General features: G+C 35.8%; 1 protein-coding gene across 1 annotated transcript; it reads right to left on the reverse strand.

Moving 5' to 3' along the window:
- Positions 1–7,896: 7,896 nt before the first annotated feature.
- On the reverse strand, positions 7,897–115,653 carry LOC149823406 (DEA(D/H)-box RNA helicase family protein). The gene is made up of 20 exons (XM_090018816.1): positions 115,354–115,653; positions 114,894–115,189; positions 107,950–108,126; positions 95,240–95,308; positions 95,026–95,132; positions 80,583–80,661; positions 75,560–75,733; positions 42,658–42,806; positions 39,769–39,864; positions 39,227–39,329; positions 36,444–36,506; positions 36,239–36,300; positions 16,751–16,847; positions 16,101–16,219; positions 15,983–16,025; positions 15,746–15,847; positions 10,918–11,016; positions 10,728–10,811; positions 9,834–10,120; positions 7,897–8,316 (listed from the first exon to the last, which is right to left on the reverse strand). Exons 2-20 carry the CDS (start codon positions 115,140–115,142, stop codon positions 8,298–8,300), a joined length of 2,178 nt encoding a protein of 725 aa, XP_089874942.1. The 5' UTR covers positions 115,143–115,189; positions 115,354–115,653; the 3' UTR covers positions 7,897–8,297.
- Between the last annotated feature and the right edge of the window lie 28,526 nt (positions 115,654–144,179).

A 144,179-nucleotide genomic window follows, 5' to 3' on the forward strand; every position in this document is an offset into this window, starting at 1 on the left:
TAAATGAACCGACATGGCACGATTAGCCGAATCCGTCTACCTAATTGAGTCACCTGATAGTGCATTGAACCGGTCACTGGTACGGTCGTCTGGAACCGAACTTGTTCCCATTTCAATGTTCAAAAGTCAAATCGGTTGCAAATTAATGGCCAAAATGGCCTCTACAGCCCTGCATACACCGAACACTGCTTGACATCAACTGAAGGACCGAAAACCGCCTTGGCACTCCCCTGTTTGGCGAAGATGGCATGGCAGCGACTATAGAGACGGAAACGGCCTCGACACCCCTCTGAATGGCCAATAACGACTTTTGTATCACCATGCAAGATCCCACCGACGGATGGAGGATCCGGATGTCAATGTCCACCGGTGGAGGATCGAATCAAACCATAAAAGTTGTTGGCCACGGAGCGACACCGATGTTGATAGAAAAAGGTGGCTTGTGTTGACGTTGGACCCAATAGAGCTAGGATGAAACAGTTGCCAGCCTTAGTCGTCCGACGAAATAAGAAGGCTAACGTTCATCCAGAGATCGGATCGGGTGAAGCCTTCCCCCTTGTCTCAAATGACCTAATGAGAGGGTGCATGACTATTCAGTGAATCAAATGGTCAATATCCCCTGTCAATTGTTCGGTGAATAGAAAATTGGGAAGGGCCAAATGGCCCTTCCGACCGACCGACGGGCAGAAGGAGGGCCTGATGGCCCTTCCTGTTCGACGGTCTGAATAGAGGCAAGCCCTTGCACCGCCTGGTGATAATCCGGCGATCAGTAGGAGGGCGGATTGGGCCTCCTCCCGTGCCCCAACATCGATCATAATGGATCATCATCGCAAATGGGAAAACAAAAAATATTTATTAAGATCGTATGTTTCAACTATTCAACGGGAACATGTAGCTCTGATACCAATTGTTGGATTTAGAAATCTGTCGAAAACTAAAGGATTCACATTTTTCTGCAATAAATCATTAAAAATAAAACAAAAACTGAAACTTGATGTGAAATCATACTTGAATCCATTAGCGCTCTGGTAGATCGTTGACGAGTATGATCTTCCTAAACCTATATACGTGACCCTTTCCTTTCTATAAACCTTATGAAAGGGACTAATTTCTCTTGGTGATAATAGGGACTCTCAAAGAGAAGTCCACTATATAAGGTTTGGGGACGATAACCTAATTTGCATTCAAATTAGAGTCTCTCAAATTCAGCCCATCATAGACTTCGAAATAGATAGAAGAGGTTTCTTCACATAATAGACCATACCATATGAGATATCATGTGGCCCAACCGAACTAGATCACATAAAGTGGGCCTGAACCTAAGACAGTCCATAATGTGTGAATTGAACCTAAGACAATCCCCTGTCAAGTCCTAGGGAAAATTCAGGAGAGGTTACGAACGGAGGCAAGTTCCGTCAGACGTAACAACAAGTGGACAACTGCAGAATCATCACAACTCATGGGTTGATCACCAAAACTTGATCATGGATGCACCAATGGTAAATTGGTCCCCTTCGCGGGAAAGCTCACATAAGCAGACCACTTGTGTGCAAGGCACATGAGTGCTAGTTTGTATAGTAGACATGAAGAAAGTTTGTCGGGAAAGTGTGCATGCAAGTATAATATAATGTTGGATCGAGCATGCACACTCAAGTGCCTAATGTCTTGAACACGTCAATCAACTAATTATGTGCTGATGTGACAATCTTGTTCCTCTTTTTTTTTTGTCCTCTCTAGTTAACCTAGCAACTGGCAATCCCTAAAGAGGTAAAAGTTTGTTTTGTTATTTTATTTAGCTTGGCTCAAGTCATACATGGTGATCCTTCGACTATTGTGGATGTGCCCCATGATGAGTTTTATGAGCCTTAGCATACCATCATATAGTGACAGAAATATGAACAGACAATGTGAAAGCCTCTAATTGAGTGAGATCATGATAGTATAAAATTTGGCAACAAGGAATTCGATCACGAAGGAGCTTCTCAAATTTTGAACCTTAGGAACAAGGTCTACCAATGTGTGATAGATCTATTACGATCCAAAATTCAGAGAAAATGTTCAATCCATTACTCCAAGATCCAAATGCCACCTCATCTAGTCAAGAGGGTTTTCCAAGTCAAACTAGATCTCAAGGAGGTGATGTGACTACTGACATGGCTTCTTTCCTATAAGAAAAGTCAAAGGACACATGTCTATATCCGAGTAAAGGAGAAGGAAAGTAGATAGGGCCCATGGTGGCACCAACTTTTAAAAAGAATAAGAAAAGTGGGAGACATCCCACTCTTTTAAAAGAGGACGCCCTCCCCTTCCAAAAACAAATGGAAAGGGGTCTTCAAAATAAAATAAAAATATATGTGTGTATATATATATATAATACATATTGTTTGTATGGAACTCACCTTTTGACCTAACCTAGAAAGTCGATGAGAATGATACTGCAACATCGTCAGAATGGAGCAAAAAGATTTCACGAGAATTGCAACAAGGGGAGAGGGAAAAATTTTAGGGTTCTTTTAAGAAACAATAAAAAAAAATTTTACTTTATATATGATTGAGCAAGCATTCGAATGTATAAAAATTAGTATACTAATAATTGACTCATGTCAGCATATAGTTGTGGATCTGATTGAAGAAAATTTTGTCTAGGTAGATTTTGTAATTTTTCAAAATTTTAACATAAAAATACATACTTTTTTTTATTGGTCCTAATGTATAATGATGTAACAACTTTTTTTTATTGGTCCTAATTTTTTTCTGGGTGACTAACTTAGTCCAATCCACTATGAGTGGTCTCAGACGGAGAGAAACTCCCCTAATGGCTATGGACAAATAGGATCAATACTACACTTATGCAGAAGGACTGGAGATACCACCGAAGACTAATATTTGGTAGTCCTCACCCCTTAACTCTAAGGACCTGATGACCAACTAAGTCATTTTCACTCGAAGCATTTTTAAAAATTTACTGGCCCAAGGAGTTTGTACCACCTACCCTTTCTAGTGTAGACCTAAGTCTTCCAATACATCCCACCCTTATGAGGCAAACTCAGAATCTCAAAATAGGGTTATCTTTATTAGGCCTTAGGTCAATGCAACTATCTCACAGGGACAACTCATTGTGTCAAGTATGTCTTAGTTCTTAGTTGGAACCCCAGCTCAACATGCAATTATGAGCAAATATGTATACACATGTGGTTTTCACAATCCAATACACGCACACACAAGATATATTGTATTAGAAATGAAATGTATTTATTATAATATGATTATTTTATGGCCACATGCTATACAACACAACACTATGTGCATTCATAACCTTGTACTCATCTCTTAAAAACATGTTGCATGTCACAACATTAAATGTATTCATGGCATCAAATGCACATCATAAACATGCTATATATCATGAGCAGTATAACATAAACATATGTTGAACATTAAATCATAATGATCATACACACCTAACAAACATTTTCATAATCATATGCATATTCATGAAATCGATTTCTCCCCAAAAACCAAATTTTCCCAAAATTCACATGTAAATGGCAAAGCAGCCATGACTTATGGCCGTCAATTTTAGACCTGGAAATTTTTTTGTATACACTTCCAGATGTCTAAAATCACTCTCAAAAATCTCAGATCTTTAGGTTTTTTCATTTGGTAGAAATAATAAATTCTTTTAGGTTATTGAGGATAAAATTTCCTAAAACTGCATGTAGCTTTGCAAGGACGCAACAAACATGCTTAGAAATACGTCCATCGAATTCCAAATTTATGAACATCTTAATTAAAAAAATCTAAGGGTGTATATCATGTTGTTCAAAAAGAACTTTTGAACTAAATATCAATGTAGCACTAGAATTTACCTGTATTTGTCAAAGAATGCCTGAGCTTTCAAAAAAATACCACTTTACTGCAAAAATGATTTCTCAGAAATATTTTCAGATGTTCACTCATTTATGCACATTTAACATGAGTTCAAACATGAAAACAAACTTAATTCATGTTGTTCATTACTTAATACATTCATAAAATGAATCTTTAATTACATAGATGTCATATTTCTAAAAGGTTTTGAAACACCAAATATGTACTTTACCAATTGGAATTTATTTTTTAATGTTATATCACTCATGCATATATATTCTCAGACCCTTCAAACATAAATTAACATCATTGATTACCAATTAATTTGGTATAAAACATAAATAAATTTCATGTAAATCGATTTTTCAAAAAAGACTCTCACAAACCTTAATCGGTACTAGCATACATGAACTTACTTATGCATGTTTGGTTCAGCCATGCACACTCGCATCGAAAAAAAAGACGAGTTTGATGCCATACAGATTGCACACAAACAATAATACCTTAGACAATAACATGCTGCTGAACCCTATGATATCAGTTCGTCAATACAATTGGCTAATATACATATGTTGAACATATGTGAATCATCCACAACGTGCACATGCAACCTAATATCATGTACACAAGCTAAGGTAAGTGTACCTACATCAAAAAACTGAAAAATATGAAACCGAACACCAAAACGAGATTCTACTACCATGAAGAACTTCAATTCTTTGTTGCAGACCTTCTTCTTATATGTACAACACCCCTAAGAGCACCATCAACCCTAGTCTAGACCTCATATGGGGCTTGGGATGTGGTGGAAAAAGAGAGAATAAAGGAGGGAGAGAGAGAATAAGGAAAAGGAAATAGATAAGGGTGTGAAGGCCTCCTTTTTATAGGTCCTCCATTGGGTTTTCCAAACCCATTAGGAAACCCTAATTTCACTCTCCTCGCTAGAATTTCAGTTGGCATATCACATTCAACCCAATTTAGAATTCTAACCTCTTAGGATTCTCGTATAGATAATTACCTATTTTATTTATATATTTTTGCCATATTTTCAAAACAAGGCATTGAAACACCAAATCTATATTTCACCAATTGGAGTTTATTTTTTAATGTTATATCAGTCATGCACATATATTATCGGACACTTCTAACATAAATTAACATCAGCTGATCACCAATTAATATGGTACAAAACATAAATAAATTTATGTAAATTGATTTTCCTACAAAGGTTCTCATAAACCCTAATTGGTACTAGCATACATGAACTTACTTATGCATATTTTGTTCAGCCATGCACACTGACATCAGAAAAAAAAACATGAGTCTCATCCCACACAGATTGCACATGAACAATAACACCTTATAGAATAACATGTTATTGAATCCTATGACATCAACCTTGTCAATACGATTGGCTAATATACATATGTTGTTGAACATATGTGGATCATCCACAACATGTACATGCAACCTAATATCTTGTACACAAGCCAGGGTAAGTATACTTACATCAAAAAACTGAAAAATGTAAAACTGAACACTAAAACGAGATTTTGCTACCGTGAAGAACCTCTCCTCTTTGTTGCGTACCTGCTTCCTATGTGTGCACCACCAACCTTAGTCCAGACCTCTGATGTGGGCTATGGTGGAAAAAGAGAGATTAAAGGATCAAGAGAGAATAAGGAAAAAGCAATAAAAGGGGGCTGTGAAGGCTTCCTTTTTATAAGTCCCCTCTTGGGTTTCCCAAACCCATTAGGCAACTTCAATTTCTCTCTACTTACTAGAATTCCAGTTGGCATATCACATCCAACCCAATTTGGAATTCTAACCTCTTAGGATTCCCATATTCATAATTACCTATTTATTTTATTTATATATATTTCATTTAAATAAGTAGGTGGGCACGTCCCACCTTCTTTGGGATTCACTTACATATGGGTGGAGTCCATTCCATATACACTCTCACCCATGTAGGTGAGCTCAGCTATGGGGCGTCCCACCATAGAGTCCAAGTCAATAGGAATATAACAAAATCCTTTAAGTTCTCTAATTAATTACATCACTTGAATTAGGTAACTTATCAACCACTTCCGACTCTTATCAAATTAGAATCCTATGTGGCTTAGAAACTTAGAAAGTAGAAAATTCCAGCCAAGTAGAATGGGCCAACAAGGAGAGGGGGAATGTCCCAACCTATTGGGATTTCCTTCTTAATTAATTAATTAATTACTTAATTAATTCAAGTCCAAGTTTAAAAATCCACTTAATTTCACATTTCTAAATTTGAATTCAATTTATTTCTAAATCCATTTCAGATTCAGATTCAAATCCAAATCCAAATTCATACTTAAATTAGATCTGAAGTCAAATCCATATTCCAATTAAATCCAATTCCAAATTCATGTTAAATTCAATCTAATTTAATTTAAATTCTTAATTCTTATTGAATTAAATCTCAATTAAATTCAATTGCAAACCAAATTCACTCATGATTGGCGTGCATACTAAACTTTAATTTAAATAAATTCAAATCCATAATTGAGACATAAAATTCATTCTTATTGATTTAATAATTGCACAAAATTTGCTAATATTAAAGATTTGCAAGCACTCTTCATGAAGGTTATATATTATTTGCGAAAGTAGTTTGTAGTCTTCGTATAAGAGTGTGAAGGTCAGTGACATTAGCAAAAAGTATATGTGAATTTCGTACAATATTTGAGAACCACCTTGAAGATTATTTACTTAAAGAAGATTCACATGGTAGCTCACAAATGTCATACTATATATGTGAAGGTAGTACCTTATTTACAAAGGTCAAAGATAGTTTCAAACATTAATATGTGAATATCGCTACATATTTGTGATCTTTTTTTAAAATCATTTACTTAAAAAAGATTTTCATGATCATAATATATATGCAAAGATAGTACCTTATTTACAAAGATAGATTGGAGTGCAAAGATAGAGTACATTCACACATTAATATACGATTGTTGCCACATTTGCAAACCTTGAGGATCAGTTACTTAAAAGAAGATTTGCACGATAATTGGCAAATGTCTGATATATACGTGAATTTTGTATAAAAACAATTTCATTTACAAGAGGTTCACAAATTTGGTTATAAAAACTTCGTGAGGTCCACAAAATTATGCAAAAATACTTTTAACATTGCAAGATCAGAACAGCATACCTGTATATGCTGGAGCAAAGGCTAAAAAGGTTAACAAAAAGTCAGGCATTTGTGAATTTGAACATGAGACAGATTTCAGAAATTAAGGCATATCAAGAAACGTATTTTTTGCCGTACAGCACAACAGACTTAAAAAAATTTCGGCACACCTGAGGCATAAGACATCTAATCATGGTGGTTGGGTGCCCTTTAGCCATGGATGAAGGGCAGACTGTTATGACTGCAACTAAGTTGTGGCATGAATAATTGCAGCTGCACCTTTATTCCGGTTCAGGCGCTGGACCAATTTAGGTTCTCTGTGAACAGCCAGTTAACGCTTAGAATTAAACAGTTCGTTAATTGAATTTTCCACTCTTCAAGAAACCTGTAATGGCAATTGAACTAAACAGCAGGAGGCTATTCAGCAGCATTCCCTACCAAAAGGATTTAGTGCACACTGACAGCACAAACTTTTCATGCAGTAAGCAACATTTTGGGTTTAAAGTAAATTATTAGAGGCAGATTTCTTCTATTTTAATGCATAGAGATATATGCATCATGCGTGCATGTGCACAAATACACGCAAATCCTTGTCAATTAATCCAGTTTCCCATGTCTATTTGCCAAAATGAAGATGAAAAATGTGGACATATTCCCAAATCTTAATTTTCAGAGCCAACCAAAAAAGAGTTTTATGCTTATCCTTTGCGAATGGTTCAAAATCCCAAAAGGCGAAGCTTTCAGGTAGTCAATCAACACAGCTTCTGCTAGAAAACATCTGACTAACCCCAGCATGCCTATCAAAAAAAATACAACCACTGCTGGAAACACCAAAACCCAGAAGATATTAATTTTTCAGAGCCAACCAAACAGAGTTTTTGCTTATTATTCACGAATGGATCAAAAACCCAAAAGGCAAAGCTTTCAGGTAGTCAATCAACAGAGCTTCTGCTAGAAAACATCATGCTGCCTTTCTTAATGTTGAAGCTTTGCAAATACAACCGCTGCTGGAAACAACAAAACCCAGAGGTTGTGCAAACCAAAATACTTCGCCTGAAGAATTGGCAGTGCATTCTAAACTTGGAGAAGTGAACCCCGCTCACAGGGATGTAGCACAGGCAGCATCTGAGGCCAAAAGAAAATCAAGCAGGAAAAGACCAGCCACTCGGACCAGGATGTGATGAAATCATCAATCATCTTCTGTCACACTAGTGGCTGCCTGTATTTGTAATATGATTCAGGCAGTTTCATTCTACTTTTGACGCTTGTACCTGAGAAAAACCATCCATATCTCTGAGAATTCTTGATAAATTTACGTGGAAAGCTAGATAAAAATAAACTAGTATGAAAAAGGTATGATCAAATAAACAAATCTGATGACTACAAAAAAAAATCAACAAATTTGCAAGTCAATAAAATGTTAAAGAGGTGACAAACAACTAGATTACAGCAGACCCACTCGACCAGATTAACATGTGGGACTCAGTTGGAGCCAGACAACAAAAATCGAGTAAAAAAATGACATTTCCAAGGGTTTGTACAGGGAAACAACACCGTGTAGGTACCACATCATTGTTTTCTGAAAGATGGATGAAGGTTCATCATCATGTGCACCTATGTAATCAGCAAGAAATGAGTTAGTTGTTCCTCCACAAAAGAGCTACCAAGTCCCACCTGCCATTATGTATAAACAAATGATCCAGTAGACTATGGAAGTCATTCGTTTGTCTTTAAAAATTACTGATTTCTCAAGCAGCCAAAGTTGGCAAGAACTTCATGTATATGATGAGGCATGATGATGATGATAAATAAGACACCAATATCTCCAAGGACATTTACTACTCAAGCCAGGGGAAATGGAGGAACATTAGCATGAGAGACAACTTGATCTTCTATCACCTATGCCATCAAGTTATATGTCAACAAATTCTATTGAATTGCCAATGTATGGAAATTTTGTGAAGCCCAATAACAGGAGATGATGTCACCAAAAGATTTCCTTGGCTATGAATATTCAAACATGTTTCATTGTGTTTCCTGAATCACCTGGAGCCAAAACTGATTACGCATGACCTACTGAACCTTGGATTCCTTGGCATTAATGTGCTGAGAGATGGGGTTGTACAACTCGATAAAATGCATATTTTCCCTAGAATGAACACAGACACGCGCACATGCACATGTCATGCATAGATGCTGATATAATTAAAGTTCACCTACTTGTCTAAAGTGGGCAAAATTGTCATTTGATCTATATTTCTTCACATGCTGAGATCGGTTATATCATGTTTTAAACAACTGCACATCAAAACAAGAAAAAACTGTAATATATATAACCGATATCATAATATTCATTTAGTAATATTTTGCCTGAATCAAATTAATACTTAAATGTAAGTGATCAACACATAGGAACAGAATGGACATTCCACTTAACAAGCAAAGAGGAACATAATTTGTTCTAATCTATAAAAATATAGCAGCTTCCACAAGGATCAAAAGCAGATTTTGGATTTCATTGTTTCCATGAGTAAAACATTTTTTCTATATGCTATGTAAAAGAAGTATAAAAAGAGAATGAAAAGAAAATCAAACCAAATCAGTAAATCAACCCACATAATGTTGGCCACCATTTGAAAACATGCTGTCAAAGCCAATGAAATTTCTAGAATGCACACCAGAATAAAAACTAAAAATTAGCCTGTGGCATTACGTCCCATGTTCACTAAGAGAAGCGTCAAAAATAAAATATACCAAATAAATGATTGAGACTCTGATGTAACCCTACCTTGATTTGCTCTTGAATGAATTCTTTGAGCTTTTCTTTCTGACACCTCCATGCAAATTTGTCTTCAAATCCTGCTTTTTCAAACTCATCTCACTTTGGAATAGTTCTTTCATCTCCTCTTTCCTACTTTTCCTTCTACAAGAAGCTTTCTTCAGTTCCTTGCTTGTAGTTTTCACAATTTTACCAGCATGTTTTGCTTTCTCAGAGGCCTTCACTGATTTAGCACGTCGATAACCCAAGTCAACAAGAAAGTTACCCACACCTAATCTTTTCTTATTTCTGGCATCCTGCAATAACATTTATCATGATCATAAATACAAGGTTCACATGGTAAAAGGTCTCTGAGGAAGCAACAGTTAGAACCACCATACAGGTGAATGAACTAAAAGGAGGATAAATAAATACTTAAGACAGTTATATGATGAACAGCAAGAGAAGAACTCAACCCTAATATAATCTTAATGCAAAAGACAAAACAGGTAACATATGAATCTCCTGACACAATCTCACCCGTGAGACAAAAGATCACGCTATGTCCATGGCATAAAATCTAGAAGAGTTAGCCTGAAGAGTTTCCAGTGCTCGATATGATTAAGAAATGAGCTACAGAAGTAAAGTGATACCCAATCAAATGCATGAATCAGATGAGAACACCACCTAGTTCAAGCCCTGTATGCACCATTATATGGTAATAAACGGGAGTTTCATAGGGTTTCTGCAAACTTCAACATGAGTAGCCATCTCTAATTTTATTTTGATCGTCAATCAGATAGGCATAGCAGAAATCAGTACAAGTACCCTCTTAAATATCTCAAGGTACAGTCTAGAAATAAAAGTTACATCACATTTTGCATGATGCATATGTAGAATGTCTTAAATAGAGATATGTATCACCTCAAAATCATTTATTTCATGTCCATCATCGGAAGTCTCTTGAGCTGCTTCTAATCTTCTCCGTTTCTTCCGTGGCATATTTTTCTGTCAAACAAGATCAAAATACAAGAATATAAGACATTCAACCTATTTGCATGAAAGGACTATTTATCACAAGGTAAATAACCAGCGGAAGAGAGAGTAAGGACACCTCTCGTTCATGTCGTTTCTTCTCCTTCATCTTCTGGTCATCTGATTGCTGGACACTCACAGTAGCATTTGCACTACCAAAAGCATTCTCTTTGGAAGCCTGTATTAGGAAAAGGATGTAACAAAACCCAAAATACAAGAACAATCACAATGCTCATAAGAGCACAAAAGCACAAAACCACAAAGGCAACACACAAGCCTCTAATGGGAAAACACAAGGCCAGAAGGGCACACTTCACAATAGCTCACAAAACATACAAAAGCACTCAAAAATATAAAAAAAAATATATTATTTATTCATATGAAAAATGCTTAAGAGAAGCATACTAAAAATATGGGAGAGATCCCATACATATACAAGTAAGAGGAGGCAAGAGAGTTAGTCTAACTAGCAGTTGGCCTAGTCCCAATGGCTACAAGAAATAAAATAAAATAAAAAAGAGAAAAGTACAAAAACTGCCCCTAATGGGCAGAGCCTATTACATCAATGAAAAAGACAAAAATGCCTCTAGAAGGCATGACCTATTACATATAAAAATATATATATTTATATAAATATAAACTATATAATTTAACAAAGGAAACTTTTAGTTTAAAAAAGTACTAAGATTTTAGAGGTGCACACAATCATGAAAACATACAAGATCATCTACAAAAGGTAAACAATATTTGAATCAGGAGATAAAGCTTGGCAAATATAAATGGCATTAAAGAGACAAAGGAACTGGAAAGAGAGAGAAACAAATGAACCATATAATGTAAAAAAAGAAGCAAAAGTGTTTAAATGGAAAAAACATAAAACATTAAAATGGAGAGGCATTCAAAAAGCATATACAGGGAGATTGTGTGAGCATAACTCTGTATGTGTGCACGCGCACGCATCTGGCTTGTTCAGTGGGAGGGCTATTGAAGAAGATATTCTTATGGTAAAGTACGATAAATCAATACACTTCAGCATTTAGGCCCTATGTGGACGAAACAGATAGATCTGACGAAGACATCCCCAAAAAGAGTGGATAAATGAATAAAGTGGAGACCAATTAGTAGGGTATTATGTCATAAGCAAGTTTCTTTTCAATAGAAAGATTATTTTCTACAAGACTACAATAAGATTAGTCAAATGTTGAGCAATTAAAGAGCAAAAGGAAAACGAGTGTGTAGTTGAGATGTGCACGCTGAGGTGGATTTGTGGGATAATAAAAAGGGTAGGCATATGAACAAATACATTAAAAGCCACCTAGAATATTTAGAAAAGAAAAGGAATGTCATATAGGAATGTTTAGATCTACATTGAAGCATGTTGCAATAGCAGCAACAAAGGTTGGCACAATATGAGTTAAAGGAACAATGAAAAGAATAAGCCAATGAAGACTTTGAGGGAGACATAAGCAGGTATACAAAAGATTGTGGAAAGAGAAGAAAACCTGACTTGTGATTAAGCACAAGAGAAAGGAGAAAGAAGATAAAGATCAGTATAAACCGGCACCCACTATTGGATTGCTTAGATGGGTCGGCTGTACATTCCCATGTATTTATATCGCTAGGGCTACATAGGGTTTTGGTATTTTACCAAAAACCCTTCTTACAATAGAATACAACTAAAACAATAAAACTACAAACATATCCATACCAGTGAGACATCAATATATTATTCCTGACAACCTCCCTCAAGCTGTATATGTCTTTCTAATCATGAACAGCTTGCCTTTAAGGAACAAAAACTGCACCTTGGTAAGCCCGTTAGTAAAAATATCTGTTAATTTTCTAAGCCTACAAACCGAGCAACTATCTCTTGATCATCAATGAAATTTTGATGACACTTTGATTATCATAATAAATGCTGCACTGATTGATGTTCTAGTTCAGCACAAAATGTAAATGACTGATCCAAGTTATTTCAGAAGCCAAGAGGAAGATATGTAATATGCTTCAGTACTCGACCTTGCTATAGTTTGTTGTTTTTTGCTATTCTAGGATACAAGGTTTCTTTCGAGAAAAACACAAAAGCCAGATATGGACCTTCGCACGTCTGGATCTCCAGCCCAATCTGCATCACTATAGCCAACAATAATTAAAGGATTATCATGCCTCTTTTCATACTGCTTCCATGTGTTCCTCTCTTGGGTCATGCATAAAATGTGAAATGTGGTTAACTGCATATGAAATGTTTGTGAGAGTAAAAGTAAAATATTACAGAGCCCCTACTATGCTCCTATATGTTCTTGGGTCTTTATAATTTCTCCCTTTATTTGCTCTCAACCTTTGATTAAAATGTACACGGGCAGAAAACAGACGACAATCTTTTATTCCAGTCTTATTTAACAAATGCACGACATATTTTTGCTGTGACAAAAACATTCTCTGTTCATTTCTATCCACTTCCAATCCTAAAAAATATTTCAATTCCTCCAGATCTTTCACTTGAAACGTTCCCTGCACACACCTTTTCAACTGTTTTATATGATTCAAGCAGGTACTAGTTATAAACATATATCAACATTAAAGTTATGCCATTGGCTCCGACTCAAATAAATAGAGAGTAATCAACATGGCTCGGACGTCCGCGAACAAGACATGAAGCACTGGCTTGTCCACACGCCCCCACAAAAATGAATTTTTTTTCGAGTGTCTGTTCTTCACTGGGGGGGGACACGGAACAAAGACAGACATCAAATAACCGTCCGCGAAATGCACCAATATTGTGTCCGCGTGTTCCATGTTTACTTGGGCACGTGGGGCCCGCACTTGTCATGTCCTGCAGACGGGCATGAACGGTGATTCAAACGCTCCCTTAGTGGCTTGTGATTGTGTACCCTTAATGGCTTGTGTTTGTACTCTTTTAAGGGCGTGTGGACAATCTCTCTACTTCATTACAATTTTACCATGCTGATTGGCAACAGTTTTGAGATTAGATATCATACTTGCATTCCCAGTGACATGTTTACTGGCTCCCGAATCAATGTACCATTCACCTTGACGAGTGTGTTGGGCTAACTCAGTGTTGTGAAAAGCATTGAGGTGTACCAAGGCACTCCACCAAAAACTGAGGCGAGGCAGATCTTTATCTTCTTCTTCACACCTCAGGCTGGTGCCTTGAGGCGCAGAGGGCCTCGCCTCAAGGCAAGGCACACCTTTTGTGCCTCAAGCCACGTTTTTAATAACACTGGTCTAACTTCAAATCTTCAAAGGTTGCTGCCAGTATTTTGCTATTTTGTTGCCCTTTCTGCATACGATCCTTTTGTGCTTGGACGTAGTGCTTGGACGTAGTGCTTGGACGTAGTTGACATCATAATCCACTTTCTTAGCACTGGCCACAACCCCATATGCTGATAAATCCCAGCAGCTATCAGCAGTAAGCCCTCCGTTCTTACAAATTGATATTGCACTCCATTCCTTTGCTGGTTAGTGTTTTGATCAGCAGCTTGAGGTGCACCTTGTGCTGCGTTCTGCGGGAGAGGGAGCATGCCTCTCCCTCCTGCCCAGTTATTTCTTCCTCCCCTTTCATTATTCAGCCAATTCCTTCCACGACCAGCATTCAAACTCATGTTCAATACTTCATGATTTGCATCATGCTGCTCCCTTTTTACCTTTTGTACGTGTTGATTCAAAATGCAACAGTGTGGCTCGAAGTTTGTTATAGGAAAGCAAACTTGACTGATATTGCAGGTTAACAACCAGCATCACATATTCCGGCCCCAAACCTGCTAAGATCTGTCAAACATAATAATCTTTTGAGATGGTCCTACCAATCAGCACCAACTCATCAACAATCTGCTTCATCTTATTCAGGTATTCCATGATTGAAGCATCATTTCTCTTAGTATTTTGGAATTTATCCTTCATTTGCATGGCTCTGGACTCTGATGCTTGAGAATAGGACTGACGTAGTTTGTCCCATAGATCTTTGGCTGACAGCCATTCATCAAGATCAAGGAGAATCCCCTACGAAAGCGTACATAACAAACTGGCAGCCAACATTTTATCTTGCTTTATCCAGCAGCGACGAGCTGGATTAGGAGTGGAAATTGTGCTAGCACTCCTTCACCTTTCGTCTCTATAATGAATTCAGGCAGGATAGAATCGGTATCATCTAGGTGCCCCATTAAATCTTTCAACGAAAGGAGTGATTTGGCGGTTTCAGATCAGAAAATTGGAAGCCATCAGTTCGGGAACGAGTTGTTGAAGGAGGAATTAACAGGTAAAGAAGGATACATGTTTGCTGCCAGATAACAAAAACAACGCAAGGGAAAAGATCTGATCAGATTCACGGACAGGCGAGTTCCAGACAGGCATTTTTTTTACTGCTGCAAACTCTTATAACGTGATCAATGTGTTCATGTTAGCAATATTGCTCTGAAATATGAAGCACACCATCAAAAGACATAATCTGAGCAGTATTTTTGTTTTATTTGATAACACTTATCAGATTCAAATCTGATCTTTACCTTTGTCAGATCGGATGGGAAGAACAGTAACAGAGAACACAACAATTATCAGATTCATGTTCTTATGTAAGAAAAAACGCACACAATTAAAGGTGCAATCCCCAGCAAACAAACCAGGTTTGGATACAAATCTGGTCCAGGTTTGGGCTGGTTCGAGTACAAATTGCATAGAACCACCCGGGTCAAGCATAAGAATCATGTTTTCAAGAAGGGTTTAGGTTCCATATCTGACCCATTCCACGGGTTTATCAAGTTCAATCCCAGTATACCTCACCTATATAATCCACTAATACCAAATATGAGAAAATGAAGTTTCAGTTAATTCAGAACTTTTGTGATAAACAATCATAGTAATCTGTCAATGTAGCCAATAAGAACACATACCTTTGCAGCTTTAGCTGCAAGCCTCTTATCCTTTTCTGTCACAAACCAGGTTTTTCTGGGACGTGAAAAGATTTCACTTTTATGCTGAATCATATTTTCCGCCTGGCCATTTCAATTAAGGAAGTCTTAGAATCAACACTCTTTTCAATAGTTTATATAAGTTGACATAGTATCCAAGCAAAACGCCGATTGTAGTTACATCAAAAACAAAAATGCCTACCCATAGAAGTTTGTTACCTTAGTTGCTTCTATTTCAGTTATCCTTAGTGCCTTCTCTTCCCTACATGAGAAAATTAGCAACCAAGTTATCATAACACATTATAGGATATCTCATCAAAGAAAGCTTTTCCACAACCTTTCTTCCTGAAGAATTTCAGCTACTTCATCTTCCATCTGCTCAATCCAGTTGCACCACTTAACAACAGATGTCTCTGCTACTGTTCGACTTAAAAGCCTGGAACCAGCCCTCTTGGCCTGTTAAAAATTGCAAACAGGAAAATGTTACTCTTCAAAGTTGGCAAGATTATATGCAGAATAACACATGCAGACCATGTTCATTGAAAGGGGAACTTTTCATGCATCTGTACCTCTTTTACAATTATGGGTGTAGAAAGAGTGGTTGTAGTATTTTAGATCCAGCAAACACATCCAAATCCCTTTTAATCCTCTATCATGGTGTAAGTTCTTTGTTTAATAACACTAGCACATAAAGCATCTATCTGAACACAAACACACACATGTGCATACAGATGCATCAACACACATACATAGCAAACTTGCACACACGCACACACACACAAAGAGCAAACATCTGCAGGCCAAAGGAATAGTGAAAACTACCCAACATTGAAAAAGTTTGTTCCGATTGACTTTCATATAGAACAGCCTCATGTGCAGGTAGAAACCACAAGAACTGGAAAAGAAATAATTCAAGATTTATTGCATAACAACTTAGGTGCAGTTTAATAAGAAAGAAACAAAAGAAAAGAAATTTATGGTGCTCACAATGCCCTTCAAGAAAGATCGATCTCCTTCAGTTACAAAAGTCACAGCATGCCCACTTCTCCCCGCTCTCGCAGTACGTCCGACTCTATGAACATAACTGCACAACAAACACATCAAGACGCAATGAGGAAAAAGTGAAACATATAGCATTGGACTAGTAAAAAGACTCACTCTCTCTCTCTCCTATATATATATATATATATATATATATATATATTATATATACGGGTAAGTGCTAAGTGAAATATGCTAAATCAAACGTGCTAAATGAGTTTTTCAGGGGGTTTTTCATTTTATTTTTAAATTATCACCGAATAGATGTGATCTATGTACTTGATTTTACAAGGATCAGCTCTTGAAGTGTTTGATTCCAAAAAATGGGTGTGTTTTTATAACGTTCAAAAAATCAACAGCCCAAAATCTTTGTAAATTTTCGAGGCTCCAAATATCATTTTTTCATTGAAAACACATGATCCAGGTGTGGATTCCTCGTAAATCGACCATGCCCAACACATTTATGGGGTCGGAAGTGCGAAAGAAAAAGCCGAAAGAGCATATAATCCCATTTAGCACGTACCCATTTATCTCTATATATATATGAATATGAGAAGGGGGATGGTCCACCCACCAGTCCCCCACCTTCAAAAATTGCATGTAGATATGCTTTTCGGTAAATCCTACCATATGGATGTGATCGCCATGATTGAAAACCTACAAACAAACTCTTGGATCAAACTTTCTTGTTGTGTAGGTAGGATTTTAAATTTCAAAATCATTGGTTTTTAGATCCTTATAAAATCCCATTGATACATCAAGACTTGATCCAAAAGTTGGTCCATAGGTTTTCGACCATGGAGATCACATTCAAACTGTCAGATTTTTCGAAAAACACATCTACATATAATTTTTAAAGGTGAGGACAGATGGGTGGAGAATTTAGTGAGAGGACCGTCCCCCATCTCATACATATATATATAAGGTGCTCTGGGAGCACCTACTCCCATCTAATAGAAGCTTTAATTTTTCAAATTTCATAACTTTTTGTATTGATTAGACAACATAGATATGATCTCCATGCATTTTTTTAGTAGAAAAAAGGTTTTGGATCTTGTGATTGTGACATGCATGTAGGCTTTTTAAGATATTCAAAAATAAACGCCCCACAATGAATAAAAAAGTCATGATTTAAAAAATCTTAATTTTGTATCTAAAAAACATCATCCAAGGGATGATTCTCATCAAATAAACTGTGCTGAATAATCTATAAAGCTTGATTGAGAAGTTGCAACCTACATGTATGGTTTCTACTTGGTCGGTGTAGAGGTACTCCTTGAGCATCGTAGCATTACTCTCTCTCTCTCTCTCTCTCTCTCTCTCTCTCTCTCTCTCTCTCTCTCTCTCCGTGTGTGTGTGTGTGTATATATAGTCACTAGAATACGAGAACTACTGTGTGAACCGCTATTTTTATGGATTTTTATGCTTCTCTCTTAAATCTAACCATAAGGTTGTGATCTACATGCTTGCTTTTATAAGGACCATCTCTTGAATCATGTGACTGTGGCATTTAAGGGCTTCAAAAACCAATGGCCCCCCAATGCACTAAAATTTCATGATTCAAAAAATCATATTTTTATATTGAAATAACACGATCCAAGGTTTGATCCTTAGCAAACAAACCATGTTGAACACATCTATGTGGTCATATTGAGTCAATAAAGCTTAAACCTATTAATTCTAGCTCAATAATTCCGTGACTACACACACACATAGAAAAGTGCTCAGTTATATTACATTTTACTAAATGCTCTACATATAAAGTAATAGATTGTAAACTACAAACTAAAAGTCTAAAACATCTCAAAAATATATAATTAACTAATAGTCAATGGCAAAAAAGTGCATAGTTAACATCGGATGCTTTTGACCCCTGTCAACGTTAACGGATCATAAAATTGATAGATAGATCAGCAGGTTTCTGTCTAATTCTCACCTCCACAATGCTATTAGCCAGGTAGGTTGGGTCCGAAAGTAAAATGGCACCAGTACAGTGTTTTGCCCAAATTAGGAAAGTGATAATTTCCCTCCTAGTAGAGGGCCATTCTTTCCTCCGTGACAAACCCAACAATCCAAGGGGAGTCTCCTACATCATAAGGGGATGACGATGTGCACAACTAGAGCTATAATGCTGACTTAGTGCACCAATGACTAACCACCACCAACCACAAAACTACAATCGGGGCTGCAGTCACACCTGCAGCAACCTACCCAGCCATCACCATGATCATTCTTGCAGCAAAAGCTGCAATTACAAGTGCAACTAAGGGACAGACTTGGCGGCAATCCCTACCAGCCACCCACACAGATGGTCAATTTTGTTCACCAATTGCACCTTCTCCAAAAGACTTAAAGATGGAACTCAAGAACATACATATCTGCCAAGTATGCAATATGCTATGTCACATTGGTGTTAGTGCTGGTGTTGGTGCTTAAACATGTATAATTTGTCTTTAAGAAAGAGATGTCTAGCATTTGACAACCTTTTACTAAAATATCAGCTATTTGCAACTCATAATTAATGAACTAAGCTTCTATTTATTTATATTCAATCCTTTCCCTCAAAAAGCAATAATCCATCTGGAAGTGCTTAGATTTATCATCACAAACTGGATTTGGCGTTAATGTCAAGTCACTTCGATTATTGCAATAGGTGGCACACCTATCAACCTCCTGTCCTAAAATATTAATGAGGCTTTGAAATTCCAGCAAACACTTTATACGCAGCTTCAGTACTTGAGTGTGCCACAGTATTTTGCTTTCGGCTTTTTCAGGTAATTAAATTATTTCCCAAAATATATAATATGTTAACAATGATTTTATGGTATTTGGATCCCCTGCCTAATCAGCACTCTAATATCCTATCGTGTATGTTTATTTTCGTGATATACAAGGCCATGGGAAATCAAGCCATTTACATATCTCATTCTTTAGGGCATCATATCATGGCACTGAAACAGTGTTACCGAAAGCCCCAAAAAACATATAATTACATTTTCGGTTGTTTAATTCTTATTTGCTTCCCTCTTCGAATCTGTTTTCCCTTCTGGTTCGATTCCCAGGTCGCTCCTAGTTCGATTCTCTTCTCGCTTTCGAGACGATTCACGGATAGCTTCAAAGTTATTTTGTGTTTCCCGCTAACTAAAATTTTAGAAGTGCCTCGCTTCCCGCTTCCGCTTCCCGAATCCCTTCCCGCACCCGCTTCCTCGACTAACAACTTTGCACTGAAATACATCAATTGGCACACCGGTTCACTACATAAGATATGTTTGGCTGAGTTATATTGAAGTATTGAAGTGCTCCAGCCACGGTTCTATACTTCTTTGGTTCATCTAACAACTCCCCTTCGCTTCAAAACAAATCTTTATTCACAGAACCAGGAGTTTCCATAGGCTTGTGGTTAGCAATATTGAATTCACGCAGCAAATTCATGGCACACTTTTGCTCTATGTAACATGGAAGCTTTTACACCCCCAAAGCACCTGTCCACATGGTGCAACACAGGTGTGGTCAACCCAACACATGACCATTTTGGTCCAATTGTAGGCTTTGCCAACTTTCACCCAGTTCAAATTTGTCCAAGTTTAGAAAAAAACTTGAAAAACTTATAATTCTAAAATTGTAAATGATATTGGATTAATGTGTGCCACACACACATATATAATCATTTACACACACGTGCACACATATGCACACACGAACACACACACATATGTATATATGGAAAAGATTTGCTACCCACCAGTACACCGTATGTTAAAATGCATATATGTATATATATATATATATATTTTTATGTATATACAATATTATACATAAGGCTAGAGAGGTCACTCTCTCTAGCTCTTTTGGCCCTCCCTTCTCTCCCTCTTCTGTATATAAATGGGGGTCTTCCCTCCTTTGTCAAGTATGTTTTTTGCATACTTGTGAGAATTAATAAAAGGTTTATTTTTATATTGTGAGCCTTCTTGTGTGTACCCTTTCTAGGTTTTGTGAGTGTGTTCCTTAGAAGAGCACTTTTGTGATTGTCCACTTTGATATTGGTGGACATTTCAGTTTGTGATTGAAGGCTCCTTGGTTGGTTACATGGTATCAGAGCTTGGTGTGGTGTTTGCTCATTTGGTGACTCACTTCAAAGAGTTCGTGTGATCGTGCGCCACTCTCTTGAAGATTGGCTTGGTTCGTTAGAAGTACTCGTTGAGTTTGTTGGTTCAAGTGCTTTTGTTCTTCCTCTGCTAGATCTATTTCACTGTCTTCCGATCTCTTTCTTTCTCTCTATCCTCTTTTCCATTGTAAAAATGGATGACAAAGAAAGTGTCACCATCATGCCCTTTAAACTTAACGATGTCAACTATGTAATTGTTAAAATGTAACATATACATAATACAATAATATATATATATATATATATATATTTTTATTTCTTTTATTTCTTTTTATTTTTTTATGTTATTTACATTATCTAGTTCACTTAGAACTAGATAATGGGCTTTGGTCAAGTTCCAGTTGGAACTTGACCAAGCAATCTAGTCGTTGGAACTAGTCCAACGGCTAGATTTCTAGCCGTTGGACTAGTCCAACGACTAGAAGGGAGAGCTCCTTATGAGCTCTCCCCATTGCTCTTGTATAAATAGGGGTTCAGCCCCCTCTTGTAAAACCACTTCTTGTAATGCTTTTTAAGCATTTTCTTACATAAATAAAAGTGTGTTATTTATGTGTTTTTTCATTTTTACCCTTTTGTGGGCTTTGCTTGAAAGTGTCTTTTAGACACTTCCTTTTGAGTGATCCAAGAGCATTCGTGGAAGATCACCATCTCATTACAGTAACATGGTCTTCAATTATGAAGCACCATATATGGGGAAAAAGGTTGTGGGTTTAGTGGATGGTTCTGATCCGGCGTCTAAACTAGTCCTTACCAAAGTGGAGAACGAAAAGAAAGTTCCTCTTTTGTATGGAGAAAAGACCAAAGTTATAGCTACTTATGGGAAAAAATGGAAAGAATAGAGGATGGGACATGCCAATATCATGTCTTGGTAAAGAGACGTGTCTCCAAGAATGAAGATGAATCCATTTTGGCCGTTTCTAAGCTGTGATCCTACACTCGTGCTTATAGACGACCTCACTTTGGGAAACAAGAGAATGAATGATTTGAAACAAGCACCAAAAGCTTGGTATGATAGATTTAACAAAGTTATGCTTGCTTTAGATCTTGTTTGACTAACACTACTTTGTTTGTTAAAGATTCAAGTGGAGGTCCTTTCATTTTGCTCCTCTATGTCGATCATATGATAATCACTAAAAGTGACAAACAAGGAGTTCAAAATATTAAAAAGATCCTTAAAACTAAATTTGAAATTATTGATTTGTTTTTTTTTATATATTTTTTAGGTATAAAGGTTGCTTATTCGCCAAGAGGGTATTTATTATCTTCGTCTAAGTTTGCTTTTGATATTATTCCCAGGTCTGGTATCACGGATGACAAAAGGGTTGATACCCGAAGTGACAAATGTCAAAATCAAAATTGATGCTGGGGAGTTTTTAGATGATTCAACCCCTTATCGGCAGCTTGTCAGAGCTCTTTCTTACTTGACAATTACAAGACCTGATATAGTACACAATATACACACAGGTAGTCAATTTTAGCACACTCTCATATATGGTCACATGGGAGCTGTCTTGCGTATTATTAGATATCTTAAAAATTCTATTTCTAAAGGCATGTTCAAGTCTTCTTTGTCTGCATTAGATTTACTTGCATATACTAATGCAGATTGGGGAGGGGATCCCAATAATAGGCACTCAGCCACAGATTTCTCTGTTTTCTTAGGGGAATCTTTAATCTCGTAAAGGTGCAAAAAGTAACAGGTCTCGCTTTCCTAAATTAAAGCTAAGTATCGGGTCATGGCCATTACCACAATGGAGGTGGTTTGGCTGAGAATATTACTAGCTTATATGGGAATCGAAATTCAAAAAACTTCAAAGATGTGCAACGACAACAAGAGTGCTATCTACATTGCCATCAACCACACTTTTCACGAAAGAACCAAACATATCGAGATGGATTGTCATTATGTAAAGGCGAAATATCTTCAAGGGGTAATTGATTTGCCTTATGTTACATTAGAGTACTAGCTGGTAGATTAATTCACCAAACCTCTCTCAGCTCCTAAGTTCTACTTCCTTTTAGGCAAACTTTCGGTCATTAAAATGTAAGTTTGAGGGAGAGTGTTAAAATGTGTATAAATATATATGTATATACAATATTATATATGTATATATGTACATATATGTATACTTATGTATATAAATAAATAAATATATATTATCTTTTTTCTTCTGTCTTTTATTTTTTGTTTTTGTTTGAACTTAGTCAACCTAAGTTGACCAAGCCCAACAACTAAATTTCTAGCCGTTAGACAAGATATAACGGGTAGAAATCTAGTCATTGGATGTAGTCCACGGCTAGAGAGGTCTCTCTCTCTATCTCTTTTTGCCCTCTCTTCTCTCCCTCTTGTGTATATAAATAGGGGCCTTCCCCCTTTGTAAAGTATGCTTTTTGCATACTTATGAGAATTAATAAAATATTATTTTTATATTGTGAGCCTTCTCGTGTGTACCACTTTGTGGGTTTTGTGAGTGTGTTCCTTAGAACACTTTTGTGTTTGTCCACTTTGATATTAGTGAACATTTCGGTTCATGATTGAAGGCTCTTTAGTTCTTTACAAAGTACTCTCTAGTACAAACCACCTGTTCAATTTCTTGGTTTTTTCTGAATCAACTACTACGAATATGATCTATATAGTTTCCTTAGTCAAAAACATGTTTTAGATTTCCCGATTGTATTGTATAAGCAGATTTTCCAATGGCCACAAAATTTAGCAGTCTAAAATTCTTCAAAATTTCAATATTAAGAAAATCATGTTTTTACATTGAAACCACCCAATCCAAAGTGCATTTCCTAGTAAATTGACCATGCTGAATGCATTCATGGGGTAAAATTGGCCAAACATATTGCATCCAAGTTTTTTGAAATTGTGGTGTAGAACCTTTCACACCCGCACTCACCTGCACCAATGTGACAGCCTTTCATGTAATAACTTCATTTCATTTTCTCTTCTATCAATATCAATATCAATTTCAATTGCAATAAAGTACTAGAGCTTTCTTAAATCTTTCATGTGAAAATTTTCATGCAAAACTTCTTTACTTCGTTTTGAGTTTAATGATATGCAATGACAATGTCATCAATATGCAATAGTCTAGCCACAACACAAGACCATGTTTGCTTAAATTAATGAATAGGAAATGATCATGGCAGTCCTAACAAAACTTTTCTCTTTCCAGAAATGGATTTGTTACGTTTGCAAAAAACTTATTAAGTAGATTCACAAAATCCAACTGGTTGTTCCTTGTATACCTCCTCTTTCGACTTATGAATTAATGCCAAAGGTAGCATTGCTATCACTGTGACAATTTTCACCACCGAACTAAAAGTTCCTTCAATATCTAGTCTGTATTGTTGATTGAACCCCTTGGCTACTATTCATGCTTTATATCACTCAATGCTTCTGTTAAAGTTGTACTTTATTATATCACTCAATACCAGGAGGGGTGTTAAAATATATATCGATATTATATTCATATATATATATATGAGATTACAAATATCGATACATATTTTAATACCCCCCCCCTCAATCTTAGGGCATGATGACCGAAAGTTTGCCAAGGAGAAAGTTGAATCGTGGTGCACATAAAGCTTTGGTGAAGAAATCTACCAACTGATATTCTGAAGTAACATAAGGTAGATCAATGATTCCTTTTAGATAGACTTCATGAACATAATGGTAGTCCATTTTAATGTGCTTAGTCTGCTCCTGAAAAGTATGATTTTTGGCAATATAAATTGCACTCTTGTTATCGCAGCATAGCTTAGGGGGCCCTTCAATAGTGATCCCCATGTCTTCAAGCAGCTGATGGATCCATACAATTTCCATGGTAGTAGTTGTCATGGCACAATATTCAGCTTCAGTCGAAGACAGAAACTTTTTGTTGCTTCTTACATCTCCACGATATTAGTAAATCACCTAAGAATACACAAAAACCAGTGGTGGAGTGACGGTTATTTGAGTCACCACCCCAATCAGAGTCAGTATAAGCAATTAATTTTAAATCAGAAGAAGATGACAGAAAAACTCCCTTATTTAAAGTACCCTTTAGGTATCTTACAACTCGTAAGACGGCACTCATGTGAACAGAAGTTGGTGCATGTTGAAATTGACTTGTCGTATAAACTGCATGCGAGATATCTGATCTGGTAATACTCAGGTGCATCAACGATCCTACAAGTTGTCTGTAAGGAGTAGGATCAGAGGAAAGAACACCATCATCAATCTTCATTTTAGCTCCTACTATAACAAGAGTTTCACAAACCTTATCATTTGTAATACCTGACCTGTCAATAATCTCATATGCAAGCTTAGTTTGAGACAAAAAATACTCTCTACGAGATTATGCTACTTCAATACCCAAAAAATAAGTTAGAAATCCTAAGTCAGACATCTCAAACATATCCTTTAAAATTGATTTTATACTGTTAATCCCTTTAGAATCACTTCCGGTTATAAGCATGTCATCCACATATAGAAGTAAAATAACAATCCCTGCATTGGATTTTCTAACAAACAAAGAAGTATCAGTAAAACAGGATGAAAAACCATTTTCTATAATTACGGAATTAAACCTATCATACCAAGTCTTGGGGGCTTGTTTCAAACCATAAAGTGCTTTTTGAAGGCGAAGCACCTTTCATTTAGGAGACTTCATTCTAGGAGGAGCATCCATATACACTTATTCAATTAAATCTCTGTTTAGAAATGCATTCTTAACATCCATTTGATAGATGTTCCACTTGTTGATTGAGGCAACAGTTATAAGACATCGGACAGTGACCATTCGAGCTACCGGAGCAAAGGTCTCTTCATAATCAATCTCATATTCTTGACTATATCCTTTTGCAACCAAATGGGCCTTGTATCTCTCGAGGGACCCATCACTCTTAGTCTTAACCTTAAATACCCATCTACACCCTACTGTTTTCTTACCTTTAGGAAGGTCTTGAAATTCCCATGTCTTGGCTCTTCTCAGAGCTTCGAGTTCATTATCAATTGCAGCTATACATTCAGGACATTTTTGTGCTTCCTCGAAGTTTCTAGGTTCTATATAAGAATGAATGGCGCTTAGACAGGCTATATGTTTAGGTGAAAAAGACTCATAGGAGATGGAACCTAGAAGGGATTTTTCTATGTCTTTCGGTCCTACGAAGGTTCACCTCACTTTGAGGAGTAGTCCCACCAGCGTTATCATATCTTTCAAGGGCAGTTCAGAAAGTATTTTTATCTCAATGAGTATATGTAATGGGATCTCTATGCGGTTCCTCATTGACATGTTGATGAAATGAAGAGGACTCAGGACTGGTTTCGTTGTTACTTGAGCCACTCTGATTTGACTCATCATCACTAGCTTCATCATTTTCAGTTAAAAGATCAAATAGAAAAGAATAGTCTACGTTCTCGTCATTAGGTTCAAGTTTTTCGAAACCACTGCGATTTTCCAAAAAACTCACATTTCTGGAAACATATAGTTTATCATTTTTAATATCATAACACTGAAAACCCTTTTGAGTTTCGAAATAGCCAAGAAAGGCACAAGGAATGGCCTTGAAGGAGAGTTTGCCATTTTTATCAGTAAGAAAAAACATTTACATCCAAAAACCCTTAACCTGCTATAATCAGGTACTTTTTCATATGATCGTTCAAATGGGGAAACTTTGTTCAAATTTTTTGATGGGAGTCTATTTAAGAGATAGATCGATGTAAGGGCTCCCTCAGCCCAGAGTCTTTTCAGAATATTCTGTGAAATGAGTAAGGTTCTAGTTGTTTCAACGATATGCCTATGTTTTCGTTCAGCCAACCCATTTTGTTGTGGGGTTTTTGGACAAGATTTTTGATGGAGAATACCATGACTTTCAAGATAACTTTTGAATTCATTTGAAAGATATTCGCCACCGGAGTCGGTTCTAAGTATTTTTAAACTTCCATTGAATTGATTTAAAATCATCATACGAAATGTTTTAAAAATTGAAAAAACTTCATGTTTATGTTTAAGAAAATATATCCAACAAAATCTAGTGTAATCGTCCACAAAAATAACACAGTATGAGAAACCTCCTTTAGATATCACAGGAGCCGGACCTCATACATCAGAGTGAACAATTTGAAAAGATTTTGTTGTAAATATGGATCTTTGAATAAACAGTAGACTTTTCATTTTTCCAAGAATACATTCATTAGATACAAAATTCTCATTACAAAGATGCTTAATAAAAGGTAAATAAGAGATTTTAACAATGTTGGGATGCCCCAGTCTCTTATGACATACATGAATATCTTTGTTTTGAGCGACATTACAAAACTGGTTCTTGGGAATTTGGAGAAAATCAACATAGTAGAGGTCTCCTCTCTTAGAGCCTTCCCCAATCAACTTCCTAGACTGGTGATCATGTATCCAACATTTATTAGAAGAGAATTTTACATCACAACCATAGTCCAAGAGTTGAGAGACCGAGAGTAAATTTAAGTTTAGTTTTGGTATAAGACGAATTTTTGGAATAAAGAAGTCTTGTTTTTAAAATTGCCTATTCCTTTAATTTCAAGAGGTGTTCCATCCGACGTTGAAACAAAAGATGGAAGAGAATTTTTAGAAAAATCGGAAAGAGAACAAGCACTTGGAGTCATGTGAAAAGATGTCTTACCGGGAGGTGAAGAGGATGGCATAACGGCTCCGAAAATGCCTCCCTTGAGAAAAGGTTGTAGAGCATCCACAATTTGTTGAAGGGAAAAAGGCTCATTTGATGAAGATGGTTGTTCCTCTGGTTGGGATGCCATAGCCGCAGCAAGTATTTTCTTCTATTTGGGGCAAATGGGTTTGATATGCCCGGGTTCTTTACAAAAATGGCAAGTTAATTTGCTAGTGTTTTTTGCCATATCGATCATTTCCTCCTTGACCATGATTTTTGAAATGAGGAGGTTTGTAGGTCTTCATATTATTCCCGGGTCTTGATACGGCATTAACCCCTTCACAATTATCTTGAGAAGAAGATGTAGCAAGGATGCTAGGATTATTTTTACTAATCCCCATACGGGTTTCTTCACCACTTAGCTTAGTGATTACATCTTCAATAGAGGGCGATGTGAAGGCGGATAGAAGAGAGGACCGAATTTGTTCAAATTTGGGTCTAAGTCCATTTAGAAAATTGAAGAATAGATCTTCCTCTAGTTGTATGTGTCTTAACTCAATTGCTTCTCCACTCCATTTTGGTACTAGCATAGCTAGCTCGTCCCAAATAGACGATAGTGCGGCAAAATATTCCCAAATAGACAAATCGTCTTGTTGAAGGGTTAATGCCTTCTTTTGAAGGTAATACTTGTGTGATAAATCCCTTGAAGTATACATCTTTTCAAGGTACAACCAAGCTTCGGAGGTCTTTTTGAACTTAATAATGTTGGCGTTGATCTTGGTTTCAACGGATGAAAAAATCCAAGACAAGATCTTGAAGTTCTTCATCTCCTACTCATCATGCTTTTTTGAATAATCTTCTAGGGCTTTTTGTCTATCTTCCCCTTCAAGAATCTTAATATCTCCTTTTTCAATGATGGTAAGTTTGGGTTCGGGTTCCGGTATTGAACCTTGAACGTACCCCCAAAGGCCCTTTCCTTTGATATGGGCTTCCATATTGCCGGCCCAAACATGATAGTTTGAACTACTAAGTTTAAAACCAAGGGAGAAGTGGGAGTCTTTTTCACCCATTAGAGAGGGTAGAAGATAAAAAATAATACGTACCTCAAAAGATTTTCAAGTCTTTCTTGACAAAAGAGGCTTCTAAAATATTGCCCGAAGTGTTAAAATACATGTAATCTATATATATATATATATATATATATATATATATATATAGTCTAATTTACCCAATAGGGGTATTTTCATCATTTTACAAGTACCCGATAGCGGTACTTGTTATTTTCCTCTTTTTTGTATTTATTTTTTTTCACTTTCTTTTTTCTTTTTTATTTTATTTTTTACCCACATAAGGGGTCCCACCTTTGAGTCGATGGGGGCCCCCAACGGTCACATTTGTGACCGTTGGGGGCTCCCCACGACTCCATGGGGAGCCCCCTTTGTGGCTCTTCTTTTAAGGCCATAAGGCCACCCCTCACTCTCTTTTTTTTTTGTATATATAGGGGTGAACCCCTCTTGTATTCTTTACTCTTGAGAGCTCTCTCTCTCTTTTCAATAAGAGACATTTATATTTTTATGTTGTGTTGTCCTTTTGTGGATTTGGGTGTCATCTCTTTTGTTTGTCCATTGGTGGACATTGTAAGTGCTTATAGCACTCTTTGTTTTTCCGCATATCTCATTGCATGGTATCAGAGCCTTGTGTATGCTCTTGATTCTTAATATAGCTATTTAAGTAGTTATATATTGTTTTTTTGTATCTCTCTTTGTTTGTCTTCTTGTGAGAGATTAAATGAAAGGGGAACAAAAGATTGATCTCTCCTTCAAGCTTAATGGCTCCAACTACATGATGTGGGTCGTCGCCATGGAGAACAACCTCAAGGGTAAAAAGCTTTGGGGATACGTTATGGGCACCATTCTGAAACCACAACTCTAACTCACCAAGATGGATGGTGATCAAGAAAAAGCTCTTGAAGGAAATGCTTGCATAAAGGCCATTGAATATCACCAATCTAAAGTGGAAGATTGGGAAAGTAAGCATGCAAAGATTCTTGCTTGGTTCATGAACAATGTGGAGCTCAAAATTTGCGCCAACATTGCTAAATTTCGGATGGCTAATGAAGCATGGTTCTTTATAAAATGTATGTTTACTCAAAAAGACCTTGCTCGTCAATTCTTCCTCCAAGAAAAAATCTGGACTATCAAGCAAGGAGAAATGAGTGTAAGGGATTACTTTAGCACTCTTGGACCCTTATGGGATGAGCTATCTTTACTAGAACCAAAGTGGGTTTCTAGTGGAGACGTGGAACTAAGAAGAGAACAAATGGAAAAAGAACACTTTTTCCAATTTCTACATGGGCTTAGGCCCGAATATGAACAAGTTAGATCTTCCCTTATTCATAGATCCAAGCCTCTTCCCTTAGAAGATGCCATAGCCGAAATATGCCAAGAAGAAACTCGTATTTGCATGATTAAAGGAGGAGATGACGTTTTGGCCGTGTCTAAACCCGACAACCATGTGAAAGCCTATAAGCCTCCATACTTTGGAAGGCAAAATAATTATAATGGCAACTATAGAAAAGCCATTTGCCATCATTGCCAAGAACCGGGTCATATAAGACCTAATTGCCCTAAGTTGAATGAAGGGCCTAAGAATAAGGTTGCCTCCGTTGAAGAAGCTACTCAAAAGGAGGAAACTATCAAAGGGAAGCAGTCTTTTTCTCTTGCTCAACTATCGGAAGCACTACAAATTCTACTCAAGTCACCATCAACCTCGGGTGCCCCCATAGCTTCTTCATCTCCTCCAGGTATGTCTTCTTGGATCCTTGATTCTGGAGCTTCCTTTCATATGACCCCTCTTGAAAATGAGCTTTCAGATTTGTGTAATAACTCTAAAAACTCCTATGTTTCAACTGTCGTTGGTACATCTTTACAAGTAAAAAGTTTTGGAACTTTAAATTTTTCAACGTAAGAGTGGTACCTCAGCTTAATTTAAATCTCCTCTTTGTTGCTCAAATATGTCATCATGGATGTGAAATCTCCTTCTCAACTAAGGATTGCTCTATACAGGATCTCCGGTCCGAGAAGCAGATTGGGCAAGGCCATAGGAGGGGAGATCTCTATTACATGAGCAACTTGAAACTTCCCACTAACTCTTTTTGTAACCATGTCCAAGATAAAAATATTGAAACTTGGCATCAAAGACTTGGACATCCAAGTTTCTAAAAAATGTACTCCTTTCCATTTGGAAAGAAATTTTGTAACGAGAAACATTTTGTTTGCAAGAATTGTATTTTTGGCAAAATGAAATCCACTCCTTTTCCAAATCAAACTTTTGTGTCCAAAAGACCTTTTGAGTTAGTCCATTCGGACGTTTGGGGCCCTTCTCCGATCATATCTAAAGAAGGATACTCCTATTATGTTACTTTCATTGATGACTACACTAGATATGTGTAGATCTACTTTCTCAATTTAAAATCCGAAGTCTTTGACTTCTTCAAGAAATTTCATATGATAGTCAAAAATCAATTTTCAAGTAATATTTCTACTCTTAGATTCGATTCGGGTGGAAAGTATCTATCAAATGAATTTCAAAATTATTTAGAAACAAATAGAATTTGTCATCAAAGATCGTGTCCTAGAACTCCTCAACAAAATGGTTTAGCCGAAAGAAAGCATAGACACATCTTGAAAACCACTAGGACACTTCTTATCTCCAAAGAAATTCCAAAAAGTTTTTGGGCCGAAGCCGCCTTAACCTCAACTTGATAAATAAAATGATATCTTCATCCTTACAAAATACATCTCCATATGAAAAACTATTTGAAAGAACACCCGATTTCAATAGATTAAGAATTTTTGGGTGTAAATGTTTTGTCCTTACACATAAAAGAGACAAATTATCTCCTAAAGCTATTGAATGTATTTTCTTATGATACGAAGAAAATCAAAAGGGTTTTAGATGTTTTGACCTTAAAAATAACAAACTTTATGTATCCAAAGATGTAACCTTTTTGGAAAAATGGTTTTGAAAAAACTAAAGATATTGACGAAAGTGAATATGCTTTCTTATTTGATCTTCTTTCCCAAGAAGATGAGACTCCTCAAGAAGAGGAAATCTCTAATGAGTCGTTGAATGACCTAGAGGATGTTCCTCTTGACAATATTGAAGATGAAAGTGATAGACCAATCCAAACCTATGTTAGGCGTGGTCAACAAGCTCAAATGAGCGCCTTAGAAAAAAACTCTCAAGGGTCCAACATAGAAGAAACTTCTTTAAGGAGATCCAGCCGAATCTCCAATCCTCCTAATAGGTTTGTTTCCTATGAGTCTCTAACTCCTAGATATAGAGCATGTCTAATTGCATTACACTCATTTCCTGAACCTTCACATTATAATGAAGCCAAAAACATTCCCCAATGGGTTGAAGCCATGAACTTAGAACTTAGTGCCCTTGAAAAGGCAAAAACTTGAGAAATAACTTCATTACCCACTGGAAAGAGATCGATTGGATGTAGATGGGTCTTCAAAATTAAAACTAAAAGTGATGGTTCATTAGAACGCTATAAAGTCTGATTGGTAGCAAAAGGATACGCTCAAGAATACGGTATAGACTATGAAGAAACTTTCACACCCGTAGCTAGGATGACTAGTGTTAGGACTCTTATTGTCGTTGTGTCAGTTAAAAAATGGCTTATTTATCAATTAGATGTTAAGAATGCATTCCTAAATGGTGAATTAAATGAAGAGGTTTACATGGATCCTCCACCGAGAGTATGTATTGGTAAAAATAAAATTCTCAAACTTAAAAAGGCATTATATGGTTTAAAGCAAGCCCCAAAGGCTTGGCATGATAGATTTAGCAATGTAATGACAAGTTTGAATTTTCGTTCATGCTATACTGACACTGCTTTGTTTGTGAAAAGTGCAGGGCCTTCGGTAGTTATTCTACTACTTTATGTTGATGATATGATCATCACTGGAAGTGATGAGCAAGGAATTAATGATATTAAGAAAGTTTTAAAAGAAAATTTTGACATGTCTGACCTTGGTTTCTTAAGATATTTTCTAGGAATTGAAGTAGCGTACTCTCCGCAGGGGTACATTCTCTCTCAGATGAAACTTGTTGCTGACATTTGTTCCAAGTCTTGTATCTCCGATGATAAGAAGACCGAAACCCCTGAAGTTATCAATGCAAAGTTAAGGTTGGAAGATGGAACACTCTTCGAGGATCCTACTCCCTACCGCCAACTTGTTGGATCTCTGACCTACTTATCCATCACTAGGCCTGACATAGCTCATGTCGTGCACTCAGTGAGTCAGTTTCAACATGCACCTACAATTGTGCACATGAGTGCAGTCTTAAGGATCGTCAGATACATCAAAAACACCATAACTAAGGGAGTTTTTCTTTCCTCTTCTTCATCACTTGATTTAATTGCTTATACTGATGCTGATTGGGGACGAAATCCCAATGATAGAGTCTCAACTACGGGTTTTTGTGTTTTCTTAGGTGACTATGATTTCTTGGAGATGCAAGAAGCAGCACAAAGTATCATTGTCCTCAACAGAAGCGGAATATCGTGTTATGGCCACTACAACCATGGAGCTTGTATAGCTAAGAAGTCTCCTCAGTGATATGGGCATTGTCATCTCTACTCCTTCGAAGATGTGTTGTGACAACAAAAGAGCAATCTATATCGCAAGCAATCACACCTTCCATGAGCGTACTAAGCACTACGAGATGGACTGTCATTACGTGCGTAATGAATACCTAAGAGGAACCATAGCACTACCTTACGTCACATCCGAGTACCAGTTGGCAAACTTCTTCACTAAAGCCCTTGCCGCTCCTCGTTTTATGTTTCTCCTTGACAAGCTTTCGGTTATATGCCCGTAAAGCTTGAGGGAGGGTGTTAAAATACATGTAATCTATATATGTATTTATATATATATATATATAGTCTAATTTACCCAATTGGGGTATTTTCATCATTTCACAAGTATCTGATAGGGGTACTTGTTATTTTGCTCTTTTTTTTTATTTATTTTTTGCACTTTCTTTTTTATTTTTTATTTTATTTTTACCCACATAAGGGGCCCCACCGTTGAGTCGATGGGGCCCCCAACGGTCACATTTGTGACCGTTGGGGGCTCCCAACAACTCCATGGGGAGCCCCCTTTGTGGCTCTTCTTTTAAGGCCATAAGGCCACCCCTCACTCTCTTTCTTTTTGTATATATAGGGGTGAACCCTTCTTGTATTCTTTACTCTTGAGAGCTCTCTCTCTTTTCAATAAGAGACATTTATATTTTTATGTTGTGTTGTCCCTTCGTGGATTTGGGTGTCATCTCTTTTGTTTGTCCATTGGTGGACATTGTAAGTGCTTATAGCACTCTTTGTTTTTCCGCATATCTCATTACACGAAGAAGATGATCCACTTCAAACTCCAATAGCTTGAAGGCACCTTTTTCGAGGCACTTAAAAATGAAGAGATGCACAATCCTCCTTCTTCAACCTGGCTCTGATACCAGGTAAAAGTATCTTCAACAAGATACTACGATCAAGACCTTAATATTCTTGATAATAAACACGTGCACACATGCACAATAAGAACTCTTAGAACACTTGTGCACAAAAGCACAACCCACTAAATCTCACAAATGCTCAAAGGCATAAAAAGAATAAAAAAATACTTTATTAATCACTTGGGCTTTGACCCAAAGCATGAGAAATTACAAGGGGGGAAGCCCCTATTGATAAGCAAACAAAGGAACCACATAGGGGGCTCACAAGAGAGTCGTTGGGAGGCCCCAAGGGTCACATATGTGACTATTGGAGGCTCCCCAACGACTCTTTGGGGAGCCTCCCTATGTGGCACAAATTACAAAAACAAAAAAGAAAAAGGAAAAATAAAAAGGAAAAAAGTTACAAGCATATTCCAAAACAGAATATCGTAAAACAGGAATTTACAGAAATACCCTTTTCGAGTGAACAAGAAAATATATAAATATATTTATATATATAGATAGAGATACATATACATGTATACATAGTACATATGTATATGTATCTCTCTCTCTCTCTCTCTCTCTCTCTCTCTATATATATATATATATATATATATATATATGAGATTACAAATATCGATACATATTTTAACATATTTTATACACCCATTTGCATCCAACTACGCTTTTATGTATGGGTCACACAATTTCCAATGTCTTGTTAAGATACATCCCCTGCATCTCCTATTGCATGGCATCTTATTATTTGATGTTTCATAGTATTACCTGGTTCACAATCGTTTAGAACTTCTGTGAGAAATCACTCATTAGACACAATCGGTCTATATGATGGTTTTTTATGAGTGGACCTTCTTAAGGTGACAGAAGCATTGCTCGACTTCCTAAAATCTTATAAAGGATCAACAATAACATAATTTGATTGATCTTTTTTAGTGTCACCATGTAGCACATCAATTTGTTTCGTCCATAGTCACTAGAGCGGGAAATATGTCATCAAGGAGGCCATGCTGATGTCAGCCTACGCTACTGCTAACATCAGCAGGCTGGCATCAGCATTAATGGAGACAACAACTAGAACCAGATCTGAAACAGATCTAGCATTGGGAAGAAGAAAAAGAAAGAAAAGGAAATAAAAATTAGAAGGGAGAAAAGAAACAGAAAATAAAAAACGAAAGAAAGAAAGAATGGGAAGAAGAAAAGAAAGAGGAAGGAGAGATCGGGAGGAAGAAGACGATGGACAAAGAGGAATGAGAGAAGGGATTAAAGGATACAGACCTTCATGGTTTTGATACCATGAAAGCTTTTGGATTCCACCTGCAAAACACATAAACCAAAATGGTTGATTACCAAAGGATCTAAGAATAAGAAAATGAAGGAGGAGAAGGAGAGGAGGACGAAGGAGAGGAGGCTGCACAATCTTGATGAGGGCACACATTGTATGAGGTGCCTCCCACTCTTGGTATTTATAATATAACTTTACATTAGGGTGCAGCTGTATTCCATAATGACTAAACTGCCCCATGAGGGGCAACAATAATAAAATATAAACATATGTTACAGGTTTGCCACTCTTCACCAGAATGTCCAAAATACCCTCAGCAACATATATAATACACCTCTCAACACCTACCCTCACGATGCAGGCTGGAATAAGAATTAGGTATGCTGGTCAATGGAGCAGATAGATCAGGATAAGCAGGGTTGCATTTTTCGGGCTTGGGTTGTATGTACATGGGGCTACAGGTGCACATAGGCCATAGGGTAGGGAAAAAGAGATCCAATCCATAGTTGGGAGTGGATAGAGAAAAAAACAATGGTCTTCCCGTTTTGACCTCTCTTCTCTTCCACCTCTCCCTTTCACCTTATCTCCCTCTCCTCCCCCCTTGTTATGACCAAGCGGCAGCAGGAGTCATAACAGCATGACACAAACACAAAATGGGTAGGGGGCTGGTAGCAGTGTCCATGTTACAAACATTTCTATAAATATGAGAATTACAAAAAGTTTCTTCTCCTCGTAACAGATCCATTTTGTAACATCACAGCGCAGAAACATTTGTTAAATGAAAATAGTAAAGTAAGCACAAGCAAGAACATACACAAGATATTTTCACCTTGTTATATCCTGAGGGCATGAAAAGTTTAGCACTGTTTGCACACTAACTATATCAAGACCCTGCAACACAAAGGCAAAAAAGTCAGTACAAGATAAATTAATTCATCTGTCCAGTAGCTGAATCCTCACATGCATATGAGTACCTAGTCGCCTGCTAGCCAGAAAGAAAGACCTGTCATAAAAGAGGTGGTGGGAACACTTACACGAGCAGCAACATCAGTTGCAATGAGAAAGTCCACTTGTTGTTTTCTGAAAAGCTCCAAAGCCTACAGGCATTTTCATATGGATAAGACTTAGCATATATCTTAACAGGATAGTAGCATGTTAAATGATGAAACTACTTGGGTGATCAGAAATTTCCATTATTTTTTACTTTAAACAAAAAAAATATTTATCAATCATCATTCATCAAATAGCCATAAAAAAATTCTATTGGCATTTACCATCTTCTATGTCACATGGGTGGGGGTGCGGCAAATATATATATATATATATATATATATATATATATATATATATATATATATATATATATATATATATATATATATATATATATATATATATATAATTTGTGCAGGGAAGGGGTCGAGCTAATGAGTTGTGGAGCCTGACTCAGAGTTTTCGCCTTTGTAGAAAGGGGGGTCCGGGGGCTCCCCCCTGCGCGGGTCCTGCTAGCCGGGGTCAACGCACCCAGGGTCGGGTTGGCCGCACCCGCGTCGACGCGGGTGCGGCACCCTGCTAGCCGAATCCATGTGACATAGACCATCTTCAACCAAAACAAATCAAAACTCCAATAATTGATTAATTATTTAACATTAACGGCCGGAGTTGATTTAATGTTTGTGTTTGTAGACTGAATATGCTAATGGGGTTTTCAGCATATTTTGTTTTATTTTAAATTTTGATTGTACAGTAGTGATCTATGTGCTTGATTTTATAGGGATCAACTCCAAGAGTATTTGATTTCGGCACATCAGTAGGTTTTTATAAGGTTTGAAAAATCAATGGCTCAAAATCTCCATAAATTTTTTAGGCTCCAAACATCTTTTTCTCGTCAAAATTCATGATCCAGGTGTTGATTCTGAGTAAATCGATCATGTCACACATCTCTATGAGGTCAGAATTGCAAAGCATCCAATGAAAAGCTAGAAAACCTCATTTAGCATGCTCTTTCCAGCCTTGGTTGATGGAGTGAAGGGCTTACGCTGAGTATCCACTAGTCACTCAGTCATCATATACGCATCTTCCAAAGTATTAGGATTGCTCATTTTCACTTCGGATTGTGACCACGGTTGTAGTCCCACAATAAACCAATTGAGTTTGTCTTCATCAGGCATATTCGGTACCTCTAGCATGAGTTTCTGGAACGTCCTGACATAGTCTTTCAACGATCCAGTGTGCATAAGTTTTGCCACCATCCGATAAGCTTGTCGTTGTGCGTTCCTTGGCATAAAGTAGTTGCGTAGCTCATTTTTGAAGGCTTTAAAGGTATCAATTACGCAGTGCCCTCTTCCAATATCGCTATGTTTCTGTCTCTACAAGGCTATAGCATCTCCGTCAAGTAGAGTTGATGCAGCCTTTACCCTGAGGTCCTCAACCAATACATTTTGAATATCCAAGCAGTCTTTCACCTGGAACAGAAAGTGTTTTATAGCCTTGCTGTCTCTAGAACCATTAAACTCCGTTGGCCTCAGCACATCTATCTTTGATGGCCTATCACCATTTCCGCTATTAAGGGTTATTGTCTGTTGCAAAGTGTGGTTCTTCAACTGAAGCTCGCCAACCTGCATGGTGATCACTATTGCAGTCAGCGAAGTAACCTATCCCATTAGCAAGTTTATCTAATCTCACAGGCTCATCACCTCGTCGTTCAGTCCTCCTAACGGCTCAACTGCGCATGAAATCACTTCTTCGTGCGAAGTCACATCAGACACCAGTTTGTTGACGATTGCGGTCATCTGCTCAAGGCCATGAAGTGAACCCATATCCTCGGCTTCGGCAACTGTCTTTCCTTTTGTACTTCGCAAGTTGTATTTGGGCGTCACAATGCCTTGCTCACAAATCGCGGCTTTGCGCGTCTCTCGACACAGACTCTGGAGTCCCTTCCCCAGCTCAAGAACAGGCTCTGATATCACTTGTCACGGGCCTACTTCTTCAATGTGCCAGTGCGGCGCGACGGTCCTTACCGCCGCAAGCCTTCTGATCGCTCGCTTGCCGCAGCAAAAGCTTTTATAATTGAGAGTGCAAGAGAGCGAGAGAGAAAGAAATTGCAATCACTCAGAAGCAATCACAATGAAGATAAATAAAAAAAAGCTAATTGCATTTGCATTTATTCACAATTTTGCCCAAGAGCACATTACAGTTCAGATCCTTCAGAGTGTTCATCAACCTGAACCAAAGTGCAAGGGTGGCCCAGAGAAAGTTACAAGTGACTCGACACTTACATCAAGACTCAACCCAAAGCAAAACAGACTCTGAACACAACCCTACAAAGTAGGTCGCACGGGAACAATAATAATGACAGCCATTAATTATGTGAATGTGCTCTTTCTTACTAAAAGTTCAATTTTCATCAAGCCTCAAAAGTCCGTTGGTTTCCAATTTCTGAAACAGCCTCCCAAGACCCAAATAGATAAAAGAATTTTGATAACCATGGAACAAACCAACCTCACTATTTACAGACACAAGCAAAGAATCCAATAAAACATCAATAAAAAAATCATACCATTTGTTAGCACAAGCAACACCATGGTGACTATATAAGGTTAGCCGGAGAGAAGAGCCAGAAAGTAGAGCTAGTGTGGCACTATGTAATAAGACTTGATAGAAATGGACTAAAGAACTTCATCAGCAGTATTTAATTAAAGTCCAAAACTTAAGATATGAGGGAAATCCCAGGATACGAAAATATGCATTCAACAGATGTTTATCTCATCATGTTTATAATTACTTAAAATCTAGCTGCACGCATAAAAACACCTACATCAAGACGTTGAGCCTGGGTAAGGTCACCATGCAGTTCAGCAGCTTTAAACTCAGCAAGGCCAAACAAGATTTTCAAGCGGTGTGCCTCCTTCCTGGTCCCACTGCCATCAATTCTATGTAGTAAATACTAGAACCATGATAACAAAATATGCTCGCAAACAAGCATGCAATTCTAAGAAAATATTAAAAAACAGCTCTCAAAATTACCAATACTAGAGGCCCTAAAGGTCAGCCTGGTCCCACTGCCATCAATTCTATGTAGTAAATACTAGAACCATGATAACAAAATATGCTCGCAAACAAGCATGCAATTCTAAGAAAATATTAAAAAACAGCTCTCAAAATTACCAATACTAGAGGCCCTAAAGGTCAGAATAAAAGCGAAGTCTAAGGTCAAACCATAATTTGTGTTGTTTAATATGTCAATAATGCATAACAAACAGTGTATCTACCAAAAAGTAACGTAATTAACATCAGAAAGTCCTGAAGCCAATAAAATAACCAAAAAAGAAGAAAACATATCCTTAAGAACAGACATACCAGAATATTATAGCTTTCTTTAAAAAGTTTCGTGAGCAAAGTGACAGTAGAACAGCCTCTTTATTTGATTCCCTCATTGGACGAATCCTAACTACCCTGAAAGAAAAACAAAAGATGATGGTTAAAGAAATTCATCAATCACTAGAAATAGAAATCAAGCATTTCCAAACAACAAAATAATTAGAAAAAAAAAAGATGATAAAGGAAGGGGAAATTTTCAAAAACGCACCCAAGTTATTAGCGGCAATCAAAAACACACTTAAGTTTTGAAAAATGTTAAAAACACACCTAAATTTATGTTCCGGCAACATATCTCTGTTTCTGTTCATTTAACTTGGGCTAACATTAACCCAACTTAGGTTTTGAACATAAATTTACTAATTTAACCTCTCTCTCTCTCTCTCTCTCTCTCTCTCTCTCTCTCTCTCTCTCTCTCTCTCTCTACAGTTGCAGCCTCTACCATCAGCACCAGCACCTCTTCTCCCCTTTCCTACTACCACCACTAACCACACTTATTTTTCTTTACTGCCAACCTCCACCACCTTTTTTTAATACCATCCCCACTTTCTTATCCTTTTCCTACCACCATCACCATTTCTCCCATCTCTCACGATTTGCTATATATCCACCACCATGTTTTCATTTCTTCCACCATGCCTCCTTTCTTTCCCTGCTATTGCCCACCATATCTATCTTCTCAACCCGAATCCACAGTGGACTCCTTCTCTGTATTTTTTTTTAGCGACTGAAGGAACAAAAAATTGAAGAAAGAAAGGTCCTCATGAAGAGATAAAGCATTAATACTGAACAAATTAAATCGTTAAATAGCAAAGTTTACTTCCAAAAATTGGAAAAAGATTAATTGAATGCCCACTCAGTTATTGAAGGCCAAAATGGTAATTACAGCATACAATCTAACAGGAACTTCGACGGGAGTAAATTTTGGGCTTTTTTAATTAACCACAGAAAAGTTTAGGTGTGTTTTTTACATTTTTCAAATCTTAGGTGTGTTTTTATTTACTCTGTAACTTAGGTGTGTTTTTGAAAATTTCCCTACAGGAAAAGTCAAATGCAGAATAACTACAAATATGCCCCTAGATGGCCAAGTACAATTGACATAATCCAAAACTCTACACTGTGCTAGAATGTTAAAATGGTCAAAATGACCACCATAGGTGGTCGGTCACCCTTTTTCGCAGACAAAAAAGGAAAATAAAAAGGTGTATTGTACGATACACCGCTGTATCGTTCAATACGGACCAATCATTTTATTTCTCATGATGTCTAAAACATGAATTGAAATACCATTGATGTAGTTGCATGCATTCAGGTAACTAAGTAATTTTATAAGATTAGTTTGTTTTGAGAGGGCATGGCGGTTCGTACACTTCAAAAATATTCCAGCACCCAAAAAACATATTTTTCATCAAAAATACATGATCCAACAGTTAATTCCTAGCAAATTCACCATGCCGAAGACACCCACATAGTTGGATTTGCTAAAAAAAGTATTGGAAATGCCGAATTCACAAGGTGGTTCTCATATTTCTAGTTTTCATATTCTAGTGACTCATAGGGGGATATCATATTGGTTCTCCCCCCGACACACTGATACACTATATCATATTGTACGATATGATACTGATAACACTAGCAATAGCAGAAATATTATGGATTTGGCATCTTCTGACAACATTATTTCAAGTTATGAGACGTGTATCTTTGTTTTGTGATCATAAAAAAGCCGTTGCCATAGCAACCAATCCAGTTCACCATGGCAGGAAGCATGTTAAGCTAGGCCAACATATTGTACGAGAAAAGGTGGATAATAGAGAGGTTCAACCATTATTTGTTAAAGAAGAAGACAAGTAGCAGATCTATTCACTAAGCCATTAACATCTATAAGAATTGGGTGTTAAAAACCAAACTTTTCATGGTTATGAAACAATCATGTACAATTTGATGGGGTGTGTTAAAATTGGAGTATTTATTATGTTTGTATATTACTAAAGGATATATTTGTCATTTGTGTAAGGAGATACTTATCTAATATTTGATTCTATAAGGGCATTTAAGTAATTCAGCTTATAAAGAGATATGAACATACACAATGTCCCATGGGAAAGAGCACAACCCATTGACTCCTTCCATCTAACTCTTCATGTTTCTTTATTTCATTTTTACTTTCTTCGTGTGGTTGCAGGGCACACACTCCAAGGGCATCAAGTTTCACAGTTTCCTTGTTTCCTAATTTTCGAGAATTGTTGTGTCAAATCAAGGTATTTGCATCACGTCATGTTCTCTCATCTGTATCAAGGTGCATACATGTAAATTGTGCTCATTCCTAGGTCTTGTCAATTTACAAAGAAAATGTAGACTCAAATATTATCGAATAGGGTCATTTATGGTTTAGGAGACCCGTATCATTACATGCCAACTGCATGATAGAAACATATTTTCCAATGGCATACTATACTAGTGACATTTAAACATATTTTAGACATACATTCCCCCTAACATTAAAACCATATCTTAAAGATAATCCTCAAAAGACAAACCCAACTTATATCCACAAGCCATTATAAGATCATAGACAAAATTAAGTTCTATCATGGACATTTAAATATGAGCAAAATTTGGCTGAAACTCTGATGAAAAATATAACTACTTGAATTTCTAAAAGATCATATTTATAATCTAATACTAGACAACCAAAGTGGTCCAGTAGTATATATGGAGCATATACAAAGAACAATGCAGAAGTAATAGCACAAATAATATAACAAGACATATCCAGCAAAGAGAGACCATCACAGAAAAATACCACCACAAAAGCTGCATTTATATGTACAAAAACAACACAAGCATTCACAGGGCAACAATGTGTACTCTTCAATAAGCGCCGCAGGACGTTTTGTCGATGGATCAGCTGCAAGACGAATTGGCTTATTTAGTGAGAGCTTAACAAGTTCATCAACTTGTTCAGTCATTGTTGCCGAAAACAACATCGTCTGCCTCCGTTTTGGACAAAGATGAACCTGCATGAGTAGGGAAATAAAAAAGTAAAGAGCACAAAAATTAAGATATTTTTCTACTTGGAATATAACACAGGACACACATTAAATGCTAATAAACAAGAGCAAAAGTCCACTTTGCCTAATCTATTAGAAGAAGAAACCACAGACATAGGTCTTAGGGATACTCTAAATAGCAAATATCATCATACTCACACAAACATAGACCATTTTTAGCTTAAATATGTAAATACAATGACAGTTCAAGAGAGGCAAAATACCAAGGCTTGAATCTTTGACCAATTCTTAAAATAGGTTGGCTGTGCCGCAGGGGTATAGTCAGTACTAACGTATTTGTTAGTGTATTATATCATACATAGTTCCAAGGGTATTATGTTGTAGGCATCTTACAGATATTTTAGACTTTTTTTTGCTGTGTAGCCCAAATAAAAGGGTCAACTCTTATATATGTATCTCTGGTTCAGTAAGACATTTGAGTTCTGGCCCTCCACCTATGTGTGAGATGGCATGCTCCATTTCAGTTCTTTGTTTGAAATGTTACCAGAGCCATCTACGAGGAGCTTCCAAGGATTATAAAGGTGAAAATTGACCAGTCAAGGAGATCCACTTGTAGCAGGGCATGAATTGCAGCTGACTTCAGCCTCAAGAGGATTGCCTACCCAGTTGGTTACTTGGATAAAGTCATGGTCATTTGCTGTTGGAAGGATGTCTGAAAGCAGATTCAAATTTCACTTGATTTTGAGCCTATATAGATATACAGAAGTAGCAAACTTTCTTCTATCTATGTTATGTTTTCTGAAAATAGGGCCTGTTTCAAAGAAACTAGGTTCCAGATTTGAAATTCTGCCTAATTGGCTACCTGGTCTGAGTGACAGTCATTGCTGTTGAAAGGATGTTTGGAAACATAATTTCAAAAACAAATTTCACTTGATTTGGAGTCTTATACAGTACATTACAAAATTTTCTTCTATTTCTGCTCTGTTTTCTGAAAATAAGGCCTGTTTCGAAGACACTTGCTTCCAGTTTCTTTTTTTTTTTTGCATATGTGATTGCCTTGAATAACCTTTCTTCGGTGTTTTTTACGATGATGTGTGAAAATATCTCAAAAGAGATAATGTGCAAAATAAGCACCACCTCCACAAAGGGATATGTGCACAAAGGCACAAGAACACTTAGAACAAAATGTACACAAAGGTACAAATAGAGAACACAAATGCTAAAATATAAAGAGTCTTTATTGAACAATGGAGAACAATGCTCCAAGCATTGAATATTAAACAAGGGGGTCTTCACCCCTATTTATACACATAGAGGAGACCTTGGAGGGGCTCCACTAGACGTTGGAGCCCAACATCTAGTGTTGAACTCCCTCCAAGGTGTTGACTAAGTCAACAAAAAAGAAAAAGAGAAAAGAAAGGAAAGAAATGGAAAAAGAATTACAAACATATTCACTAATGTGAATATGCGTAAAAGGTAAAAAAGACAAAAATACCCCTGGAGGTTACATGATGTGGAAAATGAATATATATATATATATATATATATATGTATATGTATCTCTCTTTATATATATATATATAAATATATGTATACAAAAAAGAGATACAATTTAACACCCTCCCTCAAACTTAGGGCGCAATGACCGAGAGTTTGCTGAGAAGAAAGTTGAATCTAGGAGAGCATAGCGCCTTGGTGAAGAAATCTACCAACTGATATTTTGAGGTCACGTACGGAAGATCTATAACTTTTTACAAATATGCTTCTCTAACGTAGTGGCAGTCCATCTCAATATGATTTGTGCGTTCATGAAATGTGTAATTTTTAGCATTGTAGATTGCACTCTTATTATCACAAAATAACTTTGTGGGTCCTTGAACCTGAATCCCCATGTCTTGTAGCAGTTGATGAATCCACACAATTTTCATGGTTGTGAAAGTCATGGCTCGATATTCAGATTTTGTGGATGATAGAGACACCTTCTGTTGTATCTTGCATCTCCATTAGACCAGGGATTCGCCTAAAAAAATGTAAAAACTTGTAATAGAGTGACGGTTATTTGGGTCACCTCCCCAATCAGAGTCGGTATATGCAATTAAATTTAACTCAGAAGATGAGAAAAGAAAAACTACCTGTTTATAGTTCCCTTTATGTATCTGACAACTCGGAGAACGGCGCCCATATGGACGGATGTAGGAGCATGCTGGAATTAGCTTGTGGTGTGCACGGCATGTGAGATGTCTAACCTTGTGATGCTAAGATACATTAGAAACCCCACAAGTTGTTGGTAGGTGTTAGGATGCTCCAAAGGTATCCCATCATCGATCTTCATTTTTTATTCCACAATTTCAAGGGTCTCACAGATTTTATCGTCAGTAATACCTGATCTGTCAAGAATCTCACATGCAAGTCTAGTTTGAGACAAAAAATAGCCTCTATGAGAGTAGGCTACCTCGATACCAAGAAAGTATTTCAGATACCCTAAGTCTGGCATTTCAAACCTCTCTTTTAAAGTGGTTTTAATACTTTTGATCCCCTTTATGTCACTACCTGATATCAACATATAGCAGTAAAATCACAATTCCTGCATCAGACTTTTTGACAAACAGAGCAGCGTCAGTATAGCATGAAGTAAAACCATCTTGAACCATTACTTCATTAAATCGATCATACCAAGCCTTAGGGGTTTGTTTTAAACCATAGAGCGCTTTTTGCAAACGAAGGATTTTTCCCTTTGGTACGTCCAAGCCAGGAGAAGCATCCATGTAAACTTCTTCATTAAGATCCTCATTTAAAAAAGCATTTTTAACATCCATTTGGTAAATGTTCTATTTTTTAATAGATACAATGGTGATCAAACATCTTACAGTGACCATTCGCGCAACAGGAGCAAAGGTTTCTTCGTAATCGATGTCGTATCCTTGACTATATCCTTTTGCAAAAAGGTGGGATTTATATCTTCCAAGAGTACCATCATTCTTGGTTTTAACCTTAAAAACCCATCTATATCCTATTGATTTCTTTCCTTTTAGAAGATATTGAAAGACCCAAGTTTTGGCTTTGTTGAGTGCTCTAAGTCCGTTACCCATTGCGTCCCTCCACTCTATCCTTTTCTTAGCTTCTTCAAAATTCCTAAGTTCTTGATATGAATAAATGGCACTAAGGCATGCCCTATGTTTTAGAGAAAAAGACTCATAGGATATAAATCCAAAAGGATTTTTTCTAGATCTTTCGGTTCTTCATGAGTGGTTAGAAGGTTCACTAGGGTCACTATACTTTTTTATTGCACTTCTAAAGGTATTTTTATCTCTATGTGTATAGGTAATTGGTTCCACTACTATCTCTTCTTCATGTTGGATGGGTGGTGGGATACTTTCACTTATATCCCCATCCTCATTTAATTCATCATCACTAAAAAGATCATCATTTCTAGAAAATAATTCAAACAAAAAAGAGAAATTAGGATTATCTTCATGAGTTTTGTGTTCCTCAAAACCACTCATATTTTCTAAAAAAGTTACACTTCCTAAAACATATAGTTTGTTATTTTCAATATTATAACACCTAAAACCTTTTTGTGTTTCTGAATATCCCAAAAACACACAAGGAATAGCTTTGGAAGATAGTTTATCATTCTTGTCGGTGAGGACAAAACAGTTACAACCAAAAATTCTTAGTCTATTGTAATCGGGTTCTTTTTTATACAAAGTTTCAAAGGGGGATATTTGATTCAAATTTTTGGATGGAAGTCGATTTATGATGTAAACCGATGCAAGAGCCGCTTTGGCCCAAAATCTTTTTGGAATTTTTTGAGAAATGAGTAAGGTCCTTGTAGTTTCTATTATATGTCTATGTTTTCGTTCCACTAATCCATTTTGTTGTGGTGTTTTGGGGCAAGACCTTTGATGAACAATCTCATTATTTTCAATATAACTTTTAAAATCATTTGAAAGGTATTCTCCACTGGAATCAGTTCTAAGAATTTGTAATTTACTATTGAATTGATTTTGTATCATATGAAAAACCTTAAAGGTAGAGAAAACCTCATGTTTATGTTTGAGGAAGTATATCCAACTATATCTTGAGAAATTATCAACATAAATAACATAATACGAAAAACCTCCCTTAGACACTACGCGTGTCGGTCCCCATACATCCGAATGCATAATTTCAAAAGGCTTAGTTGAAAACATAGTTCTCTGTCCAAAAGTTAAGCTTCTCATTTTACCAAGAATACAATCATTACAATTGAAACCATGTTTACATAAAGTTTTAGCAAAATGTAAATAAGAAAGCTTGACAATATTTGGATGTCCAAGACATTTATGCCCAACATTTATATCTTTATGTTGAGCAACATTACAAAAAGTGTGTTTTGAAATTTGAAGAAACACCATAAAGTATAGATCTCATTTCCTAGAGCCTTCCCCAATCAACTTCCCAGACTGGCGATCATGTATCCAACATTTATTTGATGAGAATTTGATATCACATCCATGATCCGATAGTTGAGACACGGAAAGCAAATTTAAATTTAATTTGGGGATAAATCTAACTTTAAGAATAAAAAAATCTTGTCTTTCAAAATCTCCAATTCTTTTCATTTCAAGAGAAGCCCCGTCCGCAGTAGAGACAAAAGATGGTGACAAATTTTTTGAGTATTTAGAAAGTGCAAAAACATTTGGAGTCATATAAAAGGATGCACCCGAGCCTAAGAGCCAAAGAGTCTTACCAGGAGGAGAGAAGGTTGTCATGACGGCTCCGAAAACGGATCCCTTGAGGAGAGGTTGAAGAGCTTCAATGATTTGATTTAGAGACAATGTAGCATTGTTGGAAGTTGACGGTCCTTTATCCTTGATTGGTTGGAAAGTTGTAGACATAGCCATCATCTTTTTCCATTTGGGACAAACCGGTTTAATGTGTCTCGGTTCTTTACAAAAGTGGCATATGATTTTACTATAATCTCTTCTTCCATATTGCCCACCATTTTCTCTTCCTCCTTGTTTTTTGTTGAAATGAGGGGGTTTATATGTTTTGACATTATTCCCCGGTCTTGTAACGGCATAAGCACCCCCATCCTCATCCTTAGAGGGGACGACCAACACATTCTGATTGGTTTTAATCATCCCCAATCTAGTTTCTTCTCCACTTAGTTTGGTAAGCACATCTTCCAACGGATGAGAAGAAAAAGAAGACAAAAGAGAAGATCTAGTTTGTTTGAACTCGGATCTAAGCCCATTTAAAAAGTTAAAGAAATGATCTTCTAATTGTTTGATCCTCAATTCAATTGCCTCTCCACTCCATTTAGGTTCTTGGAGAACAAGTTCATCCCAAATAATGGATAGTTCGACAAAATATTCACTAACGGACATTTTCCCTTATTGAAGGGTTAATGCCTTCTTTTGGAGATAATATTTATGGGACAAACTCTTGAAGTATACATTCTTTCAAGATACTCCCATACTTTAAAAGTCTTCTTGAACTTCAATATATTTGCAATTATTCTTGTTTCAAGAAAAGAGAAAAACCATGAAAGAATTTTGTAGTTTTTCATCTCTCATTCTTCATATCTTTTGTTGTATTCTTCAAAGGTTTTTTCTCTCTCTTCACCATCAAGAACCTTTATTTCACCCTTCTCAACAATGGTGATCTTAGGTTCGGGTTCGAGAACGGTTCCTTTGAGATAACCCCAAAGACCTTTCCCTTTAATATGAGCCTCCATATTACCAGCCCAAACATGATAGTTGGAGCCATTTAATTTAAAACCAAGTGAAAAGTTGGACACTTTTTCACCCATTAGAGGGAAGAATGAAGAATTTAAATGTACCACAATAAGACTTTTAAATCTTGTTGTAATATCCTTCTAAAAAAAATGAGGAAAAAGAAGTCCCCACTCCAATCACCAAGAATCCAAAGGCACGCTTATTGAGGCACCCGCAGATACGAAGAATCACACGATCCTCAATCTTCAACCTTGCTCTGATACCATGTAAAAATATCACAAAAGAGATAATGTGCAAAATAAGCACCACCTCCATGTGAACACCCCAAATTTTCCAAAAATCCAAAAATTCCTTCTTTGCACCTGACCTCCGTCTTCTGAATAATTGGATGAATTTTTAACCAAAATTCCATTCATTTCTCGGATTCGCTGGAATCCAAACTCAATTTTTTCCTGACCCAAATTTCTCATCCAAATCGGGCCCGGATCCATTCTGGAATCCTAATTTTCAAATTTAAACCAATATTTTCCAGAGATCTCATTTTTCAAAAAATCCTACAATTTCAAAACAAATATTTTGTAAAAATACTTCAAATACCTAGTTTTGGTCCAATCTGTTAAAATCCTCATGTTTTCGGGTTTTTCTTCTTTCAAAAATTCGGAATTTTATTTAGTTTTTAAAATCCCTTTTTAAACCAAAAAAAATCTTTTTACTAAAAAAACCTCTTTTTGTAAAAGAAAAACCCTTTTAAAGAGCCTTTTGAAAATTTTAAAAAAAAAAAACTAAATAGTTTTTGAAAATTTACAACGGATTTCCGTTGCGAGAGAAGTCGCCCATGGCCTTCCTCTCTCTCCCTCCATCGATCTTCCCCTCTCTCTCACGTTCATCTCTAACTGACCAATCCTTCCCAACTCTTCTTCTCGGTTTATTTAAACAAACCACCCGGATCACATTCTTTCATCCATCTTCGCCCTACCATCCTTCTCTCTCACGATTTGTCTTCTACCCCACCACGGCATCCTTCTTCATTCTCTCAGATCCACGATTCATCTGTTTCCCACCTCTCTATTCCCTCTTCCTCCTCCGCCGGTTAGCAAAGAGATCCTCAGTTCCAGCAAGAGAAAGCAGAAGAATTCTCCATAGCTGCGAGTAAGTGACAATTCTTCCCCCCATTTTCCTGTAAGAAATCTCCCCTCTTTTCCTTGCATTATCGAGTGTCTGCTCTTTTTCTGACCTTCTGAAGATTTTTTTTCTCTCCTTTTTTCATCTTTCATCAGAAAGCATCGGAGGAATGATTGACCTGCATATAACAGGATCAATCTCCCTCTCGCTACAGCAAAGGGATGAATTATCCCCACATATTTGATTCTCTTCTCCTTACTACTGCTTGCTTTCAATCGTCTTTACACTTTTCCTCTTTTAAACAATATCGGAAGGCACTTTAAGTCATTCTAGGACGATTGCATCCACCCCTTTTACCTTTGTCTCTCTCTCATATTTAATTTTCTCACAAATCCTTCTGATAGTAATTTGCTGTTGGCACCCCGATGAGGCACAAATGGGTGCTGAGTATCCCTGTTGCTGATGAATCATATGATGCCCAGTAGTGATTCAGAGGGTTCATCAGGCCTCTTTTGAAATCTTCATTCTAGTTTCCTCATGAAAATGTGAATGGTCGTATTTGCTTCACGAAAATCTTCATTCTAGTTTCTTTTTTTTTCCTGATTTTGCTATATGTTACACCCGATTCCTGATTTTAATATCATTTAATCATTTTATTTCCGAATTCTGTTTACCTTTTCTGCTTTACTGAATTTAAATGGTTCATTACATTTGACGTGTTTCCCCTTTTATCCCTTGAGATTGACCCTCTGTTTTGTTTGGGACATTGTGTTAGATATAGTTAACGTCGGTTCCTCTCTGCATATATACTCCTGTAAGACCTTTCTCTCTGCAACCTACCCATACCATTAGCAATTTTTATCTCTCAAAATCGTTACATCCCATCCCTCTCATTCACCTATTTTAGATTCCTATTGGATTCAGCTTCCCCGTGTGATCACCATTTGATGCAACCTCTTTGCATCTGCATTTGATAGGGTAAGATGTCTTGATTCATCGTGAAATCAATCCTCAGATTTACTATAGGAAGCTGATCGGATCTGCGTCCATCACCCGTCTCTGTTGGGAAAACCTCGTTGATTCTTTTATCAACGATTCTCTGTCCTGAGTTATTGTGGGAATCGGAGCTGTCATCTCCGTGAAGGTGGATCGGGATCACCTTGAAAAGGGATTGCTCTGTCATAGGCATTTCCCTCTGCATTTCATTTACATTTTTTTTCTTTTTCTGTTAACAGATGATCTGAGTTCAGGATTTACTGCACCTTATAGCACCTGTATATTTTAACATTAGTTACCTACATAATGCACCCTGATTCTATGTCATCCTGATTTAATATTCCACTTTCATGTGCCTTTATCATCCATTTCAGCACATATGTATCATCATTTATGAGTCATTTGTGGACAAGTTCAGTCATGCGTTCCTTATGGCATATAACATATTGCCTAGATTGATGAACATCTTCACGTAAATTTCTGACAGAGAAAGGAACGAGCAGGTAGTTCATTAAATTTCGTTCATCTCATTGTATTTTGGGAATCAAGAAAGCAGGTTACCGAAGGAGTTTGAGTGGAGATATTTTGGGGTAGGTCTTCCCAGAAAATCGATAATTTATGACCTTGGCCAGGGGATATCTCCTGTTTGCCATTCATGATGTGAAGCCTTAAAAGGTCAGTGCTATTGAAAATCTGCGAAAATAAAGGACTGAAAAACTGTGCATGAGTCTGCTCCATTTTTTTTTTTGCCACATAAATCTCATTTGCAAGCATATCAATGAAATATCAGTAAGATTTGATTTTGATATCTTGGGGCGATTCTGTGAGTTTATCATAAAAAAAAAACCCTGATACACTACATCCATTTCTTCAGCAAACCATTCATCTGATTTTCCAAGTGAATGCCTGATCGGACTTCAAAAAGGGGTGCCCCGGTACAAAAATATTTTTTTTTACTGTAATGACCCACATGTGAATTTTGACCCAAGTGTGTGCCAATCAATTCGCAAAATCCAGAATCTGGGATCTGGATACCCTGACCACCAGCGAGCTCGATGGAGTTCAGCCCACCTAAACTTCACAATCCCAGGGTGGTTCCTTCACCATCGCCACCAGTTTGCCGCAGCAGCAGCCGACCCATGCTCAATAATTCATGATTGCATGTTCTAATTTAAAACTGATACATCTTCAATTTTTGCAGGAATAATCTTGCGGGCATACTCAGCATCTTCTCATCTGTATACTACCCAGCAGTCTGAGTTAATCTGATAAACCGGCAAGGTATGTTTTACATGTTTTAGCAGACCTCTTCGTATCTGTGTTAAACATCGCAACAGTTGCTTGCTGCATTTAAGCTCTGCATTCGAGTTGTATTGTGTGCCTTTAAACAGATTTCATCATGTTTCTTCTATTTGTATATCGTATAGAATTCATATCAGGAGTTAGCATGCCTTGAATTATAGCATCAACGTCATGTTAGTGATACGTGTAGGTCAGCCATTGTTAATATGAAGGTGCCAGTAACCTTGTGTCAATAATGTGTTAGCAGAATGTATTAACAGTGCGTCAGATAGTAAAAGCCTATGTTATAAGATGTGTATCATCCTTTGTCAGCATGGCTTGTGCCAATTTAAGGTAGTAGTATTGTTTGTGTCAAGGCAACATGTTACATCATCTGAGTGAGTGCAGTAGTGAGGGATAGATTAACAGTAGATGCGTGTTTAAGATAACCAGTGAAAGCCATGAAAATATTTGAAATACACACAAGCTGGCTAGCTAATGGGCTGAAGATCTCTCTGAAGTCTTACGAGGTTGGCAGGCTAGAATTTGCTCAATATTTTCAATCCCCACTGCATGCATGCTTATCTGTCCATGACATCTACAGGACACCACTGCAGCGCCCCTGCTGCCCTGTTTTCCCCAGCATCATATTCATTGCCTTACCGCCCAGTCTCTTTTCCCTTTGAGTATCTACAACAATGTCAAACATTGTTGTAGCCTGTTATATTGCTATTTCATCGTTTTTTTTTTTAATTCAAATTAGATGCTTGCCCCAAAATCCCATGCACACATTATGTATATAAAGGCAAAAGCATGTTTTGGCATATGCGTGGTATTTAGAGCATTACCCTCCCCAGCATAGTATTCACCTGCCGTATACCTACTTGGGCACCCTTGCTACCTGTACATCTGCATTTAGTGTATCACTAGTCAAGGCAACTCACTGCCTCACTGTTTTCCTGCATCTTATCTCATTTCTTGCAACACCATAGCGTAGATACCTACATAGCACTTTCATTATGACATCTGCCACATTATATCCCATGTTTTCCCCCTACACTTTTCTCATTGTTTAACTACAGTTTCATGACACCAATCCCTGTACTCTTTGTATATAGTGTGAATATATTTACACCATCAACACCATTCAACTTATTGCATCCCCAGCCCATCTTCCCACTACACTCTCATATCTTCCCCTGCATAACCTATATATATATTGTCTTTATATTTTCCATAGCATGTCACTTACGTATTTTTTTATTTATTTAACATATTCCAATATATATATGTTCTCATCCATACAACAACAACAACAACAACTACGCTTTCATCCCAAAACAATTGGGGTCAGCGATATGAACCAAAAAAGAAATTCATTTTGGGTCTTCCACATGAATCCTTTTCCTCCAATCATTTTTATCCAATGCCATGTCCTCGGTGAGGTTCAAAGCATTCATATCCTTTCCTATCATCTCCATCCAAGTCTTCCTAGGCCTACCCCGACCTCTTTTAACTAATATATTTTTCCATTTCTCCAACCTTCTAACTGGAGCATCATTAGGCCTTCGCCGAATATGTCCAAACCACCGTAAATGATTCTCTCGCATCTTATTTTCAATGGGTGCAACACCTACCTTCTTACGTATCTCCTCATTCCGAATCTTATCTTTTATTGTATTTCCACACATCCATCTAAGCATCCACATCTCAGCTACACTCATTTTTTGAATATGATGTCTCTTAGCAGCCCAACATTCCGTACCATATAGTAAAGTGGGTCTAATAGTCGTCCTATAAAACTTTCCCTTCAACCGCAATGGCATTCTACGATCGCACAACACTCCAGTTGCACTTTTCCATTTCATCCACCCAACCTTTATCCTATGATTTACATCTCCATCAATTTCTCCATACTTTTGAATGATGGATCCCAAATATTTGAAATAATCATTCACCGGTATTTCTTGCTTACCAAGCTTCACTACACTCCGATCACTACTTCGTTGCTTACTAAACCGACATTCCATATATTCAGTCTTACTCTTACTCAACTTAAAACATCTAGCTTCCAATGTCTGTCTCCATAATTCTAACTTAGCATTAACCCCAGCTCTAGACTCATCAATCAAAACAATATCATCAGCAAACAACATACACCACGGTACATTTTCTTGAATTGATCTCGTAAGCTCATCCATCACTATCGCAAATAGGAAAGGGCTTAAAGCAGATCCTTGATGTAACCCAACCGTTATCGGAAAATTGGTTGTCACCCCTCCACAAGTGCGGACATTGGTTACTACTCCTTCATACATATCTTTAATTATACTAATGTACTTGAGAGAAACACCTTTCTTCGTCATTGTCCACCAAAGAACGTCCCTAGGTACTCTATCGTATGCCTTCTCTAAATCAATAAAAACCATATGCAAATCTTTGTTCCTCTCTCTATATCTTTTAATAAGTTGTCTAAGAAGATGTATAGCTTCCATAGTTGATCTTCCAGGCATAAAACCAAATTGATTCTCCGATATCATGACAACCTTCCTCAACCTAGACTCAATCACCCTCTCCCAAAGTTTCATAGTATGACTCATGAGTTTTATACCACGATAGTTTGTGCAATCTTGTATATCACCCTTATTCGCATATAAAGGCACCAAAGTACTCTTCCTCCACTCATTAGGCATCTTATTTGTTCGCCAAATCAAGTTAAAAAGATTTGTCAACCATTCTAAACCTTTCTCTCCCAAACATTTTCAAGCCTCGATAGGTATACCATCTGGGCCAACTGCCCTTCTTGATTTCATTTTCTTCAAAGCCTCTGCAATTTCTTTCTTTTGAATCTTGCGCATGAAGTCACGATTGATCTCATGAAAAGGAATGGAGAAGTCTCCAAGATCTTGAGCATGACTATCATTAAATAGCTTATCAAAATAATCTTTCCATCTCTCCTTAATCTCCTCATCTTTGACTAAAACCCTTTGCGTTTCATCTTTGATACATCTAACCATACCCAAAACCCTCGATTTCCTATCTCTCATCTTTGCAAGCCTATAAATATCCTTCTCGCCTTCTTTGGTATCCAACTTGTCATAAACCTCCTTATATACCTTAGCCCTCGCGTTTCGAACTACTTTTTTAGCCTCCTTCTTTGCTATCATATACTTCTCCAAATTCTCATTATCCCGACTCTTACTTAGATTTCTATAACACTCTCTTTTAACCTTAATAGCTAATTTGACATCCTCGTTCCACCATGATGTATCCTTACCTAGTGGTGCACCGCCTTTAGACTCACCCAATACCTCCTTAGCCACTTTTCTCATGCCACCCGCTATCTTATTCCACATTGATTATGAATCCTTCTCGAGACACCAATCAACTTCCTTAACTACCTGCTCTACAAACATTCCTTGTTTAGCTCCTTTCAGTGCCCACCACTTAATTCTAGGATCTATCCTATGTCTATCCCTTTTGCGGCATTGTCTAATTCTAAGATCTAAAATTAAGACTCTATGTTGTGTAGCTACACTTTCTCCCGGTTTAATCTTACAATCGATGCAACAACCCCTATCTCTCTTTCTAAGTAGTAAAAAATCTATCTGACTCATATTAACCCCACTTTTAAATGTTACTAGGTGAGACTCCCTCTTCCTAAACCAAGTGTTTGCTAAGATCATATCATAGGACAAACAAAAATCTAAAATCCTTTCTCCACTTTCATTTCTTTCTCCTATACCATAGCCTCCATGGATACTCTCAAATCCATCCCTACTAATGCCTACATGTCCATTAAGGTCACCGCCGATGAAAAGCTTTTCTCCATAAGATATCCCTTGTACTACTCCATCTAAATCTTCCCAAAATTGATGCTTAATGAAATCATCTAAACCTACTTGAGGTGCATAAACACTAATAATATTAATAATATCCGTACCTAATACTAATTTAATAAGTAAAATTCTATCACCTTTCCTACGGACCTCAACTACATTATCTATAAACTGACGACTCATAACAATCCCTACTCCATTCCTATTCCTATTTATTCCTGTATACCAAATCTTATATCCCCAAGGTTCTATTACTTTTGCTTTCTCACCTACCCATTTGGTCTCTTGTAGACATAAAATATCAATCTTTCTCCTACACATAACATCTACTAACTCTACCAACTTACCAGTTAAAGACCCTATGTTCCAAGTGGCTAACCTAATTTTATGGTCTTGGACTAACTTCTTTACCCCCACCCGTCCAACAAAGTGAGGGAACCCTTGCCTATTTGACACCACACCCGGGCGCCGATGTGACGCGTCGCTTCTGGGCGACGACCTAGCAACCCTTGCCCATTTATCACTGCCTCCGGGCCTAGAGAGTACAGCGCGTCGCTCAGTAGGGAACGCCCCAACGAAATTCTCATATTGGTTCATTTTCATAGGGTATGACTAAGTTTTTATGCTGGCTGTCACAGGCCTACCGCAACCCTCCTCCTTTATCCGGGCTTGGGACCGGCAGTGTATAACTAAACAGTTATATGTTCTCATCCATAATATATCAAAATTCCATTAGCCTAAAGCCTAGGCATATGTATCCCTTCATGTGCATCTTGAAACTTCCAAAATGATATTTCTTTTTATATTCACCCTGCTCTAACTTGGATTTTGCAGGAAATATACGGAAATTGTCATATTTCTTCTTAGCTTAGAAATTGTAAATATTATCTCAGAATTGTAATAGCTGGATTATAATAAGAAAATTTACATTTTCAGCTTTTAGATAGAACATTGTAAATGTCATAAATTGCTTTTTGCCTTTATTTTCCAAAATCTCACAATGGTGAAACACGAATGGCACGTGCACTATTTTATAGGAGGTGATTAATCCTAAGTTGATGATTTGCATCAATGGCCATAGTCAGGATGTGAACAAAACTTAGGATTTTCATCTTTTATGGAATAACACTGGATCCATACTGGATCCTCTTCAAAAATCATCATATTTTCAAATATTTTCTTCTTTTATCAGAGTTTAGTTTAAAATTAATTCAATATATATATATATATATCAATGACCATAGTCAGGGTATATTGAGAGTTAATTTCATTTTAAACTCTATAAAAGCACCAAAATATGTTTAATTCTTCACTTGAATTTAAATATGATTGTTGTATAATATATCCAATGACCATAGTCAAGGATATATTATATCATTAATTTTATTTACATTCATTTAAAGAATGAAATATGATTTTCAAAATCCAATTTCAAATTCTTTAAATTCATTCATCATTTAGGATAGAATAGCATCATATTTTCAAAATTCTCTTTTCAAAAATTCCAAGTGATTCTTATTCTTCATTTCTCAGATCAAATCTTATTTATAGATTCAAATTCAATTCTATCTCATTCCAAGATTCAAAAATTCAATTTCAAAGTCCAATTTGATTTTGAAATTTCAAAATCATCTTGTATTCAAACTTCAAATCCAATTCAAAATTCAAAGTTCAATTTAACTTTGAAGTTTCTGATTCATCTTCAAAATTCAAAAATAAGTTTATCTTCTTATCTTCAAATTCAAAATCAAAAGTTTGAGATTGATTCTGAATCTCAAAACTTGACTCTTCCAAAAGTTTTGAATTCAATCTGGGTTTTCAAAAACCCAGATCCATCTTCAAAAGTACCATTGGGACTTTCAAAATCCAAATAAAAAGTTAGATCCCAATCCCAACCTGGATCCAGATTTCCAAGTGCAATCTCATTTTTTGAATCTCAGACTTCAGATCCAAAGTCCATTTTAGGATCCAGAATCCCACTTCACTTTAGATCTCAAACTTCAGATCCAAAATCCATTTTAGGATCCAGAATCCACTTCCATCTTGGATCTCAGACTTCAGATCCAGATTCCATCATTGGATCTCAGATTTCATATTCAATTCCCACTTAGGGTTCTAAATCTGGAATTCAAATTTTCATCTTGGATTCCAACTTTATTTAGGATCCAGACTTTGGATTCAAATTCCATCCTGAATTCCAAATTTCACATCAAATTCTATCTTCAAATGTAATTTCATTCCAGATTTCAAAATCCAAGTTCATCTTGATTCCCAAAATTCAAAAAAAAAAAAAAACAATTTCATTTATTTCCCAAATCTCATTTTGATTTCAAACTTCAAAACAAGAATTCAATTCCATTTCAAACATTCATCCAGCTTCAAAATTCTAATTCAGAGTCCATCTATGACTTTGAAATTTCCTTCTCCTCTTATCACAGCTTCAAAATCACCCCCTTCAAAATCCAGATTTATCTTCCCAAAACACTGATTATTTTAAAGACTTAGAACTTAAAAACATCTATCCAAGATCTATCTCAAGTTCTAAAGTTAGAAACCATTTCTTCACTCTATTATCAGATTCATCTCAGAGATACTTGAAGATTTCCAAATCATTTTTTGAAAAGAGCATACATCCTTGCATCGCACAACCATGATTCTGTGTGCATTCAGACTTAGAATAAATTCTTAAGTAATATTTAGGCAAGACAAAAAGGCATAAATTCGATCCTTGGTTCGATTACCCCTGGTAAAGGCGCCAGGAACGGTCGAACCTCGTACCGACGAGCGAGCCCCATCCCCCTGATGTTTCCCGCAAACATTTCAAAAACGGAGGCGAGTAATCTTTTAAATCTTTTCAAAACTAAGGTCAAGTGAGACCTTCGCAAAAGAGTTCTTCTCTCACTCTTCTTTCTTTTCTCTTCTCTTCTCTTCTCTCTTCTTTTCTGTCTTTTATTTTCTCTCCCTTCAAAAATGAGGAAATAGAGGCTGGAATGGAAAAGAGAAGGAAGAGAGAGAAATTCCAAGAGAGGAAAAATTTTGCGATGATCGCACTCCACAAAGGGATACGTGCACAAAGGCACAAGAACACTTAGAACAAAATGTACACAAAGGTACAAATAGAGAACACAAATGCTAAAATATAAAGAATCTTTATTGAACAATGGAAAACAATGCTCCAAACATTGAATATTAAACAAGGGGGTCTTCACCCCTATTTATACACAGAGGAGACCTTGGAGGGGATCCACTAGACGTTGGAGCCCCTCCAATGGTTAGATTTCTAACCGTTGGAGGGGTCCAACGTCTAGTGTTGGACTCCCTCCAAGGTGTTGACTAAGTCAACCAAAAAGAAAAAGAAAAAGGAAGAAAAAAGGAAAAGAGAAAAGAGAAAGAAAAAAGAAAGGAAAGAAATGGAAAAAGAATTACAAACATATTCACTAATGTGAATATGCAAAAGGTAAAAAAGACAGAAATACCCCTAGGGGTTACATGATGTGGAAAATGAATATATATTTATATATATAACGATAGATACATATACATATATATGTATATGTATCTCTCTTTATATATATATATATATATATATATATACACAAAAAAAGAGATACAATTTAACATTCTGATCACGCATAAATTCATACATTTTCATGCATGACCAAGTATGATAATTGCTTTAAAATGCTTGTTTAGGAAGGTTTTTATAGTTTTTCATCTATGTCACATGGGCGGGTGCGGGTTCGGGTGCGACAAATATATATATATATATATATATATATATATATATAGAGAGAGAGAGAGAGAGAAGGGGGGGGGGTCCAATGGTTCCCCCCGGTGCGGGTCCCGCTGGCAGGGGTCCAATGGGGGACACCCCTGGCAGGGGGTTATAGGGGGGCAGCGCCCCCCAAGAAATTTTTTTTTAAATTCCGCAGCCCATTTCATAGGGCAAAATTTAAAAAAAATCCAAAAATGGACCAAAATGACCCTAGGTGTGTTGACCGCACCCAGGGTCGGGTTGATCGCACCGGGTGCCGCACCCACATCGCGTCGCGTCAACGCGGGTGCGGCACCTGTCTGGCCGAATCCCTTTCACATAGTTTTTCATCAAAGTGTAAATTGAGTAAATTGATCCTCTTTAAAGTATTTTGGAGAAACTACTTAAGTTTTTAGAAAATATTTTTAGAAAGAGAGGTCTTTTGAAATATTGAAAATTTTACGGACTCTTTTTGAAAGATTTTCTAAAAACCTAATTAGAAGACTATAAATAGTCTTGTTTGAGAAAGAGAAATCATCTCTCTCTCTCTCTCTCTCTCTCTCTCTCTCTCTCTCTCTCTCTCTCTCTCTCTCGTTCGATCGACCGGTTGTCTATCTCCGTCTTCTTGCTTCTTATACTTTTCACTCTTTCTTCTAAACCTCGTCGTCGACGGTTCTTCTCATTCCCTCTGTCGAAGAGAGAGCAGAGTTCGTTCGGTTGCACAGGTAAAAACCATTTTTTCTTCTTTCCCTTTCTCCGTAGTCTAGTTTTATGGCATGCATTGTTTCTTTTTATTTTTTTTTCATTCACATTGCATATAGCATGATTCATGTTTGAGTTGATTTTATTTTCAGCATATTATTCATAGTTTCTTGTTTTTAGAAAAGAAAAAAAAATAGAAAACAATAAAATAAGTGTTTTTCTTGATTTGTGTGCCAAGGTAGAAAATCGTGTTTAATTTAATTTCTTAGTTTTCTTCACATTATTTGTTGTGTTTTAGTTAATTAGTTTGAATAGAATTAGAGTGGAATAATCGTTTATATTGAATAGTGTTTTCTTTAGTATTTGTGATTTTCTCATTATTTTAATTTTTTTGGTTCATATAAAGCTGACGTTTTTCTATAGTTACTAACCAATTAATTAGTTGTTTAGTTCTTAGTGTATTCTAACATGTTTAATTAGTCGCATTGATTTATTCTTGCTAGTTCTTTTAATTGCAGAATAGTTAAATTACTTGTTCGGTAAATTAGAATAGATAGTTAAAATTATTGTTTTCAGCAATTAATTTAGTTCATTTAAATTTCCAGAATTTATATTCCCGGCACTTAGATTTTAATTTAGTTATTATTTGTTGATTATCGTTTTTCCTTAGAAATTACATTAGCCGATTTAGGTAGATTTAAATTTCGGCAATTAGTTAGTTTTACTTTCATGTTAAATCTGTTTTTTTTTACATCAATTAAATTTAATTAAGTTCAGTTTATGTCAGTAGATTAATTAAAAATTAATTAGTTAATTTAAATTATTTGAAATACATTAGCCAATTTTCATTATTGCACTAAATTATTGATTTTGGTTAATTAATTAAATTGTTGATTGCTTGCTTAATTAGTTGATTAAATTTCTTTTTAGAATTCGGTCGGTATAGCATGTAAGTTAAATTAATTTAGTTTATTTCATAGTTCATGTTTTCTTTTATTAGTTAATTAGTTTAGTTTATTTCTTATTATTTGCATTAGTTAATTCCATAACCTGTTTCTTGTTTCTTGTTTCTTGTTAGTCAGTTAATTAGTTATGTTAATTTGTCTTTCAGTTAGTTGATTCATGTTAGTTCTTAGTTAGTTATCAAATTAGTTATGTTATTTTGTCTTTTAGTGTAGTGTTATTCTATAGTTTATTTACTGTTTGTGAGATCTTTTTTAAAACAAACACTTAAATTTCTCATAGTTTTTCGTCGTATCTTTGTGGTTCGTTTGTTTATTTTTACAGCAGAACGTTCAGACGTGCGGTGAGCCCTCGAAGATACCATCAAAGAGCCCTCTGAGGTCCCTAAAAAGTCTCCTCAAAAGGCCATTCGGGCCCTCAAAGAGCCCCTCAAGGAGCCCTTCAAGAAATAGAAATAGAAAAGAGATTGGTGAAGAAAAAGAAGAGAGAACATAACCACTGAAGGACAAAGAATGGAAAAGAAGCTCAAGAAGACCATTTTTCCCTTTATTTTAGATTAGGATTTTATTTTATTATTTAATTGGGGTTTGTAATAAAACCATTTATTTTTATTTGTTTAAGCCCTTAGGGTCATACTCTTAGTTTATTTATTTATTTAATTAATTCTTTTGTTTTTCAAGGCAACAAAGAGTAGCTTAGTTATTTGTGGAATACAAAGTATTTTTCCCGTCCCCTGAGTTCGACCCGGATTCCACCACTCGTATGAGCGGATTTTTATGATTTGATGCACGGTTTGCACAAACATTTTTATTGAAAACATTGTTCTAAAATGTTTTACTTAAAAAGTTGCATCAATGTCATAATAGTAGTGTTGCTTCAGTGATTTCAGGTATTGTTTTGGAGCTCCCATGTATTTTTTGGGTGGGTAATAAGGAGTGGCAATTTGTTCCTAGTTAGAAGATGCCCATTGGAATTCGTGCCTTATTGCAGAAGACATGAGAAAAAGAGAAAATGAGTTTGGAGGCAAAAGACAACCAGCATATCAATCTTGGGATGGAGTGTTATATATATATATATATATATAGGAAAATATTTGCTACTAACGAAGGTAGGAACTAATGAGCTAGAAATCATATGTGCAAGTTGTATCGACTCAATCTAACCACATAGATGTGCTCAGCATGATTTGTTTATAAAGAATCAAGCCTTGGATCGTGCTTTTCTAATGTAAAAATATGATCTTTTGTGTTATGAATTTTTGGTATATTGTGGGCCGTTGATTTTTGGACCCCTTTAAAATCCTAATTACTTGTCAATATGACATGATTCAAAACAAGTTTCCTACAAAACAAACAATGTAGATCGCATCAGTAACACTTGATCTACAAAAAAATGGAAATTTTTTAATGAAATAGGGATTTCTACTTATTAGTTCCTTACCTTCATTAGCAGCCAATATTTACCTATATATATATATATATATATATATGTGTGTGTGTGTGTGTGTGTGTGTGTAAAGAAATTACATACACAACATCTCTACATATAAACTTTACAAATGAACTCCTAGTATATTATAAAATACAAGATGTATGGATTTGGATGTGGATCATTTAGATTCAGATCTGACATCTGTGACCTTCACACGCCCCCTCAAACTGTACATGGGTAAGAACCGTGAACAGTTTGTTTTTCAAGAACCAACGCCTGCTGATAGTGAGTAGCTTTCTAAAGAAACCCGCTGTTTTTTTATATTTACACGGAGAAACTGCGCACATGATCAGAGACCTAGCCTCACTGACTCTGCCAGACGTACGTAGGGTCCTGGCAGCGTAAAACTCCGTAACCCTTGCCCTCAGGGAGTCACCACACTTCAGCCTGCGCAAGGAGTGAGGCCCATGGGATTTGAACCTAGACCGTCTGCCTAGCGGCCTAGGCCCCATCCCACTACGCCAAACCCCTTTGTAAACAAACCAACCATTTGATATTCTCCACGAATGAACAATGGTTGAATTTCCTGGTCCTCGACCTTCTCCTCACGAAATGATGATCTAACTCAACATGTTTCATTTTCCCATGTTGAAAAGCATTAGTAAATACAATTATGGCACTTTTTTTTTACAATAAAGTATGGATGAAGTAACCCTTCTATGTAAACTCACCAACAAGTGTCTTAGTCCAAAAAACATTGGTTGTAATTGTTGCCATGGCATAGTACTCTATTTTAGTGTTAGATCTTGCTATTGTTCTCTGACTTCCACTCGACAAAGAGACCAAGTGTGGTCACAAATAAATGCCATACCCAGACACCGACAAAGAGACCAAAGTGTAGTAATACAAGCAAATTTCGCAGCTGCATGCTTCGAAGTGGTATGCATACCTGCAAGGGACACCATGTGCCAGGCTTGAGCGCAGGCAAGGTCACCTGTAATGGACATGCCTGGTTTGAGATGCTGCCCAAAACAGCACCTTTGGCCCATCTCTGAGTCCCATCTGAACCAAGGATAGCATTGGCCCAATGGTTATCAAGAGACACCCAGATGCCTCAAGGGTGTTAGACCGTGACATGGATCTGGACCAGATCCAGATCCTGATCTGAAATTCAATCCATGATGCTCATCGTGAACTTAGATAATGTGGGATGTATGATAAGTGCCTATGTTGGACGTGTCATAGTGTGTCTCTATTGTAACCTGTCAACTAGTTTGGTTATGTAACTGATTGATGCACAAATTTATAAATTGTCACTGCTGTAACATATTTATAAATGAGATTAATAGATTGTCCAATCCTTCCTAACACAGAAATTTGGGAAGGGGTTCTGGATTTGGCTGGTCATATTCTTCTTATCCTTCTCTCTTTTCTCCTATTGTTCACATGGTATCAGATGGAACCATCAAGATTGCCCATCAGGTTATAGCTGCTAATGAAAGGAATAGTCAGTTTCTTCCAAGTGACAAAATTGGAATAATCCAATTTGTCATGACTAACTAAGCCCAAAGAGATGAGTTATGAGATGTGGATCCCTCAAGACTAGGACTGGAAAGAGTAACAAAATGGGTTGAGATACTGTAGGAGATATAAGAGGACAAAATAGAGGACTATGACGCCATCAGTAATAAAACAACTTATGCAGTCATCTCTCTTTCTTTTTTTACCTTGCCTTTGTTTTTCTCTTTTCTTTATTTTTCTTTCTTTTCTTTCTTTTCTTTCTTTTTTTTGATAATTGACAAGAGATGGTACAAAGAATCACACTCAAACAGCCAAGATTTATAATAACTTAGGTATCAAGAAACCACAATCTCATGATGTCAGCACCCTGGTATTAGCGGATTCACGTCTGGTAAAAGAAAATATATGAAAGGTACCCATGAAGAATAGCAGAGGAAATGACTTTAATGCAAAAGAAATAACAATATAAAGGAAAGCTTTAGAACCAAAGGAAACTTGAGAGGAAAATAAGAAAAGGTAACGTCAATTCAGATCTGATAAAACAGAACCATAGAGTAATGATTCCGATCTAAACACAGATCTGATAAAAACCAGAGAACATACTCGGATCTGAAAAAAACAGAGAACATAAAGTAACAATTAGATCTCAGCATAGATCTGATAAAACCAGAGAACACAAAGGTACGAATCAAAGATAGGACATTGGAGAGACGAATAAGATCAAACAAGAAGAAAAATGCAGTATGAAACCAATGGGACAGAATAACAAGAAAGACAACAGCAAGAAGAGAAGAAAGAAAATAAAACAAAGACAAACAGGAACAACAGCCAAGACTCGATGCACTCACCTTTGAACCCGCTCTAATACCATGTCAGAGTTACCTCGGGCAGCATGAGTGACCACCATAGAAGAGAATAGCAAGAGGAAGAGAGAAAGGCTTAGATGCAAAACATCTTAACCGATGTGATTAAGGGACATGAAAACTTCTATTACTCTTTTATAGAGATACTTTCCTAAATGTACAAACATAACGAATACAAATACAAACTTCATATTAAAAGAAACTTCCTAATTAAAATAGGAAACTAGTATATCTCTGGCATTGCGCCCTTAGGCCTGGTACTTTAGATATGGATCTGTTATCATGACTTTGAATCTGGAACTGTATCCAATATATGGTTCGCAACAAATGTTAGCCAAGAGATCAATAATAAGGTATCCCACATTAAGTCAACCCACAACTTAAAGGGGAGAAAAATAAGAACCAACCACAGGCAATTAAAACATCAGTGTATTGATGACATCCAGTCAATGCAACCAACCTCTCCTTGTTTTCATTCATACTTTTGCTACACATTAATTTTTTTATCGTGTGTTTTTCTATTAGCTGAAAGCCTTGTTATGCATTTTCCTTCTATTCTAGCCTTTTGTATAAACAATAGAATTCAATGATCTAGATAGCAATCACTAGATACAGAAACCAGACGTTTTATACTCCTCAAGACTTGAAAGCCAAGATAAGTTTAATGAGGATTTTCGATAAATCAAGAAGTGGACTCTCACCCCAAACATGTCATTAACTACTGATGCTAGACTAGGTCATCATCTATGTTTCAGAAATTTGTGCTATCCCACATGCAAAAGAAACTTCGACCATTACCCAGGCCACCAAATACGAAAGTAAATGTTAAACGCATAGGTAAGTAAACGCAATAGTAAATTAATCATCAAATTGGGGGATTGAGATATGTCAGAATGGTTTGCTCAATGTATTTCAAGCAGTTGTGTAAGTAATTAATCTCCCAGATGTTTTATACTCAAGACTTTTTCTCAGTTCCCATGAATAGCAGTCATTGGAATAAATAGTAAAGAATATCAGAATTGAAAGCCAAGATAAGTTTAATGAGGATTTCCGATAAATCAAGAAGTGGACTCTCACTCCAAACACGTCATTAACTACTGATGCTAGACTAGGTCATCATGACATCAGCTATGTTTCAGAAATTTGTGTCACCCCACATGCAAAAGAAACTTCGACCAGTACCCAGACACCTATTAGAATATGGATCCAGTAGAGGATCCATATCATCCACAGTTATTCACGTGTACGCTTTATATTCTAATGTAATATGTATTACTAATACAGGGCAGTTTCGTCCATGTAAAAGAATTGTAACCCTATTAAGCTTAATGATGAATTAGTGGAGCCATTAAGAAAATAGAGAGGTTGTCGATTCCCAAAAGAAGGTTGTGTTCTCCCTCCTCACTCCTTTCTCAGTTTCTTCACCAAAACACGCCAACCCATTGGCAGTTTTATCATGGTATCAGAGCAGCGGCATTTCTGGGCGTAAAAGGATCTTCATCAAAGACATGAAAGCCGAGTTCTCCCCCTCGTCATCAGGTCACGTTTCGTTAGTTTTGTCCTTTCGTTTCTCTCTTGTTTCACGCGAAAAGCCGATCTTTCGCTTCTCTCTTCTTGTTTCACGTGAAAAGTCGAGTTCTTACTGTTTCATGCAACCTCTCCTGGTCACGTGAATCTGGTCTGGTCACGCCAGGCAAGTTCTTCCTGTTTCACGTGACCTCTCCTGGTCACGTGAATCTAGTCTGGTCACGCCTCCTCCTTCCTCATCTATCTTCGCCTGTTGTTTCACGCGAAAAGCCGAGTTCTTCCTGTTTCATGCGACCTCTCCTGGTCACGTGAATCTGATCTGGTCACGCCTCCTTCCTCATCCATCTTCGCCTGCTCAAGGTTCGCTATTCGTCTCACAGATCTGAATGCATTCAGATCTGTTGTGCGTCTTCCACAGATCTGAAATAATATCCAGATCAGTTGTCGTCTTCCTCTCATTTATTTCTTTAAATCCTGTCGTGACATTGTCTGGTTTTCTGTGCCGATTTCTGTCATAAAGTTGCATCTTTTATGATATCAGTCCAATTTCAGCGAACTCTGGTCCTTCTATCATAAAGTCGATTTTTGTCATAAAACTTTTTTTTAAGGTCTGCAAATAGATACTTCAGCCAACTTTGGTCTTTCTTCCAATTTTCTGGGGCAGCTAGTTTCTAAAAAACTAAATACAAACAACTATTTGACTTGGAAAAGGCAGATTACTCCTTTCATTCGAAGTCAAGATCTTTCAGGTCACTTGGATGGCTCCACTCCAACGCCTCCAGAATCTATCACACAAGAAGCAAAAGAGGACGGAGGATTGCCAAACATCATTCGCAACCCTGCATTTGTTGCTTGGATGAAACGCGATCAGGCCCTCGTCGTGTACATCACTTCCACATTGCACAGCTAAAGTATTATGGGAGACTCTAGCTCAAACCTACTCTCAGATATCAGAGGCTAAGATGTTATTTCTCGAGCGTGAATTTCAGCGTTTAAAAAAGAGGGCAATGACCATTATTGAATTTTTAAATCAAGTCAAAAGCATCACAGATCAATTAGCCATTGTTGGATATCTAGTGTCAGATAAAGAAAAAGTGCAACAGACACTGAATGCCCTAGGATCAGAGTATCATGTTCTTGTCACTTCTTAATTGTGCTTGCCTACGTTGCCCAGTTTTGAGGATTTATGTGCTAAATTGTTCCAGTACGAGATGTCTTTGAAAAGCATGTTTGATGCTTCAACTGGGCAATCATCTACGCATGATGTTCTTGCCACAGGGATGACTGTTGATCGTGCACGAGGAGGGCGTGGCAGAGGTAGGGGAGCACAAATTCAGGGTGGACGTGGGTTGCTACCTACACCAAATTTCACTGTCAGCCTTTCAAAAAATGTTCCCACATGCTACCAGTGCAACAAACGTGATCACATCAAAGCCAACTGCTGGTTCAACCCCCAAAATCGCAATAGAATACAAAACAATAGAAATGTTGCTACATCAGGAACTGCGGGTACCTTTCAAGTAAGTGATGATGCTAAGGATCTTCTCTTATCTGCTATGGTCAACTTAAACCTGAAACAGAATGATGATAGAATATGGTATGTAGACTCTGGGGCAGCAGCTCATGTCACGGGCAATGCAGGTAAGTTCTCTACCTTGACCCCCTATTTTGGTAAATCTAATGGGCAAGGGTTGCTAGGTCGTCGCCCAGAAGCGACGCGTCACACCGACGCCCGGGTGTGGTGTCAAATAGGCAAGGGTTCCCTCACTTTGTTGGACGGGTGGGGGTAAAGAAGTTAGTCCAAGACCATAAAATTAGGTTAGCCACTTGGAACATAGGGTCTTTAACTGGTAAGTTGGTAGAGTTAGTAGATGTTATGTGTAGGAGAAAGATTGATATTTTATGTCTACAAGAGACCAAATGGGTAGGTGAGAAAGCAAAAGTGATAGAACCTTGGGGATATAAGATTTGGTATACAGGAATAAATAGGAATAGGAATGGAGTAGGGATTGTTATGAGTCGTCAGTTTATAGATAATGTAGTTGAGGTCCGTAGGAAGGGTGATAGAATTTTACTTATTAAATTAGTATTAGGTACGGATATTATTAATATTATTAGTGTTTATGCGCCTCAAGTAGGTTTAGATGATTCCATTAAGCATCAATTTTGGGAAGATTTAGATGGAGTAGTACAAGGGATATCTTATGGAGAAAAGCTTTTCATCGGCGGTGACCTTAATGGACATGTAGGCATTAGTAGGGATGGATTTGAGAGTATCCATGGAGGCTATGGTATAGGAGAAAGAAATGAAAGTGGAGAAAGGATTTTAGATTTTTGTTTGTCCTATGATATGATCTTAGCAAACACTTGGTTTAGGAAGAGGGAGTCTCACCTAGTAACATTTAAAAGTGGGGTTAATACGAGTCAGATAGATTTTTTCCTACTTAGAAAGAGAGATAGGGGTTGTTGCATCGATTGTAAGGTTAAACCGAGAGAAAGTGTAGCTACACAACATAGAGTCTTAATTTTAGATCTTAGAATTAGACAATGCCGCAAAAGGGATAGACATAGCATAGATCCTAGAATTAAGTGGTGGGCACTGAAAGGAGCTAAACAAGGAATGTTTGTAGAGCAGGTAGTTAAGGAAGTTGGTTGGTGTCTCGAGGAGGATTCAGAATCAATGTGGAATAAGATAGCGGGTGGCATGAGAAAAGTGGCTAAGGAGGTATTGGGTGAGTCTAAAGGCGGTGCACCACTAGGTAAGGATACATCATGGTGGAACGAGGATGTCAAATTAGCTATTAAGGTTAAAAGAGAGTGTTATAGAAATCTAAGTAAGAGTCGGGATAATGAGAATTTGGAGAAATATATGATAGCAAAGAAGGAAGCTAAAAAAGTAGTTCGAAACGCGAGGGCTAAGGTATATAAGGAGGTTTATGACAAGTTGGATACCAAAGAAGGCGAGAAGGATATTTATAGGCTTGCAAAGATGAGAGATAGGAAATCGAGGGATTTGGGTATGGTTAGATGTATCAAAGATGAAACGCAAAGGGTTTTAGTCAAAGATGAGGAGATTAAGGAGAGATGGAAAGATTATTTTGATAAGCTATTTAATGATAGTCATGCTCAAGATCTTGGAGACTTCTCCATTCCTTTTCATGAGATCAATCGTGACTTCATGCGCAAGATTCAAAAGAAAGAAATTGCAGAGGCTTTGAAGAAAATGAAATCAAGAAGGGCAGTTGGCCCAGATGGTATACCTATCGAGGCTTGAAAATGCTTGGGAGAGAAAGGTTTAGAATAGTTGACAAATCTTTTTAACTTGATTTGGCGAACAAATAAGATGCCTAATGAGTGGAGGAAGAGTACTTTGGTGCCTTTATATAAGAATAAGGGTGATATACAAGATTGCACAAACTATCGTGGTATAAAACTCATGAGTCATACTATGAAACTTTGGGAGAGGGTGATTGAGTCTAGGTTGAGGAAGGTTGTCATGATATCGGAGAATCAATTTGGTTTTATGCCTGGAAGATCAACTATGGAAGCTATACATCTTCTTAGACAACTTATTAAAAGATATAGAGAGAGGAACAAAGATTTGCATATGGTTTTTATTGATTTAGAGAAGGCATACGATAGAGTACCTAGGGACGTTCTTTGGTGGACAATGACGAAGAAAGGTGTTTCTCTCAAGTACATTAGTATAATTAAAGATATGTATGAAGGAGTAGTAACCAATGTCCGCACTTGTGGAGGGGTGACAACCAATTTTCCGATAACGGTTGGGTTACATCAAGGATCTGCTTTAAGCCCTTTCCTATTTGCGATAGTGATGGATGAGCTTACGAGATCAATTCAAGAAAATGTACCGTGGTGTATGTTGTTTGCTGATGATATTGTTTTGATTGATGAGTCTAGAGCTGGGGTTAATGCTAAGTTAGAATTATGGAGACAGACATTGGAAGCTACTTTTGTCTTTGTCAAGGATCTTCAAACGAAGGAGATGTTCGCTAAAAGAGAGCGACGTGGAAACATGTTAATCTTCAATGAAGATCCAGCCTCCAGTGTCCTGAAGCCCAAGTCCGATCATGTCTCTAAAAACGTTCTAAGTATATCTAAATGTAATAAGCCAGATCTTTGGCATTCCCGTCTTGGTCATTGTAGTCAAGTCTTTATTAAAAAATTAGTGTCCTATTTGCGATAGTGATGGATGAGCTTACTAGATCAATTCAAGAAAATGTACCGTGGTGTATGTTGTTTGCTGATGATATTGTTTTGATTGATGAGTCTAGAGCTGGGGTTAATGCTAAGTTAGAATTATGGAGACAGACATTGGAAGCTAGAGGTTTTAAGTTGAGTAAGAGTAAGACTGAATATATGGAATGTCGGTTTAGTAAGCATCGAAGTAGTGATGGGAGTGTAGAGAAGCTTGGTGAGCAAGAAATACTGGTGAATGATTATTTCAAATATTTGGGATCCATCATTCAAAAGTATGGAGAAATTGATGGAGATGTAAATCATAGGATAAAGGTTGGGTGGATGAAATGGAAAAGGGCAACTGGAGTGTTGTGCGATCGTAGAATGCCATTGCGGTTGAAGGGAAAGTTTTATAGGACGACTATTAGACCCGCTTTACTATATGGTACGGAATGTTGGGCTGCCAACAGACATCATATTCAAAAAATGAGTGTAGCTGAGATGCGGATGCTTAGATGGATGTGTGGAAATACAATAAAAGATAAGATTCGGAACGAGGAGATACGTAAGAAGGTAGGTGTTGCACCCATTGAAAATAAGATGCGAGAGAATCGTTTACGGTGGTTTGGGCATATTCGGCGAAGGCCTAATGATGCTCCAGTTAGAAGGTTGGAGAAATGGGAAAATATATTAGTTAAAAGAGGTCGGGGTAGGCCTAGGAAGACTTGGATGGAGATGATAGGAAAGGATATGAATGCTTTGAACCTCACCGAGGACATGACATTGGATAGAAATGATTGGAGGAAAAGGATTTATGTGGAAGACCCAAAATGAATTTCTTTTTTGGTTCATATCGCTGACCCCAATTGTTTTGGGATGAAAGCGTAGTTGTTGTTGTTGTTTGTTGTAATATTGTAACTGGAGATGGGACTCACCACCCTATTTCAAACGTAGGCAGCGTCCTCATCTCTTTTTCCGAGTCTTCATCCATTCCTTTATCTAATGTTGTTCATGTACCAAATATGAAGAAAAACATTGTCTCTGTTTCTAAGCTTGTTGACTCTACCAATTCATCTGTAGAATTTACTCCTACTTTTGTCTTTGTCAAGGATCTTCAAACGAAGGAGATGTTCGCTAAAAGAGAGCGACGTGGAAACATGTTAATCTTCAATGAAGATCCAGCCTCCAGTGTCCTGAAGCCCAAGTCCGATCATGTCTCTAAAAACGTTCTAAGTATATCTAAATGTAATAAGCCAGATCTTTGGCATTCCCGTCTTGGTCATTGTAGTCAAGTCTTTATTAAAAAATTAGTGTCCAATGGTTTTCTTTCAGAGTCTGTTTCACCTTCGTTGAAGGATAAAATGTGTCATAGTTGTCAGGTCTATAAAAGTCATGTATTTCCTTTTCATCAAATAAATAAAAGAGCTTTCATGCCCTTTGAGATAATATGTTCTGATGTTTGGGGCCCAGCTCTCAATCCTTCCTCTTTTGGAAGTAAATATTATGTATCCTTTATTGACAGTTTCTCTCGCTTTACCTAGATATTCTTTATGAAACACAAATCAGAAGTTTTTCTTATTTTCCGTCACTTTCATGCCTACGTTAAAACTCAATTCTCCCAAAATATTCAAATTCTCCAATGTGATGGAGGTGGTGAGTATTCCTCCAAAAAAATTTTATATTTTCTCCAAGATAATGGGATACATCGTAGAGTTTCTTGCCCGCACACTCCACAACAAAATGAAATTGTTGAACGCAAATACAAACATATTGTGGAAAGTACAATGAGTATGATGCATGGTTGTAACTTGCCTATTAGTCTTTGGACAGAAGCTTTTCATACTGCCACTCATGTGATAAATCGTCTTCCTATGCCTATTCTTGAAAATCAGTCTCCCTATTATGTTCTCTTTGGTGTACATCCTGATTATAATGAGTTACGAGTTTTTGAATGCACATGTTATGTACATATCGATAAATCCATGAGAACTAAATTTCAGGAGAAAGCCTCTATATGCCAATTTGTAGGTTATGCAGATGAACACAAGGGTTACAGGTGCTATGATCTTGCCAATAATATCAGAATCTCCAGAAATGTTGTTTTTGATGAAAATAGTTTTCTGGGGAATAAAGCAGATCACAATCGTGAACATATTGAGGCAGCTGCTAATTGGTATGATCCATGGCTCAGTGCTGAACTTATTTCACATGTTGCAGAACATACTACTTTGGCTCCTGAAAGCATACATGATGAGACGGCTTCAGATGAAGTATCGGAAACAGAATGTTTGAGACACAAAGGAATTGTCTATACTAGGAGACCCAGAGAGCAAACAGATGTACCTGCTAGAGAACACGTGGCATTGTCCAATAACAGAGAGGCACCAAGAAGATCAAGCAGGATAAGGCACCCTATTGAAAAATGGATGAGTTATGATAACTTTTCTATGGATTTTCAGATCTTTCTATCCAAGATTGAAAAACACGAGGAACCACTTGGGTTTTGTCAAGCTATTCAATCTAACAAATGGATTGAAGCGATGAATGAGGAGATCGAGGCACTTCATGAGTGTCAAACATGGGAGATAGTTGGTCGTCCCCCAGATAAAAATGTTGTTGGCTCAAAATGAGTATATAAGATTAAATATAAACCGGATGGTAGCATTGAACGATACAAGGCACGTCTTGTTGCCAAAGGTTTTACTCAAGAATACGGTCAAGATTATGATGAGACATTCAGCCCAGTGGTGAAAATGGGAACTATACGTATTATTCTTAGCCTCGCAATTGAACATGGGTGGACCCTTAGTCAGCTTGATGTTAAAAATGCATTCCTTCATGGGGATTTAAAGGAAGAGGTCTACATGGAGCAACCTCAAGGTTATGCAGAGGGAGACCCAAAAGAATATGTATGCAAATTAACCAGAGCATTGTATGGTTTAAAACAAGCCTCCAGGTCATGGTTTGAAAGCTTCTCCTTAGAGATTCAGAACCATGGTTTCTTTTGCTCCCAATTAGATCATTCTCTATTCATATACACGGATGGAACCACTATGGTTTTCTTACTTATATATGTTGATGATGTCGTGATCACTGGTAATGCTCCAGACCATATTCAACGAATTGAAGTCTTACTAAGTATGCGGTTCAAGATGAAAGATTTTGGGGAACTGAGATATTTTTTTGGTGTAGAGGTGGACAGACAGGATGGAAAAATGTCATTAACTCAACACAAATACACTCTTGACCTTCTGGCCAAAGTAGGAATGACAGATTGCAAACCTCTGCCTACACCCAGTGTTGTCAATCAAAAGCTCAGCATTTGTGATGATGAGTTATATCCTGATGCAAGCAAGTATCGCAATTTAGTGGGCATGTTACAGTACCTTACTTTTACTAGATCAGACATTGTATATTCTGTAAATCAAGTATCTCAGTTCATGCATGAACCGAAGACTGGTCACATGGATGGTGTCAAACGTATTCTTCGTTATCTAAAAGGCACGATGGGTGATGGACTCACATATGTACAATCTTCATGGGGGACACCAAAACATGACATATTGGCCTATACAGATGCAGACTGGGTAGGGGACCCAGATGAGAGGAGGTCTGTTTCAGGATACTGTGTTTTTATTGGAAGAAATCTTGTCTCATAGAGTAGCAAAAAACAGAAGGTTGTGGCAAGATCTAGCACAGAGGCAGAGTATAGATCTATGGCAGCTACCACAGCAGAAGTGACCTGGATTAGGCATCTACTTACAGAGATGGGAAAAAATATCTCAAGTTCGACTCTTATGTGTGATAATAGAAGTGCTATACAAATTGCGTTCAATCATGTTCATCACAGTCGGACTAAGCATATTGAGATTGATCAACATTTCATCAGACAAAAGATAACAGACAAAGAGATTGAACCGGTTTATGTGTCTTCAAAAGACCAAGTCACTGATATGTTTACAAAAGGTCTCACAAGTAACTGTTTCTGGTATCTGAAGAACAAGTTGCACATGGTTCACTCTCGTGCACAACTTGAGGGAGGGTATTAGAATATGGATCGGATATGAATCCAATAGAGGATCCATATTATCCATAGCTATTCACGCGTATGTTTTATATTCTAATGTAATATGTATTACTAATACAGGGCAATTTCGTCCATGTAAAAGAATTGCAACCCTATTAAGCTTAATGGCGAATTAGTGCAGCCACTAAGAAAACATAGAGGCTGCTGATTCTCAAAAGAAGGATTTGTTCTCCCTCCTCACTCCTTTCTCGGTTTCTTCACCAAAACACGCCAACCCATTGGCAGTTTTATCAGCACCAAATGCGAAAGTAAATGTTAAAGGCATAGGGAAGTAAACGCAATAGTAAATTAATCATCAAATTGGGGGATTGAGATATGTCAGAATGGTTTGCTCAATATATTTCAAGCAGCTGTGTAAGTAATTTCCCTTTCCAATTGGACAACAATATGAAATTTAGGTAAAATAAACAAAACAATTGTTGCAACTATAAGAGAATTTTATACACTCATCAACATAATCATGCAGCATTTGCCAACCTACAAAGCAATCAAGTTTCCAGCTTATTGTCAAGTCTGACAGAAACAAGAATCTTGAGTTGTTATATATTGAAGACCCTGCTTCTTTCCGGGGCCCAATTCAGATCAATGAAAGGATAACCCACTCAATGCTACAAATGCTGAAAAAAAAAACTTACAACAAAGCCACATGGGTGAACCATTTTTTTATTTTTTGAAGGCCCAAACTGTAAATCATATATTTGCAATTTTAGTGCCCACAAGTAAATTAAAATCAAGACTATCCAGCAATACCAATTCAAGGATTTCAGCACTGAATCCAAGTTCCAGTAGCCTGTCCGCCTCATCAAGAATCAAAACAGCAAGCTCTTCCAGCCCAACTGATTGAGAATTCCGAAGATGGTCAATCATTCTCCCAGGTGTCGCCACAACAATATCAGGCCTCGATCGTAATGCTGCCTCTTGCATCTTCAAACAATCAAAAGAAATTCTGATTTCAGATAAGTCATTATTTAATAGGAGAAAGCATTCAAAATGAAAGCCATGGTAGCACTAGACTCTTGTTGCCAAATAGGATAAGAGTGTACACCTTAATCATTGAAGAAAATAAGCAAGTATTTATTAGAAAGAAAAATGAGTGGACATGACAAGCATTGCAAATGGGACAAAACAGGTCGACCAGATATGAGACCAAACAAGGTCTGACAACCCAGTGACTTGTCACTCTCCGCTATGTTTCACTGTTTACTCAGCCAAGTCAACTAAGTGGCTCATCTGCATCCTGTACCTTTTAGTCAACATAAAAAAACAAGAATATAGATACATATATGTCTGTATTCTTTATGAATGCATACAACATACATGTCGAAACTGCAATTATTAGAACTATAATATAATTATAATTTATACATAAATAAGGCTATACCCATTATATAAATATGGGAGCTTCTATTCTCGTACTGTACCACCGTATACACTTGATTTACATAAATTTAAGCTCCAAAAACAAAATCTAAACTTTGGATCATGTGTATCCTGTTCTATTTACTATTTTCTTGTGTTAAAAGTTGACTCAAACATGATGTTTTACACCATTTTTAGATCACCCTTAATCAATTCTGAGCCACTGATTTTTCACCAACTTGAAAATGGCATCTTGTGGTACATTGAATGTGATAAAACCTGCTAAGATAAACCATGCTAAACATATTTATACGGTTAGATCTAACATTTGGAGCCTAGAACCATGCAAACAAGAGTGTGTACCACCGTATGGCTATGTAACATGGACACCTCTGAAAGGACAACGCACATGCATCGATGCGGGTACAACACATGCACATGGCTTCCATAGTGCCAAGTTCGGTCAACCACATCGAGGCCCATTTCTGTCTTCTGAAACTGTGCTCAATTAACCATAACCAAGTCCAGTTAATATATATAAATATGTATGCACCCCCACACCTAAGGTTTTGAAATTAATGGGTTGCGCCCTTCACAACCGCACCCACACCTATGTGACACAGCATATTGGTATCATGGTACAAAACCACCATACTCTCTCTCTCTCTCTCTCTCTCTCTCTCTCTCTCTCTCTCTCTCTCTCTCTCTCTCTCTCTCTCTCTATATATATATATATATATATATATATATATATATATATATATATATGGATGTAGATGGTTTGAGTGCAACCCGATACCTGACCCGAATCTGAGTCCATTAAGCGGTTTCATAGGCAGATCTGTATCCGACTAATAATCGGATTCGGGTTTGGTACTAAGTGTCGCATTCAAACCCGAACCCAAATCCAACTAAATACTGAGTTTTAACCTAGTCGGATCAGGGTTTGGTTTTATCTTTTCCATCCGAATCCGAATCTGATTAAGCGAAATCCGATTAAGTCGGACTTTGTAATGCCTAGATCCAACCCGAATCCGAAACCTTCAAAAGCCTGATATGCTGGCCGTAGGCACATATCGGAGTAGGCATCTCTCTCTCTCTCTCTCTCTCTCTCTCTCTCTCTCTCTCTCTCTCTATATATATATATATATATATATATATATATATAACGTCATGTAAATATCCTAAATGAAACATAATAAATAAGTTTTTCAGCTTTTTCAGTGTTTGTTTTCGCAATTCTGACCGTGTAGATGTATTTGGCATGGTCAATTGGTTGGGGATTGACACCCGGATCATGTGTTTTTGATGAAAAAAATGATATTTGGAGCCTAAAAATTTTACAAAGATTTTGAACCGTTGATTTTTTGAACATTATAAAAACCCACCCATATGTCATAATCAAATGCTCCAAGAGTTGATCCCTATAAAATTAAGTCCGTAGATCACATCCGTAATTTAAAAATAAAAGAAAAAAATCTTGAAAAAAATATAGTATGTTTGCCTCTCTCTCATCAAAGCCCTAAAAATCTATAGAATTTAAGAAAGAAGAGAACTTAAAGCTTAATTCGCTATGCCATGACTATATGAAATATCCAACAACAAACTAAAGAACTCATGATGCTTGGATAACCAAAAAAGCAACCGAGAAACTTTAATAACTCTTTATCTACTACATTATAATCGTAAACCCCATTATAGCCAGCCTAATCACATCCAAATCACATTTTCACAGACATGTAAGAAGTGAAATTCTTGCATCATAATAAACCACCAACATCCACAAAGCCAAACGAATAGCCTACATATATACCAATGAATAACTAAGCTGGCATGAAAACAACCACAAAACCAAACCTAATTGACTATGCACTGAGAACATCCCAAAATGATTTGAAAATATATAAATTATATACCCCCAAATAGATTGCATTGAAAACGTCCCAATTTAATTTGTAAATGATCTAAGCTATATACTGCCAAAAAGATTGACAATAAATAGGAAAAAAAATCCCAAACCACTAGCTTCTGTACACATAAGAGAAAAGATTGCATTTATAACAGACCACCAACATCCACAAAACCTACCAAATAGCCTGCATACCAAAGAATAACTGAGATGGCATGAAAACAGACCTCAAAATCAGACCTAAATGACCATGCATTGAGAACATCCCAAAATAATCTGAAAATATATTCCACCAAAAAGATTGCACTGAAAAGGTCCCAAAATAATTTGAAGATATAAATTATACATTGATAACAAGTAGGAAAAATCCCAAAGCATTAATTTTGGTTATAGATGGGTGTCGGCCATGGAGAAGAAGGCATCGCCTTCCCTGGTGATGGTGCTTTCAAACTTCACACCTCACAGTTAATAGCCACAGACCAACAAGCAGTCCAGCACCGTTGAAAGAAATTGCATTTACAAGTAACTTCACAAAATCAAAATAAACATGATTATGGTAAGGTGAAAGTAAACTCCCGTTGAACTGTTATATAAATGAAATAAAACACTAAGACACTGACAGAAGGGGCGGCCAACTACTAGAAAGTGAACCAAACAAAATCAGAAACCCCACAAAAAATGCTCTACTATAATTAAGAAGTTCAACCCTCCCAAAGGGAAAGTCCTTGTGTGCAACTCTTCATCCCTCTACTTCTCCCTCAATCTTTTCTTCTTGTAAAAACAAGAATTAGACCATCGGATTCTTACTCAAAAAATTTGTATAATCAAGAATTTTACAAGTCTTCTGTATTATTATATATATACATACATATAGAGAGAGAGAGAGAGAGAGAAAAATGTGTAGCTGGTAATTCGTTAACTACTCAACCCCATCTCAATAGCGAGAGAAACCCCACAAAAAATGCTCTACTATAATTAAGAAGCTCAACCCTCCCAAAGGGAAAGGCCTTGTGTGCAACTCTTCATCCCTCTTACTCTCCCTCTACTTCTCCGTCAATTTTTTCTTCTTGTAAAAACAAGAATTAGACCAACTGATTCTTACTCTCAAAAAACTAGTATAATCGAGAATTTTACAAGTCTTCTGTCTTATTATACATACATACATATATAGACAGAGAGAAATGCATAGCTGGTCAATCGTTAACTACTCAACCCCAACTCAATAAAGCTGGCCCCCTGTGAAGTTTTTTACCCTTTTTTTTCTATTCAAGTACTCAATATGCTGGCCATTGGATCTAAATAAGATCCGACGGACAGCTTTATTGAGTTGGGGTTGAGCAGTTAACGATTGACCAGCTACACATCTCTCTCTCTCTCTCTCTCTCTCTCTCTCTCTCTCTCTATATATATATATATATATATATATATATATATATATATATATATATATATGTGTGTGTGTGTGTGTGTGGGTGTGTATACAGATGTGTCATAATGTCATACTTTTAGTGAACTGTCTTGACAAACCAAGCATATCCGCATTATGTCCCGCCGTATCTATGTGAGATAGATGCAATACCTAGTACTTCTAACAACATATATCAGAGACCGTCATAATCATTGGGAATCAAGGCCAGTGCATTTTTGCAAGGATTTCTTGGAAAAACCACATTTTGTGGACACTATCACATTATGGATGTTGTTCGGGCTTGTGAATGTTTATCATCAAAATGGTTTAGAAGTTTACTTGTAGAAAGGTTATAGAGTTTCCAACTTTCCATGCTACCGAGATTCAGTATGGAACCCACTTTGGTGGGCCATGACACCCAGTCACGTGACATGGAAGCATTAAATGTGTAGCCTCTATGCCCCATGATCGGAAACATTGTCTAGTGCCACATGACCCACATAAAAAGAGAGGAACCAATATGGTATATGGCCTCCTAGAAAGCTGCTGACATATTTGTTCAACTTGGGTCAACTAAGAGTGCTTTGCATTACTCGCTGCAATATATCTGATTAACCATATATTTAAAATTTTAAGATTTACAGTGTACATGTTTCTTGTGACAGAATTGTGAAAAAAGGGTAATACTAAAGCTCAGCACATGACAATGACATAATGAAAAGAAATCTGAATATATGAAGTTTTTCTCTGGTACCAAGTAAAAGGTGAAATATTTGTTACGACATATCCATTCCAAATGCCAATGGAAAAAGACTTCGTAGAACTAGAAATTGAGAATATAAAACATAGTTAATAAGAAAAAGAGAATGTCAATCACAATTACATATATCTTCACACCTAGCTAAGATTATCCTCTTCATAGAAGGTAAAAACACAGCTTTAATAGTCACACCGAAAACCACTACCTCAGCAAGAAATGATTACTACCAGTACATAGGTTAATCAGAATAAATATAATGGATATTCTTCAAAAATTATAGTCAAAATTTGCTATATGCAAGAAACATATAGAAGAGAAATTATAATTATGACAAAACCTTAATTGACAGGCCACCGACAACTAGGCAACAACGGATATCAGTGAATTGTGCAAGCTTTTCGATCATGCTATGAACCCTGCAAATAGGACAATGGTCACATAGAACCAATATAAAATTTTAGATGATTCATGTTGTCAAATGTCAGATATATCTTGAGCATATGTAAAGTAAGATTAGTATGGACCATGATAAGTTATTTCCAGCAGTGTAACAAATTCAATGAGAAAGATCCAATACACAAGAGAACTAATATGGAGTGTACTAAGGAAGCCATTAATTTAAACCATTTTTGTATCATAGAAGACAATAAACAATACGCAACTTGAAATAGTTCCAAAAACAAAAACTACAGGCTACAGATGTTAACAAGGCAAAGAACAGATGAAAAATGTTTGATAATTTCTAGGTATAGGGAACCTAACAGCTCATACTGATGTGTTCCTGAACCCACGGGTAGATATGGGTTAGAACTATAGGCCAGTTGGGTTAGGAATGCTAAAAGAGGTTCAGTTTGGGTTTTGATAGGGTTTAGTTAAAAATTTGGTTCTACCAAATTACAGTAGCTAAATTGCTGAAAATTTAGGAGGGGCTTCTAGACAGGTTAAGCTTGGGTAAAAATATCAAGATTTTAGGACTTGTCGTTTGGGAGATAAAATATCTAAAAGTTTTAGGATTTTCTTGAGACACGGTTCTGTTTGGATTCTAATAGACCCTGAGAGATTAATTTATTCCTCTCAGAACACCAATCGAAAAATTATGGAAAATTCAAGGTAGGTTAGGGAAGGTTCGATTAAAATTTGGGGTTCAGGGTTTTTAAGGTCAGGGAGGCAAAAATAAGGAAACATAGAAACGGGTTTTGGTCTGTACTAGGATTTGGTAAAAACAAGTTCCGTTGTCGGATTTATTTCACCTCATTGGGAATGAGGATCGATCCGATTTTTGGTGGGTAGACTAAGGACAACTGGGTTAGTCTATAGTTAAATTTGTAGGCTTGGGAGAAACATTCGAGTGAAGTCGAGTCAAATTTTGTAAATATCAGCATCAGAACGTTGAATTTGAGGCTAGGTTTTACGAGTTTGGGGAGTCTAGAACTGGGCTCAGAGTTAGGGCTTGAACTTAGATGACTTACCAGGGTTTTGAGGGGTTGGTTAGAGGGTCTTCTAAGGGTCAACGGCTGGGAGATGGTCTACGGCAGTCAGTTGGCTGACGCGGGCTGGTTTATGTTGTTGCACGGTCCAGACTTAGGCTTGCACCAAGTCCGGTTGGAGTTGACCTACAAGAGGTCTAGGATAAAAGGAAGGAGGCTACTTGAGAATAGACGAGGGCCTAAGGGCCAAGAGAGAGAGAGAGAGAGAGAGAGAGAGAGAGGCATTTTGAGAGAGAGTGAGGAACTTCCAAACTCATTAAACTAATTTCATATATCATATCATCTCGAGGTGAATTCAAACCCCTTATATAGGCTTTAGGGAAGGCATTAACACACAACACCAATTACAAGAAACATTATTAAAAATGCAAAATCTTAAGGGGCTCCTTGGAGTCTCAACTTTGAAAATAAGTAAAACCTTTCTAAGGTTAGGATAACACCTAGGGACCTTCTTAAATCACCTTTGCATGTCCATCTAGCCCCCCCAAGAGGGGAGGTTGACCTCCCTAGTTGGCTGGCCCTTCATTACTTCTTGAATTCTAGTCTGTCCAAATAGGTCAGGTTCCTTCTTGCTTCATCTCGTCCAACATTGAACCGAATCTGAGTCCCAAATGCAGAATAAAGTGGTGCCCCAAATCAAATGCCTCTATAGGTCGAGGATGTTGCAATTGTTGATGTGGCACCTTAGGGGTGGATCCCACTGCAAAATGGATCTTGGATCTGGATTTGCAGGGAATGGGTCATCATCAATTGAATGGATAACGCAGCTTGGAATTGGGTCTTCGACATTTGGCTCCGTAGTAATGTTAGGATTCACCCAAATCACTTGGTATAACGGATTTGGACCTGAGTATGCCATACTTGGATCAATTTGGGCCACTGAGTGCAGATCGGGGTCCTCTACACTAGGATCCACTTTACTTGACAAGGGCAATAGATCTGGAGCAAGGTCCTCCAGAAATTGGACTATATCACATACATTGCTAAAACTAACACCATATTCATGGAATTGTAATATAGGATAAGTTGGTTGATAATATACTAAAACAAACTATCAAAGTAATAAAGTTCCAACCATGAGAGAGAGCAAAGAAGAAGATGAGAAGAGAAACTTCATTAACTTTGAAATGAGAAGAATACAATCACATATGTCACGCCCTAAAACCAGGCCATAATCGGTCCTCTCTTTAAATTCTTGCTACTTCTATCAAAATGCTTACTCAAAAAAACAATAATAACATTTAATGAACTACATGTTCAGCAAACAACTAATTACAATCTTAATAATTAGGTTTTTGAGGTTTTCAAAAGGAGACATTTTGGAAAAAAACAACATAATAGATTTGAAATCACTTTTGTAAACTTTATTTGAATAACAAAACCAACTTTTCAAAATACAATACATATATAAAAGACAATAAAACTGATCTTAAAGTGTAATATCATGTGTTTTTCTATAATATTAAATTCTTAGACTTCATAAATTTGACTAAGTGTTTCACATAGTCGATGGAAATCCTCGATTTTAGGTGGAGTCAGCTGATTCTGGACTTGGCCCAGGACCCATTGATAAGACCTAAACAAGCCAATCAAGATTTGGTGAAACTTTTAATTTTTGACCTTTCAAATAGAGCGAAATTCGAGTTAAATTCAGGTGAAATTCAAGTAATATATCATTAGATGTGTCTCGAATTTCTGAAAACATGATATTTTGTTTTTTTGAATTTGGGCTAAGGTTGGCCCAAAAATTGCATTTTTTCAAAAAATGACCGGCCTAGATGTCACCAATTCTTGATTGGATTGGATCTGATCTGATCCGTTTGACCCAAGTTAATATGGATCTGGACCCAATCAAAGACCCATATTAATTAGGATCTGATCCAATTTGAGATCCATATGGATTTGGATCTTGGATTTGGATCAAAATCCAAGTCCAACTAATTTAAAGTTTTAAATTCAATATAAAGGTTTAATTGAGTGAATTTTGAAGTTAAAAAGACTCCCAGAGAGATGAGACACCCTCTGAAACTTTCTAAAATTTTATTATTTAATAAATAAATAATTAAAAATTAATTAATTCCAAATTTTCTTTTGGATACAGCAAAGTTCTACATTTGTGAAACTCTACCTAATATGTAGGGATTCTATAAGATCACAAATGAGGTTAAAGTAAAATAGTAAAACAAAATAAAATATCAAATGCATAAAAAGTAGTTAAAAAGCAAAGAGAAGGTTACATATAGAGTTCTTTATTAGAAGAACTCTATCTCATATCCAAATGGGAAACTCGAGAAGCGACGTCACCCTCTCTCTAGAAGTCCAAAAAAAATTAAAAGGTTCTAACTTGCCCCACTCTCTAGATTTCATTTTCTAGAGAGAGAGAGAAAAAGGAGAAAGAAAGAAAAAAGAGAGGAAAAGAGGAAGAAAGGAAGAATAAGGAGAGGGATATCTTCATGTTTCGGGCATCCGACGTATATTTTTGGTCTTTTTCCATATCCGATCGAAGGTACGAGTTCCTCTCTTGATTTGAACGAGAGAAACGGTCTAAATCCAGTTTATGTGAGATTTTAGTGAAAAAAAAGAAAAAATCTGATGTAGAATACAAAAATATATATATATATATACATAACGTTGATTATGTATATATATACACATACATATATACGAATCGATTTTCCTTTCTTTTTTAGCCGATATATATGTATATGATGTTAACTCAGCCATTTATTTCCTTTATGGCATGTACTTGATTTTCTGATTTCGTGTTTATAGCTGAATTTGTCTCACTGTCCACATGAACAGATCTGGACAAATTCGTCACACTGTTCATGTGGACAGATCTGTCCCACCGTGCGTGTGGACAGACCTGGACAGATCTGCGGTTTCCCATAGGTGCGCAGATCTGGTCCAGATCTACGCATTTTTGGGTGCATGCGAATCTGTTGTCGATTTCCAGCATGCTATCATGAGTAATTCCATATTGAATGTGTGGAACTGCCCGTTCATCAGGACAATCTATTGAGGTTTGGATTTGGATCAGATCTGATCCAAACCAGGCCCATCATTAGATTCCCAGCATGCGTTTATGACAGCTGAAATATTTCTGCTTTTAAAACTGCCATTAAAGCATATGTCCGTACGTTAAATCAGTGGTTGTCATAGTGTTTTTATTTTAAAATTGTATTTGGATGCAGTTAAGTTGCAAAAAAACTGGTTTTAATTGACTTAAAATCTACTATAGTGCAATCTCTATTTTGGATAACTGCATATAGGCAAACTGTAGTGCAGTCTCTGTTTTTGCTAACTGCATATAGGCAAACTAATGTTGATTAAAATCTAGATCCATGTATTCCCTGTTTTCGCATCTGAAATCTATAATTTTTGTTCAAGTCTGCCTATTGTTTATAAATCTAAACAAATCTGATAACTAGTTTATTATGTGGCATACTCATACATATCATGCTTTATAAGCATACATTGTTAAAGTCATCAGTAGAGGAATATTTTTCTGTTATCATATTGTTTCTTTGGAAACACTGCAGTCTCTGTTTTTGCTAACTGCATATAGGCAAACGAGTGTTGATTAAAATCTAGATCCATGTATTCCTTGTTTCCGCATCTGAAATCTAAAATTTGTGTTCAAGTCTGCCTATTGCGCATAAATCTAAACGAATCTGATAGCTAGTTTATTATGTGGCATACTCATACATATCAAGCTTTATAAGCATACATGCTTAAAGTCATCAGTAGAGGAATATTTTTCTGTTATCATATTGTTTCTTTGGAAACACTGTATGCATGCAATCTTGTCCAGACTTACCGTGTTCACGCGGGTAAATCTGGACAGACTTACAAGTGTCACTTTATTCTTTCCTTGGACAGATATGCAGCTATGATAAATATGCAGTTTCGGTTCAGATACGTTGTATGCATATGCAGAACTGAACCGATCTGCCTATTCACACTAGGTAGACAAGTCTGGTTCAGATCTGTCTAGGTGTGTATCGGCCTGTGTGTAGCGATTGTCCAGCACGTTGATTCCTCTCTTTTTTTGACAAATGGTACGGCTGTGCACCAACCTTATGTTTCTTTTTTCGAGCATGTTTCCTTTTTTGAGTGCTGGCATAAACATGCAACATCCATGTGTTTCCCAGCATGTTATTTCTTTGTGTAAGCATGCATCAGCGGAGTATATTTCCAGCATGTTATTCTTCTGCATATATGTGCATTCAACATGTGATTTATCCGGTTTTCATTGGGTTGTTGTAGGGCAGACGCTGCACATTTATGTGCAACATTGTCCGTTGTTCACAAATTTTGGCTGCATGTTTCGTCATGCTGCCCATAGCATGCTAATGTTGTCCTGTGGTGAAAGCATAGCTATGGCTCGATGGTTATGTTTTGTATCCCGAGCATGCCCAAATCGGCAAAAGTGTTTATTGGTTATGTATGCTCATGCAAGTGAAATTCATGTTGGCATAGATGTGCATATCATGAACATGTAAATTCTAAAATTATTTTAATGTTGCATTAACATGATCATGTGCATGTTTGGATGTTATGCATGAAATGAATCATGAAAGCAAAATTGCATGTTGCAAGCAAGTGTTCACATGCATGTACAATTTGTTTTATATGTACATTTTTTATTGTATGTGAATGAATGTGCATTGTAGACATGTTTCGATAGTTGTGTGTGTGCATGTTTATTGAAAATTTTGCTTAAGATACATCGATGGATGTCTCTTCCACAGTGTGGAAATTTTGGATGGTGATTTTGAAGAAACTGTGAGGATACTAAAACTCTGTGTGTGATTATACCCCTGAAGCTGATATAATGGTTCACCTCCCGGCCACGGTTTTAAGGAGTTTTCAACCACTTTAGTTGTAGGTAGTGTTGTAGACACAATTGTTGTTATTGGTATACCAAGAAAGTGGATGTTTATTTCTCTGGTGTCCCGACATTAGATGTTGATTTCTAATATTCTGATAGATGGTGTTGATTCCTGATATCGGTCGACGAACAAATGTGAAACCCAATAAAAAAATACAAATTGTATGTCAAGCTACAACTGGAAACCTATTTTAGACTTCGAAAATTGGGATGATCGTTTTGAGTATGTGTGAGTTTAATGACAAGTGAAACTAAATTGTGTGCATTTAATAGAGACATGCATGCAAAAGAGAACTCTGATAATAACTTAATAAATCGTTCATGCATGTGCATTGAAATCATGCATATTTACTGTTCAGAATTAGTTTATACATTCTTACTTGTTCTGTTCCATGTGAATAATTGTTATTACATGATAATTGTTTTTAAATGCTTGAATAGTAATTGAATTATATGATTGTTGTGCTTATGTTACTTTGAAATCTTATATGAATTTGATTTATGCTTTTCTTTCCTATTTGTATTTTTAGAAGAATTCGTATAAAGAATCTTTGATTCTTACCCAGTACTCCCCATGTTTTTCACAGGACCTGAAGCTCAGTGATAAGGACGACTGCCACAAGGAGCCTACGAGATTGTGTGACTTACTTCTGTTATTCTTGGATAGCGTGGCTCTAAGATTTTAAACTTTATTTTACTTCTGTTCTCAGACTTTGATTATTGATTAATAAAGTTGGTTATTTTGATTGGTTGATTCAATGTAAAGATCCCTTGTGGATTGGAATTTGGTTAAGTCTATAAGGCCCCAGATCCTCAGGTTTTGGTTTTCGCAATTGTTTAGAAAAAAACTTACTTTTCAACGAGGATGAGTTGGGATCGTTACATAAAGCACTTTGCAACCCAATTTGTAAACTCATGAAACTTTTTTTTCAAAAGCTGGCATTTCTTATTTCATAAAACTTTTGGAAAACACTTTATATTATATCTGATCCATAATCCCACCGAAGATCTGAAGGGCCGAAAAATCTCAATTGTACTTGGTCCGATAAAATCCCTTTATAATTTACATAGGCAAATAACAATAGTGGTGGTGGGTGCCACAACCCATTGGATATCCGATTGGGCCAAATATCACGTATCCCATTCAGAAAACTCCAATGAACCACTCACTAATGGGGGATTTCATCTTTCCCATTGACTAGAACAAAGGCAAGGACCAAGTCAACTAGGCCGATAAATCCAATGACAAGCCAAATGGGATGATTACCCTTTTCAAAAGGTGCTCGTAAACCCCGATAAGGTCGTCGTTGGTCGATATGTCATCCGGCCAACGGTCCACTTACACTTATGTAAACAGAAATTTAAATCCAAATACTTAAAATCAATAAAAACAATATTCTTTATGAATAATGGATTTTGAAAACATTTGAAATGAACTTTCATCTGATTTTCAATGCCAAATAACACATATTTTAATCAACTCAAAGACAACAAAATAACACCAAAGTGATTCAAAAAGATTAGCTAATCACTTTTGAGGCAGTTTAACAAATTTGATCATTTCTCAAAATAATTTCAAAAAAAAATATAGTTTAGCCGATGTCTGATGGCTTTTCAAAACAATTTTAAAGAACCAGTTTAACTCAAATATGATGGCTTTTCAAAACAATTTAAATAAACTAGGTCCCTTCATAAAACTTGTGTTTGAGAGTTTACAAACCCCTGAGGCAACTTCATATAAATCTATTCATCTAGATCACCATTCAAGAAGGCATTATTTACATCTAGTTGACACAAGTTCTATTGTCACACTGTAGCTACCGCAAGCAAAGTCCTTATAGTGGTCTTGTGAGTCACTCGTACAAAGGTTTCCACAAAATCAATTTCAAATTGTTGATTGTAGGCCTTTGCCACTAATCTTGCCTTATATATCTTAATTGATCCATCTGCCCTTGTCTTTATCTTAAAACCCACTTTCTCCAAACAATATTTTTTTCAATTGGTAGCTTTACCAACTCTCATGCACACATCCTCTCTAGTGCATTCATCTGCTTAGACATTACCTTTGTCACTCCTCTTTAAAGTTGTCTCTAAATAGGACTCAAGCTCAACATATGAATGAATCAATGCCAAAAGTGCATGATGTCAAGGAGAAAAAAACTCATAAGACACACCTCAGGAGGGGACGAAGGAGGAGAGCACGAAGTGGAAGGTGACACCAAGGTTAAGTGATATGGTTAAGCTAAAGAAGAAATTGGATCAGGATTGACCTCTATATTTTATACTTCCTCTGATCCCACTTGATCCAAAAATAGAATCTCAACAATATTTTCAAGTCTTCTAGAATAGGTTTGTCCAAACCTATTGCCTCTTAAATGGACTTGCTTCCCCTAAATGGACTTGCACGACTCATCCCCTACCCGCCACCCCCCGATGCTGACACCCCTCCTCTGTCCCGACGACGGCAACGACGACGACCTCCTCTCCTCTTTCGATGGCGATGAAGGTACGTCTCTCTCTCTCTCCTCTTGTCTTTCTTCTTCGTCCTTCTCCACCTCCTCCTCCCTTTATTCTTTTTCTTCCTTCTCCTCCTCCTGTCTTTCTTTTTCTTCCTTCTCCTCTTCCCTTCAACGCCTCCTCCTTTCTTTCTTATTCTTTCTTCTTCTTTCTTCTTCGTAGGCGCAAGGGTCAAACCCAAGCCTACTGGGTTCGGCTATGGTGAACCGGAGCCTGGGTTCAGCAGAACTGAACCAAGGCCTACTGGGTTCAGCTCTGGTGAACCCAGGCTTGGGTTCATAAGAATCGAACCCAAGCCTACTGGGTTCGGCAGAATCGAACCCTGAACGGTTGGGTTCAGCCAAATCGTACCCAAGCCTGGGTTCAGCTTTAGTGAACCTAGGCCTACTCCAAAAAGGCTCCCATCGTCCTAGACATTGTGTAGGATATACTTTTGGTATGCAATAATGCAATGTTTGCTTCTTTTATTAGTACAAATTACTTCTTTTTTGCTTGACTTGTTTGATTATTCCATGTTTTCTTAATTCATTTAGCGTAGCCATAATATATTCAGGTTGATTTAATTGTAGTGTTATTTTTTATTGATGATGAATAGAAATTGTTGATTGTTAATTTGATTTATTGCATGAATTTATGCATGATGGATTTATTATATGATAATTGTTTTTATTTCATTAGTGTCAACTTAAAAATGTTAAAAATTATATATATATATATATACACACACACACCCGCACCCAAGTTTTTTTAAAGTGTTGCACCTGTATCCGCACCCGCACCTATGTGACATAGCTTTTAGCTTATTCAAAGCACTCAAGTTTGGAGTCTTCTTCTGCACCTCTCCTCCTCAAGTACGTCATAATTCTAAAGTCTCTAGTCCTCCCAATCGCTATGTGTCTTATGATTCTCTCTCCTTAACATCGTGCTTTCCTTGCTTTGATTTATATCTATGTCGAGTCTGATTACTATACAGAGGCAGCTTCAAAAGAAGAGTGGCAGCAAGCAATGGCCGAAAAGTTGGAAGCTCTTGAAAGAATGCAAGCTTGGGATCTTGTATATCTCATGCCTGACCAAAACGCACTAGGATGCAATTGGGTATAAAAGATTAAAATAAAGACATATGGGCCTATTGAGATATATAAAGCCAGATTGGTGGCAAGAGTTACAGCCAGCAATTTGGAATTGATTTTGCCGAGACTTTTGCCCTAGTGGCTCATATGACAACTATAAGGACTTTGCTTGCAGTTGCTACAATTCGTCATTGGAACCTTTATAAGTTAGATGTGAAAAATGCTTTCTTGAAAGAGGTTTACATGGAATTTCCTTAATGGTATTCAAACTCTCAAGGACGAGTATATTGGTTAAAGAGTGCTCTATATGGACTCAAACAAGCACCTCGTGCATGGTTTGAGAAGTTTAGCAATACAGTAAAGTCCTTTGGATTTGAGCAGAGTTATCTTTACCTTGCTTTGTTGGTGTTGTCTTCTAAATGTAGAAAATGTATTTTGCTTTTATATGTTGATGATATGATCATCACAAGAGATAATGTGCAGAAAATTGTCAACACCAAAAAAAGACTGGCTACTGTATTTGAGACGAAGGATCCGGGAAATTGGAAGTACTTCCTGAATTTGAAAGTTGCAATAGATCTTGTGTTAAAGGCTAGATTAAGAGATGACTCTAGAAGAGTTGCCACTCCAATGGAGGCAAATGCCAAGTTGAGATCTAAAGATGGTGAGAAACTGAAAGTTCCAGTTAGCTTGTGGGTAGCTTGATATACTTGACTATCATTAAACCTGACATCACATATGTAGTCCATGCAATCAGCCAGTTTATGAGTGCACCCACCTCAGTCCACCTTGCAGTTGAGGCTGAGTACAGAGCCATGGTGCAGGTTACCTGTAGAAATTTATTTAGATAAGATCGCTTCTTAGAGAGCTTTAATCTTAATCATGTACACCCACTTGCAGCCTTAGTTGTCAAAGGTGGCAGTGCCTAGGCTGTGAGCCCCTAAAAATAGTAGGTGGGACCTAGGCAGACTGGTCGGTACCCCAATTAAAAAAAAAATCAAAATACACAAAATATGTAAACAAACTGCTAAAATTAATAACAAACATGTACACAAAATAAAATCAATCAGCAATAAGCAATAAACAAACACACGTCATCGAACATTGTAAAGCAATTATATTAAATAACCTGCTCAAAAATTAAGAATAAATGAACAATTGAATAAACAAACCAAACAACTAACAATGTGAATAAACAATAAATAAAAAATAAAACCGAGAGAGGCAGAGAGAGAGAGAGAGGAGTGTATCTTATTCTTCTTGCTCCAACAAACCGAGAGAGAGAGAGAGACGTTCTTTCCCTTTTTATACCTCCCCTTTGGCATCGTTGATCAAGTGGTCAACCAAGTCAAAAAATGAACAAAAATAGGCTTTAAGCCTAGGTGGTGCCTAGGCGACGCCTAGGCAGTAAAGTGGCCCCACCGCCCAAACCCAAAAGCCCAGGCAATGGGGCTGTGCCTAGGCACTCCCTTTGACAACTAAGTTTGTTGCCAACTAAATTTTTTCTTCTGGTAACTAGACCAACTCTAAGACCTTCGTTCTCTCCAATGCACTCAACTCCTCATTCATAACTTATTGCCGCTCAGGCTGCATAACGGTTTCAGCATAAGATTTAGGTTCGTGATACGAATGAATCAACACTTTAAAAGCTTGGCGAGTGACAGAAAAAGAATCATAAGATATACAATGTGCAGGATGAGTACACCTACATGCCCTGAAGAGGAGGTGGATCCATTGCATATACATCTAGATCGACCTGAGGAACACCGAGACTTTGCTAAGGGGAAGTCATTAACCCTAAGGTTCTCCTATAAGTTATAATCTCATTCTCGTCTTTTTCAGGACTCTCTAGGAAAAGAACCAAGAAAGAAAAGGAGGGTTTAGCATCCTTGACTTACGATGTAGTTATATAATGTCATATGATCTACAAACTCCACACGTCTAGATAAACAAAGCCTTTTTCCTACAAGGTCACAACATCGATAACCCTTTTAAGCTTCAAGATACCCTATAAAGCAATATTTCAATCCTAGGAGACAAATTATTTCTCTGCTAAGGTGGGATCAGAACAAAACAAAGTATTTCCAAACACCTTTAGAGACTCATAAGGTAGTTTTTCATCAGATGGCTTCCTAAATGATACTTTTCTAAGAACACTTGAAGGCATCGATTTATCAAATACTCTGTAACTCCAAAAGGCAGCCTAGAATTCCTTAGGCAATCCATTCCTAAACAAGACTCAATCTGTGTCTGTTCTTTCTTTCAGCAATGCCATTTTGCTCTGGACTATAGAGACATGATGTTTTATGCAATATTTCATTTTCACACAAATATTCCTCCACATTATGCCTAATGTATTCTCTCCCTAAATCTGAACAAAGAGTCTTCAACTTAGCTGCAAATTGAGTCTTAACAAAAACATAAAATCTTTTAAAATCATCTGAGCATTTCATTTTTATTTATAATAAAATAAATCCATCAATAAAGGTTACAAAATATGACAATCAGCCTCTTGACATAATAGGAAAAGGTCTTCAAACATCAGAATGAACGAGATCAAACGAACTAGTAGACTCAACTTCTCTATACCCAAAAGGGAGAGCACGACCCTTAGTTTAACCTACAGCACTCACAATACCTAAACTCATAGGTACTCCATATTTACATTTTGTAAGAACCCTAGAAGACAAAATATATTGCAACTTACAATTAGACATTTAACCCAACCGATGGTGACACAAAACTGAAGACTGAAATTGCAGCACCCAAGCTGGTCTCAAAAGCACCCTGTGATCTCTAGTCCAAATAATCCAAGAAGTAAAGGTGACCTAGCCTATGCCCAATCATAGCCTTCCTCCCTGACTACCAGATCTTGCATAAAGCAACAGTCAAGAGTAAAGAAAACATCACATTCATGCTTAGTAATTTGGCCAACAAAAATTAGATTCATGACAACATAAAGAGCTAGGTAAACTTCAAAAATATTAAATTTTCCATCAAGGTTGGAAGCAGAGGAGATAGACTAAACTATAGAAATGCTCATAAAAAGGATCCGTCTGCATTACAAAAGACACCATACCATAGTCTTACAGTTGTTGCATCTCTAAAATAGAAGTCCTGAATGGACTTATTTCCTAGCCTCATCATTCAGCTAGTAATGCCTTGCCCAAGTCTCTTGCTTGTAGACCTGTTTCAAGTATCCCCAATTGGCCTTTTGAAATTTGGCAAGGCAATCCTCTGTATTGGCCAAACACTAGTAAGTCTAGTATCATCCAAGAAGCCAAGTGCATTTCCTTTGATCACTACAATCATAAAATTTATGAATAGTTGGTCCTATCTAGCTTCACCGTAATAGGTTAAATAGGTTCCACTTTCTTCACACTCCCCTCAACCCCCAACTACAGTATTCGAGAGCTGCATAAATAGAAAAATATTCTGTTCTTGAATGCCATTGCAGTAGTATGAAAGTTCAAGCCAAGGTTACCAAAAAACACACTACCAATAGAGTGACGATACTGATGAGAATGTAAGAAACACCAACTATCACAAATGTTAAAACAAACTTAACCAGCTAGCACGATTTATGTCTCTGAAGAGGATTACCACCAAACACCACGATAGCTAATAAACCAATTGATGCATCAAAACCTCGTAAATACAGATTACCGCCAGAAATAGGGTCTCAATACTTCCACAAATCATCAAACTACTACCAAAAATTAGTATCAACAGTTTCCTTAGGTAAAAACGACCCAATAACATCCAATCTGGGCCAACAAACACTGTTGATTGGATCAGTATCAACAGTTTTCACAAAGCTAGACATTGTTCACTGCCACATCCAGAAATTCAAAGAAAATTCACCACAAATCCAAATTACATCCGACTGCAAAAAAAATTTACTCACATGTCTTATAAAATCAACTACCAGCAAACCCCTACCTCAATCGAATGAAATCTCACCAATCGTACAGACGTCCACAGTGAGACAGACAACTCGAGGCAGGAATGAGCAGACAGAATGATGCCTTCTCAAAATCACCCTCACAACAGTCACTTGGTTTGAATATGGCTCTGATACAATATCAAACTCGAAAGAGAAGAACAAAAGAGAGAAGGTGAGGAGATTGCTCAATGAGGCTTCATTCTAGCGAAATGATCAGAGATACAACGTATAGGGGTCGACCCCCTTTCCTTCACTACTAACACACTTTTGGACCAAATGGCACCCTAACTTTGACTACTACAACAAGAATGATAAAATAAAAAATCACTCTTACATAAAAATAGAAATACATAAGTGGGTATTACCCATACTAGTGATACACAATATTATATTCATTAACAAATAAGAGATTTATGAAATTTTTAAATGCCCCTAAAATGGTTAAGTCTTAAACATTTATCTGCCTCTAAATGGGATAAGATAGCACCTCTTTTTATTGTTTACTCTTCAAGAATACCAGTTTTACTATTCTTCAATTTATGGTCAAAGAAACACCATCAACATTTCTGGAAAAGAGCTAAGGAACAGCATTACATTTTTTCCTCCTTTTATGAGTAAAATTTCCATAATTTTCGTTACAGGCTGCAAGAAGCAATATCTCTTGCCTTTAGTGGCATCTAACAAACAAAAAAGAATCCTAAATTGCAGCATAAGCAAGTATAATAGCCCCTTTTTGGACAAGAAACTTGTAACATCAGACTAAGAATCAAAAGCAGCAAGACTGTCTAAAACAATGAAAAAATGAATAGTTTGAAGAGTAATAGCACTAAGAAAAGCTGAAACCGCAAAAGAAAAGAGTCACTTACTGAACAGCCAACTCCCTAGTTGGAGTAAGAACAAGCACTCTAATAGCTAATACACGCTTGGGACGGAAAAGCAACCTCTCCAACACTGGCAAACTAAAAGCTGCTGTCTATTGATCAAACAAGAGCATATACCAAAATGAGAACAGGGTCTCATAATGTCCCACCATATAACAGCCAAGCAAGAAAATTTGATGTAAGATTATGCAATTAATACCTTTCCAGAACCAGTTATGGCACTTCCACAAATGTCTCGTCCAGTTAAAGCCAACGGTATGCATGCAGCCTGCAGCAGCCAGGAATACAATAAGAAAACAAAAAATTTCACCTACGGAATGTGTGTTTTTCACTTGACAGAATAATTAGGTATAGAAAAAAGAAAATGATTCAAAGGACAAATCTTTCATTGCCCATAATTGAAATTATAACTACAAGTAGGGGTGTCAACTGGCCTGGTTTACCCGGACCCGACCCAAACCACACCCTACAGGGTCCGGGTATGGTGATAAATAAGAAGACCTGAGTCCGGACCCGAAGGTCCGATTAATACATGGACCAGGGTATGGTTTGTGAAATTTTATACCAGACCCAGGCCCGACCCGAGTTCCGATTAAGACTCGTAATTTTTCAATGTAAAAATGATTAAAAAAATATGGTTTTACAGGGTTTGGTTCATGTAGTTCTTGTTGGGTCCGGGTATGGTTTTTCTTATAGTAAACCCGATTAGGTATGGACCAAGGTTTCCAAATTAGAAAGCGGAAGCGGGAAACGAGACGGGAAGCGGAAGCGAGAAGCGATGCATTTTAAAATGTATAGGAAGTGGGAAGAGATGAATAATCAAAAGCAATATAATAATTGAATGGGAATAGAAATGAAATACAAATAAAAGTGACTATATTCTTAAATTTCATGATTTTTTAGTGTAAGAATTAATTTGAAAGCCTTGCTTCTCATTGGCCTTCAAGTGAGCTGGCCTCACATGGGAGCTAATAAGAGCAAAAGGCTCTTATCTTCTTCCTTTAAAAGAGAACCCAAAAACATGGTAGAGGTCTTTACTACTTTTTCTGAAAAATTGAGAACAAAATTCTGGAATGGTCATGAACTGAACTTGTGAGTTTGAGAGAGGTACTTGAACCGTAAGCTTGAGAGGAGTTGTGAGAGCTCGAGTGTGAAGAGAGTGAAGGACACCTCTTCCTTCTTCAACGTGTTCTGCATTTGACGTTTAACAAGAGTAGCGTCCAGCTTGTGGAGCTACTGTGCATTGCCCTGTTCGTGGTTGTTGAACCATGAAAATCAGCTGGTGGTTGTTGTACATTGAATCGTGGTTGCTGAACCGTGAGAATCGGTTGGTGTTTGCTGAATATTGAACCGTGTTGTTAAGCCAACAGGTAGCATCCACCATGAACGTACCTGTTCGTAGGTGTTGAACCAGCAGGACTATGTGTGAAGTAAATTGCCGAAGAGTTCACTTGGTGGCAGAACCATTCCCCCTGCCGTTTGGAATTTTCAAGTTTGAAATTTATATTTGATTTCATGGTATTTGTTGGATTGTTTGGACTGAACTGAAACTTGTTTGATGTGCTGTTTGTAACTTGTTTGTGCGAAAATCTGTTCGTGGTATTGAATTGAATTTTCTGTTTAGAACCATCTGTTTGTATCTTGTTTGTAAAATTGTTGTTCAATTATATCGTGCTTGATAAAATAGTTTGGACTGAATCAAATCGGGTTTGAAGTGTAGTTTGAAATCTGATATCACTGCATCTAGTCATTATTGATCAGAAATCGATCATATCCTTTTTTTTAATGAGCTGACAGCTGTCACACAGACTCATTAAAAAGGCCGCCGCACCCGCGTCAACGTGATGAGACGCGAGTGCAGGTGCAGTCAAATACCACTAGGTGCGGTCATCCTGCATCTATGGTTATATTTGTCCAATATGGACTCAATCAACTTTGACTGAGTCCATTTTGGCGCAATTTTAAAAAAAAAAAGGTCCAAAGGCGGTGACAGTGAGGTGAAATAGATCTCTCTCTCTCTCTCTCTCTCTCTCTCTCTCTCTCTCTCTCTCTCTCTCTCTCTCTCTCTCTCTCTCTCTCTCTCTCTCTCTTAGCATTTTTAAGTTTGCAAGCAAGCCGATTGGAATTGTATAGTGAAGATAGTATTCCATGTGGAATTTTGGAAGGACTATATTGTGTTGAAAGTGTGGAAGAAAGTAGATAGAATGAGAGGCCAGGTATACCATACTTGCATGACGATATATGAACAAAGCAAAAGAACATACGATAGACAACTTCAATGTCAAGAAAAAATATTATGAGCCAGCTTGAATGATATAAGAGATAGACTGACCAGCTGCAACAATACATTCATGTTGTTGCCTATTACTTGAGCCCCTCTATTATATTATTCTCCACATATGTAGAGGATAAGGAAGTGAAGAAGGGCATCCTGAATATCATTGAGACTAATAACAAAAGAAGAAATGCAAGTCATTCATATGGAGTTAAACAGGTATACCCAAAGCAAGAGGGACTTTGGAAGGAAAAATGCAATCCATTTGCATAACTTGATTGTAGCCAAGTCACTTATGAATTATAATGTTTTATTTTCTTTTCTGGTTCAGATCAAAAGTGGAATAAGTTTGGTGAAGATGCTCCCACATTGTCTATATTTGCTCAGTGTATATTAAGCCAAGGATGTAGTGCTAGTTGGTGCAAGAGAAATTGGAGTTGTTTTGTGCACCGACATAAAGACAAGGAACGGGCTCGAGCACTCAAGATTGAATGATCGTGTCTTTGTCGCCTACATCATGAGATTAAATTATTAAAATAAAGGTAACATTAAGATATATGTTAGAATTTGATTTATAGAATCTTTGGCTTTTATATTGGTACAGATAGTAATATCAATGTTGTAAGTATTGGTGTGATACATATCGCCAGCCTTGGCGAGATTTTAAAAGTCTCAAAAGTTACTTTTTGGGTTTGGGGTTTTAAAGGCCTCCTTAGGGCCAATTTTTTCACTTCTGTAGACGTCAATAGAGGTGAACCCACACACCCTAGGAAGCTTCAAAGCATTGTAGGCTCGGTTGTTGCGCAAGGGACAAGGCATTTGCGATTTTCTTGTGTAAGAATGCATTTTCACCTATTTTTCACTCAAGAAAGTGAGATACCTCACTCAAAAAAGTAATTCTATTGAAGTAACAACACAAACTTACCAAAATATAACACATAAAGAAGCTTGTGAGTATGATAAACAACAAAACTTATCATAAATTTGCATCAGCGTCTGAATTATAGGGAAGAACAGGATCGAGGTAGTCCATGTTGAGAGTATGCAAATCATGTTCTCCCTCCAAGTCAAAATCTTCTGGATTTGCATCTCAATACTTGGATGGTCCACAACTACATCAACTTAGTATCTAACTTCAAACTTTGAATACAAAAGGAAAAAGGTACCTATACTGATCTTTGGTGCGGCGAGAAATTAATCGTAGATTAGAGTGAACATAAACCAAATCCTCTGCTCTTTTACTAGTGAGTTTGTTTCTTTTAATGTTGTGAATTTGAGCATATGTACTCTAATTTCTTGCACAACAAGATGATGTAGCAGGTTGGGATAACAATTTCATTGCAAGACGTAGCAAATTTGGTCTCTGATCCAAATGTTGCCCACCAATTAAGGGGATCTTCCTCGTTCCTTGCCATGAGTGTTGTTAAAGAATCAAATCTCCCAGTAGAAAACTTTTCAAACTCACTATTTACAACCTCAAACATATGAGGATCATTAAAAAGTCTTTCCAAACATATCATTTTGTTCCTTAATATCTCAATTATTCATTTGGAGAAACACGACCAACACAAGATGTCAACCATTTTTTTGCATAATATTTTGGATTGAGAGAGTGTGCCATGCAATGCAAAGGTGTATTGCTTTTATCTCATCTTCTCACTAAAATTGAATGTACATGACTGTAAAATTCTGAATTATCAAGTGCAACATCTTTCTTCTCATGTTTAAAAATGATACTTTGAACTTTTTCAATCATATTGTCCCACATTTTATAAATTCTATCAAACATGGGTACATTTCTGTCAACTTATTTCAACATTTCCCAAATAGGCTCTGTAAATTTAATAAAATATGTAATTTTATCCCACCAAAAATCATCACAGATGCATTTTTTGATAGCTTGAGCCTTAACATCATCTTCAGTACCATAAAAATCTCAATCTTTATCAGCCACCATCATCAACAATGCATTATTGAGTTGCTTAATTCTTTTCATCATAACAATGAAAGAAGCAAAATGAGTTTCAGCAACTTTCAGTAACTTGAGATCAAAATGCCTATTAAATATAGAAAGGGCATCATGATGGTTTACAACAAAATTTCTAATATTTCGAACATCATGCTCTATTTCCTCAATCCATAAATACATTTCATGGGAATGTGCATCATCTTTTGATGGATTGCATATACTCTTAAGTGTCAAATTTAAACTGTGTGTTGCACAAGGAGTCCAAAAAATATGTGAATATATATCATCACTTGCCAAATTCATTCTTGCACGACTGCAAACTGGAGCATTGTCAGTAATGATTTGCACCACACTTTCTTCACCAACTTCTTTTATCACTTTGACAAATAATCTCTTTAAATATTCAGCGTCTTTATACTCTCCAGATGCGTCAATAGTCTTCAAAAAGATTGGCCCATTAAGTGAGTAAGCAATGAAGTTTATCAGTGGTCGCCTTTGTATATCAGTTCACCCATCAGAAACAATAGACACTCCATGTCGTTTTCATGTAAAATTTTGGGTCTCTAACAAGTCTTCAATTCTATTTTTTTTCTCTACAAGAACGGCTGTTCTTAGTTTTTCTGAACTAGGAGGCACATAACCACTCAAATTACAATTAGCCAAAGATGTAATCATATCTTTTCATTATAGACTTCTAGCTACATTAAAAGGAATTGAGCTTATAAAAGAATAGACTATTTTTTTTTATCAATTTCTGCTCTTGTCGTGTTTTTGAATGATCATTGTATTGTTTTATTGCCTTCCATCTTTCTTTTCTTCGAAAGCTCTTTTTGTTTATCACTAGCAATAGCAAAAGGCATATTAATCGAATCGCTTCTCATCTCTGCAATTTTATTCTTTTCAGTTTCCTCTTGTTCTTTCTTTAATTGCTTTAACAAGTCTTTGTCAACCCCAGAACATGCCCTAATTCCTTGACCACGAATATGCAAAAGATGTGCTTTCACACGCATATAAGAACTCGTGAAAACAGTCGTACATAGATTACAATGAAACTGCACATTCCCACCACCACCACTTGCTTTTATCCATTTCGTCACAAGCCTCCAAAGTGGTTGAGAAACTTCTAATTCAGGGTTAGAACTTGAACCAACTCTATTGACACTGCCACTAGAACTCGCCATTATATTTGAAAAGTGAAAACTGAAAAGAAAATATGTAAATAAAATAAAGTTAAACACTTCAAAAAAATAGTATCAGGAGCTCCACCCCTCTCACTCTGTGCTGCAGATGTGCGCATCAAGAAGCGCATGTTGCAGCCTGCCAAACCGCATGTCCCTTTGGCAAGATGCACAAGGAACCTTGCAGTTGAGTTGTTAACAACCACGAGTAGGGACACGATTCTGCTGCAGCAAAGGGAAAGCAAACACAGAGACCCCAAAAGGCACCAGCCTGGCAAGAACGAGGCAGGGGGCGAAGCCCCCTACCTGAACACATGTCCGAGGCAGAGGGCATCTCCCGGGCGAAAAATACATCTGAGGCAGGGGAGCCCCCTGTCGGAAAATAAAGTATGGCAGGGGCCTCCGCCCCTTGCCGGAAAAAAAGAACGAGGCAGGTGGCTCCGCCCCTTGCCGAAAAATAAGAACGAGGCAAGGGGCAGCCCCCTGCCTGAAAAAAAGAACGAGGCAGGGGGCAGCCCCCTGCCGAAAAATAAGGAGGAAGGGGAGCCCCCTGCCAGACGAAGAGGAAGAAGAACGGAAGAGGGAGGAGGCATACCTGAGACCGGTGGCTGGGGAAGAGGGTGGATGGTGTCGCCTGCGGCTACGGTCGTCGGGGTGTGGGTCATCGACGTGGCTGCAAAGGATGAAGACCGGACGGCTAGGGGGGATGCAAAGATCGACAGGGTAAGCCCCTCCCCTTATCGTAAGCCCCTCTTTAGGGTTTGGCCCCAACACAGGTAACATTTTGGATCTGGGTCGGTCCGGATCCAAACCCGACCCGGATCCAAAATGAGTTTGAAAATGGACCTTTATAGACTCGATCAAAGTTGACCGAGTCTATAAAGTGGACAGACTCGACACAGGTGCGTTGACCGAGTCCGCCAGGTGTCCGTGTCTGCACCAATGTCGGAGCGTGTCGATGCGGGTGGGTCGCCTCCCTAGCCGAGTCCATGTGACATAGGTTTTTAGTTACTTTTATATGTTAATCTCACATTTTTTAGAATAATCTCATATATTTTAACTTTTGTAGGTTAATCTTATATATTTTCCAGTTATTTCAGTTGTGCAATCAGTTTCTTAGTATATTTTAACTTTTTTTGGTTAATCTCATATATTTTTCGGTTATGTAATCAATTTTTTAGTTACTTTTATATGTTAATCTCATATTTTTTAGAACAATCTCATATATTTTAACTTTTGTTGGTTAATCTCATATATTTTCTAGTTGTGTAATCATCTTCTTAGTATATTTTATCTTTTGTTGGTTAATGTCATATATTTTCCAGTTATGTAATCATTTTTTTAGTTACTTTTATATGTTAATCTCATATTTTTTAGAATAATCTGATATATTTTAACTTTTGTAGGTTAATCTCATATATTTTCCAGTTATTTCAGTTATGTAATCAGTTTCTTAGTATATTTTAACTTTTTTTGGTTAATCTCATATATTTTCCAGTTATATAATCAGTTTTTAGTTACTTTTATATGTTAATCTCATATTTTTTAGTACTTATTTGAGATTTTCTATTTCTTATTGGTTGTTATTTCATCAATAAAGCATTTCTTTATTTATTTGTATTTTTAGATATTTTTTATAATTTTTTAAAGTTTTCAAAAAAAAAACTGAGGCTTACACCTAGCCTCGATTTTTTGTGGAGCGCCTCGCTACGCCTCAACGCTTTTCACAACACTGCTTATGGTATTTGTGGTGATTAGATTTATTAATGGCTCGACGTTCCCCATGTGCTGATGAGCCAATGTGGCGATATTACAAGATTCCTGACGGTCATAGAGGGCATGCGTCTTTGAGATGTAGGTTTTGTCATTTACTGATTCACGGAGGCTTGCACCGCATGAAAGAGTATATCGCAATGGTTGGTGGAAACTCACCTCGTACATTAGCTACAGATGAGGTGCAAGATGAGATACGTGCTAATATAGAATATTTTAGAAATAAGAATATTAGATTAAGAGAGCGAGCGGCACAAGCATTGGCGCATGACTAGGCAGTGGTTGCACCTACACAACCAAATGAAGAGCCAGAAGGCCCATAACAAGATGCCATCTCTAATGCAAAACGTGGGATGTTTGATAGTGAAAATGAATGATGTTGTTTTGTATCTTTTGACACAAATGTAATGAAATCTATATTTAGTTGATTGTGACATGATGACAGACATCTAATGTTTAGTTGAATCATGAATGTTTAATGACAATATCTATGTTTAGTTAATCTTATTGCATAAATATATTTTTTCTTGAATTCTATGATTTTTTTAATTTATTGAAAAATGCTTTTTTTATGATACGATACATTACATTTCTTATTTTGATCCGGGCTGATACAGGATACGATACGCATTGTACAACCTTGGTATTATTTATTAGGGAAATTTTTAAAAACACACGTAAAGTTTTGACAATAATCAAAAGCACACCTAAAGTTTGACATTGTCATAAAGGCACCTAAATTTTTTACGATAAATCAAAAACACATTAAGATCCATTTAACTTGGGTTATCATTAAGTTAAGTTAATAAGTTGAATTTACTGATTTCCCCTTAAAACTATCTTTTTCGCTGTGTTAATGTTTCCCATGCCAGTTCTTTCTCACCGACCATTATTTCCTGCTCACCCAATCTGCATTATCAAAGTTACAACAGCTTTCTACACAAAGGCTAAAAGAAATAAGAGATGGGCGATTGCAGTTTCTGTTCAAGAGAAATGGCAGACAAGAAAAAAAGATCTTGCCATCAAGAACAATAGTATTGATGTTTTTTGGATAGGCAAGCTGGGGTTAGGCAGACCCCCACCAGTTATACAACCCTACCATTGGGTTTTGAACTTGCAAAGTTCCTAACACAAGATGACATGCACTAACTGCTCCTACCAAACAAGCAGAGCCCCGTTGGTACTATTGATGGCAAGAAAAACAATACCGAAAAGAGAAGATAACTCATCCTGTTCATTGCTTATCTTGCCATAACCACCAACAATCCCATGATCAAGATGCAAAAGACTCTCAAAAGGGTTAGACCCCATGCTCTTCTTTGGAGAACAAACAAGGAACATCTATTTATATTAGTGAACAATGCAATACCCAAGAAAGTTTTCTCTGTTTTTGGTTGATACTGTCCCATTGAAAAGGGTTCAATTTTTTTATTCATTGCTCTCTTAACTGATGCCTCCATTATAACTAGATATTAGGAATGACAAACAAGACATAACGTGAAGATTATCATTCTAGAGAGAGAGAGAGAGTAATTTGATGGTAAAATAGTAATCACAATGCACATCTTAACGGCAGCCTTGACGGAATGAAACTCTGGTCCTTTTTAATTAACCACGAAAATACTTAGCTGTATTTTTAACAATATTCAAAACTTAGATGTGTTTTTTTATTATTGCCCAAACTTCAGGCGCATTTTTGAAAATTTTCTTAGTTATTATTATTATTTGAATATTGCAGCCAAATGCAAAAATAATAAAGAAGACACCATAAGAGTTGATATAACCCCATTAGCATTAACAACATCCATATATAGGATAAGTGAGTGGAAGCGGAGCTGGGTGTCCTCAATGATAACGCATACTGGAAGCAACAGAAAGTTGATATGGACGAAGATGGCAGAAGAAGGCAATGATTATGCTAGCCTAGAGCTAAGTGCAGAGGGAGAAGGCAATGACTCAAAGAAGGAAGATCCTTTCTTTTACTATTGTTTTCATCATGATTAACTAATGTAGGTAGATTTGGATGATTTTTCTTTTGTTTTGTTATCTAAAGTGACTCTTTAGTAGTAAGCATTTTGTTTTGTCAGTTGCATGTTTGTTACAATATTCTTTTGTTTTGTTATCTAATGTGACTCTTTAGTAGTAAACATTTAGTTTTGTCAGTTGTATGTTCAATTGTTCACTATGCTTAAAATTTGATTTTCCTCTCTATTGCATTCCATGATTTTTACTAAATTTTTCTGATCTTTTGTGTTTCTTTTGTGATTTTTAAATGGGTTTTTTTGTCTTACAATATGATACATTACAGTATGATACACCCGTATTACTGGCCATTCTTATACAGGTTACAATACACTTTACAACATTGATGTAGCTTATGAGACACACCATTTCTTTGGAAAATATTATGCACAAATTTCTAAGCATGTTCTTTTAAAGTTTTTTCACCACCTGATCAGATTCTAATGCCATACTGATTCCCACCAATCTGATCAGATTCTATTTTCCATAAATCCAATCTGTTAATTAATTGTATTTAAAAAAACTTCTGTCAAACCAGACTAAACAAGTACAGTCTAGTAGGAGATACAACACAAAACCTTACATTGACATCGCTAATTACAGTACCTAAATTTTACACAGCCATATTATTTGAAGTTTGCCAAATATCGCAGCTCATGCATGCACCTAAAACATCTCATCTTCAAGCTACAAACAAGATTCTACGGTATGTAAAAAGAGAGATCTACAAAGGGCCTCATACATGAAAGAATGTAGTCATGCAATCAAACTGGTCCCAATATGACTATAACAGCATATTAGGATTGCCGATTGGGCAACAGGCCCCAAGACTAGGCATTCTTATCTGCCCACTATGTATTTCCGGGGCAAGTTCTGGGTATCATGGAGCTGTAAGAAGCAAACTGTTGCCAGATCGAGTATATAAGTTGATTGTCAAGCCATGGTATTTATGGCTGCAGACATTTCATGGATTAGAAATTCACTCAATCAGCTACATCAAAGTATTGAAAAATCCATGTTACATTGAGACAATAAGAGTGTCATTTTTATATCAATAAATCCCGTCAACAAGAAAGCATATTGAGATCGATAAGCACTATGTGTGAGAAAAGATAAAAGATCAAGAGTTGGAGACACGATTTGTTAGTTCAAGTTGTTGACATCATGACAAAGCCACTATGCACTTCATTACATGATAAACAACAAACTCTCAATGGTCTTAGACCATGCTCAGTATGACAAGGGCTGTGAGAGATGAGGTGAAGGGGCATTTTGGTCAATATATAAGGTGCCGCCTTCATGGGTAGAATTCTAACATGTATTTCATTTGTCCCTTGATTGTTATTTGTTGTAACTTGTAGGCCAATTTATATTGTACTTAATGGGTATCAGATAGTGTAAAAGCTGAGTTTATGTGGTACAAGGAAATGTAGAAATAACTTGTAGTCCAAGGGAACCCCATTCATAAATAAGACTATGAAGCACCAATTGGGAAATCTCTTTGGGCCCTCTTCTTGTAGACATAAGTCATCTCTTACACTTCTTTATCTTCTTTTGCCTCTCCTTCCTCCATTGACAATTGAGGTTCAGAAATCTTTTGCTTAAAGTGGATACTTGTAGCATCCACACCTGAACAAAAACATACTTCTCCCTTAACACAATCCCAACAGCCATTATAACTCCATTCTACATATCTTGAATGATTTTAGTATATCTATATGGCATTCTTTTCTTCCTTAGCACTAACCAAATTAATTGTCATTGTTATTAAAAAAAATAATAATTTATCCCAAATCCTAGCCATTTGACATCCAAAATTTAATAGGTGTACCTTCCAGACCTAATGTTTTTTTTTCTCCATCAAAAATGCTATCAAGAGTTTGAAGAAATATGTGCAATTCCAGCCTTGCCTCATAGAACAGTCAACATGATGTCTTTATGATCCATTTGTACTAGTGAGTCATGGATGTCCTTCATCATAAGGATGAACTGCACCAAAGATACCACCCAAATTAACCATCCAAGGTTCCTTGGATATGTTCCATTGGCAAGTAGAATACAATGTGACATTGACAGAATTTTATTGGTAGCAGTAAATTCATAAACTGCATAGGCTATTAGATGTTTAGGAGGCTTGAGATATAGACAGACAGACAGACAGACAGATAGATAGATAGATAGATAGATAGGAAGTAGGTGGGTAGGCAGATCAGTCATTTCCGCAACCACCATCAATACTTCTTGTCAATGGAAACTAGGATTCACCGTGTGGGACCATTCGATACATTTTATTTCTCTTGGTTCGCTGATCATCACCAGGACATACACAAGTGAGGAATGGACAGGACGCATATCTATTCTCAAGGAGATGGATCCTCATAATTAAGTGATATCACGGAGCCTTCAAGATTCAATCGTGTTAGAGCTGTTAGTTTCTTGATTGAAGGCAGATGTTGGAGGAACAAAATTTCTGAGGATTTATTTGATGTCATGATGAGGTTAGTCAGATTCATTGTATTTGAGCTCCTAAGCATGCAATTATGTTGGTCAAAGATTAGCTAAGATAGTGCTAAGAGAATATAGAAGGATAAACCACCTGAGTTACCCATATTACAGATTTGCAATTTTTCAATTTTCCTTTGTTTGTACTGGTAGGGCTCTGCCTAACCCAGCTTGATTATCCAAATTAAAAGGAAAAAAAATGCCCTCTTCCAATTTATCCTTGAGGTGTTTTCTCCTCCAGGCAAGGAACCTGTCTTATGCCTCAAAATCAAGCTAAATATTGCACTTTGGTTTTTCTTATAAAATGAGACCTTAAAAAATTATTCACCAAATATCAGGGGAAGTGGACTAAGCCCTAGAGACATTGGTTTTGTCTGGCAACTGTCGTTGGACAGACCATTGATTCCATTAAGCTGGAAAGGAAGAGTGACGTGTTTAACTAGTCAACATGTAATTTGATTGAAGGTTGACAAAAAGAGATTTCATCTTTTCTCGTTATGCCCTTCTTTGCAGAAATAATTTAGGCTGCCTCAGCCAGAGTTGCAATTGTTGGTCATCAGATCAAGATTGCAAATGATTATCCAGGATTTGGAAACATTCTGTTTACTCATTCAGTGGCTCATAGTTGGAGACTTTGGGGAAGGTCGAGACTCATTGCATGTACTGGTAACAATTTCCAGCTTATACATTGAAGCACTCAAAGAGATGACCAAACTTATGCTAGCAAGATCTGGTCAAGGATGCAAAGTAGGGAATCTAAAGGACATGGAATTGGGAACTTAAACCACTGTATTTATTTTCTCTATCATGATATTTTCACCTTTTTTATCCACCTATGCACTTTATTCCTTTTAATTTTGATGGAGATTTTTGTTCCAAAGAAAAAGTAAACTAGTTCATAAGTAATGCACTTCCATTCTTTCTTCAACTTTTAACGGAGATTTGTCCTCCAGAAGAAAGGGAAAAGTTATTCATTAGAGAAGGAAAATCCAGTTTACAAGAATCATAATGCTAACTAAAAAGTCCAAACTACCATCATTTTGACATCGTTCATCTAAGTGAAACATAGCCGCATAAAATTCTTTGGTACAGTGTAATGCACAGAATGAAATTAAGGCCTTTCCAAAGAGACTGAAAAGAGGAATAAAAAATAAAACATATATCATCAAAAGAAACTAAGAAAATCAAACCTGTATTGGTGTAGGCTTTTGATATCCCAAAGCTTCACATGCTCTCAGCAAAGGACGAGACAGGTTCAGCTCAAGGAATGAGTTTGCATGAAAACAAGCTCCCTCGCATGAGCTGAAAAAGGCATTTGCTTCAGTTCCTATAGGTCCAGAATCTTCATCTTCTAGTTTAAAGCTTTCCTGGGAAAGGACAGTTCTTTAGTACCTCATTGCATACAAAAGGGCTCTTTATCCAAAACTCAATATAGCAGCTCAAGTACCATCCAACAGAGCAATAAAATAAAATGAAAATATAATCAAACAAGTAAAACCAAAGCAATAAAGAAGCAGCTCAACAAAGCATCCCACAGAACATATTTACATGGGCAAAGGCAGTAGCATTGAAAATATATGACAAAAGTATTCAATGTTTGCTTCTAATAGATGTCTCACAAAGATATGCCGCAAGTTATACAAATTAACAATGAAAAAATATAATTGTAGTAGCTTATACACACACACACACACATGCATGTGCACACATACACATTCACGAACACGTACACCCAGGTGCATGCACGCACTCATGGATGAACACACACACACACACACACACACACACACACACACACACACACACACACACACACCTGTACCATACACTGTAGCATAAATCACCCATTTTAGCCTCTCTATAAATACCCTTAAGGGGTATAGGAAAAGAGAAATGAAGGAAAAGGGGTTAAAAAGCGGAGGCACGGGGTCAGCCTGGGGAGTTTGTATCAGTGTTGTAAGTATTGTAGTGTATCCTATGATATGCTACAATACATATTGTATCTATGGGTGTTTCGATACAATACACACCTGTATCTCAATATGGGTGTGTATCTTACGATACACCTCTTATCTTACAATATGCCCCTGTATCTTACGATGCTCCAATACGGGAGTATCTTAAGATACGCTATAAATGCAGTTTAAGTGCACTCATTTCTTTCTTTCTTTCTTTTAAACATATAAAGCCTCTTGAGGCTAGTTCATATTCATCCCTAAAAAGCTTAAGAGTGATTTAGGGAGATTTTATGCAAAAAAAGGAAGAAGAGATGATGATGAAAATCATGATTGACGTAATCTATGTCATTTTTGTTTGAATTTAGAAAATTTTGGTTATGAAAAATTTTTTAGTGAAAAACACTTTATGATGTTGTTTTGTTTATGCAAACACATTATTATGAATATTGTGACTTATTCGCTTAGATTTGTTGTTTAATATGCATATTATTTCAAGGTTTGCATTTTTCTTGTGAGATATGCATGCCATTTATTGCATATTATCTTGATTATTTAATGTTTGATGTCTTATGCAAGCCATTCATAGCATATAATTGTTTTGGTATGTGATATTATGATTTTATCTTATGCAATTTATCATTGTTTCTTGTGTTATACATTTTGTACATTTTTCCTGATTTTTTTGGATATGTTCTGATTTTTATTTAAAACATACAAATTTCTACGATACTATATATGTATCTTATTTTAGGTCTGGCCGATATGGGTCGCGATACGTCCTTTACAACATTGGTTCATGTAGCTAGGTAAGTGGTTAATTAGGGTTTTAATAATTAGGATTAGCCTTAGTTACTTTTTATGAGTAATCAGTGGTGTTTTTTCTAATTAAAGTTAGGTTTTCTTAAAAAATAGTTTTGTAGCTTAGTAGTTATGGGTTTCTAACAAACCAGGGTTGTGATAGTCATTGCAAGTAATTATGGTTTTAACAATGAAGATTGAGTTGGTTATGATTTTTTTTGTGTGTAGGATTAGTCATAATTATTCATAATTAGACCTAAATTTTTTAAGCAAACTTCATTAGACTGATTGGTAGAATTCTTATAAACTTTAGTTAATGTCGTCACAAGCTAATTTCTTGTAAGTAATTAATTTTTATTAGAGCTCCTGAATTTATATTATTTTGTTTTGAATGTTTTAAAAAAGTTAATCTTTTGCTTAAGTAGGTGATTAGTAATTAATTTGGTAAACTCAGTATGTGATTTCAGCTTTCACATCCTTCTTAAATTACTGATTTTCATAAATCATGAAGATTTATTATTATTAAATGTAGTTTAGCAACATCCCTCAAGTTAAACTGATTTTCTAAATTTCTTAGAAAAGCAATTAAATTTTCAAACTTGCTTCAAAAGTAATTAACCATGGCTCTTAGAAATTTGATCATTATTTTAACTTTTATTTGTATCCACATATCATTTTTTTGTCATGTTATCACTTATCACCCTCTTTGAGTTTATTTGAAATCATCTTCAAAAAAAATGGATTTGGCTTTGAAAATCAAATGAAAGTTACATTTTAAATTATTTGAAATTCTTTGACTCTAAAAGAATATGGTTCTTATTGAATTTAAGTCAATGTTGTGAAAAGCGTTGAGGCGTAGTGAGGTGATCCACCAAAAACTGAGGCCGCCTCGAGGCGTAAAGCGTAAGCCTCAAATTTTTTTTTGAAAACTTCAAAAAACTATAAAAAATTATCTAAAAATACAAATAGATAGAAAAATGCTTTATTGATGAAGCAACAACCAATAAGAAATAGAAAATATCAAATGATTACTAAAAAATATGAGAGTAACATGTAAAAGTAATTGAGAAACTGTGAGAAACAGATTAAATAATTGAGAAAGTAATTATATAACTTAGAAACAAACTATGTAGCTGTGAAAATTTTTTGAAAACTTAAAAAAAAACTGTAAAAAAATATCTAAAATACAAATAAATAAAAAATTGCTTTATTGATGAAGCAACAACCATTAAGAAATAGAAAATCTCAAATAAATAATAAAAAATATGAGAGTAACATGTAAAAGTAACTGAGAAACTGATTATATAATTGAGAAAGTAATTATATAACTTAGAAGCAAATTATGTAGCTGTGAAAAAAACTACACAGCATAACAGGATTAAAAAGACTATAAAAAAGTAACAAAAAAACTGATTATATAACTGAGAAACTAAGAAAACTCATTATATAATTGAGAATTTAAAAAAACTATAAAAAAAGTAAAAAAAACTGAATATATAACTATGTAGCTTTGAAAAAATCATAACATTCTTCTTCTGTGAAAAAAACTACATAGCATAACAGGATTAAAAAAACTATAAATAAGTAACAAAAAAACTGAATTTATAACTAGAAACTAAGAAAACTAATTATATAATTAAAAATTAAAAAACTATAAAAAAGTAAAAAAATTTATTATATAACTATGTAGCTTTGAAAAAATCATAACATTCTTCTTCACACCTTACCCTAGCGCCTTGAAGCACAGAGGGCCTTGCCTCAAGGCGAGGCGCACCTTTTGCGCCTCAAGGCGCCCTTTTAACAACACTGATTTCAGTAATTGGAGTTTCAGATGTCCGTTCACATAAATACAAGTGGACCGTCGGTTGCATAGTATATCGACCCCCGAACAATCTTATTGGGGTTATGGGTCCCTTTCTTAATAAGAGTAATTGACCCATTTGGCTTGTTATTAGTATTTATTGGCCTAGTGACTTAGGGCTGGGAAATCAAATGGCCCTTTGACATAGTTAAGGGGAAAGGTGGAATACCCCACTAGGTATCGGCCCATTGGAGTTTCTTAGAAGGATACGAGATCTTTGACCTTTTTTGGATATCTGATGGGTGGTGGAATCCGCATCAGCCTATTTGAAGTCCGGAGAGATTTATTGTCCTTCAGATCTTCGGTGAGAATGTGAATTACAACTAAAAGAAAATGTTTTTAATAGTTTACTAAAATAACAAAAAAATTGTATAATTGTACTGCAATTGAAAAGCAAGTATCATGAAATTGCATAGTGATTCAAGATCCATTTCATTGTCTTTATATGTACCGCATTTTAAAAAGCAGGTTTTGTGATTCAAGTTTTGAAAAAGTGATTTAAGATTTAGTGTTGACATTTGGTAAATGTCGTTTCAACTGTCTCTTTTTTAAAACCTCAAAAACTGATTTACTAGGATTGTAATTAGTTAATTATTGAACATTATAGCTCATTAATTGATTATTATTGTTCCAAAGTGACAATTTTCAGCACAATTTTGATAACGATTTTGAAAAATCTAACTGGATACTACGATGAGGATTCAATGAGGGAGTCAAGCATCTTGGTTTATAGTTGAGTCATTAGTTTGTCAGCTTTATTTATTGAATGATCTTGTAACTATCTCAGAATGGTATTTTGGCTTGCATTAGATATTGTAATTGAAGTTGAGCTAATAGAGAGTTGCGCAAATACTGTATAAATGTTCATATTCTTGCTTTTGTAAAGCTTTTTCGAGTTTATCCAAGACCTAAAGACAGGAATGAACAAGCCCAAGAGTCGCATCCTAAGACATGACCAATTATGGGCCTGGTTTGGGCATGGAAAAGTTGTTAGACACAAACAAGACAACCTAGCTTATATTTTTTGTTTAACAGAAAGGACCACATAGGCAACCCATTTAACTTATATTTTTCTTTCAGGAGAAAGGCCCACAACTACTCTTTTTGAGAAAGCAGTCACCACCACTTTCATTATATAATCCTTATTTATTAAAGAGAAGCTCATTATACCCAAACTACTTGATTATTAAAGAGCTTCTCCAGGAAACAAGGCCCATACCTTCACAACCAGCATGTTTACTCCAAAAGAACTTGACCAGATGTTGGAAAACATAGGTTAAAGTTTTCTCAACTCAATATGTGTTCAGCATGGATTGTTTGCTAAAGATCAAACCTTGTAACGTGTTATTTCGGTCTAAAAATATGATTTGTTGAGTCATGAAATTCTAGCGCATTGTGAGCCATTGATTTTTGAAGCCCTTAAAAAACCTGCTTACAGTCACAATCACATGATTCAAAACTGAATTTCTAACAAACCTTGTATTGTATCTATAAGGTCCATTGTACTCAATAGTTTTGTGCTTTCAATAGCACCAAATATTAACCCTGTATATAGGGCCACTAGAATACGATAAAAGTATTAACCTAGATTTGCATGAAGTTTTTTAATAAATATGATCATACGGATGTGATCCGACATGCTTGGTTTTATGAGGACCAGCTCTTGGATCAATTGATTATGATGCATAAGAAAAGTCATGTTTTTTCAAAAGTTGTGTTTTTTCATCAAAAAACATGAACAAAGAGTTGATTCTTAGCAAATATAATATGTTGAATTCATCCAGAGGATCGAATTTGCAAAAGAAGTGTCAGAAATTCCTAGTTCACATTCGATCTCATATTTCTAGTTCTCTAGGTTATATATAGCCTACTATTACATAGTATTTATATATAATGTTTATAATATGAACTGTATAATAATTTATATTACATATATAAGATATAATATTAACATGAAAATTTATCTTACAAAGTTATATATAGCTTTTAGTAATATTATTATGTACGCATATATTTATTTATTTGTTTATTCATATGTTCGCTTATTCATTACTTTGATTAGGCAGTCCATGTTGGCCTGTGAGCCTGGCCTATAACCGCCAGACCAAAAATATGAACTATTTTCCTAAGCCTAACTTAGACTGGACCAACTCTAAAAGGTTGGCTCAAGGCTATCCAGGCTGGCCCATCGTGGATCATTCAGCCTAATGCCACCCCTACCTGTTTGCAATCTCGCTCTCCAACAGAAAGAGCGCTGCCAATGGCCAGAAAAGACTCAACATCCAAAAATATTACACAATCGTAGGGGAAAATTCATAAGAAATGACAAGATCTGGAATAAATTGTGGCCCAAACAACAAAACCACGTTTTCAAATTTTACAAAAACCCAGTTGGAAAACCAAGTTTTTCGTAAACTAATTTTTCTAGAGCATCATCCAAGCACCCCTAATTAATCTAAAAGCAACCAATCTAATTCTAAAGGGTTGACCCCCATGCCCCTAATGTTCTCGAAGAAACCAATAATTCTAGTCCACCAAAGTTCTAATTCAAAGGGTGTCATAGAGATCTGATTACCTCCACAACGGATCATAACAACAAAGTGGTCCAGTAAAATCTAGAAAATGCTCAACCCATCAGATCATGGAAATAACTAGAACTTCTAGCAAAAAGGTGGAATGATCAAGCATTCTCAAATATGGGGAATCCCAATTAACAGACCAGATATAGTGATTGCCCCCAATAAACATGAGTAAATTCCTACTGGCCAATGAACGAATAAAATGACTATCTTCATAGTTCTGGTCGTCAGAGCATTCCCCATTAACCCACACACACACACACACCAAGCCCCCCTGTCCCCCCCTCCCAACCCCCCCCCCCCCCCGGCAAAACAAAAACAAGTCTCTGAAAAGTTGAGATGGTTTCACACTGCATCCAATTCTCTCCAACTCACTTCCTATCACTCATACTGGGGCTGAAAAGAAACTGCAACAATCATAGAAAACATCCATGAATCAGAACTTATCAGAACCATTAATTTGTTGAGGACAAGACAACAACAGGCATCTGCATAAAATTCACATTTTTCTGTTAATAAAACTTGCCGGATCAACCCACAAGTATTGCACTACTCTGTTGGTATTAGAAAATGCAACAGATATACCAAACAATCGAAATTCCTAAACTTCTCCAAAGCCTCTTCCTCCTAATTGATTTCGTTGTGAATCTTTTTTTTTCGCTATCAGTAAAAAATGCATTGCTTTTCATCCTTTCGATTCGATAGCTCTACTAATTAGTGACTACACCAATACTTTGTACAGTTCATCTTTGGAGATGAACATATGCTAAAGTGAATAAATAAGTGTAAGGAAATCACAACAAGAGTTCAAATCGCTTCTTAATCAGGAAGAGCATAAGCAGAAGCCTTAAGATCAATGTTTTCATCCAAACTCTAGCAACCATACAGCAAAAGTAAAGGCTGAGCGATGTTTGTGGAAGGAGAGACATCGATCTTACTCGTCTGTCATCTTCAACAGATGTCTCATCGAGACCGTCTGGGAGAGTGATCTGGCGCCCTTGGCGCGCTCTGGATATCTTTTCGTCGATGGAGGTGGTGTTCCTCAGGGCGTGCTCTTCTGCAACGAATTCGGAGTGGCCGACGAACTCCCACGGGGATTGCGCTTTATCCCCGGATTCTGGTTCTCCTTCTTTCCTCTCCAGTTCATCGTCGGTGCTCTCAGCGTCGAACGTGAAACTGCGGTCCATGAGAGGGGTCGGGAGCGAGGAAGCAGCACTGGGGAGCGAAAGGGACACTGCATTTTTTTATTACAAAAAATACAAAATCAGAGAGACTGGGATTGAGAGAGAGAGAGAGAGCAGGCCGCAGGCTGCAGTTGCTAGCCTGCGGCATGCTCGCTCATGGCTGAGAGAGAGAGAAAGAGATGGACCATGGCTCTCTTTAACAGTCACTACTCACCGACGCAGTGAAATCGTGAACAGTCGCCGACACCGAGCCTGCTGCTGCCGGAATCTCGGTCGCCGACGCCGGAGGAGAGACCGAAGGGGGATGAATCGCAGGAGAAGGGGGTCGTGATTCGCGAGAGCCGAGAGGGAAAGTCAGCCTGCTGCCGCTGTAACCTCTGTCGCCGACGCCGGAGGAGACACCGGAGAGAATGAACCACAGGAGAAGGGGCCAGGGGTCGTGAATCGCGAGAGGCGAGAAGGAAAGAGCCAGTCGAGGACTGAAATGGAAAAAGGGTTTAGGGTTTCAAAACATGAAAAATAAAAAACAAAACTAAACTAAAAATTAAAAGTCTCGAGTACTGACTCGGCAGATGCGTATCAGGATTTCAACTCGAAACTCGGTCGAGTCTCGAGACTCGAGTATACAAAACGAACGTAACTCGGCCGCGTCAATTGTAAATCGGGAATCGGTCGTGTCATTCGTAAATCGTGACTCGTCCGAGTCATCCGAGTTTTGATCTTAAATCGAGCATTTGGGAGTATTGCGGGTTTTTTAACTCGGCCGAGTCCCGAGTCAACTCGGGGAGAAATCAAACTATACTTGTGCCAGTGGGTAGGGTTTGTTTCGTACCAATGTAAAACCAAACCCAGACCTGATCTGAGTTGATGGTAGCGGGTCCGAACCAGGGTCTAATCGAACTCAGTATAAGAGAAACCATGTCCGGATCCTATAAGGATTCCATGAACCAGACCTGAACCATGCCCGGTAAAATAATATTTTTTATCATTTTACATTGAATATTTGTAGATCTTAGTCCTAATTAGTGTCGAGGGTATGAAATTTCACAAACCATACCCAGATCCATATGTTAATCGGACCCTTTAGGTCCAATAGAGATTCTAATCAGACCTTCTTGTTTATCACTAAACCCTGACCCTACAAGGTATGTTATGGGTGGGATCCGGGTCAAACTTGACCCATTGACACTCTTTGATTGATTTATAAGTTGCCATGATTCCTTTTTTCCATTATTTACTTAGGCTGCGAAATAAACTAGAGTTCTCTGGACAGTGGGTTGATATGCCATATGAGCATCTAATGGTGATGTAGTATCCTCACTGTTGATGCTCGTCGCAATTCACTAAGGGATTGTTTGCTTGTCACGAAAAATCAATTTTGGGGGGTCGGCGTCACTTAACCTTGGAGTCTGGTGTGGTTGCAAAGACTTAAGTACCCTTTCCCGCCAATCCAGCCATGAAACGACGGTTCGAGTAAAGGATAAAAATATCCTTCATCTAGGAAACGGGGGATGCCATGAAACGACAATACGAGAAAAGGACAAAAATGTCCTCTATCCAGAAAAGGGAAGATGGTCTTAAATATTCAAAGTCTAAACATCTCATTTTTTTGCCTTAAGGAGTAAACGACGCACCATCTGTTGTAACAGGAGCTCCCTTTGATGATGCACTCTTTGTCATCGTCTATTGTCGTCGGAGCACTCTTTGTCATCGTATGTTGTCACTAGAGCAACCTTTGTCGTCGTCTGCGCAGTGAGAGTATCGTTGTCACCATCAACTGCATTTACCTTCTAGGTGTTTCTCCTCCACGGTCTGATTACCAAAACTCCTATCTTTTCGTTGAGTTTCGTGTAAGGTTTCGTTATGTAAACAAATCAATTGGTAAATCTAAAAGCTAAATCTTACAATTAATTGTACAATTCATGCTAAATAACACATATATTCATACTAAAACAAATCAATTTGTACCTATCCACCTTCTAGCCGTCGAAAACCAGTTAACATGATTTGTTCTTATTAAGGTTGTTGAAAATCAGTTAACACACATATTATCCGACTCGGGCCTTATTTCAAGATCAAATTCTCCTTTGAAGGTCTCAGTTTCGACTCGGACTTTATTTCAAGTTAATCTAATTCTCCTTTAAAGATTTGAGTTCTGACTCAGACCTTCTTTCAAATTAATCTAATTTTTCTTTGAAAATCTGAGTTTCGACTTGGACCTTCTTTCAAATTAATCTTATTTTTCTTTGAAAATCCGAGTTTAGACTCATACCTTCTTTCAATTTGATCCAATTTTCCTTCAAGAAATGAGTTCCAACTCGAACTTTCCTTTATCAAAATCCAATCTTCAAATTGGTCCTTCCAAAACCCAGTTTAGCACTGGTCCTTCCAAACCCAGTTTAGCACTTTTATTCCAAATCCATTTTTTCAAATTGGTCCTTCTAAAACCTAGTTTAGCACTGGTCCTTTCAAACCCAACTTAGCAATGGTCCTTCCAAATCCATTTTTTCAAATTGGTCATTTCAAACCCAGTTTAGCATTGGTCCTTCCAAATCCAATTTTTCAGATTGGTCCTTCCAAATCAAATTTTTCAAATTGGTCCTTTCAAAACCCAGTTTAGCATTGGTCCTTCCAAATCCAATTTTTTAAATTGGTCCTTCCAAACCCAGATTAGCATTGGTCCTTCCAAAACCAATTTTCCAAATTGGTCCTTTTAAAACCCAGTTTAGCATTGGTCCTTCCAAATCCAATTTTTCAAATTGGTCCTTTCAAACCCAGCTTAGCACTGATCATTTCAAACTCAGTTTAGCGCTGGTCCTTTCAAACCCACTTTAGCATTGGTCCTTTCAAATTCAGTTTTCACTGGTCCTTTACCAAAATCCAATTTTTACTGGTCGGGATTACCAAAATCCAGTTTTCACTAGTCGGGATTATCAAAATCCAGTTCTTACTGGTCGGGATTATCAAAATCCAGTTTTTACTAGTCGAGATTACCAAAATCCAGTTTTTACTGGTCGGGATTTTCAAAATCTAATTTCCAAATTTTAGACAAAGGTCCTATCAGATTTGATGTTGAGTAATTGTTTCATAAAGGATTCCCGAATATTTTGCCAGTTTATTGAAATTAATTGTTGTTTTCAATATTTTACTACACAAAAGAATCACCTCAGATTACCTCTAGTATCTTTTCCAAAAAGGTGAAGCGTTTTGTGAAGAAAAATAAAATTCAATTTTTTTTCCTGTTGATCTACCAAAAGGATGAAAGAAATATCTTTGGTATGATTAGCGAAGGAATATTCAATGATATTGAAAAGCAAGAAGCAAATTGATATTGATCACAACTATGGTGCATTTTAAAAAAATGACTTTTATGGCAAGAAAGCAATGAAAATATTTTGAGTAATAAAGAATTCACTCAAAATTCCCAATAAAGCAAGTATAATTGATTATTTGTAAAAGGGATCTCTCAACTATCGTCAAGTTGAAGACTGATATGCAAGTTAAACCCCTGCGGCTAAAGAAGGTTCGGATTATCTCCGAGTTAAAGCAGTGTGTGACGTGCCCTTCCAGAGAAAGTCCTGATCATCGCCAAGTTGAAGGCCGATGCGACAAACCTCCCAACTAGCCTTAAAAGATATTTGATTCATACTATCAGAAAAATTTCAATCGAAAGAGATATCTTTATCAATTTTTGGGGCCAAGAAAACTCCAATCATCTCCAAGTTGAAGGAGTGTATGAAGTGTTTTTCTAGGGAAAATCAGAATGTTTCCAAGTTAAAGGTTGATGCGAAGAAATTCTTGCCAAACCCCAACAAAAGATTTCAATTTTATGTCTTAAAAAGTGCAAAAAGTATGCCTCAGATATCAAACTGCCAAAATGGACAAGAATCATATTTTCTTATGCAAAATTATTTTATTAATATCTTTTCACCACTTGCATTTATGAAATTAAGAATATCGTTTTTCTTTTTATATCAAGAAAATGGATAGCTTCCTTGAAGAAAATCACTAACATTAAAATTTGAATTTAATTCTTTAATCTATGGAGTTAAGCTCACTGGAGGAAATACTCTATGTAAAAGATGGAATATCTTTTGCACATACGTGCACATTTTCAAGCATTTGAATCAACTACAGTTTCATCTTATTGGCAAAATTTTATTGTTATCCAAATATGAAATAAACATTCAATGTCTATTTTGATGTAACCGAGCATTGTTTATCTCTTCAAAAAGAGTTATCTCATTCATTTTCCAAATTTGCTCTCACAACATCATATTTTTTTCCCTTTTGGGTTAAAGGTTAAACCTGAACCTCATTTTCAAGATATTGTTGTTCCATCTAGGTCAAGGGCTAAACTTGATGTCTTCTGTATTTTAAAAGCTTATTTTGCCTCATTTTATGAGACATTTACTATATTTTCCCTTTTTCAAAACTGTTAGGGATTATATTTCTACAACATCACTTCGTGAGGAATATTTCTCAAGCCAATTTTCTTTCTTTTAAATTTGATGTGTTTTGTCTTTGCCACTAAGCTCGGCTTTCAACCGGCTTAGCAGCAAAGAGGGGCATCTCTAAACACCCCAAATTTTCCAAATCCCAAAAATTATCCTTTTTTACCTTAATTTCCACTTTCTGAGTCACTCATAAGAGCAATTGGGTCAATTTCTAATCATTTCTCATATTCACTTCCTTGTTGAAGATCCGAAATCCATTTTCATTTTTTATACTAGATCCAACCTCGGATCCAGATCAGACATCCAAATCCAATTCTGAGCCCGATTCTTCTATTTTCAATCTAAACTAAAAAATCCAAAATCAATTTTCTGTGTGGCTCAAGTATTTTCACTCAAATCCAAACTCTATTTGGATCCATTCCTCTCGTTTTGCCTCAATTTGAGATCCAAACTAGATTTTTACTCAAAATCTCATATCCAGATCCGTTTTTAAAATTCAAATTTAAAATTAAATTTTTTATTTTAAAAGCTCTCTTTTGTAAAATCCTTAAACTCCAAATTTAATATTTTTATAAAATCTTTCAAAATTCCATCTAGATCTTGTTTCCCGAGTCATTTGCATTCTTATAATATTTTAGATTTTCTTTCTAAAATAAAAAGAAAAAAAAAGAAAAGCAAAATTTAAAAAAAAATGACTTTAGGTCAAATAAAAGAAGGTTTTTGAAAATCCTCGCAAATAAAGTCATCTTTTTAAAATTTTCAAAATTTAGCAGGGGCATTTCTGAAATTTTTGAAAACCTCCCTCTCCTTTATAAGCTCAAGTAAAGGAGAGGAGAGGGACGATCATTTTCAAAAGAGGGGTCTCGAAGGAGAGGAAAAAAGTGATAATCATTTTTGAAAGAGAGGAAATTGAATTCCTCTTCTCGCTTCTCTCTCTTTCCCTCTTTCAGATTTTCAGTTTTCCCGCTCTCTCTCCTTCACTTCTTTTTCCTTTTTCTTTCCCTCCTCTTTTCTTATTCTTTCCCTCCTCTTTTCTTCTCTTCTTTTTCCCTTTTCTCTCTTTTCTTTCTTTACATGCGAAGGATTGTGATCGTTTTGGCCGGAGCATAACCGAGGCGCTTCTCTCAACTGACCCTGCGGTAAGAAGCTCCTCTTCTTCTCGCTCCTATTTCCATCTTGTTTCATGATCTTCATTTTACTGGTTGTTTTTGTAAATTCAATCCAATGATTGTACTGCATTTATTTTCCTGCGTATTTTTCATTTTACCACATCTTGTTAGAATTTCATAGCATCATTTTGTATTTCCTGCATATACACATGTATTTTGTTAATTAGATTCATCTGCATTTGTTTTTACCTTTATTTTATTTCATCTCATCAGCATCACGACACACAACATCGTTCGATCATCTGCTACATCATCAGCATCGATCGTCTAAGCATTGTTGAGCATCTGCACATCACAGCATCACATTTCATTCATTTTACTTCATCTACATTATTTGTATCCTATTTTGATTCTGCATTTTGTTCCTATTGATTATTGTTTTTCATTTTCCTCTTACATTTTCTTATCATTGCTTGCATTTCCCTGTTCTTCACTATACATCATCATCGCACCGTATTTCCCCTTTTTTAACTCTGCATCACATCATCCTCATCATTTTATTTGGTCTTCTGATTATAGCATTGGTATTCATTGATCATCATCCGCATCATTTTGTTTACTCGGCATCTCCATTGCATTCCCCTCCCTTTGTTTCACTATTAACCTGCATATTTTTGTTAATAGTTTCTATTATACTTTGCATCATCATCTTTCGATTTAGCAATTGAACATGCATATTCCACTTCATCCTCTATTCTGCAAATTTTGACTTCTTTTGAGCTTGCATTTGTTCATCATATAACAACATCATCTGCCTTCTTCCTCGGCATCAATAGATCGCATTCTAGTCAATCTGGTGTAGCATAACATCTAAGATTGAACCAGATTCAATTTAATAATTATTGATTAGTATTTCACTCTATTTCACCTTAGATGCCTCTTTTGGTTTATCAGGGAATCAAACCTGTTTTGTTCCGCTGTGAAGTCTTTGTTATGTCGTGAATCTCTTGATTTAATCTGCAGTGAATTTCCCAATCTGATTGGCCGTGAAAGATCAACTAATTTGATTTAGTCGTGAAAGCCTTTGCATTTAAATTGTTGTGAAATCCAGTATTTGCATTTGATCTGTTATGAACTGCTTGTTTGATTTGATATGAATTCCTATTTTGATTTGCTGTAAATTTTTATTTCATTTATTGTAGAACTTGTTATGATTTACCATGAAAATGTTGGTTTTGCTGTAAAATCGGGTTAACATTTGTCATGAGATCCACTTGCATTCGATCAGTTCACTGAATCTCATGGCATCTAAATTTCATAAGCATTTAATTCCTACAACATCCTATTCACTACATCATCTTCATTACATCATTTTGCATTGCATTCGGTTGTTCATTGCATCTTCATGTCTTCTATATCCACACTGAATAATCCATCGACATGTGCATTTCATTTTCTGTTTTCATCCTCATTTGCATTTTTAATTTTTAATTCACATCCACTGCACTTATTCTGTAACATCATCTTCACCCACAACATTTTTGCATTTCCTGTTTTACTGCATTTTCTATACTTCATCATTATATCTTGGCACTTCCCATTTCACAACATTTTTTTATATACTTTATTATAGCATCTTTGTATTTCATGTTTCATAGTATCCTTGCATTTTATTACAACATTTTGCATTCCATCTATGCATCTTAGCATATATATTTCATTCTATCACATATGCATCTTAGCATATACATTTCATTCAATCATATACATATGCATTTCATCCTATGCATTTCACATGTTATCCATATTATATTGATTTCATTCTACTCTATAGTTTTTATATTCAATCTTATGTTTCTAGTCATTTAGTATTTCTTAATCACAAATTTCATCTTCTTTCAATCATTCATTTCTTGTATTTCGTATCTTTGTTGCATTGTATTGTTTCTTGATTTACAGGGAAGCGTTGAAGACCCTCGATCTCTCTTCTAGATTAAGAAATTTCAATATTCAATTTCAATTTGAGAATGTAATAAGTTCATTTAATGAAAATTCATATTTTCAGTCTAGATTAGAATGGATGAGCATGCAGTTGCATTTTAAATTCTCATAATTGATTGTGGCATTTTATTTTTATTTTATTTTTTTTAAAGGGCACTATGGTGAAACACGAATGACACATGCATCATTCTAGTAAAAGGTAAATAACCCTAAGTAGACGATTCACATTTTTGGCCATAGTCAGAATGCGAACAATACTTAGGATTTTTATCCTTTATGGAATAAAATTTGACCTACACTTTAGGTTCTTTTCGAAAAACATCATATTTTTCTAAAAATTTTCTTTTTTTTTATCTATCAGAATTTGAAATAAAAATTAATTTGATATATATATATTTGTGTCCATAGTCATGAATGTATTCAAAATTAATTCTGTTTTAAATTCTGTAAAAATACAAAATCATTTTTAAATAAAATCTTTTGAATATCCTTTATTAAATACATTCATCATAAAATTACATCATTTCATTATTTCTCATTTTCAAATTATTTTAATATCTCAAAATTCAAAATATTCCAAGTGATTTTCAAAATTACTTTTCAAAATAAATTTTAGTTTATTTTCATAAATAAATTCTCATTTCAAGGTATTTTCAAAGTCAAATTTCAAACTCAAAATCCAAAGTGTTCTTAAATTCAAAGTATTTTTAAAACCAAGTTGATTTCAATTATTTTCCATTTCAAAATTTCTTTCCAAAATTCCGAATTCCAATTATAATCTCAAATTCCAATTTCAAATTCAAATTCAAATTCTAAATTTGAATTTCAATTTCAAAATCCAATTTCAAAGTTTATTTGTAAATTCCAAATTTCCATTTCTGAATTTATTTCCTTAATTCCAATTTTGAAATCTAATTCCAAATTCTAATTTCAATTCTGAATTCCAATTTTCCAAATTCATTTCTAATTTTAAAGTTAAATTTCAATTTCAAAATCTAAACTCAAATTTCAATTTTCATACTTTAAATTCAATTTCAAATTCAAATCTCATAATCAAATTCAAATTCATTTTTTATCTCAATTTTCATTTTTATTTTTCATTTCAAATTTCAAATCTTGATTTTCATTTCTAATTTTACTTCAAATAGTTTTCTAAAGTCGTTTCAAAATATTTTTAAACATTTTTCAAAGTGTATTTTCAACTCAATTTCGAAATTCATTTGGAATTCTAATTTTGATATATTTTTTAAAAATTTTCAAAATAAAATTCAAAAGCATGCATCATATTTGAAACCATCATTTTTAAAGTTCATAGCACAAGCATGATTCAATGTGCATTTAGGAATTTAGAATAATCTCTTAGTCAAATTTAAGCAAACCAAAAGGCATTGATTCAATCATTGGTTCGATTACCCCTTCTAAAGGCACCATGAACGATTGAACCACGTACTGGCGAACGAGTCCCTATTTCCCATCTTTTTTAAAAATGAAGGTGAGTTAATTTTTATTTTCAAAAAAAAAAAAAAGAAATGTTTGAAATGCAAAAGGATCCCGCTAAAGGGAAAATTTTGCATGGATAACAATGAGGTAAATGGTTTAAAATCGTTTATAATCATTTTAGCAATTAGCATTGATTAGTATAAATTATTGAAATATTTAGCATTCTTAAGTAATTATCGTTGCATGATTTTGTCTTCATTAGTACAAATCGTTATCGCATTAGCATTTAGCATCCATTAATATAAATCGTTCAAATGTTTAACATTTTTAAGTAATGATTATTGCAGGATTTTGTATTCCTTAGTACAATTTGTTATCACTTTAGCATTTAACTTTCATTAGTGTAAATTGCGGTAATCTTTAGCATTCTTAAGTAATGATTGTTGCAAGATTTTATCTTTGTTACTACAAAGCGTTATCGCTTTAGCATTTAGCATTCATAATTGTAAATCAGTGTAATATGTAGCATTCATTAGTGTAAATCATTTTAATACAAAGCACTCATTAGTAACAATCGTTGTAATATATTTAACACTCGTTATTATAAATAATTTTAATATTTAGCATTCATTAACATGAATAATTATGTCTATACTTAAACCACAATCTCCAATGTACAGGTTATGTGGAGACCGTATAGAAATAAAGAGGACGAGGGCCAAGAGGTTGTTGCTGAGGCTGCGAGACTGTCTGGCTACAATATTTGGTTGTTTAGCAAATCTGAAGCTAAGTTGCAGCATGGTAGTGGAGTTCTCCTACAAGTTTGCTTGGGACAGTCTACCCCAAATCAGCCTCAGGAATTGAGAAAAAAGATGAATAGTGGTGGAGCTAAGAACGTAAATTGGCACGAACACTTCAAGAAACAATTGGATAGCTGGAACAAAGGAGGTGTTTATGCCATAGCATATGATTATAAAGAACGAAAATATGACTCCAACTATTTCAAAAATTATTAGGAACCCATGCGTCGAAATCTGGAGATTGAGAAGAAACAACATGAAAGTAAGGTCTCTTTTGTCCCCCAGCATGTCATCTTCCAGCATAGAAAAAGTGTTCATCGGGTCCCTCCAGCTACAACTACGATTCCTTCAGTTGGAGTACACGATGAGGAGCCAACAAAACCCACAAAAAAGAAGGTAGTCTTTGCCACAAGGTTAGATATGTTGGAGAAGAAGAATAAGGAGTTACAAAAGCAGGTGTAGAATTTGGGAAGACAAATGTGGTCACAATATAGTACACTGATAGAGATGATTACAAGTGGTTTTAATAAGATTGAGGAAATCAAGTGGCCACCGAGTAAATAGAGTCCACCAAGCAAAAGAAAGAGACGATTTGTATGTCATAGTCTATATAAGTCATCAAGTGTTACTGAGTAAACATTATGTAATTTTTGTATCTCGATAATTATTTATTGTAATTCTATAATTCTTTTTTGTAATGTGATATTATATACATGTATAATTCTATTTGTTAATAAGTGTAACACACAAGCGTCACTCAACAAATCATTGTAATGTTTGGCCTTTATAAATAAAAACCGAAGAAGCGTTTAGCGTTGTGTACTATGGAAATTATAATATGTTTTTACGAGTTGTTTTCTTATCACGATTTACACAATGATTGATAAAAGACTGAAATGATTTATACGTATGAAGGCTACGTGCTATCCTGATTTGCGTGATACCGATTGGCTTGCAACCAGTTATAATTCTTTGTTGTAACGTAACATTCTATAATTATATAATTCTTTCTATAACAGATCATGATTTGTTTTTTATATAGAAAGTGTCGTATCATGATTTATACAGTCATGGATATAAAGCAGAAAAGATTTATCCTATAATGATTTGCTTTTATGAGCTTTGTCTATGTGAATGATATGTCTTATCTTGATTTACACAATGATTGATTCATAAAAGGCAAAAAAAAAATAATAATAAATAAATTGACATGATGTTTAGACTTAATAAAGTACAAATCAACATGATTTTAGACTTAGTAAAATATAAATCGACAGATCAAGGAACACAAAAGAACAAAAAAGAAAGAAAAATACAAGGAAGAAGAAGAAAGTTTTAGATCTATCTAAATTTCAAATGAATCCTACTTAAATAAATAGAATTTGGGTTCATTTGAGATCCAAATAAATTTAATTAAAATATATATGTAGATGTGTGTGTGTGTGTATATATATATATATAATAGTTTAGATTGAGTTTGGATTTGATGAGAGCTAAATGAGTCTCACAACCAACCCAATACAATCATTCTCCCACCTAAACTCATCATCTCAATCAAATACATCCCATCCCACCAAATCCGTTTGACATATCGCGGTATTTGTACAACCACAGACATAAAGCAGAAATAATTTATCCTATAGTGATTTGCCTTTACAAGCTTTGTCTATGTAAACGATATGTCTTATAGCGATTTATACAATGACTGATTCATAAAAAGCAGAAAAAAAAAACAATAAATAAATAGACACGATGTTTAGACGTAGTAAAGTATAAATCGAGGTAACTTCATAAATACAAATCGATTTACAACTTGATACCGATTTAAGTTTTATACTAAAACAATATTTTAGTAACAATTGCAAGTCAATAAGAGTAAATCACGATATTACATATCGATATCATTTACAAAAACAAATAAAGACATATCATTGTCGCGGTAACTTCATAAATACAAATCGATATTAAAAAAATTTGTTTTATGAATAAAATATATTAAAAGTAAAAATCGTTGTCTCATCTAGCCTTCACATATATAAATTGTTATACATATACTGTAGTTAAATTATTGCGCAACAAGTTATTTTGTGAATAAACTATATTAAAACTAAAAATCGTTGTCTCATCTAGCTTTCACATATACAATCTATCGCGTTTATAAAATATATGTCTGATTCACCGTCACTGGCCATGTAGCTGTCGTCGTCTCTTTCCTCGCCATCGATACCCCCTTTGTGATGAAGCAGGTTATATGTTCGGACTCCGAATACGTCGTTTATAAAAGAAATGTTGGTTCATCTCTTCTTTACTCACAAAACAAAGCGAAGCAACACTCCCTAAACTTGTGCGGTCTGTCGCTCATTTATAAAGAAAATGTCATTTCACATCCTGCTCATTTTTAAAAATCGCGTGCAAAGTATATAATAAACAAATAAATTACATTGCGCATAAATTAAAAAATATTGTTTCACTTGCAAATCGCTATAGAAAATAGAATATCGAGATAAGATATTCATAATACAAATTGTTTAATGGCCAAACCATTGGTCATGATATATTGTAACTAAATACTCATATTTTTTGTAAATGAATGTGGTTATAAATCACGTCGATTTGTATTTATGAAGTTACCACAACAATGATATGTCTTTGTTTGTCTTTGTGAATGATATCAATATGTAATATAGCAATTTACTCATATCGATTTGTAACTGTTACTAAAATATTATTTTAGTACAAAACTTAAAAAAAAAATTATACACTTAAAGAATGTCACGTTACAAAAAATAATTATAGAATTACAACAAAGAATTGTAAAATTACAACAAATAATTATCAGAATAATGATTTGTATTTATAAAGTTACTGCGACAATGATATGCCTTTGTTTGTCTTTGTGAACGATATCGATATGTAATATCGCGATTTACTCATATCAGTTTACAACTGTTACTAAAATATTATGAACGAAACAATGATATTGATTTGCAACTGTTACTTAAATCGGTATCAAGTTGTAAATCGATTTGTATTTTTAAACTTACCTCGATTTGTACTTTACTAAGTCTAAATATTGTGTCGATTTATTTATTGTTTTGCTTTTCAGCCTTTTATGAAGTAGCCATTGTGTAAATCACTATAGGACATATCGTTCACATAGACAAAGCTCGTAAAGGCAAATCGCGATATGATAAATCATTTTCGCTTTATGCTTGTGGTTGTACAAATACCGTGATATATCAAATGGATTTGGTGGGATGGGTTGTATGCGATTGAGAGGATGAGTTTAGGTGGGGGAGTGATTAGATTGGGTTGGTTGTGAGATTCATTTAGCTCTGATCAAATCCAAACTCAATTTAAACTATTATATATAGCGATACACACACACACACACACTATATATATATATATATTAATTCAATTTATTTGGGTCTCAAATGAACCCAACTTCTATTTATTTTAGTAGGATCTATTTGAAATTTAGATAGATCCAAAACTTATTATATTCTAGTGAAATTCACAGTATACTAAAAAGATTCATATAGATCATAAGTGAATCCAAATCTTGTTTTCTTAAGTAGAATCTATTTGGGTCTCAAATTAAATTCAGATCCAAACAAATTCATTTTACCTTCATGAGATCCATTTAGGTCTCAAGTAGATCCAAAAGCAATATTTACTTATTGGAATCCAATTGGATCTCCGAATGGGTTCAAATGTTAATTTACATAATAAGATCTAATTGAGTCTTCAAGTAGATTCAATATCTTATTTTCTTAGTAGGATCCAATTTGGTCTCTAAATAGATCTAAAATGCCTTTTACATTAGAGGAGATCTATTTGGGTCTTAAATTGATCCAAATCTCTTATACGTTCGGTCCAAACCCTTATCTGAGTCAAAACTCTTTTTATATCCATTTGGGTCGACCCAAATATTCTGCAAATATCTCATAATTTTTTTAATCAAACATTAAATAACTTAAACAAATGTTGAGATATTATGATAATGAATTTGCTAATTAGTCAACCGATAAGTTTTTAGAAAAAAAGTTTCTAATGAATTATAACTGGTTGCAAGCCAATCAATATCAAGCAAATCACGATAGCACGCAGCCTTAATACATCCAAATCTTTTCAGCCTTTTATTAATCAATGTGTAAATCACGATAGAAAAATAACTCGTAAAAGCAAATCATAATTTCTATTGTACACAACGCTAAACGCTTTTTCGATTTTTATTTACGAAGGCCAAACATTACAATGATTTGTTCAGTGGCAATTGTGTGTTGCACTTATTAAAAAAGGATTTATACACTTATAGAATGTCACGTTACAAAAAATAATTATAGAATTATAATAAAGAATTATAGAATTACAGCAAATAATTATCGGGATATCGATTTGTATTTATAAAGTTACTGTGACAACGATATATCTTTGTTTGTCTTTGTGAATGATATCGAAATGTAATATCATGATTTACTCATATCTGTTTGCAACTGTTTCTAAAATATTATGAACAAAATAGTGATATTGATTTGGAACTATTACTTAAATCAGTATCAAGTTGTAAATCAATTTGTATTTATGAAGTTACTTCGATTTATTTGTTTATTATTTTTCTTTTTTGCCTTTTATGAATAAGTCATTATGTAAATCACTATAGACATATCGTTCACATAGACAAAGCTCATAAAAGCAAATCACGATAGGATAAATCATTTCCGCTATATGTCTGTGGCCGTACAAATACCATGATATATCAAACGGATTTGGTGGGATGTGATGTATTCGATTGAGAGAATGGGTTTAGGTGGGGGAGTGATTGAATTGGGTTGGTTGTGAAACTCATTTAACTCTCATCAAATCTAAACCCAATCTAAACTATTATATATATATATATACATATATATATATATACATATATACATATATATATATATATGTATATTAATTAAATTTATTTGGGTCTCAAATGAACGCAAATTCATCTTCAGATTTGCAGCAACTCCACTACCATGCTACAACTCAGCTTCAGATTTGCTAAACAGCCAAATATCGCAGTCAGACAGTCTTGCAGCTTTAGCAACAACGTCTTGGTCCTCGTCATCTCTATCTCTATACAGTCTCCACACAACCTGTACATTGGAGATTGTGGTTTAGGTATAAACATAATTATTCATACGAATGAATGCCAAATATTAAAATTATTTATAATAACGAGTGCTAAATAAATTACAACGATTGTTACTAATGAGTGCTTTGTATTAAAATCATTTACACTAATGAATGCTACATGTTACAATGATTTAGAATCATGAATGCTAAATGCAAAAGCGATAATGCTTTATACTAACGAAGACAAAATCTTGCAACGATCATTACTTAAGAATGCTAAAGAATACCGCAATTTACACTAATGAAAGTTAAATGCTAAAGCGATAACGATTTGTACTAAGGAATATAAAATACTACAACGATCATTACTTAAGAATGTTAATCATTAGAATAATTTATACTAATGAATGCTAAATGCTAATGCGATAATGATTTATATTAATGAAGACAAAATCCTGCAACGATGATCACTAAAGAATGCTAAACATTTTAACGATTTACACTGATGAAAGTTAAATGCTAAAGCGATAATAATTTATACTAAGGAATACAAAATCCTGCAGCGATCATTACTTAAGAATGTTAAACATTAAAACGATTTATACTAATGAATGCTAAATGCTAATGCGACAACTATTTGTACTAACAAAGACAAAATCTTGCATCAATGATTACTTAAGAATGCTAAACATTTTAACAATTTACACTAATAAAAGTTAAATGCTAAAGTGATAATGATTTGTACTAAGGAATACAAAATCCTGCAACGATTATTACTTAAGAATGTTAAAATTAGAATGATTTATACAAATAAATGCTAAATGCTAATGCAATAATGATTTATACTAACAAAGACAAAATCCTACAACGATGATTACTTAAGAATGCTAAAGATTTCAACGATTTATACTAATAAAAGTTAAATGCTAAAGCAATAACGATTTGTACTAAGGAATACAAAAATCCAGCAACGATCATTACTTAAGAATGTTAAACATTTGAACGATTTATACTAATGAATGTTAGATGCTAATGCGATAATGATTTGTACTAACCAAGACAAAATCCTACAACGATGATTACTTAAGAATGCTAAACATTTCAACAATTTACACTAATGAAAGTTAAATGCTAAAGCGATAACGAATTGTCCTAATGGATATAAATTTTTGCAACGATCATTACTTAAGAATGTTAAACATTTGAACGATTTATACTAATGAATGCTAAATGCTAATGCGATAACGATTTGTACTAATGAAGACAAAATCCTGTAGTGATGATTACTTAAGAATTCTAAATATTTTAACAATTTAGACTAATGAATGATAAATGCTAAAATAATTGTAAATAATTTTAAACCATTTACCTCATTTAATTACAGACCATCTAAAATGAACTTAACATTATTCTCCTTGACATTTATTGTAGCCCACCAGCCGATCTTGGGAAAACCACAAATTGTAGGGCCACATTGATGATGCAAGGCACCAATATGCTCCTACGGCCAAGCCTACAAAAATAATATATTAGTACGACTATAACCTTCAACGATCTTAGTCTATAACTACCAAATATGTAATAAACAATTACCTAGACAAATGGCCAAAACCCTTCGATGATTTTTGTACATTAACTCGCACAATAAAGTTGATTGTACAAGTGTGCGAGCATAGCTGCAACTCATGCATACTTGTCGACTTCATCTAACTCTTCCAAGAACTGCAACCACAAGTAACTTAACCTCAAGCCAGACCAATACGAAAATAAAGTAAGTCCAAAAAATTAAAGAAGGAAGTCGTGCAACTCTTGGTCAACTATTTCATATGCACATGTAGCAGACCGACCTTTTCATTTATTACAGAAAGAAGAAACTTTCATCGATGTAGAATTGCTTTCACCATAAATATATTGACCCCAATCCTCCATCGACATTCCTTGAAGGGCCGTGCACTTGTCCCTTGAGTTATAGTTTGAATCTCATACTAGGACAACACTTCTATGACACTTAAGATCCGTAATTCGCACATCTTCTAGGGTCATGGTGATCTCAAAACCCTCAAACTAGAATGTGTTCGTCTTATGATTCCACTTATTGACTAGGTGGGTCATGGTGTTGCAGCACGTTTCAAAATAATGCTGGTCCAGAAGGCTGTCGAACTGCATATTTCGTAATCAGTCTTTCTGATATTTACTCAGTTGTCCATACCACGACAAAACTACAGGCCACTGACACTGCCCTCTAAGCTTTTTACCCGGTGCTCTACTTCTCTTCTGACCTCTCTGTAATACAAAATAGTATATTATTTGTATCAAATCATGATTAATCTCATTTGTACTTCTACACATCGTTGTATACAGTAATCATTATACACTCATTATCGCTATAATCATATACACAATATTCGATATCAAAGTAATCACTATACATAATAATCGCTATTACGGTAATCGCTATACATAGATCACAATAATCACTAAACATAGTAATTGCTATCATAATAATTGCTATACATAATAATACCTTCATAGTAAATCGTGATAGACAAGTGGTTTACGTACCTTGGTCACACTTTTCTCCTCTTCATCTCCTTTCTCCATCCTCTACCTTTCTTGTTGCTCCATCATTCGCTCTTCCTCCTCTCTCCTCTGCCTTTCTTGTTCTCCATTCATTTTCTCTTCCTCTGCCTTTCTTGTTGCTCCTTCTTTTTGTTGCCTCCCTCATTTGCTTTTATACTTCTTCATTCTTTTGCTCCTTCGCCTCCCTCTGCTTTTCTACCTTTTCCTTTCTTTTCCTTTCCTTCTCTTCCTCCTCCTGCTTTTTCCTTTCTCATTCCTTCTTTTCTTATCTTCCTTGTCCTCCTTCTTCTTCCTTTGTCTTTTCTTTTCTTCCTCGTCCTCTTTCTCCTTCCTTTGCCTTTCATTATCTTTCTTATCCTCCTTCTCCTTGCTTTGCCTTTCCTTCTCTTTTCGTCCTCCTTCTCCTTCCTTTGCTTTTCCTTCTCTTTCTCATCCTGATGCTTCTTCCTTTGCCTTTCCTCTTCCATCTTCATCATTTGCCTTTCCTTCTCTTCCTTTTTGTCCTTCTTCTTTAATTGCCTTTTATTCTCTTCCTCCTACTTATTCTTCCTTTGCCTTTCCCTCTCCTCGTTCTTCATTTGCCTTTTCTTCCTTTGCTTTTCATTCTCCTCCTCCTTTTTTCTTTGCTTTTCCTTCTCTTCGTCATCCTTCTTCTTCTTCATCTTTAGTTCTTCTTCATCCTTCTTTCTTTGCTCTTCATATTCAATATCTGATGGATGAGGCTCCACATTATACAATTTCAACACTTTGTCTCTGTCTTTATCATTCTCAATCTTTATTATATTTTGGTACGTTTCATAACGCTCATATATATCGAAATGATGAATAATTTCTCTAATAGTCATCCCATTGAACGAGAGAGGTTTTTTTGTCTTACAAATTTTAGTCATCGCTAACCTGCACAACACATAAATTTAATCGCATCATTATATGTTACAATCACCTCTCCAAGTATATATTATTATAAATTATCACATTCATTACACAATCACCAACATTATAAATCATCGCAATATTTGGCTTCATAAGTAAACATTGTTGTAAGATTTAACAAACTTAAGTACAAATTGAGGTAACTTTATAAATACACATCGCTACTACATCAAACATATAAATCGTTGCTTATTCAAATATACAAATCACTATTGATTTAAATATATAAATCGTTCATGCTTCAAACTTACTAATCGTTGTAAAAATCACATCCTTCATAAGTAAATATCATTGTAATGTTTGGGCTTCATAAATAAACATTGGCAAACTTAAGTACAATTCATCGTTAATATGCTTATTATTCCTAATTAAGAGATTATGAATAATCAACATATTGATGATGATAATTATCGTCATCAATATGCTGATTATTTACAAACTATTAATGACAATAATTATCATTGTTAATATGATGATTATTCAATATATTCACGATGATACATATCATCGTCCATAGATTATAAACAATCAGCTAATTGACGACGATAATTATCATCATTAATAGATTACAAATAATCAACATAATTTAAACGAAAATTGACGGTAGTGTATAACAAATAACACTAAAAATGAAATTTGTATAATGTTTATGCAAAAATCATGAATTTTGCACAATATCCAATACAAAACTCTTGACAATCCTTACAAAAATCCCTCATGATTTTTGCATCTATAGTACTAAAATCGCGTCAATCCTTGAAAAAATCCCTTATGTGCAAATTTCATCAAGAGTTTTGCATTGGTAGTTACACAAGTCTACTTTCGATGAGAAATTAAGAAAAGTTTGCAGAATTAGCAAACTTTCGCATGTAGATGACTTTAAGTCATGAGAGATTCCGTTTTGGCATATGAATTTACCTTTATATATATATATATATATATATATATATATATATATATATATATAGGGTTTGTGTTCATTTTTTATGTGTTTTTGTTTTTATACGGAAGGAGCGCCTTTTTACTGTACCCATGCACGATTCTTGTAAAAGTTTTTTCGCTTAATTCTGTCACTGATTGACTTCTTCGGTTAGTTTTTTCGCTCTATTAAGATGTTGATTGACTTCCCTTGTTAGATTTTTTGCTCAATTTTTGCGATTCTTGATGTTTTTGAACTCTTTTTTTAGATATGAGCAGTTAATGATCTTGCAGTGTTTTTGTTTAGTTGTTGATGTGGATGTATTATTTATGTTTTCCTATTATAGATATTTTATTTATGTAAACCTATATTTTATTTAATATTTGACACATGAAAATTGCAAGTTTAACAAAAAGATGGAAAAGAAAGATGAATTTAACTCATCACCATCAAGAAAAATCACATATTGCATGAATAGTCTTTCATAAGCCAAAACATATTCTCTTAACCTACCAAAAACCTTATTTCTTATTGTTTACCAACTAATCAGAGTCTACCATCTCAAATCATGAACCGATTAGAGTTAGGCTACTGCACAGTAGCCTGAACTAGATATTTGGATTTAGAAACCACCAATTAAGGTCTAAAATTCATCAAAAAACCTATAACTAGGATCCTCTATTATTGTTGTGAGAGATTATCCTGGCCCTATGCCCTCCCCCTGCCAAGTCAACTAGTCATCTTCTAAGTCTAGATCCATTGCCCGTTTTGGTCTACCCTGCTGAACTTGAACCTTTTAAAGTGTCAATCTTGTGGAAGCCCTGCCTAATATGCCCTGCTCTCATCAGAATCATAGGAGGGCTACCTAAGCCTGTGGTAAGCTCGGTCTCTTCATTTATTTTTATTATTTTATTTTATTTTATTTATTGGGGCATGTTTAATCTCTAATTTCTATATTTTATCTGTTTCCCATATTTTCGAGTGTTGGTGATGCCCACACCATCGACCGCATCTTTTTTTAGGAGATTGGATCAAGGTACGTCAAATTGCATGCCAAGAATAGTAAGACGAACAGTTGCATCCCTAAATCAACTAATCCATGCTCAGCAAAAGAAGAAAGACTTGTATTCTTGAAAAACAGAACCCTCGTCTCTCAAAAGTCTAAACCCCAATCCACTTTTGAAAAAAACAAATCCATTTCCAATCTTTCCAAAAATACAGACCCATAATCCATAATTGAGTTTTTTTCTAAGTATCTTTTTTAAATATAAATGTCTGTTTTAAATGTTTCTCTCAAAAGAACATGCTTGTTTTTTACCAATGTTTTAAAAAATATCAGATTTTAAATTTTTTTTATTTCAAAGTTCTATTGAAAAAGAAGTGTTTTAAGTGGAGTTTTGCTAACTCTAAGTAAGGCTGAATTAGGATACTAAATATATGTGGTAATAATGGATCCACTAAAAAAGTAAGCAATTAGATCAGATCTTGATCCAAATCCGAATTAGATCAGACTTACATTGATGATTTGAACCCTATCCAACTTTGAAAAAAAATCTAATTTGACAAACCCGAATCCGATCTAAATTCACATCGGATCTAATTACTTCAAGGATTCAAATTTGGAAATAACATGTTAGGCTCGGATCAAATATCCAATAGATCTAAATGATTTGCACCCTACGTGCAAGGGAGACCTTTAGTTAAGTAATAAAAAGTGGTATTAAAGGGGGTGAGAGAACAAAGACAAATTTTTACCCACAGATCCCACCTTGCCTAATATTCTAAAAAGAGTCCCACATTTTCTATACAAATTTTAGGGTCAACTTTTCATTGAAACTGTCAAATAGAGACCTTGTTGTAATAACCGAGGCTGAACATGAGTTATTCATGATAAATTTCCTAGGGCACCCTATTGCATAATAAAATACAGAAAACATACCTTTTGAACTGAAGGTTAAAAATGTATTTTTACATTCATGTAAACCATAAATAAATGAATCCAGGTTCCTGTTTGACATTTTACTGAAAAGTTTGGTCCTGAAATGTCTTTTAGAAAAGTGAGTACTCTTTTTGGAATTTCAGCCAAGAAATAGGCTAAAAATTAACTTTTCCTTTTATGGGTTGGGAAGACTGGTGTCATCACTTTAGATTTTAAGCCCACTCCAGGAACCTGGGCTTTATAATATATATATCTTGCAATAAGAAATTGAGAGATATATGTAGAGATCAGAGGGGAAGGGCGCTTTATCCATTAACATTTTCAATTAGATAATATCTAATAAAAACTAAAGTTTTTCACTGGGTTATTATAGTTTTGAAAAGTTGTGTAGGTCCTCTAGGACATGTAGGACATGTGAAGAGTGGTAGAGATGGCATTCTATACAAGCAGTCGAGTTCTGCTCATCTGGTAGAGGTTAGGGATGGCAGTGGATCGGGAAACGGTGCCCCGCCCCGACTTAGCCCGTTTGAACCAGGGATGGTGAACATAAAACAAGGATGGAGGCGAGGATGAAAGTTAAAATCAAAACCCGTGCAGGGATGGAAGACATGAAACAGAGATGAAGGCGGGGATATAGGTTAAAATCAAAACCCGTGCCGGGATGAAAGTGAGGATGGAGGGTAGGATTTTGAGACGGGGCGGAGGTGGAGACCTTGTCCCCCGCCTTCGTCCCGGTCCACTGCCATCCCTAGTGGAGGTCACTGGACCAACTAGAGGCTTGTGAAGGTGTAGGTGATGGGTGGGTTTTTCTCTTGGCCTAATGAAAAAGAAGGCACTCAACAAATATTAAGGGATTATTTTTATGAGGCAAAAGAAACTTATAATTCCATTAAACATATTTGAAACGGGTTGTTGTTTGGATGTATTATGCAGGATAGGATATGAGATATCTAAAAAGTCATTAAAATAAAAATTAAAATAAAAAAAAGTGAAGCTTGATCCATGTCGGCACCGGCCAATGAGACATAATAAGCACTTAGTGACCAATCTCTCTCTTCACTTTTTTTTATGGCCTAAATTTTATGGTTCGAGTGTAGTGTAGCATCCAGCAGCTCTCTCTCTCTCTCTCTCAAACTTTTCCAGCCTTTCATTAAACCAAATTCTTATAATTAAATGTTTCCATGCTTATGAAATCACATGATACGGTGACAAAGAAAGCCAGTACAGCACATGCCCCATACCACTAATATGGACCTCAACAATGCTAGAATTCTTTTCATGAGATTCCATTAAGGTCTAAGGTCGGCCAATATCTTGAACAGAGAAATCAATTCTGATGATAACAATGAAATGATAATGTCAAAAGACTGGTGATTGAGAGTGAATTGAAAGGGTCATTTTTGAAAGGCAAACCGGGGTTAGGCAGACCACCATTGGGTTTTGAACCTGTAACGTCCCAACGCAAGGTGACGTGCAGTAGCTGCTTCTGCCAGACAAGCAGAGCCCCCATTGGTGAATTGAAAGAATTTTGTATAGCTAGTAATACTTTAATTTTATTCTTTCCCTGAGCCAAGAGAAACTCCCTCACAAATTACCTACCGCAACATTGGCAGAACTCTAGTTGGTATTAACCTTTAGGTCCCTTTCCACCACTGGAGAGTACTAGTTTTGATCTCTAGACAAGAGACACCCTTACGTGAGTTCGACTTTCCTTTTGGTCTTCTAGAAGCACTCGCTTTGCTGCTTTGCTCGATGGGGGCAGGAACTTCAAAAGTCTATCCTTCTCTATACTTATTGTCTTTACAAAAAGTTTCTTGTTTTTTTACCTATCTCTTATCTGTAGTAGCTTAACTAAGAATCTTCACTCTAGTGTAACTTTCTTTTCCACCGCCACCACCACCAACACTATAGCGGCGACTGCCCTTTTCGGCACCTAAAAACGAAGATGATGATTGGTGGAAGTGGTGAGGCTAATGGACTTGACTTCCTTTGCTCCGATGTGGATGTCACTACATAAATTCATTCGAGTGCATCTTCCAATAAAGAACGTCGAACTCTTAACGTCTCGCCAATTTGGTGACATTAGCAAGTCACCCTTATCAGATGAGCAAAGCCATTGTGGACATGTAAAACTTGTTTTTACATGAGATGTGATCTTGTTTTATAATCAAGCCTACTTTCATGGAGGCCTCGTTGCTAATGGGTTGGCTTCCAACCCCTACCCTTTATGAAAACGTGCAGGGGCATCCGATTATAAACTTTTTAGGGTTTGTCACGCATGTGAGACCCACTCTGCAAAATGGTTTTGTGGAACCTAGCCCTACCATCCCTACCTAGCTACTTGGTCTTTCAGGCTCAAGGCAACAGAGCAAATAAGGATTTTCTTCTACTTTTTCAATTTTAGAATAATCTTAGGAATAAAAAGGTCCTATACCTATCGATCCAGTTGGGTCACTTGCAAGCAAACCTACTCACGGACCCAAAACATTGGACCTTGACAACCTTATATAAATTTAAGATTTTTTTTAAAAACAAACTTAAAGCTTTACAGATAATTAAGAACGCAAGTAAGTTTTTTATGTTCTCAAATTTACGGCTTAATTTATCCTCAGTTACTAAGAAACACATTTCCATCAATTTAACATTGGTTATCATTAACTCAAAGTAGAACCAACATGATAAAGTTACTAACTTATCCTCAAAGCAATTTGAAAAAAAAATTCAAAAGCACAAAACTTTAACAACTAATTATAACACACATTCAATGGCAACTTTTTTTTTTTGAAAGACAAGTTGGGGTTAGGCATACCCCTATCAAAACATGTAACGCTCCTAAAAAATTCAACCTTTTTTAAATCTAAAATTTTGAGAAAAATTTAAAACTTTTTATTTATTATAAAAGTACACATGATTCTCGAAAGTAATATCTCATAAGTTTGTCTATGACCACCTTTCAACCATTTCAAATATTATACGGCCCACTTGAGCGCAAGCGCGAGTGTATACTAGGCTCTTAATATTAGATCTAGTACAGAATCATCCATAAATGCATCACGATTGAGTTTATTACTCTAAGGATGCGCGCATATGAAAATGATACAAAAATATGAAAGACAAAATTTATCTAAGGTTTAAGACAATTCAGGAGTTATGTGAGAATTACAAATTTTTAAATCACAAGCACAATCATTGAAGAAATAAAAATGCAAAATTTAACATTCTTCTCATTCCAAAATATTACAATTCTTAAAGTTTAAAGATTCAGACATAAAAATTAAATTATGATAAGTTTAAAGCCATCCCAAAATATCTAGGTCCTCCTGAGACCGTAATAGGTAAGAGTGGAGCCTTCAACAACGCATCAACCAACGCTTCACTTCAATCCTCCATGAGGTTATATGTAAATATTATAGGCCTGTAAACACCCCAAATTTTCACCATCATCCAGTACTTACATTTTATGTGTCATTGCATATCATTGCATACATTTTGCATATCATTTCATTGCATAGCATTGCACATCATTGCATCCCATTTTCGAGATTCAGCACTCCTGTTTTCAAAACATTAAATTCAGATTTGAGTTTTAAAGCTCTTCTTTCAAAAAACAATTTTAAAACGTGGGTTTTTAATCAACATTCTGTCATTTTCCAACCCCCGGAACCTTACATTTCGAAATATTTTCTCAGAAAATAATCTAGGTTCATTTCAAACTCAATTTCAATTGATTTTAATTCTCAGATGAGACCCATTTAGGTGGTGTCGCTTCTGGATTCCTTCATTTATCAAAAATCTCAAAAGTTTTAGAGTCCTAATTGGATCAAGACTCTTTTTCCAGAATCCTAGTCGGATCAGAACTCTAATTTTCACTACCTTTTTACCTGTTTTTGAAGAAAACCTTTCAAAATCTTCTGTTTTGGCCAAAATTTCAGAGTCCTAGTTGGATCAGGACTCTTCTTCAAGAGTCCAGTCGGATCAGGACTCTTCTTCAGGGTTTCAATTGGATTGGGACTCTAATCTTTTATAACTATTTTATGCATTTTCAATCAAATCTTTCAAAATCTTTCAAAATGAGTCAAAAATTCAGAGTTCTAGTTGAACCAGGACTCTGTTTGAAGAGTTCTAGTTGGATCAGGACTCTGATCCTGATTTCAATTTTGAGAGAATTTTTCAGAAATCTTTCAATCTACCAAAACTATTACACTTTTATCAAAGAATTTCAAAATTATGAGATTTTATTTCAGAGTCCTGATCAAATCAGGACTCTACCCCAGAGTCCTGATCGAAGTGGGATTCTATCCAAAATTGGTTTTTATACTTCATTTTCACTGGTTTTCAAAGGCTTTGCCCAAATTTCATCATTTGTTTATCAGAAAACCAAAATTCTTATAGTTCTGATCAAATCAAAACTCTTTTGCAGAGTCCTAATCAGATCAGGACACTGAACCGAAACTTCGATTTTATCCTGTTTTTAACTGTTTTTCAAAATTCTCTCATTTGTTTTCTCAGAAAATCCAAAAAAATTCAGAGTCCTAGATCAATCAAGACTCTGTCCTCAGAGTCTCAGTTGAATCAGAACTCTGTTTTATTTCAATATGCGTTATTGTTTTCACTGTTTTGATAAGTTCTTTCATTTGTTTTTCAGAAAATACCAAAAAAAATCTTGAAAGTTTCAGTCAGATCGGGACTCTGTCTCAGAATCCTAGTCTAATCAGGAGTCTGTTTTGAAGTTTGTTTTTACTCCGTTTTTTTATTTATTTCCATTTGTTTTAAAAAATTAGGTCATTTTTGTAGAGTCCAGTTAATCCAGGACTCTATTTCAGAGTTCTGATTGAGTTAGGAGTCTAACCCTGACAGTATTTTCTGACTTATTTCACCATTTTCTGATGAATTCTTTTAAAAATTCTTTCACTTGGCTTTTAAAATCCAAAATCTCAGAGTCCTAAAAATCTAGGACTCTAGCCCAGAGTTCCAGTTTGCTTAGAACTCTATTTTCAAAACTTTGAATCTCAACTATTGATTTTAACCCCTTTTCAAAAGTATTTTCAGTGTTTATTTCAAAATTTGCAAAACTCGATGTGGGCCCACTCAGTTGGTACCATATCTAGAGGAGTCCTGACCCAGTTAGGACCCTATGCCATTTCAAAAATTTTAATTTCAAAGTTTACTTTTGAAAATCTTTTGAAAACTTTCTCAATTTCAAGTTTTAAAATCGCTTTTTGAAAAACTCAAGTAGGGCCCACTCGGGGTGGCGCCACATTTGAAGAAGTCAAGGTTAGACTAGGGTTAGTCAGTGTCTTGGTTAGGTTAGGGGCTTAGAGGAGTCAAAATCAATTTTAAAAATCCATTTTATTTAAGTTTTAAACCATTGGTTTTTAAAGGTTTTAAATTCAAGTTTTAAAAACCAAATGTGGGTCCATACTAGGTGGTGCCACATTTGGACTTTTTAGGGTTTAATTAGGTATTAATTAGGGTTTAATTAGAGTTCATTTAGGGTTAGAAAACCGCAAAAAATCGTTGCCTTTAGTGGATTTATTAGAAAGAGTCCTAAAAAAATGAAAAAACCTCTTAATTAACCCTAATTAAGTGACTTTTTGAAAAACTATAAAAAGGGACCTAAGGGGAGCCAAAAGGAGGGCTCTTTTTCTCTCAAATTTTCGTGGCCTCTCTCTCCTCTCCAGCACCTCCACCTTCCTCCATTGCAGTTGCTGCCCCAAGGTGAGTTATTTAATATTATTTTATTATTTTTTATTAGTTTTTTTTATGATTTTTCAATAGATTTCACCATGAAAACTCTTGTGTTCATGGATTTAACCATGGATTTCATCCAAGAACCCCAAAATCAATTCAAGAAGATGATCTAACTCTATTCTATATTGTTTTTCATGATTCTAATCCATTAGAATCGTTTATTACATTATTTTTTGTATTATTAACCAATAAAACATGTGATTTACCCTTTTAATGGGTTAAATCCATGCTTTTAAAGGTAAAATCAAATTCCAGCCATTGATTCCCTGTATTTTATTTATTTATCTGTCTATTCATGTTTATTATACGTTTCCACCATAGAAATAATTTTTATTTTACTGTTTTAATGTTTATTTTATTGTTTTTCATTAGTTAATGCATGTTTTCTCAAGTTTCTTAGATTTCTGTGTGTTTTTAGTTTAGAACAGAAAATAGCATGCTGTTTCGGATTGAAATACTTGTTGTTTATTTCTGATTTTTTTATATGTGATGCATGCATATGTGATTGAACTACTGTAAAAAAATCAAAGATTTTGTACTTAGGGAATTCTGTCAAAAAAATCAGACATCAGGTCGGGTTTTTAAAACTTTAAAATCGGTGTTAAAATCAGGAGGGTGACTTGATATGATGATATTTTTCTCATCCGATATCCGATTCAAGATCCGTAAAGTGCCATGGATTCATATTAATTAGATCTATCTACTGTAAAATTTTGAGATTTTTTGATCTCAGTTTAGTATTTTGCTTCTGACAGAAAGTCTGATTTTTAATTTAAAACTCGTTAGGGTTTACCAAAACCCTAATCAGACTTGTGTTATTCATAAATCCCAAACCACAGATCCGATTCATGATCTGTAAAAAGTGAGTATTATTATTTTTCTGTCTACTGTTTACTAAAATATCAGATATTTTAGATCAGTATTTCTATTTATCCCGAAATAATCAATTGAAAGTATCTGTTTTAACCTCTGTTAGATTTGTTATATTTTAGTTCGGATTGCCGGAAGGGTTTCTCCCTAACCGGAGATGGTTTTTCCGATCTGTAAATTGGGAAATCTCTGTTTTTCTTCCTAGTTTGTCTCTGTAAAATTTCATAGATTTTCATGAAAGATTGACCCCTGATTCGGGTCTAACTCTGAAACTGGTTGGTGAACTAGGTCAAAAATAGCATATTTTTAGGGTTTGATGCAATTTTTGGGTTAATTTAATGTCAAAAAAATATTTTTATAATTCTAATTCAAAATTAGGGTTATAACAAGTGTAGGTACCAAATTTGATGAATTTTGGAATCTGATTGATGACTGAATTAAGCAAATTGCAAAACCGGGTTCCTGAAAGATCCAAAAACACTGCCAAAATCACAGTTTTTGTGATATTCTTAGATTTTCATGCATAAGCATATATTTTTAGGGTTTAATCATATTCATAATCATATTAGGATGCTTTAGGTTTAATTGGATGCTTATTTGACTTTATTTAGTGCATAAAACCCAAGTTTTTACCAAAATCTATTTCAAAAAACCCTGATTTCAAGGCCATAGTCTTGCTATCAGGGGTAATTTGGTCATTTGACCTCAATTTCGAAATCCCTAACCTTAGTTTTCATGTGTTTAAGTATGTCATATCATATTTTAGCCTAGTTTATTTGCATTTGAATTTCAAAACTTGCATTTTACCAAATATCTTTCTAAAAACCCTAATTTCAAGGCCATAGTCTTGTTATTAGGGGTATTTTGGTCATTTTGACCCCAATTTCGAAATTTCATATCTTATCTTTCGTATTTATTCAATCTTATTTCATATTTTATCATTTTGATTTAAGGGAATCATGGCAAAAAGGCTTATATCTAGTAAAATCCAGTAATTTCCTGATATTGCTGGATAAATCTAGAAAAGCCAACATATCATCACTAACAAAGTTTTCTAGTTTTGCAGGTACATTGAAGACTTTATTTTTCATGTATTTAAATTTAATAGTGATGTAAATTAAAT

This window comes from Nuphar pumila, chromosome 10 (assembly GCF_984573655.1).
Source record: "Nuphar pumila chromosome 10, dmNupPumi1.hap1.1, whole genome shotgun sequence".
Taxonomy (NCBI): Eukaryota; Viridiplantae; Streptophyta; class Magnoliopsida; order Nymphaeales; family Nymphaeaceae; genus Nuphar; species Nuphar pumila.

What these genes read in the sequence shown, in the direction of transcription:
- LOC149823406 (XM_090018816.1), bottom strand. Translation starts at nt 115,142, where the DNA reads ATGGACCGCAGTTTCACGTTCGACGCTGAGAGCACCGACGATGAACTG. An exon ending in CTGTTGAAGATGACAGACGA is followed by an intron (nt 108,127 to 114,893) that starts GTAAGATCGATG and finishes GTCCTTTCCCAG; the next exon opens with GAAAGCTTTAAACTAGAAGA. An exon ending in AAGAAAGCTATAATATTCTG is followed by an intron (nt 39,330 to 39,768) that starts GTATGTCTGTTC and finishes AATTGATGGCAG; the next exon opens with TGGGACCAGGAAGGAGGCAC.